The sequence below is a fragment of the Vombatus ursinus genome, unplaced genomic scaffold (genome assembly GCF_900497805.2).
Source record: "Vombatus ursinus unplaced genomic scaffold, bare-nosed wombat genome assembly UNPS02004596.1, whole genome shotgun sequence".
In the NCBI taxonomy this organism is placed as follows: Eukaryota; Metazoa; Chordata; class Mammalia; order Diprotodontia; family Vombatidae; genus Vombatus; species Vombatus ursinus.
In genome coordinates, this window is record NW_020944374.1 from 3301166 (window position 1) to 3445344 (window position 144179).

Genomic DNA, 144179 nt, shown 5'->3' on the forward strand with positions numbered 1-144179 from the left:
TCCTTCCTAATTACTATATCTGGAACAGGCGTAGCAGAACTTGAAGTTGTCTATAGATCCTCTCTTGGAGAATGCTGAAACAAACAAAAAAAACCCCAATATTATTACATTGCAATCTCCCATATATCTAAAGAAAAAATTTCCCTTCATCTTGATAATCATAGACTGTTACATGGCTGCAATCGACTTGGCCACATGTGATGTAAAATCCAGAAGAACAACTGTAAAGGAAATGGGTTCATTATGTCATAAGAGTGAGGGACAAAAGATAGACAGCCAGAGTGCTACACAGATAACCTGTATAACCTTGAAAGACTCAGAGAAAAACCTCTAGAACAGTACGCAGACCCCCCATGCAGGATTTGTGGGAAGACACAGATGTGAGTGTTGCATAATATCATGGTGTATATGAGCCATGATTTGCACCATTAAATATTGATTTCCATTTTGTACTCTTGCAATAGGCCATGAGAAGTATATGTGATATAACCCATTTTTCTACAATGTCTCTCCAAAGCCATATGCCTCACAAGTGTGATCCAAACTTAAGACAGTTTGACTGTAAAGATATCTGGCTATAACTAAAGAGACAAAAAATGGATTTCCCCAATTATACTGTTCAAAAGGTATGTTATAGTACATGGCATAGTATTTGGGTCAATCTTACATATTCAGGTCTGTCTACCATCTGCGCTAAACCAAAAAGCAAATTCTGCTAGAGGTTTGATATACATTATATCTAACAGTTACCAGAGTTGTCCTATTAAAGAGGTTATACTCTTCTAAAGCCATGTTACAGTCATGACTTCCAACTAAAGAATGTGTCTGAGATCGAATTTGCCTCCTTGCATTAGGATCTCTAGCTCACTTTAATTATGATCCATACTTGGTGCATTCATCTGTATACATCTGATATATCTGGCTCCATTTTTGTATTTACTAGACATCACTCCTGCAGTTCCTCTTCCTGTTTTGTTTTTTTTTTTTGTTTTTTTTCTGCTACTCTCTATAACATCAAATTTGGTAGATACATGCATGTTCGTTCTCTCTTTCTCGCTCTGTCTCTCTGTCTTTCTCTCTCTTTCTCTCTTCCCTCCTTCCTGCCTCCCTCTCTTTTTTCATGTAAAGCTCTTTTGATCAGGTTTGTCTTGGTATTAGAAAAGCGACATAAATGAAGATAGCTTGCGTTGTCACACAACTTGGTCTAGGACTCACACAGCTAGATTATGGAGCTAGGAACAAAAAAGGTCCCACATTTTATTATGGAGCTGGCTTTGTACTATTTGGGAAAAACCCCTGAGCTGCTAAAATCCCCAGTTTCCCTGTGACAACACTGTAAAATCATTGAGTTGGAAGGAAGTGCATAGTCCAGAGGTGGGGAACCTGTGGTCTTGAGGACATGTGACCTTCTAGGTCCTTGGGTACAACCCTTTGACTGAGTCCAAGTTTGACAGAACAAATCCTTTTATTAAGGGGATTTGTTCTGTGAAGTTTGGATTCAGTGAAAGGGCCACACTCCAGGACCTAGAGGGCCACACATGGTCTCGAGCCTGCAGATTATAGTCTATCCCTTGAATTTCCAGGTAGTGCTGCTCTTTAACTAGCACAAGCAAGCAAGAATGTAGCCTATTTCTTTGTAAGCATGGATTGTTTCATGGGAGGATTTGCATTTGGGCATTTGTGCAGCACTATTCATGACCCCAAGCTTCTCCCTGAAATAAAAACACATTATTATGCACACCAATATTCTTTTGGTGATTCAATATAGCTGAGAAACACGGGATACCACGGTTTCTAAAGAATAAAAATCATGGATCATCCAAGGGACATTAAGAGATTTATTTTAGGTGTGAAAAAGCTGTAGCGTATGGCCAATAAAGAATTGTACACCAAAAGTGGTATAAAGGTAGAAGAAAGTAAACAAGCATATATTAAGTGCCCAACTCTGTGCTGGCACTTACTGAACACTTTATAAACAAATATTATCTCATTCCATCCTCACAACAAACCTGCAAGGTAGGTACTATTACTATCCCCATTTTACAAATAAAAAAAAAAAACTGAGGCAAATAGAAGATAAGTGACTTGCCCAGGGCCACATAACTAGGAAGTATCTGAGGCTGCATTTGAATCCAGGTCTTCCTATCTCCAGGCCCAACACTCTACCCTCTACATATTCTACTTGCATCAAAGAAATGTCCAACTAGAAGATGAGGCAGGCTCATGCCAAAGTGAGAGTGAGGGTAATAGGTGGCCAACCCACAGATTCCATTGGTACCCACGCATCGCCAGGGAATGTAGGAGAAGACCTGTTGTATATTGAGGGAATGCCACTCCTCCATGGAAGATTTATATAGGAAGAGGTGCAGAACAGTTGGGTAGTATGAGGTGCAGATAGTTTGCTATCCATACTCTTGGAGGGAGCACTCACAGCCATAAGATCAAAGACCCACCAAAGCGCTGAAGCATAATGACCTAATATGTTCAGAATGCCAACACAATACAGTTGGAGGATGACTCCCTGAACTTCTGTAGAGGGACATGGGATTTCTCCAGGCTTAAGTCACTAATGCACACTCCTATAGTGTGTGCAAAGGGCTCTGGTCTCCTCTCTTCTTTTCTTTCATTGGCCCCTATGATTAGCCCGCTTACTTCCCTACTTCTTCTAAGCAGGTTTTCTCTCCTCTCTAGCCTACTGTGGGAACAGAATAAAACATCTCTTTGTCCTACTATCCTGAATAAGAAAACAAAAAGTCAAGGAAGAGTAAACCTTTATTATCTGTGGCTAACATTTAAGGTAAGTATCATAAATACATTATGGTGGCAGAAAAAAAATTGTCTTGACCTTATAAACTGAGATGGCAGCAAAATGTACTGGTTGCTTTTGATAGTTCTTATTCAATTTGTTACATGTTATTAGATAAAAAGCTCTTTGAGGTCAGGTTTATGTCTTATCTAATCTTCATATTCCTACCAAGCCTAGCTCTGGACTCCATAGGTACTTGATAAGTGCTTGTTTGTTTGTATTTCTACCAAATGGCCTAAATTCTGTTAGCCTTTTCCAAGACTATCACGTTCATGGGGCTGGGGGACTGGAAAAGACTTTCTATAGAGTAGCTTTGTAATAATCTGTAACAAATAAAAGGCTCTCTCTTCCTTCTAAACGCATCTTTACATGTTTAAATAAAACTCCAATTTCTATTTAGATGTACATGCGTGCATTAAACACCTGCAATCTCACTCTGAAGTCATTCATCTCCTGTCTCCTAACAAGTTACTTCGAAACATTTTTGGAAATGGTATTTAAACTCTCTACCTTACTCTTTTTATCTTGCCACCTTTGCTTCTCACGATTCACAGCTCTCAGCCAGGGAAGGGCAAGATGGTAAAGCCTATATTTCCTGATTCTGACTCATTTGTATATGATTTTCCCACATGACCCATATTTACAATGACACGGATGAGCTAGTTTCATATAAAATGGGTTTCTGCTATGTGCTCCTTCCCAGGTCTAGTTGAGGCTATGACTCTTTTAAAGGAGGTAGTTTAGGACTCCATATCAGCCCCTAGAGAGAACACAAGGGCCAAGTGCAAAAAGCAAAAGGGAAGGGGGTTGATGTAGGAGGATGTGGTCAGGAATTTGGGGCAGTAGACTCCGGGCTTAAGAGAAAGGTGGCTTGATAGAGACTTGAGTGGCTGCCCAAGAGGACTCCCATGGGCATGGCAACTCAGAGAAACTTTTTGAACCACCCACCATAGTCCCTCGTTCCCCTGAGGCTTGCTTTCTTTTTTTTTGGCAAAGCAATCAGGGTTAAGTGACTTGCCCAGGGTCACACAGCTAGTGTCATGTGTCTAAGGCCAGATTTGAACTCAGTCCTCCTGACTCCAGGGTTGGTGTTCTATCTACTGAGGCTTGCTTTCTTTGGCCAAGTATACTTAGCCTGTTCCTACACAAACTAGGTTACAGCATTACAAGAATCCTGCCTCTATTTCCTCAGTGGAACTTTTCTGTCCTATCTTTCTCCCTCTAAGAAACCAGCTTCTCTGAAAATCCTAAAGTAAACTAATTTCAGGAATTAATTGTTGCTCATGTGCTGATGGGACTGGTCTAAGTGAGATCCAGGTTCTCCCTCCCCTTCCAGTTGGCTTACTTGACTTTTGAATGGTTTTTATGGAGTTAGTACAATATAAGCCATTAACTAAACATATCCCATTTGAAATATCGTATAACAAAAGAGGGATCAAATGGCTTGTGGTCATTTCAGGTCACCTATGTATGTGGGGAGAGCAGTATCATAGGTACTGGGGAAATATTATAGATATACTCAGAATGATTTGAGGAACTACAGCCCCCAATACATCCTGAGCAATCTCCAGTCATCCTGATCTATATCTTGCCACTGGACCCAGGTGGCTCCAGAGGGATAAGTGAGGATGGTGACTTTGTACTATCCTCCCCAACTTAAATCCAATTCACTTGCAAGTCATGGCATCATGGCATCTAGCAAGCAAGATGCCCCAAATGTGTCTCCTCATGTCCTGCTACATCCCAGGTCTCCTGGACTAGAGGACCTCTAAAGTCCCTTTCAGTGATATGTCTATAGTACCTTAGAGGTGGTCAAGTTCAGGAGTTCTTAACTTAGCATCTGTGAACTTTAGAAAAAATGGATAACTTTATTTAAAATCCTATACATTTAATATGATACATTTAAATACACTATTCTGAGAAATGGAGTCAGAAGACCTTAGTTTGAGTCTCACTTCTGTTATTAGCCATGTGACCTTGGTCAAGTCACTTATCTGTAAAATGACGATACTAATACTTGTTTCAACTCTCTCAGAGGATTTTTTAGGGGAGTGAGCATCTAAATGAGATAACATATGCAAAACATTTTGTAAACTGTTCTGTAAGCGATGCCTAGTCACTCAGTACAACTGTAAACTTAATCTTCACTAAAACTACTTCGAAATAGCTTCAGGGACACCAGGGAGCCACTCCAACAAGCGTGTCGCAAGGCGTGTCCTTTCCCCAGGGAACTGGTTGGCCCTGACCTACTCCTTCTGCCCGGGGAGCCCACAGTCTGATGAGATGGGCTGTGGTAAACACTAGTCCACACAAGAAATAATAAATGAGTACCCCAGCTGGGTCTCCCTTCATGACACTTGACAGAACATGGACCATTCTTTCAATTCAGGCATTCACCTTTTTTCTAAGAGGTCCAGTTGTCCCAGTGCCTCTTTCAAAAACAGCTGTAGCTTTGGTATAACAGACCATCAACCTTACAATATTTAGTTACATCACAGTTACATTTGTCACAGTGTAGCCATTATATAAGGGGTCAGCCATTACATCAGAACTGGTTACTATAAATGCAAGCTACTAATATTTAAAGATTCATCCTGAAGGGGAAAATCCCTTTTACAGCCACTGTATTACAGGCTACTCAAGATATCAGAGAGAGAACACTTTAATATGGCAAATGTATTAACCCTCTCTTCGATCTCTCCCTGACTACAGGCTGCCTCCCTATTGCCTACAAACATGTCTATGTTTCACCTTAATAACTCTCATTTGACCCATCTACTCTCACTATCATCCTATATCTCTTCTGCCCTTTGTGGTTAAACTCCTAACAAAGGCCATCTACAACAGGTGCCTCCACTTCCTTTCATGCCCTTCTTAACCCCTTCTACACCAGCTTCCAACCACAGCATTCCGCTGAAACTGCTCTCTCTAAAGTTACCAGTGATCTCTTAGTTGCCAAATCCAATGACCTTTTCTCAATCCTCATTCTGCTTGACCTCTCGGCAGTCTTTGACACTGTTGATTATCCTTTTCTCCTTGATACTGTCTTCCTTCCAGCTTTTCAGGACACCAATTTCTCCTGGTTCTTCTCCTCCCTATAAGACCACTCCTTGTCAGTCTCTTTTTGCCAGATCCTCATCTAGAGATCATGTGTTCTAAAACAGGTGTTTGACAGGGTTGTTTCCTGGGTCCTCTTCTCTTCTCCCTCTATATCATTTCACCTGGTGATCTCATCAGTTCCCAAGAATTTAATTACCATCTCTATGCTGATGATTCTCAAATCTACCTTTCCTACTCCAATCTCTCTGCTGAACTTCAATCTTGTACCCCATGTTGCAATGTTACAAATAAACCAATAAAAACTGTTACTATGAAAATATTACTGCATTTCTCAGAAGAGCTTCCATCATTTTCTTTTTGGAAAAAGGCATTCACTAAGTCCAGAGTGATTACAACTACTTCAGGCAACAGCATCAAACCTGACATCTTTGAGAAGAACATTAGCCAAAAGTACACACAAATCACCTCTGCTTTTATGGAAATTTAACTTTTCCTCTAAGATTCTCGAAAAGAATCCCAGCAATGAGTGAGTAGCAGAGGACAAGAGAAGAATTCTTAATTTTTCTAGTAATGGATATTAATTAAGGAATATACATTCTATTTCAGTTTAACTTAACACATTGTAGCATGCAGTACTGATTTTTTTTAGTGAGGCAGTTGGGGTTAAGTGACTTGCCCAGAGTCACACAACTAGGAAGTATTATGTGTCTGAGGCCAGATTTGAACTCAGGTCCTCCTGACTCTGGGGCCGGTGCTCTATCCACTGTGCCACCTCGCTGCCCCCAGTACTAAATTTAAAAACAATATATATTTGCTTGCTAAATAGGCATTGCTTTTAGTCAGTACATGGGAAAGGAAAAAAAAAGTCTTTGGACTCAACAGATAATACTCTTTTTTAAAAAGGGTACTGGAATAATACTCTGACATAATCTCATTTTACAACAATTTTATTGGGAACAATTGTTAGCCATTTAATTGAAATGAAATTTTCAAAGAATGGCCAGCAATTTATTGGTGGGTTCATTTTTCTTGTGACCTATTACATAAGGGAAAATTAATCTGCAATAAAGTAGTGCCATCACCTCAGGAATGGCATTGTACAGCTCTGACAGTATTACTCTTCTTTAAAAAGTGGCTCTGGCTTGGAAGCCTCCTAAGAAGAGAACAACCCTAAAGGAAGTTAGGAAAAAAGAACGTCTTCATTCTTGACATCCCATACCCCACCTGGCTCACTCACTTTGCACTTCTTTTGCCTCTCCATCATGCTTGTAGTAAACACACCAATGGGAAATCATCTCACAAGATCCAATTAACCTTGGTTCCCCATCCCTAATCAGTTTTTGCCCCTCTGGTCAGAGGGTGGAGCCAGGAACTCCTCACCCTCCATTTAAGGAACAGAGACAAAAGAAACATCTCCTCATTTCCCACCAGGCTGCACTCATTTTAGACTTCCTTTTGGCTTCTTCACCATTCTCCTGCATTGAGTATCCTTCCTGCTTCTTAGCTGTGCGTGTGTATGTGTGTATGTGTGTATGTGTGTGTGTGTATGTGTGTGTGTGTCTCTTCCGTGATTAGACTGTAAGCTCCTTGAGGGCAAGGACTGTCATTCTTTTTCAAATTTGTATCCCCAATATTTAGCACGGTGCCTGACACATAGTAAATGCTTCATAAGCATTTGTTGATTTACTGATTAGAAACATGTGGGCTGGTGGGGGGTGTATTTTGCTTATCTTTGCATACTTCATAGTTCCTAGAATAAAGGAACTGTGCCATACATAAATTTATGTCATACATGTGGTACCAAACATGGTACATCTCCACCTGGAATTGCATGTGCAGTTCTGGTCAGTGTCCCTCAAGCGGAGAAAGATGAAAATCTTTGAAACAATAAAGGGAATGGGAGGCTGCAATATGAGAACAGAATAAAAATATTTCAACTCTTCACTCTGAAATAACAAGTTTGAAAAGTGATATTGGCAGGACAAACTTTAAACAAAAACAGAATGAAAAGGCTGAAAGAGTCCACAGCCAAGAATATATTAAGGTCCAAGGGGTCTTATAGGATAGGAAGGGCAGAAGACGGATCACAGTTAAGAGATCAGCTACTATGGGGAAAGACTACTAGGTACTAAAAGCTTAGATCATATTCCCTCCAAAGCTGAGGAGATAAGTGTGTGGAGTGGGAGTGGGGAAGAGGATTTCCAAGGAGCCAAGAAGTCTGGTACTCAGAAGGGAATAAATTAGGCAGGCTAAATTTCAGAATGCAGTTGTTCAACACTTACAGGTAGCTGGTTCCAAGGTAGATGTGTTAGGAACAGTATTTAAGAATTGGGAAGAGACAGAAAAATTCATACAAGCTGTTTGGGATTATGAACACTGATTCTAATCTGGAGATTACCCACGTCATCCTGCTAGAATTTAAGCTCCATAAAGGCAGGGCTTGCATCTTATTTCACTTTCTAACTCCACCCCTTCCCTCTCACCCTCAAAAAAGTCTAGCATAAAAAGGCACTTGGCAATCAACCTGTTTTTATGCTTTTGGTCTTCACAAACAAGAGTTGGCAAATTTGGGTTGTCTTCAAGTCACCTCATTGAACTAACTGGGCAAATAGTCGCAGAAAAAAAAAACCAAAACAAAACACCTCATTATTCCCAAATTCCCTTGGCTTGCTGGAAGCAAGATTACAAAAAAATTTTTTTTTTATAACGGGGGTTAAGTTGCTTCAGAGATTTCCTCTCTGAATTCTTGGCCCCTCACAGCAAATTATTCCAAGAGACCTATTCCCTTTGTTCTCCTTTCTCCAATAGGGTTCTGTTTTATCAAGTTTCCCAGTGGTCCTGTCACTAACCAAGTTCAGCTAGAAAGGTAAGAATGGATGTGCCCCTACTAAATACTCAATTATTTATAAGCTCAGCTGCAATCTAGATCAATTGATATTTCTTTTTTCTTTTATTATAATTTTTATAAATTTTAAACATGCAGCCAGAGGCTATTTATAGCACTGGGTATATTTTAGAAATGAAAAGAATAACTAAATAAACTCATCCTTCCTGCTGTTCCAAATGACTGTCAACTCATTTCCTATTCTAAACTTGTGGTATGTTGTGCTATAGTCTTAACTTGCTGCTGGACCCATCCCATTCCAACCTCCTCATCCCACCATCCCCACTCTAACCTCATCCCAGAGTTGATGGCATTTCAGTAGTGGATACATTTTAGTAACAGGTATCTGTGAGATAAGTCACAAGTATATTCCCAAGATTTCTCACACCAAATCATCCCAGTGATTCCGAACCACTGTAGGTCATCATTCTAAACCGATTTCATATCTCTTCCTACCTCATTCCTTATTCCCATCCCCCTCAATCCTCCCACCTCATATTTCCAACTAAACGCCACTTATCCCTTCCACTGTGTCTTCTGGAATGTCTGCTCTATAGGCAACAAACTTGAGTCAGCTTGAATCTTTTCCTTTTCCACTCCTTTCATCTTGTAGCTATTACTGAAGCTTGTCTCCCCATCCCACCCCATGACACAGATTCCCTGCACAGCCTTTCCAATACTGGCTGCATCTTCACGCATTCCCCTTGGCTAAATGGTCAAGATAAGAGAGGTGGAATAAGCCTTGCTCCCTACTGCCACTTCCAGGTTCTTCACTATCTCCATCAACCAGTAGCTTCTCCTCCTTTAGAGCTCATACAACTCCTATCTAGCACCTAATTAAAATCCTGGGAGCTGCTATCTACAGACCTCCGTGTCATACCTCTTCATTCTTCATTGAATTAACTTCACACCTTTTTTTCTCCTTCCCATCTTCTTTTGTCATACATGGTGACATCTATCTATCTATCTATCTATCTATCTATCTATCTATCTATCTATCTATCTATCTATCTATCTATCTACCTATCCATCTATCTATCTATCTATCTATCTATCTATCTATCTATCTATCTATCTATCTATCTATCTATCTATCTATCTATCTATCTATTTATCTACCTATCGGCTGTCTCAAACACTCTAACCCTTCATCTGTTCCTTAATCTACTCACTTCTCACAACCTAATCTTCCATTCCACCACAGCAATACAAAGATGGTCATATCCTTGATCTTGCCATCAATCACAGAAGTAGAACTTCCATGTTCAAGGACTCTGAAATCCTCTTATGTGACCATAATCCACTATCTCCATCTGACTTCCCTTATCAAGCCCTACTGTTTGTCCACACCATGACTTTCAGACCCTCAACCCTTCAGTTCTCTCCCAGGCCTGTACTAGCCACTCTCTCTTCTTTCTCCCATGTTGACCCCTTGCTGAATCAATTCAACTTTGCACTGTCCTCTTCCCTTGAGTCCCCAGGCCCCCTTTTATTGTCACTTGTGTCCCACCAAGCCTCAGTCTTGGACCATTCCCACCATCAGCCCACCTTTCATACCACATACATGCTGCTGTACAAAGGTGGTGAGAATCACACAACCATTACAAATTTATGTTACACAGCATTAACTGTGGCCTCACTACTATTAGGCAATCCCACTATATGTCCCTTATCAACTCACTATCCCACTCTCCACAGTGATTCTTCTGAACCTTTTCATTCCTTCTCAAATCTCCTATGGCTCCCCTTCCCCTCCACTCTCAAATGAGAACTATGACTCATATTTTACAGAAAAAAATGAGGTCATTCACCATAAGCTTCCTCTCCTCCCCTTGTCTTCATCTGTCACTCAGATGCTTCCTGCCACCATTCCCTCCTTCACCCCTGTGTCACATGAAGATGTGGTCTTACTCCACAACAAGGCTAACCCCTCTACCAGCACGAATTATCCAATTCTAACCCATTTCCTCCAACAGATTGTTCCCTCTGTCATCCCCATTCTATCACTTATTTTTAATCTTTCCCAGTCTTTTGGCTTGTTCCATACAGTCTGCAAACATTTCCATGTTTGCCCCATACTCAAAAACCCTCACTTGATGTTTCCATTCCTATTAACTATCATCGTATATCATTTCTGCCCTTTGTGGCTAAACCCCTTGCAAAGGCCATCTACAACAGATGCCTCTACTTCCTTTCATGCCCTTCTTAGCCCCTTTCATACTGCACTGGATTTGCAGTAGACATCTTAAACTCAGAATGTCCAAAACTGAATTCATTATACTTCCCCCGAGCCCAGGCAATTTCCTTATTACTATAGAGGACAACTCCATCCTTCCAGTCCTTTGGCTTGCAACTAGGTTTCATCCTTGACTCCTCACTATCTCTCAACCTCCATCTCCAATCTTTCACAAAGGCCTGTCGATTTCAATTTTGCAACATGTTTTGAATATGCCCAATTCTTTCCTTTGACACTGGCTCTCCTCTGATGCAGGCTCTTATCATCTCATGCCTGGACTATTACAACAATCCACTAGCAGATTTGCCTGTCTCAAGTCTCTCCCTACTCCAATCCATCCTCCATTAAGCCACGAAAGTGATTTTACTAAGGTATAGGTCTGACCATGTCACCCTCTCCCCTACTCACTATAATCCAAATTTGATCCACGATCAAATACAAAATCATCTGTTTTAGTGTTCAAAGCCCTTCAGAACCTAGCCCCCTCCTACCTTTCCAGTCTTTTCATATCTTACTCCTCACAATACTTTGCGATACAGTGACACTGGCCACCTGGCTGTTCCACAAACAAGATACTCCATCTCTCAGCTGTGGTCATTTTCTCTGGCTGTCTCTCATGCCTGGCATGCTCTCCCTCCTCACCTTTGCCTTTCACCTTTCCTGGCTTCCTTTAAGTACCAGCTAAAATCTCAGCTTCCTCATGAAGCTGGATTTCCCAAACTGTCTTGATTCCAGTGCCATCCCTCTTAATTATTTCTTATTGATCCTGTGTTTGTACATATTTTTTTTTGCTTGTTGTCTTCCCTATTAGATTGTGAGCTCCTTGAGGGCAGAGACTTTCTTTTGCCTCTTTTTGTATCCCTGACACTTAGCACAGTGCCTGGGATAGGGAAGGCTCCTGATAAATGTTTATGGACTGATTATTTGATCCTATAATAATGAAGTTAATGAGAGTTGTGTGAATGGAATGATCATAGGTTCTGACCCATTAGGTAGTTTATAAATTGATTTAGGACCCCTCTAGGATGCAAAGTGTCAGACCAATATAAAATTTAATACGGTATCTTTCAAACTGCTTGCAACCCAGAACACTTTGAGGAGCTGGCAAATATGGTTAGAGTTAAATAATAAATAAGAAGCGCATGAGAGAAAAATGAAGGTGAGTCACCAAGAGGATGAGAAGGGATGCATTTTCAGCTGAGATGGGAAATGAGGTGGTCAATGAGGCAGAGAGATGAAGGAAGGTAAATGTAAATTATCAGTGGTAGTATTAATAATATGCTAGGTTCATTGTGTTAAGAATTTATAAAGTCTCTAATTATGAATTTATACTCCATTCAGGTAAATTGTATGAAAGAAATAAGATAGCTTTAATAATCTATTTTCCCATGTGGTATAAAGGCTTCCCCCCCTTGAATAATGAATTCAGAGAAAATCTATGGGTTTCAAATGAAGTAGCAGACAGTAATCAACCCAGCCTGATGTCTTAGTGGGCTCTCCAAGCCAACTTGCCATCTGTTAAAACATAAGAAGGATCTACCTGGATAGATAAGTTTTGGAGGGGAGAGGAAGGGTGAGATTTAGGCTAAGCCTCCAAACAAATGGAAAATTTGAGGAAAATTTGTTTTGGGAGTCCCAGTACCAACATCATGACAAATTAGAGCAGAACACAAACAAGTACAATCATCACTCAATAATGAATTGTACAAAAATAATGCCATTTTAAATATAGTAACAGAATACAATAATGAAAGCAATTTTATTTTTTAGGTGTATAAAATGTGGATGGTGCCTTTGGATAGCTGGCGATAAGAACAATATAAAAAATTAAAATCCTTGAAAAATTAGTGGAAAGGCCCTATCCTTTCATTCTTAAAAAATATTTTTTTTAAAAAAATCCAACTCTCCCCCCCCCAAAAACTCCCACTTCCATGCTATAAGATTTATTATAAAGGGATATTCTACAATTTATAGGTTCACTTAAATTGCCTATATCATTACATTTTCAAGACAAAAATGACTATATAATGATGTTACATTTTCTCACCACCAATACCTCTTCTTTTGCTGCATTAAGAGACCGCTGAATTCTTTATATTACTGTTGCGATTTCAGTTTCCCAGCTAGAGACTTTTTTTGCCTCCTGCATTCATGAAGATTGTACCAGAGGTCTGTTATAGACAACATAATAGGGTGGATGAGCTTGCTTCTTTGTTCAGGCCAAGAGGTGAGCTCCACTTTCAGATGCAATGTATTCCTGGAGAAAAAAAATCTGAAAGTGTTCTGCATTTCTGGAAGATCAAGTCTTCCCTCTGCATATACACCCTTGCTTTCATCTCTTTTGCTTTGGTGGAAGCTAGTAAATTAATAGGTAAAAGTGGCAAGAAACGAAGTCATTATAAAGTAGCACTGAACAAACAAAGCAGTGGAATGGGAAGCTACAAAAACATGGTGAGGTGCCTGGAGTTCATTTGAAGTATGTTATAGCTTTCCTGGATCTTAGCACAGAATAAATAACAAAGCAGGCTTTCTTTTTTTTACATTCTGATATAACTGCATATAATGTAGGTTGTATTTAGTATTTACACAATTACATACTTTCAGAGTAGGAAGGGCCTCAATGGCTCTTCATTTTTGCATTTATTCGGCAAACATTTTGGAGAGTCTATCCTATTCATGGCACTGTGCTACGTATCCTCCAGGATACCTAGAAGAATAAGACAGTGCCTACCCTCATGCAGTTTCCAGGACAGTAGGATCAACAATGAATTTTTAAAAATCGGCTTACTTGCTTGTACATTTCTCAGGTAAATAAGATAATGGATGCAGTTGATGGTTCCATCATTGGCTTGACTGACTGATCTTTGCATTTTATTAGGGCTTCAAGTATTTTTACATGGGGTGCAAGAAAAAGAAATGATTTTCCCACTACAAGCTAGGACTATAGACGGGAAGAGAGTAAAGTCACCCAGAACCACAGACAGAGGTTGAAGCTGATGCTAGCACTGCCTTCTTAACTTTACAGGTGCTCAGCAGATGTCTCTACAGAATGAAAAAGCCCTCTGCCCTAAGTCTTTAACCAGCTAGCACTTCCTTGGAATGCTGACTTTGGAGTATAGGCATGTGTCTCATTCTGTCTCTTTCTAATTACCAACTCCTGGCCTTTCCTGGATGAAATATTCATGTACAGTCCTCCACTGCCAAGCTGCACTTGTGGCAGAGTCAACTGTAAACATTATCATATTAAAAGCAATTCAGCAACATGGTTCATGCCAACTTAATAAAAATGTCGTTTTCAACATGGTTTAAGACTACTAGTTTAACAACTTTTATAACCTAGTACCACCACGATGTATTTATTATCCACTGTATATTTCAAGAAACCAAACTGCAAATGAAAGGGGAAAAGCTTGAACTCAGACATAGAGTTCCAAAGGAGTGACAAGGCATTCAGAAAGGGTGTATGTGGCAAGATTGCAAGAGTAATCCTGGAAAACAGAAGCCAGCCACTTCTTTGTAAAGTCTACCTACAGCGCACACTTCTATTCATAGTGACCTAATCTCTAATTAACGGCTGATTTTTCCCCCGTCCCGACTCCTCTCCTCTCCTTTCCTCTCCTCTCCTTTCATTTTTTTTTGGAGGGGGGAGGGTGAGGAGAATAATACAGGAGCATAAATGCTAAAGCCTGCTAGCTTGATACAAATGCTCTCAGTTAAAATGTATTTTTTTTTCAGACGGCTCAAGTTAGTTATTCATCTATATGCAATTTAGAGGAATAGCTGATGTGAATGGTGGCATTCCACCAACTGCCACTGTCAGTATCTCTCTAACCAGTGGGGCAGAGGCTGTTTTCATTTTTTGTCTTTCTATTCCCAATGCCTAGCAAAGAGGCTGACATGGTGTAGGTAGATAATAAATGCTTGTTGAAAAGAATCCAAATGAACTGACTCTTTTCTGTTCTTTACTTTCTCTCTTTTTAATTATTTATTTTTTCTTGCACAGAAGCTAGTACTATTCAGTATATTCTGACTTGCTTAGTTTGTGATATTTTTGGAGGAAAACCAAATTTAAGATAAATATCAACTCATTCTGTAGGGAAAAATCAAGATATGCACCACCCAAGACCAAATAAAAATGAGGCACTAGAGAATGTAGGGCCATATGGTCCTTAATATATGGCAGATTGGGGTAGAAAACTTTCCAAGCAAACTTCAACGTATGAAGCTTATGGTGTGTCATTATTGACTCAACAACTTACAAGAATAACAGTGTTTAATCAATATAGTGAAATGTTCACTTATACAATTCAACCATCATGGACTCGTAACCAGAATCATATGTACTTGGTTTGTCTCAAAAAAAAAAGTAAAAATGGATTTTATTGTTTTTCTTTGCATTTATGCTGATAAACAAGGTGATAGAAAAAAACAGATGCCAGGATTTTAGAAATCTACCAGTGGACTATTTATAATACTATAAAAGGGAAAACAAGAAATATGGTACATCCATGATCTCAAAATTATTATATTTTTTTCTTTCCTCCATAATTAAGCATTTGGTTATATACTGTGAAGGTGACAATAATCTGGCTGTTCCTTTATGTATCTGTTTTAAAGTAACAGTTCAATTATGATAGAATCATATACGAGGCAGCATGGAGTGGTGGGAACAGAATTGTACTGGGAGTCCAGGAAACTTGGGTTTTATTCTCATATTGGCCATTAACCAGTTTCTCAACATAGAACATATTCACCTCTAGGGCCTTCATTTCCTTGCCTGTTAAATCAAGAAGTTGGCTTAGATGACACTTAAGTTCCTCTTTAGTTCTATATTATGTTTTAAGGCAATCATATAGTTTTGAAAATAATGATTAGTGAGATTTCCAGGGGCAGAACCAATATGGCAGAGTAGAGGAAGCACTCAGTTAAGCTTTCCCAATATTCCCCTCCAAACAAGTTTAAAATTATACTTCAAATCCAATTCTTGAGTGGCAGAGCCAACAAAAGGTTGAGGTGAGACATTCTTCCAACCCAAGACAACTTAGGAGGTCAGAAGGAAAGTTCTGTGATACAGGGGTAGAGGTTGTCCAATAAAATGGAAGTAGACAGAAGAACAGATTAGAAACCAGAAGAAAAACCCAATGTGTTATTTACAAGAAACATACTTGAAACAGAAAAACATACACAGAGAGGTAAAATTAGGGGCAGGAGCAGAATCTATTATGCTTCAGCTCAAATACAAAAGACAGGGATAGCAATCATGATCTCAGACAAAGCAGAAGTAAAAATAGTTGTAACTAAAAGATAATCAGGAAACTACATTTTGCTAAAAGGTACCATAGACAAGGAAGTAATATTAATACTAAATATATATGCACCAAACAGCATAGCATCCAAATTCTTAAGGAAAAATTAAACGTGTCACAGGAGGAAAGAGAAAGTAAAACTATATTAGTGGGGGACCTCACTTCACCCCTTTCGAAACTAAATAAATCTAATCATAAAATAAATAAGAAAGAAGTTAAAGAGATTAATAGAATTGTAGATTTTAGAAAATGTTAGCACATTAGATATGAGAGACCTCTGGAGAAAATGAAACGAGAATAGAAAGGAATATATCTTTTTCTCAGCTGTACATGGCACCTTCACAAAAACTGACCTACATGTAATAGGGCATAATGACCTCACAATCAAATGCAGAAAAGAAGAAACATTAAATTCACTCTTTTTAGACTACAATGCAATAAAATTATGGTCAATAAAGAGTCTTGGAAGTCAAGAAAACCTCAAAATGGGGTCATAGAGAGTTGGACAAGACAGAAATAACTGAACAATAACAAAAAAAAATCTGATACCAGCTAACAAATAGAGAAGTTTATCAGTGAAATAGATGAGGTATATGACATATAGTATTAAATGATCATAATTAGTCTAATGTTCAATAAACCCAGAGATCCAAGCCTTGGGGCAAAGATTTGCCTTTTGTCAAAAATTGCTAGGAAAAATGGGAAGCAGTTTGACAGAAAATAGGCATAGACAATCAGCTCACACCATGTACCAAAAATAAGGTGAAAATACATAAATGATTTAAACATAAAGGGAACATTAAAAAAATTACCTGTCATATTTATGGATAAAGGATGAGATTATGAAGAAAGAAGAGACAGAAAGAATCACAGGAAGTAAAATGGATAATTTTAACTACACGGAATTTAAAAAAAAAATTGCATACACAGAACCAATGCCACCAGAATTAGAAGGACAGCAGGAAATTGGGGGGGGGGTGAGAATTACATCACATTTCTCTGATAAAGGCCTCATTTCTGAAATACATAGAAAACTGAGCCAAACTTATAAACATGTTCCCAATTGATAAATGGTGAAAGGATATGAATAGGTAGTTTTCAAAAGAAAAAAATCAAAGATATCAATAGTCACATAAAAATGTTCTATATCACTATTGATTAGAGAAATGTAAATTAAAACAATTCTGAGATACCACCTCATAGCTATCAGATTGACTAAGGTGACAGAAAAGGAAAATGAGAAATGCTGGAGGGGATATGGAAAAATGGGACATTAATGTACTGTTGTTGGAGCTATTTGTACAAAATATTTATAGTAGCTCTTTTTTTCTTTTTTATTAATTTACTTTGATTTATCAACAATCACTTCCATAAGCTTTTGAGTTTTAAATTTTTCTCCCCCTTCTTCCCTGCCTTCCTCCCCAAGACGGTGTGCAATCTGATATAGGCTATACATATATATTCCTATTAAACATATCTTCACATTAGTGATGTTGTAAGTAAGAATTAGAACCAATAGGAGGAACCACCAGAAAGAGGAAACAAAACACAACAGAAGAAAAAAATAGCAAATAGTAGGCTTTGATCTGCATTCAAACTCCATAGTTCTTTCTTTGGATGTGGATAGCATTTTCCATCATGAAGCCTTTGGAGATGCCTTAGATCCTTGCATTGCTGAGAGGGGCTAAGTTATAGCAGCTCTTTTTGTAGTGGCAAAAAATTGGAAATCTAGAGGATGCTTATCAATTAGGGAATGGATAAACAAGTTGTGGTATATGATTGTAATGGAATACTATTGTACTCTAAGAAATGTGAGCAGGATGGTTTCAGAAAAACCTGAGAAGTCTTATATCAGCTGATGAAAAGTGAAGTGAGCAGAACAGGAAAACATTGTACTTAATATGGCAATATTGTAACAAAGATCAACTATGAAAGACTTAGCTATTCTGATCAAGACAATGATGTAAGATAATCCCAAAGGATCCATGATAAAAAATGAGAGAGAAAGAGAGAAGTAATGAATTCTGAGTGCAGATTGAAGCATATTTTTTCACTTTCTTTTTTTTTTCTTAGAAGTTTTTTGTATGTCTTCCTTTGCAACATGGCTAATATGGAAATGTTTTACTTGACTTCACATGTATGATCGATATACTACTTACCTTTTCAAGGGGTCAGGGAGGGGTGGGAGAGAAAGAGAGAGAGAATTTGGAAGTTATAATTTTTTTTTAAAAAAGTGAGCTAACATATTTTAAATACAATTGGGAAATATTAGTGAACTAATTAAAATATATTAAAGTAAAAAGAGAAAAAAATGATTAATGTATATAATATTTGAAAGTTCAACATTTTGCAATTTATACAAATTCTTATGATAAGTTTTGCTCATCTTTTTATCTGTGGAGCACATATGATTATGTATAGTTTTCAAATACTCTGTAAGTTTCTTTTGGGTAAACTATTTTGGTATTAATAAGCAAATTTCTACATCTCATCTTGGTAAATACAATGAGAATGCCAAGAATCATTCCAGACATTTTCATTTGTTGCGGCAAAACATGAAGAAAAAAATTATTTAAGAACTCCTTTTTCTCAAGGAAAGTAAAATGAACATGAGAATTACACTCAGTATGAATTGCCTTCTTCCTCTCACTGATCTTTCCTTTCTTTTCCTCGACCAAAATATAAAGCGGCACTGGAAATGTGCAGATGTTGTGCACGTATATGAAAATGGCACAGCAGCTGTATTAAAGCCTCAGTGTCTTCTCCAATGCAGGTATGTATCCTAAGGACAGACAGCTGGTCCTTCTGCTCCTACCAAAACAGGAGATGCTGAGGGATGATGTGATTATCTGTCCAAAGCTTTTATTCTGGGACTGGCATTCATGTGAAGATGCCCTGTTGAAAATCCATCTGTGAACATTAACAAGGTCAAAAGCTGGAAGTAAAGACTGATCTCATTTGGCAGCTGGAGCAGGTGCTGTTTGTTATGTACAGGGCAAAATCCCTCACATGAGGCTGCATGACAGAATAATGGCAACAGGCATTTAACCACCAATATCTTCAATCATTGAAAAACATGCTTCTAAATGGCACATGTATTCCAGGAACTTAGTCACTGGAGGGAACACATACATGCTTACTTATTCACATTTATACACACACTAAAGGAAACACAAACACAGAGAGACACTTGTACACACACATATACATGTGCACACAGTGAAAGAGGAAATAGTGACTACTCCAATGAGGGAAATTAAGACTGTTTTTTTTCCAGATATAGTCCATTCAATTCGATTTGACAAGCATTTTTTAAGTGCCTACTTTATGCCAGGTACCATGTAGGTGCTGAGGATAAAGAGATAAAAATGCTATTGTCCCTGCCCTCAAGGAACTTACATTCTACCGGATGGAAACAATACATGTTCAAAAAAACGAAATATAAAATTTATACAAAATAGTACCACAGAATTTTATGAGGAGGGGCACTATAAACTAGAAGATCACAATCATTCCTGTAGGATGTAGCACTTAAGCTTAATTTTGAAGGAAGCTAGGGCTGCTATAGGTAGGGGGAAGAAGGGAATGCATTCCACACATGGAGGAAAGATTGTTCAAAGGCATAGAGATGGGAATGTAATGTCTAAGTAATATGGAGCAGGTCAGTTTGTCTGGAATATAGAGTTTAGATGGATAATATAAAAGACACCTTGAAGGGTTGTCTGAAACCAAATAGTAAAGGGCTTTAAATGCCAAACAGGAGAATTTGTATTTTATCCTAAATATGGATAGGGAGGCATGGGAGATTACTGATAGGGGAAGTAATATGGTGAAATCTGACCTTTAGGAATATCATTTTGGAAGGAACATACCAGACTGACTGAAGAGGGAAAGGATGGAAATGGGGAGACCAATTAGGAAACTACTGCGATTGTTCCGGGTGAGAGGTGATGATAGCCTGAACCAGGCCAGTAGCCACTGTGGGGGAAGGCAAGAGGACAAATGTGAGAAATGCTGAGAAGATAGAAACAACAATGCCCGGCAAATGATTAGATGAGAGTGTGAGGGGGGTGAGGGAAGTGAGGAAGACTGAAGAGGAGAGGATGAAAACCTGGTGACTGGCTGGCTGGGGGTAGAAGGGTAAGTTAGGATGATGGGTGAGTTTGGAGGGAATGAGAATGCATTTGCTGAAGAAAATCTTGAGTTTTTGAGATGCCTATGCATCGTCCATGTGCAAACATATAGCAAGCAGTGGTTAGTGTAGCAATGGTGCTCAGGAGACCTTCCTTTTCCTCTCAATATAGCTTAAAATCCACTTAGCATCTTTTGTTCTCCTTACCTCTTCTTGTCAATCTCTGTTTATTTTGAGCTCTAGGGTGCCTGCAAATATTCTTACTGCAACATGCCATGCTTTCATATTCCTCCTCTTCTACCTGTCCTTGTTCCCATCTGTGATACATGTGCTTTTCAAATCTATGCTTGTTGGTGAGTTCCCTGTGAATCAATATCAGTCTCCTTAGACAAGTCTTCCTTACTTCCTTCATTGGAATTTTTTTCTATTTGTGTCTTCAGAATTTCACTCTTAATAACTTCCCATTCTCCTGTAAACTTTTAGTCCATGGGATCCTACCAATCCTTCTCCAGAACCATCTAAGGAGGAAACATCTGTTTTTCCTCCAAAGAATGCTGCTGTGAGTCCATAGGAGCTGACAGGACAGAGATCTCCCAGTAAAAGAAAGAACAATACCCCCAAGAAGAGAGAAACATACTGACTCCATAATGAGGGATATAGAAATAGCTATTTTTCAACTAAATAAAAACAATAGAAAGACCCATTGTTTTTCTGGGTCACGTATCCAGGCTATGATTAGGAACCTCCCCAGATGTGAAATGCCAGATGGCTATTATGTACTTCTGGTGACTCATTTGGGCAGAAATCATCCGGCCTGAAGGGACCAAGAAAGAATTGCTAAAGATTATGTAGTATTGGACAAGCAACTGAAGACTATAGGAACATATGTGGTGTTTTTATCACTGCTGTGGATCAAAAGCAAGGGCTTCAGAAGAGAAAAGCAGATCTGAGAAGTGACCATCTGGTTAAGAAAATGCTACATGACAACGAAATTTGTATTTCTGGACCATCTTAAAATACAGGAATTGCCAGTGTCTTGCTAGGGATGGCTAGAGTCTCCCTACCTTGCTAGAGTGTTTCTAACAAGGGCTGGGAAGAATATATTTACCTGAAGTCTTGTAAATCTAGTCTAAAGGGCTTTAAACTGAAAATACCAAAGTAGAACAATGCCTACTTGTATTCAACAATTTAGATACAATTGAGAGCGACTGTAATTTTAAAAGGGAAAAAAAGACAGTAGAGACATCCAGAAGTTAAAAGGAAACAAAATATAAGAAAGGAGCCAGAGATAAAAACCCTTGGGTTTGAATATCTATACACAAATTCACAAAGTATGGCTCATCAGCAATATTGGACTAGAGATCTTAGTGTGAGTGGGTAAATTTGACTCTCTAAGTAGCAGTAAGAGTTGGTGGGATGAAACATGAATGCAGTATAGCCATGGAATGGCACATCATATTCTGTATAAACAAGATGGGAAAGAGGGTGGGGATTAGCACTAGCTCTGTCAATTAAGAAGGCAAGGCAAGGCAAGAATCACATTTATTAAATGTGGTCTATATGCAAGGAACTGTTCCTGCCCTCAAGGAGCTTATATCAAGGGGTCATTCAACCTCTTCCTTAAGAACTCCAATTAGGGGGAATCCACTACCCTCCCTTCCCCCAACTCTGCAACATATTCCTCTTTGGGAAAACTCTCTATCAGAATTGTTTTTTCCTGACATAAAGACTAAATTGTCTCTTTACAACCTCCACCCACTGCTCCTGACTCAGCCCTCTGGGACCAAGCATCATGAACCTATGTCCTTTTCCATGTGATGCTCCTTCAAATATCGGAGCACAGTGATCATGCTAAGCCCCTGAGTCTTGTCTTCTCTAGGCTGCTTAAATGCATCAAGTTCTTCCAACTGATCCTCATAAGCATAAAACACATTTTAACTAGATTTGCAACCAGGGGATGATTTTTTTCAGCTGCTACAAATCCTGAAGACCATCTATTAAGGTTTAGAAGATCCACTGCATCAGCGCGGAGATTATTTAGACCACCAACCACCTGACCAGCAAGTTGGCACAATCGTTGCTTTTCTTAAACCAAGTCAATGCAAAAAATACCTATGCAAGCCCTTCTCAAAACCCATTGACATAAGATTCTCTCCTTATTGGTGGAGATAAATAGCTTTGCCTGCATTTTTCTTTTATTTTGCTTTACAGGTAGCAGAATTTTTGCTTTTTTAGAGATAATTTTGTTCCTGGATGTATCCTGGAATTGTTTCTTAGTAATTTTTATCTTGTTTCGTACTTGTCTGGAGGTGTAACAAGCTTATCCAAACTGGCTTAACTTCATCCTATCATTATGCAACTGCTACATTTATTGATATGGTATATTTCTTAAAAGTCTGAATGCCACTGTATGTATAATTACTTGCTATATATTGATTCATGAAAAAGTCATTGGTACTTTTTTTCATGATGTGAATTCACATATTTTGCTGTACTTGTTTAAGCAGCTAGGTGGCGCAATGAATACAGTAGAGGCCCTGGAGTCAGGAAGACTCATCTTCCTGAATTCAAATCTGGGCTCAGACACTTAGTAGATGTGTGACCTTGGGGCAAGTCACTTTACCCTGGTTGCCTCAGTTTCCTCATCTGTAAAATCAGCTGGAGAAGGAGATGGCAAACTGCTCCAGCATCTTTGCCAAGAAAACCCCAAAGGGGGTCACAAAGAGTTGGAAATGACTGAAAAACGAGCGAGCAGCAACACTGCTTTCTACGTGACTTTACACTGCATGTTTGAGTATTCTTGAGTTTTGTTTCTGTTTTGTTCAGTTGACTCTGTTTTGTAGTGTGTTCATGTTATAACAATGCCTAGTCACTGTTTTGCATATATATTACTGCTTGTATTTAAACTGCATTTTATATCTAGGTCTACTGATGGCATTATTGTTGCAGTTTTGCTTTGTTAGCCATGCTTATGGCTTTTGACTGCTTGCTGTGTATTATGGATATGCATGTACTTTCAAAATGTGCATGTGTTCTATGTCTTGTACGTGGTTGGGCCTGTTGTTATTACAGTATCCTCTTATGTGAAGTTCTGTATAGTGCTAAGTCTACTGCACATATTGTTAATGTGCATTGGTTTATCTTAGTTTCAACATTACCACAGGTTGATTACCTGGGATGCCAGGAAAATCATCCTTGGTGTTTTAAAGGGCTGGTTCTTGTGTTTATAATGTATAGTTACAGGTTCTGGACTTGCCTCAGCTGATCTTTGCAAGGGACTCCTAAGAGTTCTGGCCCAGGGGAGGAATGTAAATCCAATCCCAAAGCATACTGGTAGGGGACTCTCTCCTTATTGGTGAAGATCAATGCCCTATACCTGCATGAGGGGCAGGACAGAGTCAGCAAGAATGGGAGAGAGGAGAGCTTCAGTCTCTTTGAGATGCTCTTCAGTTTCTCCAAGCTTTTGGACCTGCTTTGAGCCTCTTCAGATCTCTGCGGGGTCTCTTTGGATTTTGTAGGTGCTTCTGGCTTTCACCTTCAAGAGAGAACTAGATGATGTCAACCTCATTTCTGATTGCTGAAGGGAAACACTCTAAGAAGAAGCTAACATAAAAGGAACTGGCAGTCCCCACTATATTCTTCTCTCCAGCCTGCTGCACTGGAGATTTTAAGGAACTCACCCCTTTAGGGTGAGAACTAGGACTCTACATCTTGGCTGAGATGAGTTATATTACTCCCAATGGGAGAATTCCTTCATTACGTATTTTCCATTAAATATTCTCAGATGTATACTTTGTCTGATTTCTGATTTTCTATGCAATAGGATAAATAGATTTCTTTGATCAGTGCTATGTGTGTCTTTATTGTGGAACTGGTATTTGTCAAGAGAGGGATCAAACCTTGGATATAATGCTTGAGTCGTCTTGCTCTCCCCAACTAATGAAAGAATCATAAGAAGTTAGATTGACCTGAAAAAATTCACATCCCTTAAATGAAAAATATTTAAGGGAATAAAGTGATATAATTCTTGTCCAGTATCCCCTCTCTCTGAGGAGAACAGAATAGCCAAACTTCCGACCCCAACCTCCTACTTCACCTCCTGGCAAGAATTAAAGTCTCCCTTGGAGAATGCGGTAGGAAAAGAGGCTAGAGATGTTTGTTACGCCTCCCTTCAAGTCACATAATGACTCCCCCATGCCACATGTGGGGGACAGTCCTCACAACACATAAGAGCAATTATGCACTAGGTGTAGAGTAATTTTAGTTTATTTTCAAGATAAGAAAAGAAAACCTGATACAAGGTAAAAATCTCATGAAATAGCATTGGGAAATTTCAAAACTTCAATGTTCCTACTCAGCATCCCAAGTCCTACCCTACTCTGTGGCCCAGGTATTGCAAGCCAAGCAGATCTATAGGCTTGTCACTCACAATCTGTCTATAATGATCTTAAAAGGTAATGACTCAGTTTGAATCCTTCTATCCAACCCACAGGAGGTGAGAGACCTATGAAAGCAAATAAAAGAGCCTGGGGAGGGGAAGATGGAGGCACAGTTGAAGATGTAATTTATGCTTAGATTCACAAGCTAAATAGGAAAAAAAAGTATCAACACTTGAGAGAAAGGGTGTTGGAAACCCAGCTGGGATCAGTTCTCTCTTCCTGGAGTTGACTCAGGTCAGAGACGTGGGCCCAGCAACAGAAAATTCCCTAATGTGAGGAGGCTGAGGACTGCTTAGGGAATCTGTAAAGCAGTGAAAGACGGAAGAGGCAAAGAGTGAGGAGGGAATCCAGAGGTGAGTGATTGGGAATGCAAGACAATGGAGAAAAGACCAAATTTTGCATTAAAAATCTAGCTCAGAATTGGTTAAATCAACTAAGAGGATCATGAAAACATAAGTAAAAATGATGGAAATCTCAAAGAGAAATGAAAACACACTGAATATATACCAAAATATGAAGGAAAACGAAATCAAACTGCCCATGGAGGGGGAAACCTGCAGTCTCTCCCCCACCCCCCCACCGCCTGCCAAAGATCAGTGGAAACTATCAAGAAACTTCAGAAAAGTTCAAAAGAGAAATAAAACTTTTTAAAATAATAAATTTGGAATCAATTTAATTTGGAAATTAGAGGTCTCAATGCAAACTAAAACATACACACACACACACAGAGCAGAGAAGAAAAAGTGAATACACCATGGAGACTCTCTCCAAAGAATTAGAAGCTTTGAGGAAGAGAGAATGGATTTGGAATACAGCAATACAAAAGTGGAGGACAGAGAAGCACTCATTAGATTTAGCAATAAAAAGATCCCTGATGACCTTGGAGAGAGGGGTTTCATTTAATTGGTAAGGAAATAAACCAGATTTCAAGAGGCAAAGAAGTGAGAGGGTAGTGAAAAGGTAGAGGCAAGAGGGGAGAGGAAGGACGCTAGAGCTCCAAGGAATAGGAGAGTCAAGGGAAAGATTTTTGAGGAGCTGTGATTCACTTCTGTAACTGCCCCCCCACCCCCATCAAGATGCCTTTCCTTTATGTTCGAAGTACCTGTAAGAAGGCTTAGAAACCATATCCCACTGTTATTCATGGGGCAAAGAAAATCTGCTTTAAAAGGCCACACAATTATGAACCTTGAATTTCAGTTGCTTTCACCTAGCATCCCTGATTTCTAATCACCATCCTTGTGCAATCACAATGTATGTGCTAAATAAACACACCAGAGTTTGGCTGTGACCTTGGAGTGCACCTTGAGACTGTGTCAGTCACAAAACTGCCTTATAATGAGGGCGTCTCCGTACTTCAATGAGTGCTTGGAGAAGAAGCTGACTTTTTGCTCTGTAGCGAATAGTGTTATTTCACCATTCTCAGGTGATTAATCAGTGGTAAGGAGGAGGTGAGTGCCTTGAGATTATTTACCCATAATAATAATGGGACAGAAATGTGCTTGTTCCTTCACAGGGGTCAGAACGATGAGCAAAATCATATCCTCCTCCCATTATACACAAAATCACTGGGCCAGTTTCATCAATTCCAAGGAAAAAAAATACCAGGGACGATGAAAAGAGAGGTGGAGATTGGTCTAGTATTTTATAACATTGCCCAACTGTCACCTTGTCAGTTAAATTTACCTTTTCCCAGGCTTGTTCTAGGTTCACTTTGAATAAATACAATAGCAAAAGGGAAAGAAAAAAGGTTCCACCTTTTGATTTGGCAGGTTGAAAAACGGTGAGTGTGGATCAAAATGGATGGGGGAGTGCATTTTAAGTGGCATGCATTGGGGAGAGCGATTATCTTCATTTTCTCAGGTTTGTTTACAGAGAGGGAATGTTATGTTTCTATACTGGTTAAAAGCATTTAAGTTTAGGAGTTATTTCTCTTTCTCTCTCTCTCTCTCTCTCTCTCTCTCTCTCTCTCTCTCTCTCTCTCTCTCTCTCTCTCTCTCTCCCCTCCCTACCTCCCTATCTATCTCTATTTTTTTTGTTTTCTGAACTCTTAAGAAAGGTTATGGTTCTAGCAATCTCCTTACCACGCTTCCCCCAACTTCCCCTCCCTCACACACAGAAAGCTTTCAAAATGATTACTAGTTTAGTGGGATTAGAAATGATCACAGTGCTGTTTGGCATAAAAAGAGAGAAAGTGCAGGGGGGCCCTCTCTTCCTGGTGTGAAAAATGCTCTCCTTTGATAAAATGACTTCTTTAAAGTTCTCAAAGAACCAAATAATACTCCTATTCAAATATCAAGTTTTTAAACTGTGGCTTTATTCTCCTGGTAATTTATATAACATACCATACATATATAACTTTACCATAACATCAGGATGGGGGAAGGAAACAGCTCTTGTTTATTTACCCACATGCCTGCAACACCAGCTGGGGCAAACTAGGCTACATTATTTTGTCCAGTTTTCTTTTTGGATTCCCGTTCAAAAGCCAGGACTTTCGGCCTCTTGTCCATGAGTCCACATAGCTAATATATCAAGGACTGAGTTGCTTGTTGGACACTTCTACCTTCTGTTCATGGAAGCAGCTGAGTGCTATGGGAAGGTGGAAAAAAGGAGCTGTATTTTTTAAATGGCACCTAGGTCACTGTGTCTCCTTCTCCTCTTTACCTACCTCAGCATGATTTTCTATCTGGTCTATAGCATTTTTGCCTTCTTATTTGGATGCTCTTGGGTTTTGTGGTGCCATTTTGCAAACAGTTGGCTATATCAACTTGCCAGGCAATGGTTTCAGCTCCACTACATTCACCTGCTCACATGGCTGTTTAGGGTGACATTCCTCAACACTAAGAGTGGTTTGGTGTTTCACTAACATCTTTTATGATGCCATTATAAGCTAGACTTTGGTATTAAGCAAGAGAATATTTCATCATGGATGGCACAGAAAGAGTGGAAGAACATTGAGCCTAGAGTAATTAGCTCTGTGAAGAAATGTTTAAAAATACGGCTAATAGTAATGATGGTGTTATTGCTGCATAACCCAAAACAGTGCTTTGACATATATATCCCAACAGGAATTATAGCATCCCAGAATGGGAAGCAGAAGGGTGGTTCTTAGATGTTATGGAGTCTAGGTCCTATTTTTACAGACCTAAGGAATTGGAGATGATAGTTCAGTGCTGTGCACACAGTGGGATCTCATAACTGCTACCATACCATTCTGGCTAGCCACAAATTACTGTGTCTTATTTTTAAAACTGCTGCTGGATGGGGCCTCCTTTCCTAGCTACCCGCTCCCGTCAATGACTTACAAAGGTGACCAACAATATGGGGAACTAGACATTTTCTCTAATCTTCACAACCTCTCAAATCTCTCCAAAAGAGGAATTATGGACAAGAAGTTACTGAAATAATTTCAGCTGTCTCTACAGTAAAGCACACCAAACAAACACACACACACACACACACACACACACACACACACACACACACACACAAGGTAAAAGCTAAATGAACTAACAATAGAGAAGGCCAATACTCCCTGATCTCTAACAAGCCCTCACTCCTTCCTCTCCCCCCTCCCCCCATGCCCCAGGAAGCAGTGCTGCACAAGACAAAGGAATGCCTAGCACCCGACTTCAACTCCATACCTCAACACCTCAGCACCTCAACACACACTCACTGTCTCCAACTCATATGGCAAAATTTTGCTCTGGCTGCAAAAGCCATGTGGTAGCACACTGTCCTGAAACCTGAGATGAGAAGCAAAGGGAATGGCAGCAGAGTACATGTCTATTCTTGAAATAGAACTCAAATCCCTGTCTCCTTCCAGTGCAACTGATATCCAAACTCTTCCTAGTACAATTCTAGAACTTATTATTAAATGAATAGTTGGTGAATATCTAGAAAAGAAAGCCATGATCACAAAAAGGCAGCAAAGTTTCACCAAGAATGTGTCGCACTAAATTAACTTTACTTGGAAAGAAATACTATAGATATAATACACATAGATCCTAGGAGATCATTAGATAAATCCTTTTCATGCTATTCTTGTGGAAAAGATGGAGATATATGGACTAGACCTCATATGGGATCACAACCCACAGTTTAAGAAACACTGAAGAGGTCACGATTGGAAAAAAGTTTAAGAAGCCCTGGGCTACACAATAGTATAACTATGTGATTTTCAACTAGTTAGATGTCTAAATCCAAAGATCACCCATTAATAATTTGATGTAAAGTGGGAAGGAAGTATCCAGTAAAGAGTGTCCCAGGAATCTGTATTCTTACTTAGGTCAATGATCAACATGCTATGAACATGGCTGATGCACTTATCAAGTGTGCAGATGACACAAATCAAACATACTGGGTAACAGAACCATGATTCCAAAAGTTCTTCAAAGACAAGAACATGGGGTCAAATTAAATAAAACAAAATTAAAAAAGGAATAAGTATAAATTCTCACACTTGAGTTCAAAGAATCAATTTTGAGTTCAAAGAATCAATTTCTGAAGTATAAGACTAGGGAAGGATGGCTACATATGATTTCATCTGAATAAAGACATGGGAATTTTAAAGGATTGTCGAATCAATATCAACTAATAAATAAGCATTTATTAAGCACTTATAATGTTCCACAAACTTCGCTAAAGGCTAGGGAATACAAAGAAAGGATTCTCTGCCATCAAAGAGTTAAATTCCAATGAGGAAGACAACAAATTAAAAGTGCATTCAAAATACAATAGGGGCAACAAGGTGGTGCAGTGGATAGATAGAGCACCAAGCCTGAAGTCAGGAAGACCCGAGTTCAAATCAGACCTCAGACACTTACTAGCTGTGTGACTCTGGGCAAGTGACTTAATCCTGTTTGCCTCAGTTTTCTCATCTGTAAAATGAGCTGGAAAGAAATGGCAAACCACTCCAGTATCTCTGCCGATAAAACTCCAAATGGAGTCATGAAGAATTGTACACAACTGAAAATGACTGAACAACAAAATACACACTAAATAGAAGAAAAATCATCTTAGATGGGAAGGCTCAAATAGCTGGGAGAGGGAGAGATAGGAAGTCCTCCTACACAAGGTGACGTTAGGGCTGAGTCTTGAAAAAAGCCAGGGATGCCAAGGCACTGAGGGTTGAAGGCATGGTCGGCTGCATTTTAGGCCAGTGCAATGACACTGTGTTAGGACATGGAGTGTGACGTGTGAAGAACAGCAAGTAGACCAGTGTGGCTGAAAAGGTGGAAAGGGGGCAGGTTGTGAAGAGCCTTAAATGCCAAACAGAAGACTATTTGTGATCTGGCAGGCGATAGGTACTATCGAAAAATGGGGTGATAAAGCAGCAAAGAAATCTAATGTTGGTAAGAATATATTGGAATGAATTAAAAGTCTGATTAGTGGAATTTTTATTTTATTTTCTAAATATATCTACTTCTCTCCCTAGAAAATCATCCCTTGTAACAAATACTTTCAAAAGATTATTTTTACAAAGCAGTTTAGCAAAAGTAACCAATAAATCAACCTAGTCTGAGAGTACGTGTGGCTCTGTCTATGCATACATAATAAATATATACCAGTATATATGTGTGTACACATATATATGTATATATGCATCCAATGACTAGATGTTTGTCATATATATGTGTGTATGCGCATATATATAGTGTGTGTGTGTGTGTGTATACACACATGTATAAATGATAGGCATACTGCATATGGTTCTCCCCAAAACAAAGGCCCAATCTTTCAACAGCAGTAGCCTTCCACTGATGTAGCATAACTGAGTGGTGTACACTAGAGTCTTTCAAGATTTGAAACTGAGGATAATCCAAAGGTCAATGGAGAGGTGCAGGGTAGGCATGTGCAGGCTATAGCACATTATAAATAAGAACTTATGCAGGTGAAGAGATTTGAATGACGTATGATTAAAAAAAGATGGGCGAGACACATGGTAAAAGTGAGGGACCCAATAGACAGCTGGTGCGCTCCCATAGTAGTACCCTTGTGATTTCAGGAAAACACAGGATAGACCCTGAATATTATTTGTTACAAGGGATAGTTCTCTAGGGAGGGAAGAGGGAGATGAATATTTAGAAAGGGATGTTTTATAAAGACAAAGCAAGCAATACAAGTGTTTTTAAAATAAAAATTCCACCAATTATACTTTTTATTCATTCACACTGGTCTTTTCCTACTAATTCCAATTAGGAAAAACTGGCTATACAATTTAAGATTTTACTATCTAATGCCATTTTCACAAATGCTGATTAGGATTTGAAAAGAACATAATGGATGACATCCTTAAATTTTAAAATAAATTAACCACTCTAAAAAGGGATCATATATTCTCTGTATCTTTCAGTCAATTGTATGGTGGTAAAGATATGGTTCATCATTGAATGTCCCTTCTAATACCCTCATCAACAGCGCACTTAATGCACCATTAATGTAAATTATGCTTATACATTTTTTCTATAAATGGGAACTTAGATATGTGAATCAGAAGTTGCTGATCTTGTCTTTTTGCCTTTGGGGAGGGATAATAAGGTCTTTCCCCCTCTCTGGGCCTCAGGTTCTTCCTCTGTAAAATAAGGAGCTCGAGTAGAAAACCTTCAAAGTTACTTCCAGCTCAAAATTCTATGACACTATAATACTAAAAGACAGGAGTGAGAAAGACCTAGATTCTAATTTTGCCTTTGGACACTTAATAGTTGTGTGATCCTTGGCATGTCACTGGACCTCTCTGACCCACCATTTTCTCATCAATAAATGGGAACAACAACAGTGTCTATTTTCATGCTGTTGGATTTTTGCATTTCGTTGGTGAGGATCAGATCAGAAAACATATGTAAAGAGCTTTACAAATCTGAAATAACATAGAAATGTCAGTTATTATAATTATTATCATCATGTACAGTACCCCATTTATCCAGGAACTAGGTTGTTTCTAGCTGAAAAGGTAGTGAGGCACTAACAGTAGTTTGTTATCTTTTTCTCTTAATTCCACTATTACTTAAACCTCTTTCATGATCATGTTATTTGTTACCCAGTGGTTAATAAGAGTCTCTGATGAGAGAAAAGGCAAGATAAATACTCCATGATAATATTAGACTGCCATTGCTAAGTGGCAAAATCCTTGAGTAAAGACTGTTGCTGAAAATCATCATCATAAATGGTGATTGTCTGCTGTGTGGTCAGTGTTGAGTTCTCTTTTTATTTTTACTGTGAAGATAAGATATGTTATAATGGCTGTCACTGAGTGTCTCAGCTGATTCACTTCTTTGTGACAGAAATACCCTCAATGACAAATCTCCCAATCTGCTTGTTTTGTGTCTTAACAAAGAAGAAGATTCACTCATTCATTAGTTAATTCATTACTTCCTTCCTTCAATGCCTACTATTAGCTAAGAAGGGGAAAATGAATGATTTAGGCAACTTTTAAATGATCAGTCTGCTGCAAAAGGGTAAAAATGTCATTTGATTAAAGTGAGAAACTGAACTTTGGTGATATAAATTTTTAAACTTATGTATGCTTTCAAATACTGATGACCTTACAGTATAAACCCAATCTACTAAGCATGTGGTATGATGTGAAAGCAAAGTATGTTTCATGAATACAAAGGTCAAGTCTCAACTATCTTTCTACTTCTCCCTCAATCAACTACCTCACTTTGTATATGGCAGGTGGTTCACAAAGGACTGTTGAATGATTTCATAAATGAATGAACCAGAACCTCTCTGATCATGATTCAGACCAGAGGCATCAAACTCAAATAGAAACAGGGCCATAAACCCTACATAAGGATCCCTGCTGGCATATGTTGACTTGGAAAACCACATATTCACATTATCTATGTTCTATTGAATTTTTATTCACATTGTTAAATATTTCTCAATTACATTTTAATCTAATTCCATGGAATGTTGAATGTGGCCTTTGCATGCTGGACACATCTGATTCACGCCACTCCACTCTAGTCTCTTCCTGACACTGCCTTATCCTTTGGACAGATGACAAAAGCCAAATCCTTAGCATCTCTATGCCATTTCAACTTGCATTTGTTTAGGTCTGAGCACATGTGTAGTAGTTCTCTGACATTGTCTTATGTATGTTCTGGAGAGGCAGCCTGGCATAGCAAATAGAGCTAGGAAATCCTGGGTTCAAGTATTGTTTCTGATACAAACTAGCTGTGTGACTTCTCAGCAGACCAGATGAGTGTAAGACTCTAAATTGCAGAGGAGTTGCCAATCTACATTAGAAGAAGTAAATTTCAATAATAAAAATGCCCTAAATTGATTAAACAAGCCACAGCATTGCAGAATTTGAAAACTGGAAAGAACCTTAGGGGCCATTTAGTCCAACCCACATGCCAATGGAATCCCTACTATAACATACTTGACTAATGGATATATAGAATCTGTTTGCAGACCTCCAGTGCCAATGAACACCTTCTGAGGCAGCCCAACTTCACAGAAATGTGAGATTTGTTCTCAAAAAGATCACAAAGGACTAAAGAGAATTACTTGTTTTGTATCAGACCTCCCTCCCATTGTACCTAATGTAGTATTTTGCAAATGCTGAATCCTTAATATATGTTATTGATTGACATCAGGACTAGTATAGCTGGTCTGAAGAAGAAAAGGATGTGTATTCTTCTGCTTGTTCAGAAGATTTTAATAAATGTCATTTGTTTAATAAATAAAATTTTCTCTCAAAATGCAGCTCAGCATGTAGTTCTATAAAGAACTCTTAGTTTATGGGGCCTTAAAATAGAAATATACCTTAAATTGATTTCAAAGTCTGTACTCAGAGAAACCTGTGTCCTACTTGCATAAAAAAAACATCACAAAGAAGGGAAGGGTCGTCAGATAGTCACTAATCACTTTTTAGTCATTTTCCACTTACCAAAAAACAACAACAAGCCTTGCCCTGCTTTCTCTCTTGATATACCCTGACCTTATCATGGATTCTTTAGTCTTTTTAAAAGCTTTCAGCGCTAAAAGCTTGGCTCACAGCCTGTAGGGGGGAAAGCTGACAAGTTAATCAAGCAGACTGATGATGCAGTGACTACAATAAAAAAGGTCAAAATCAGGTATTATTTCTTGAAATGTATCTACTGATTTGATGATAATGTCAAGTTCAAATCTTAAAAGGCCATTTAATAGAGTACAAAAAGTATTTTTCTTGGGGGCAAAGTAATTTTGAACTGGCTAAGTGAAACCTGTGGCCCATTTCTGCTGTTATTTGTCTTTGACAAGTGGCTATCACAATGCTTTCTGGGCATCACTAATATTTCTTTGAGCTGTTCTCATTGGACTAAAATAAAAGTATAAATATCACAATTTACTAATATGTGGATTCATTCCCTAATGTCACTGGAATGTAGGCTCACTGGGGGCAAGGATTGTTTTCCATTTTTGTCCTTGCTACAGATCTAATTGTTCTATCTCCTTATTCAAAAAATCATCAATGTCTCCCTTTTACCCCTAGGATAAATATAAAAATGCTCAGGTTAGGATTTAAAGCCCTACACAGTATGCTCTCACTTAGTTTTCTGGTCTTACTTCATATGACTGTGCTTCATGCACTGTGCCAGTCAAACTAGCTGGCTAACCATGCCGTATTCATGGTATTCCATCTTCCACCTCTGACTCTGAACCAGTTGTGAAAGCACCACCTCCTTATTTCTGCCTTATAGATTCCCTAGCTTCCTTCAAAGCACAGTTCATGGGCTGCTATCTGAATTAGGCCTTTCTTTATCTCAGCCCTCCCTCAATTATTACCAAATTTCCCTCCTGAAATTACTTTGCATTACTTTGTGAATACTTCGTATTTTCTTACACATATAAATGCTGGACCTCACCAGTAGATGGAAGTTCTTTGATGGCAGGATTACTTGGTTTTTCTATTTGTATCCCCATTGTCTAACATGCTATCTGGCACATAACAGGTGTTTAATAACTGTTTGCTGAATGGAAGTTAGGTAATTATCATATAGAAGAAATTCAGTGAATGATAGAAGTGCAGTTGTTCCCAAATGGAGGGTACCTCAGAGAACATTTAGTTTAACTGATAGTTGGACACAATCCTCCCAATGGCATCCCAAACAAACGGTCATCTGGCCTTTCCTCGAAGGCCTCCAGTAGGGGGAGATGTAAAGGGAAGCCCACCATCTCCCATACTCGAAAAACGAGAAGAATCAGAGAGAGCCATTGTGAAACTATAAGGAGCCCATACCTTCAATGGCATAGGGAATATACTGACAGGTGTACTGTTTGATATTTTCATCCCCTAATTAGGTGGTATAAGATTTAAATAACAGTGAATTGGATAGGAAAGATAGCCTTTTGTGAGGGAAACTCAATAGACTATTGCATTGTACAAGTATGTCTGTGACTGATGAAGAAACTGACTCTTTCAGAACTGCAGGGCAAAGGCAGGCTCATTTAGGAGCGGTTTTCTAACCTGATTTTGACAGCTGATTTTGACAAACCCTACTTTGAAAGGTGGGTAAATGGGCCAAATTGTAACCAAGGGGATCAGTGATGAGCATATACCTTTATAGAATCAATGGAGAGCCCTGTGGAGCGAATCTTCCCTAGGCCTAGACATATTAGCAAGCAAGAGGCTGGGGATTAAAATGTTAATTTGCTTTCATTCACCTTTAGGTCAATAGTTCCTTTCCATCTGTATATGTTTAGTACCTCTACAAGGGAAGTTAGCGTCATGACACTTTTAAGAATACTGTAAGACTCTTCAAAAATTGGACATTTAATTCTGAATGGCCTAAGCTCAGAAATTCATTTCTGATAAGCATCGAGATGAGCCTGATGTTTATTTGGAGCTTATCTAAATGGTCTCTTATCTTGAACTCTAGTAAACTCAGAGTGTTATTTATATAAATTGGATGAAAATAAGAAACATACAGTTCCACTGGACTTGGAAGAAGGCAAATGTCTGCAGGTACATCATTTGACAAATGTAGTGCCTAGATGGTATTGGGTGTTGCATACACAATATCAAAAAACTGGTTGTTATACTGTTGGTGCTTTTAGCTCCAAAGATGAACTTCTCTGTGTGCCCTATGCTCCCACCAATTGCACCATGTTGAAAGGGGTCTGAATTTTAAATTTCATTGCTGGCTTCACAATTTATAAGGTAGTCATGTCTAGCAAGGCCATGAACTGGATCATTAAACGATCAATTTGTAAGTGACTTCAAGAACCCAGGGTACTCTAGTAAACAGGAAGGCTTTAGGAAGAATAATTCATTTTAGAACAATATAACTTCTTTCTACAATGGAGTGACGACCTTGGTAGATAAAGGAAAAGTAACAAAGATTTAATCTATCTTACTTCAGTAAAGCTTCTGACACCCTTTCACATAACACATTCCTAAAAATAGGATTGCTCAGGATTGCCACATGATTCTCTTTCTCAGGTGTAGCTTCTTTCTGACTCTTCCAGACATTTACTTTCTGTATTTCATCTTGTATTTGACTTTATAGGGTATGGAAGAATTTCTTTAGCCCTTTCAGTTACAGCTGATTAAAAAATATGGACCGGACAAGATTTATTAACTGCCTACTTGTGACAGGCATTGAGTTAGATGCTGGAGAAGAAGCAAAAAAAAAAAAAAAAGGGGGACAGTTCCTGTCATCAAGAAGCTTACCTTTCAGATTCACATGAGTGTGAAGGCCGCTGGTTTGGCAAAAGGTGAATAATAATCTTTGTAGCATCTTGCTGTTTCGCAGAGGGCTTTCCTTCTTAGAACAATGTGAGGTAGGTGGTACAAGTTTACAAGTTGGATTCATTATTTCCCATTTTACAGATGAGAAAAAAGCTTCAGAGAGGCAAAGAGACTTGCCTCTGGACTGGGAGGTAGCTAGCAAATAAAGCCATGTTTTTAGTGGCCTAAGATTTTTCTCATGAACTGCTTTCCAGCCAACACTTCTACATCATGTTCTCATGAAGTTGATATTTTTGAACCCCAGTGCAACACTTTAAATTTAGCCCCATTAAATTTCATATTATTAGATTCAGTCCAATATTTAAACCTAATAAGATCTTTTGGGATCTTACCACCATCATCTAACATATTAACTCTCTCCTAGCTTTGGGTCATCTGCAAAATTTGGCGAATATACCACATACTGTTTCATCCAACAATCAAAATGTTGGCACAGAACCAAGCCAAAATCTCTCCATTATATACCTGTATAAATGCTGATATCAAACCATTAATGAGTACTCTTTAGATCCAGACCATTCAAATAATCTGAAATTCAACTAATGGTACTCCCTTCTCCAAAAGGATAGCAGCAGGTGTTTTGTAAAATGCTTTCCTCAAACTTGCCATCTTCTTTTTAATCTATTTGCCTTTATTTTAAAAATGAGGTTAATCTAACAGGACCTGTCCTTGAAGAAGCCACGCTGACTTGCAGTGACAAATCCATCCCTTTCCGAATGTTTACGCACCTCATTCATTAAATGTGTTCTGGAATTTTTCCGAGAATAGAATTCAAACTCAAGGGTCTCTAGTTTGCAGGCTCTACCCTCTCCATTTGTATTTGTATTTTTTAAACTATAACAACATTTGCCCTTTTCTAATCCTAAGCTACTTATCTCATTCTTTACTCACTGACAACCCTGCTCAACAATAAGAACTGCCAACTCCCTTGGTACACTGGGATGTCGTTCATCCAAGACTGGCAACTTCAACTGAGTACTCTCTTACAATTACCTTATACCTTCACTACTAAGTAATAGTAATGGGAACTGAAAAGAGGAGATGGAGGCAAGAGATTTGGCAGAAGTGAAATACACAAGACCTACATAAAATATCAGAAAGTTATTGGATATAACAAGTAAGGAAAAGGAAAAAAAAGTCAAAGACACCTTAAGGTTGAAAAAATGGGAGGCTGTGTGAATAGGGGTGCCCCACGGGGAAAAAAAGCAGTGAAGAAGGAAGGACACATTTAGGAGGAGAAATTTAAGTTAGGTTTTGGTTATAGGATTATAGGATTTAGAACTGCAAAGGGATTTACAGATTGCTTGGGATGAGCCTCTTCATTTTACAGAAAAAAAGAAACTGAGATCCCCAAAAAATGAGACGACTAACATCATGTCAAAGATAGCGGTGTACATGGCTAAGGCAATGTAGTATGATCGATCACTGCCAAAGGCAGGCAATTTCCTCACTCAGGATGATGTCAGGGGTTTCTTTATGTTACCAAATGCTGGGAATTAATAAATTTTGGTTGATGTCCAAGGAAACCTTTACCCTGGTGCCTGGCGACAGCCTCACTTTTTAAAGAATAAGTTTTTAATTGATATCCTTTGTTGTTCACAACACCATGGTTTTCCCCAGTATCTCTTCCCAACCCTTCCCAGAGTGCCATCCCACATAACAAATAGTCCTTTTTTAAGACAAAAAGAGAGAGAGAGAGAGAGGAAATAATCAGTATAATTGTTCATTATATGGAAAATATGTGCAATGTATAACACTTGTGGATCTATCATATCTCTTCTTTCGAGCCATGATTATTCTCTATAATTCTGCAATATCCACTTTGGATTTGTGTGCATATCTGTCCTTTTTATTTATATTGTGGAGTCAATGTGTAGATTGTTTTCTTTTTTTGTAGATTGTTTTCTTGTCTCTGCTTACTTCCCTGCATCATTTCATCTAGCCATTTCCATGCTTTTCTGTAATCATCACATACATCATTCCTTATGGCACAGTAGCATTCCATTACATTCATGTACCACAGTTTGTTCAGCCATTTCCCAATTGATGAGTATCTACTCTGTTTCTGATTCTTTACTATCACAAAAAAAGCACTACTATAAATATGTTGGTGTATATGGGGTAACCCTTAGAAGGAATAATCAAACAGAGGTAGAAGGAGAATCAAGAGGCACCAAAGTAGCAAAAACCTGGAGGCTAGAGACTATCCAGGAGGTGATGGTGATCAACAGGGTCAAAGGCTACAGAGAGCTAAAGAAGGATGAGGCCTGAAAAAAGTCCATTGTGTTTGGCAATTAAGTTATTTTTGAGGGTTAATTTTGTGTCTTATCTTGTTAAACTAATTTATTGTTTCTATTAACTTTTTGGTTCAAACAGATGAATTTTCTAGATATACTATCATTTCACCTGAAAAAACAACAACAACAATATTTTGGCCTCTTCATTTCTCATTTTGATATTGGCTATTATCTTTCTCCTGTCTTAATGCAATTACTAGAATTTCTAATCAAATAGAAGCAGTGAATGTAGGTATCTTTGTTTTGTACTTGTTTTTAGCAGGAAGAATTCACATGTGTTTCCATTACACATGACATTGGCTATAGGCTTAATATAGTTTTGTTTTGTTTTGTTTTGTTTTTAATAGAGCTCAGAAAAATGCCTCTATTTCTATTTTTAATGGATTTCTTCAAGGATTTTCCCCTCTAAATCAATTAATATAATACTATTTTTGAAGGTCTTTTTGATATATTTTCTGATCTTGAACCAGTCTCACATAACTGGTATAAAACCTACTTGGTGCTCATGATAAACAAGTTTAAAAATTATAATATTACAGTTTATTAGTTAATATTTAATTTAGTATTATTATATGTGTACCCATTAGGGAAATTATTCTACAATTTTCTTTCACTGTTATCTTTGCCAGTTTTAAAAACAACAAACACTCACTGATTAAAAGGGTATTGTAGAGTATGTCATAGCTCTCTATTGTTATGAATAACCTATGAGATAGAGATTATTTATAGTCTTGGGAATTTTAGCAGAATCCCGATATGAAGCCATCTGGGCCAGGTATTTTGGTGAGGGGTAATTCTTTGATAGCTTGTCCTGTTTCTTCATATGAGACTAGTTTATTTAAATTTTTAATTATCTATTTCAGATTTGATAATTTATATTTTTTATAAATAATCATCTACTCTCTTTAAGATGTCTAGTTTGTTAGATGAAATCTATCTCTATAAATCTATTTATCTGTATCTCACTTTTATAATACACTGGCTGGGTGACCCTAGGCAAATCACTTGACCTCTCAATCCTCAGCCAGCTCTCTAAGACTAAACATTTCAGAGGAGGTGCTGAATTGTACTAGAAGAGGGAGTTTCTATAGTAACATATCCATATATGTATATATTCATAATATGTGTATGTATATATATGTGTATACATATTATTTCCTTAGTTTAAATTTCTTCTTCTACTCTTAGAGGAGTTTCTTTAGTTGTGATTTTTTTTTCATGAAAAAGTCTTCTTTACCTTATTTCTCTTTGAAGTGAATTCTCCTTTCAAATAATATGGACAGGTTCACAGGGTAATTCTGAGGTCCTATCTTTTTTTCCTGAGCCTTTATTTTTTGTCTAACTTTGATGTTTTTCCTTTGGTGTTTTGAAAAAAGTCTGATATTACTCTAATTTGTATTTTGTCGAATATGACTTATTTTTTTTCTTTCTCAACATTTGTAGAACGTTTGCTTTGTCTTGATAATGTTGTAGTTGAAAAATCACATGCCTTGTTGAGTCATATTCAGGGATGGGGACAGTCAATGTCTGTATTTCACCATTATCTAGAACAGTACTTTGCAAATGGTAGGTGCTTAATCAATATCTGTGGATCTGGGGGAAGGGGGGAGGCAATCAGAGGTGAGTGACTTGCCCAGGGTCACACAGCTAATACTTAGTACTTAGTCTGAGGCCAGATTTGAATTCAGGTCCTCCTGACTACAAGTCTGGTGCTCTATCTACTGTACCACCTAGCTGCCTCCAGTATTTGTAGATTTTAACGTGAACAATCACTTGCAAATCTGGCCAGTCTTACTAGCAATCAGCAATGCAAAGAAAAACGACTTTCAGATATGGACTTACACCAATGGAACTGGCAAAAATGATTAAAAACAATGAAACTCAGTGATGTCAAGAAGACTGGAAATTCCCAATAAAAGTTACAAAAATAACTATATCGTATGGTCCAATAATTTCAAAATAAAACTTATTTGTTCACATATTTTAGCAGAAATTTTTGAAATGTCAACAAGTCTAACACAGAATTTATTATCTTTTCCTTTAAATCCACCTTTCCTCTTAACTTCCCTATTTCTGTTAAGGTGACCTCAAAATTACTCCTTCTGGGCAATCAGGATCCTTCCTTCCAGTAAATCAGTTTTGCAAAGCAGGAGTCATTCCTGATTCTTTGTTCTCTCTCACCTTCCCCCTGAACCATCCAATCAGCTGCCAACTACTGTTTACTCCATCTATTTGTCAATCACTGCAATGCCTCCTTCTCTCTACTACAACCCCCTGACTCTAGGCCCCCATTGTCTCTTCCTTGAACTACTGCCAATCAGGTTCCCAAAATCCAGCTTGTCCCCTCTCTGGTCCATCCTCCATAGGGCTGTCCAATTTATTTTAATTAAAGCATAGGCTTATCTGCAACATTCCCTTCCTCAAGAAATTCCAGTGATTCCCCACTGTTTCTACAATAAAATGTAAATTCCTCTGTGTGGCATTTAAAGCCCTTCGTAGTCTGGCACCAGTCTACTTGTCCAGGTTTATTATACTTCTCCTTGAAATAACAAGGTCCTGTTAAACAGGCCTTTTGTGCTATTTGTGACACATGTCCTTCCATCCTTCATCTCTATGCCACTATATGGGCTATCTCCCATTCCTAGAATGCTCTTACTTCTCCCCTCTACCTCTTGGAATCTCTAGCTTCCCTTAACGTTCAGCTCAAGGGCTGTTCTTAGTGCCCCTCCAAATCCTTGACAAAAGAACAAGAAAAGTGAAGAACAAAGACTCCAAGAATCCTGAAGGAGGCTTAGGGGAAGTGACTGAAAAGTTATAGTGTAAATTAATGTGTAATGGGAATAATCAAGGGAGCTCCTCTGTCCTGCTGGAAAAAGGCCCTCTCATGGAGGCATATGTAGTCTGGCTCTCTGGGGAGAGACATACATGTATGTGCATATAAATAGTTGCTAAGTGTGTTACATTAGCTGTATAAATCTTGAATACTGTTTATAATTTCTCTTTATAAACAAAGGGGGGGGCGGGTAGGTGGCACAGTAGATAGAGCACTGGCCCCAATCAGGAGGACCTGAGTTCAAATCCGATCTCAGACCAAACACTTGACAATTACTAGCTGTGTGACCCTGGGCAAGTCACTTAACCCCAATTGCCTTGCCAAAACAAACAAACAAAAAAATAATAAACAAAAGGGTTGCAGATTGCTGCATTTGGGTACTTCAACCTCATTGTTTGGCCTTAATTTCCTTTGCCCACATTTGACTAGAAGAACAAATAATGGATCATAATAGTGAAATATCTATTTTAACAAGTCTACATGTGAGTGAGTACAAAGGGATGTCATTTACTGAGTGCCCACCTTTGGGAGGTATGGGTAACCCTTTAGAATAGAAGTTTGGAAAGCAAAACATACTCTGGAAAGTGAAGGCACAATCAGTAACCAAGAGGAAGAAGTTTAGTAATGGCCAAATAGGGCACAATAGGAGGCAAAAAGCACATCACATAAATGCCATATGAGGAATGTGCCTAAATATGGCAGGACTGGAACCGTAAGTTTTAAAGGATATAAAACCTAAACTACTTCAGCATTTAAGCGCATTTATTTATACTACATACAAACAAGATATTGGATTTTTAACCCAAATTTAACATTTTAAAGCTCAATTAACTGTCCTAATCTATTTTGCATTTGTGAAGTTATTTATTAGAGTATTCTATCAAAGTGGGAGAATCATATATTAAGCTTGCATGTAAAACAAAAGGACCAGTGTTGCTAGGTATTGAAATGGAAGACATAACCTCACACCACCCCCCCTTTTATTATCATGACACTCCATCCAAATTAGAGTACACCCATTTTCCTGCCTGCACAAAAACATTCAAAGTGTCTAAGTAGAAGAGGAAGAAAAATGTGGCAAGAAAATGGCATATGGCGATGGTGGTAGTGAGGATGGTGTGTGTGTCTGTGTGTGTGTGTGTGTGTGTGTGTGTTCAAACCAGCACACTGTCTATATATCAAGCCTAACAATGGATAACCAAGTAGTTACAAATCACTCTTGGGGCTCTCTTGTCATACAAAAGCTGATCCAGCTGTGCTTCCGTGGTTTATGATGTCAGCAGGGTCCTTCCAATGAATGATTACAACCTTGTACAGATTCATTGTCCATCTTTCATCTTATAATGCAATTGCTCCTCTAAGTTGCCAATCTGAACCTTCATATTTGGAATGCACAGAGTAGATAATGTAGGAACTTGGAGATGTATCTCTACCTCTGTCATTCCTGGAGTACTTCTTTAAAAAGTGGCTATAATATTAGATTTCCCAACAGGATATAATGAAGTTATTCAAAGAGGCAGAAGAACAGGAACTGTGAGGTCCCAGGAATGCTCAGGCCACAGACTAACAGGGTTAAAAAGCTACAAGTGGGATGGGCAGGGGATTCAAGACCATGTTGTAAGAAAACTGGTTGATAAGCAAGCTTCCTTGGCTTCCTTCAAGTCCCAGCTAACATCTCACCTTCTAAGAAGCCTTTCCTGATCCCCCTTAATGCTAATTCCTTCCATTTGTTGATTATCTTCAATTTAACCTGTATATATCTTGTCTGTAAGTACTTGCTTGAACAAAGTTTTCTACATGAGTTCCTTGGGAACAGGGACTATTTTCTGTCTTTCTTTGGAGTTCCACGCTTAGCCCAGTACCCTGGCACAAAGCAGGTGCTTAATAAATGCTTGTAGGGGCAGCTAGGTGTCCCAGAGGATAGAGCACTGGCCCTGGAGTCAGGAGGATCTGAGTTCAAATCCGGCCTCACACATAATACTTCCTAGCTGTGCGACTCTGGGCAAGTCACTTAACCCCAACTGCCTCACTAAAACAAACAAACAAATAAATGCTTTAAAAAAAATAAATGCTTGTTGACTTGAGTCAATTACCAATGATTTTGTAGAAGGGATTTATTCTTCCTGAAGGGGTTGATCTAGATGACCTTTCAGATCCCTCTCAATTCAAGGGTAATATATTCTATGACACTCTCTAGTGGTGAGCAACTTCTCTTGCTCTTCACTGCTCCAACAAATGTTTGAATGATAATCCATATAAAAATCAGTCAGTAGTGACCTAAGGGGCAGAAAATCACTAGAATTCTGACCACATGAAAGGTAAACTTTTCTTCTTCTATTTTTGAGAGGGACAACTTCAAACTTTCTAGAGAGTCCAAATTTTTATGTTTCTTTTTTTTTTTTGGAGATTTTGGAAAAAAAGTAGAAAGTTATGGTATTATGGTATGGGTAATCAAATAGATTATGGATAATAATGTTCCCTTTGTTCTCTTCAGCCTTGTCATCAGTTTGGTGGGTAACTGGTCAATGAAATTAAGGAAGCTATTTTTAAAAGTGCATGAAGTAGAAAAAGTCTGAATTTAATAAATCCCGGTCCTAATTACAATGATTTATATTAGTGTTGTATAATCAGATAGAAATGGTCTATATTTAGAAACGTCTGTAGTAATTTGAGTGATCAGCTAATGGAAAATAAAGTTAGAAATTAGTGAAGATTCCTGAACGGCCATTCAATTATAGACTTATCACATGTAATTATCTAAAGAGCATACAGTGAATATCCATGTCCATCTATATCCATATGAATATCTACGTAAGCGAATAATTTGTTGAACATGGATCTTCTGATAAGGCAAAAATAAGCATTTTCAAGGTCAAAAGAAACTAAATACTGCAGTTATGGCAATCCAAATCTCTTCATTATTTTGTATTAAATAAAAATCACCAGCGCTGTATTCTTAAGTGGAAGAGAGTAATATAGTACAGAGATAACAAAAGGATTGAAAGTACTGAGTGTTTTGTCTAAAATGAAAAGGGTCCCATTTGTTCTATAATAAATCTATTTCTCATTCAAGTAGTGGTTCAAGGATAAGGTTTTCCCTCAATGGAGTTCTTCAAACAGAGAATGAAAGACAATTTGTCAGTTGTACTGTATATGTCATTCTGCATATGTATGTGGGAGGCGCTGCATGTGTATGTGGGAGGCAGGGAGGGATGCTTCTGCTCAAATAAAAGTTGAACTAGATCATTCCTATGAACCTTCTTATTGTAAATATATGAATTTCCATATCAGTGTTACTTATTTATGGAGATAATTTTCTTTGCTTTGGGTAGGAAGAGAGATCACATTTTTAATAAGTTTAAATTTTTTCTTTGAGCTAAGCAGCTTTCTAACTTTGAGGATAAAATTTCTGGGCACATCATATACTAAGAGGGACAATCAATGGACATGCCCCAATTGGTATTTATGCAATACTAAAAACACTCAAGGAAGTTACATCTGGTTCACTCCTTAGGATGAATTTGAGGTACACGGTGAGAGAGAGTTGCACAGAAGGGGAAGGCATGGATCAGTAGTGATTCATGTTATTAAAGAGAATACCCACATCGATGAAATCATAGATCCACTGGAGTATAATTGCTGGACAAATGGCAATGTGGTGTTATAGACAGAAGCAGGATGCCTTAGGTCTTGAAGTTGGGCAGATTTGGGTTCAAGTCCTGCCTCTGACACATACTAGCAAATCACTTTCAATGCCCTCCCTAAATGGTCCTAAAACTCTAAGTACTCCTCTGTGGAAAGGGCATTTTCAATCAATCAATCAATCAATTAACATTTTTAAGTGCCTACTTTGTGGTAGGCACTGGGCTAAGTGCTAGGGGCATACACACACAAACATGCAATGCATGCATATATATATATACATATACACATATATACATACATATAATACACATATATGTGTTATACACATGCACATATGTGTATATATATATACACACATATGCATGCAAGGACCACAAAAATGTAACTGTATACCAATCCCCAATTTGACATTATATTCAAAAGCACATGTCCATTCCAGGCCTACATATCATCCCAGATAATTTCTCTGACTGAATTGTCAGGGTTGTATTGGAGAAATAATTGGCATTCTGATATACACTGGGAGTGAAGCTAAAAATAAGAAGGATAAAATGTTTGGAGGTTCACTTAAATAGGAAGGACATCAAGATCCTTCTTGTAGGTAAGTAGAGACATCACCTCTATGATAATTCTTTGAATGCCTTTTCTGACCTGTCCTACACTGAATGATTCAATTCCTCAATCGACAATTATCTTGTCTGCAAGGGGAGATCTGTATATTGTTTAGGAAGATTTGCACAGAAGTGACAAGATCAAAAAGCAAACCCACAAGAAGAACCTTCCATGAAGAAATGGCAGAGAAAATTATGCTTTTAGAGCTCTTCGTCAATAAGCTCTGCCAAAATCCACTTCTGCACTAGTAAAATTATACTTTTCTAGACTCCCTGCTCTAGGCTGTCATACCCTCACTTTAAAGGCTTTTGATCTAAATTATCTTACATTCCAAAAACAGTCTTCCTTCTCCTATGCAAAGTAGCATCCCCCTCTCTTCCTTTAAATCATAGTCCAAGATCCATCTTCTTCAAGAAACCTTTCAAAGTAGATCTAACCCATTTTCCAACACATCAACACAATCTTTGACATGTTCTTTTTCTGCCTTGCAAATTAATGATTTTATAATGATGTGCTTCTAAGTATTCTGTGTATGTCTTTAATAGATTATCAGCTACCTGAAGGCATAGTTTGGCTCTATAATTTAATAGACATTGTAAGTACTTTACATACTGATATGCACTCAATGAACACTCATTGGTTGAGACAGACAGAAACAAGAGACGAGCGAGAGAGCGAGAGACAGAGAGAGATTGGATGCAGAGTATCATATTGGCTAACTTCACTACCAAAATTTTATTGATATTGGTTCACCATATGGAATGGGAATTGGGCTGTCCTTATTCAGATTCAACTCCTATTGACTTCATATGGGGTTGTCACTGAATAAAAGCAGTAGAAATCTCCTTTGGTGATTTATTTATATTTGTAAGGAAAAAAACACATCATAAAGGCCTTTACTTACCTTCCTACCTACCATCTCTTCTTTTTATTTGGGGGGAAGGACAGATTGAGTTCACGACACTGTTGGGGCTAAAAGGAATCAGAAGCTCATAGATTTTCACTTTATTTCAAATGGCTTCTTTGGGAATGAAACTCTGAATTCTGTGAGGGTAATACAAGAAGTATTTTCTCTCCATAGCAAATAAAGTCCCCCCGGCACAAGATTTTTAAAATCTTTGGCATTAAACCTCCTGAAACCCATCTGTGTTGAAAATTAATTTTTTGCTTTGGGGTATATTATATTTACATATTTTGGTTTTATTTCTCAATATTTAATCTAGTGAGAAAATAGCTTCTTAGGCCAAGCACACAATCCAACCCACAGGAGCACAAGGGGCTGAAGTATCTGTAACATAAAAAAGACAACTGAATCATGCTGCAAGGAGGATTTTTATGACCCCAGTACAAAACATCACAACGCTAGTGACTGCCAATTCCTTACAATTTAAGTCTTTGTAATGTACATCAGTCAGTTGATAAACATTCATTAAGAGCCTACTATGTGCTAAGCACCATGTGAAATGGACATGATCAAGTCAACAAAATTTTAAATGTTAAAGAAAAAAAGAACCTGAAAAATAAATTGTTTTGTATTCAATAATGGAATCTACTTGTCACTAACTAGGCAACCACATAACAAATGTGCCACAGGGTTCAATTTAACAAACATCTACAAAGCACCTTCTGTATATTAAGCCTCATGCTAGGTGCTGAAAGAGATACACAGTTTAGCTGAGAACCAGTCTCTTCCCTCCCAGGATACACATTCCAGTAGGGAAATAAAACACACACATCAATAACTAATGCATCATGGGGGCACATATGTGATACAAAGTACTATGTGAAGTCCAAGGGGGAGACAGGTCATTACTGAATGGGGGGAGAAGGGAGAGCTTCATGGAATAAGTAGGCTTTAATCTGTATCAGAAAGGGTAGTTAGAAATTCATCAGGAGAAGAAAGGGAAAGAGGGTATTGCAGACATAGGGAACAAGGGGGACAAAGGCACAGATGCTCCCAAGTACAACGCTGGTTTGACTGGAATAGAGTATACGGTTTTATGGAGGACTGAGTTGGATATTAAGGCTGGAATGGAAGGGGGCTGACAGATCATGAAGGGATTTAAATGCCAGGAAAAGAATATGAATTCTACTAGATAGAGAGAGGATTCTATTGTTGTCATTTTTTCTTTTCTTTTGAAAATCTAAGTCCCAGGCAATGAGTCAAACAGTCAGATATTCCCAGACAAAAAAGAAATACAGAGTCATAGACCCACAGCCTTGGAATGTTGCTCAGAAGTCATCTAGTCCTGACCAAGAAACCCCTCCACCATTTACCCACCAAGTGCCCATCCAACTTTCATTTGAAGATCACCAGTGATGGGGCATCTCCTTGAGGTACCTTCCCCTTCTACTTTAGGCCAGTTCTAATGACTGGGAAGCTTGGCCTTACTTCAAGCTGAGATATGCCTTTCTTTTGTCATCCCTGGCAATATGGGAGGTGAAACCTCAGGGCTGTTTTGACTTGCATTTCTCTTAATATTAGTGATTGAAAACATTTTTATACGTATATTAATAGCTTGCAATATACTTAATTTTTTTCATATTCTTTGACCACTGGGGAATTAACCATTGGGGTAATGGCTTTTGAACTTACATGTTTCTATTAGTTATCTATATATCTTGGATACCAAACCTTTATACCAGAAATTGTATACAATTTTTCCCTAGTCAATTGCTTTCCTTCTTATCTTACATGAATAATTTTTGTTTGTGCAGAAGCTTTTCAATTGAATGTAACCTAAATTTATTATTTGGAATTACTTTTACCCCTTGTTTGTTTATGAATTCATCTCCTATGAGGGAATTGAGAGGATTAGGACAGCAAGTGGTTAAGTGTGGGAACTGAGTGAACCATGCTGACTCCATTTTGTGACTCAATTCTGGAGCTAGCTCAGTTCCTTTTCTATTCTTTTATGGGTCTAGTCCAATTTCTGTCCTATGAGAAAACTTTATTCAATTGTAGGAATTGGGAGAAAACCTTATTGTATTGTTTGAATCTAGCCCTGCGTGGCTGTAAAGCTCTCGACCTGCTGTTTAGAGAAGCTTAACTAAGGGCCTAGGCCAGGGGTGGGGAACCTTCAGCCTCAAGGCCACATGTGGCCCTGTGGGTCCTCAGGTGAGGGCCTTTGACTGAAGTCAAACTTCACAGAACAAATCCCCTTAATAAAAGGATTTGTTCTGTCAAACTTGGACTCAGTCAAAAGGCTGCACCCAAGGACGTAGAGTCTCACATGTAGTCTCGAGGCCGCAGGTTCCTCATTCCATTCTAGGTTCTGCTGACCAAAAACCCAGTAAGATCCTAAGACTGATGCATGAAGTTTTCTCACAATTATACATCTCAAGAAGCCCATATGTCTTATTGGAAAATTGGCCTTGTACTGATTAATCAGTAACTATTTCCATGTTCACTGAATTGTTTACAGACACTTGGGAAGGGAGGAGGAGAGGGACACCTTTTTTTCTGAATTCAGGGAATTGCACCTGTTTGTTCTCCCCCTCCCAACTTGGAAATTCCCTAATTTTTCATCCAATTAGAAATCAGATTACCTAATGTATTGTTTTCTTTTAATTAATTGACTTTATCTGGGCAATGATTTTTGATATATAAAAATATGTTTCCCCCTGTATTCAGAAACTGGCCCTAAGATAAGGAAGGGGCTCGGTCTGATTTATCAAGCAACTGGCATGCATTGCTTAATAAATCAAAAGGCTTGGAAGATCAAACCTTTGTTTTCTCAGTCATTTCATCTTTCACCTGCCATAGTTTTTGGCTATGAAAGGCATATGATCTGCTTCTCCTCTAATTTTTTATGGTAATGTTATTATGGTAATTATTTGTTGTCATTCGTTGTTGTTCAGTTCTTGTCAGTTGTGTCCCACTTCTGTGACCTCATTTTGTGGTTTTCTTGGCAGACATACTGGAGTGGTTTGCCATTTCCTTCTCCAGCTCATTTTACAGATGAGAAAACTGAGGCAAAGTTAATTGACTTGTCCAAGGTCACAAAGCTAATAAATGCCTGAGGCTAGATTTGAACTCAGGAAGAAGAGTCTTCCTGACTCCAGGCCTGACACTCTATCTACTATGCTACCTAGTTGCCCCTATGGTAATTATATTGTCATTAATATTCCAGTCCCCTATCCATTGTAACTCCATTGTAGAACAATACAAGATGTTGACCTAACTCTAATTTCCACCAGACTGTTTTCCATTTTCCCTAGAAGTTCTTATCAAATAGAGAATTCTTTCCTAAATAATTTATATTTTTAGGTTTATTTTACAGTGAGTTATTCAGTTCCACTGTTCCTGATTCTCCTCTATCTAGTCTATTCTCTGATCTACCCATTTTCTTAACCAATGCTAAATGGTCTGATCACTGCTGCTTTGCACTGCTATTCAACATCTGGAAATGCTACCCCTCCTTCATTCTTACCTTTCGTCATAATTTCCCTTGACATAATAGATTTTGATTTCTCCAAAACTTTTTTTTATCATTTTACTGAGTTTTGTAAAGTATTCCTTTGATAGTTTGATTAGTATAGCATTAAAATTGTGAACTCATTTTGGGTGTATTGCCATTTTCATTATACTGGAAAAACCTAGTCATAAGTATTCCTCAGTTCTTAAAGTCTTTATTTCTTTAAGGAGCATTGTGTAAGTTAATATATATAAATAGTAATTATGCTTTGGTAGATTGACTCCCAAATGTTTATGTATTTTGTAATTATTTTTAATGAGATTTTCCATTTTATTTTTGCCATTTTGATATTGTTGATATTATATTAAAATAATCTTGATTTTCTGTAGGTTTAGTTTGTAGCCTGCAACTGTACAGAAGCTATTAATTGTCTCAACTAGAATCTTTGATGATTCTCTAGAATGTTCTAAGTCAGCATGTCTCAGAGTGTGATCCAAGGATCACTAGAAGTCCCCAAGACCCTTTCAGGGGTTTCATGAGGCCAAAATTATTTTCATAATAATACTAAGATGTTCTAATTTCTAATAGGGTAAAGATGGATGGACATAATCCACATAAAGAAAAGTTCTTCGGAAAGGGTCCTCAATTTTTAAGAATATAAAGATATCCTGAAACCAAAAAGTTTGAGAACCATTGTTCTAAACCATAACATAAATAGCAAAGAAGAATTAATTTGCTTTGCTGTTGTGAATTCAACAATCAACAAAAAGTTTTACATTTTTCTCTCATAAATCGTGTGGCTTTAGATTAGGCCAAATGCTCTTGTTTGTCACAATCTTTTCAGACACCGATTCTTCTATTCACATTGTTAGCATTCACTCCCAGCTTTGTTGCTTTAAAGAAGTCACCTTCTCTATAGGACCTTTACTGACACCCCAAGTTAGCTGAGTGAATTAGCTCACTCCTTCTTGAAATTGCTTTGTATAACTTGAAATTTACTTCTTTGTGTACATCTTGCATCCCTAAGCAGAATTTAACATCTTTGAAAATAGAGACTTTTGTTTTAGTCTTTGTACACCTGTAGTCATGTAAAGTGCCTACATAGAGTAGGCAGTGTGGAAATGTTTGTTGAAGCGAATCAACACACTCGATATGAATTCCATCTATACCTTTATCCAAGTCACTGATAAAAAGCTTTAGCAGAATAAGGGCAAGGACAGATCACTGAGATACTCCACCATAGAGAACATGCTCCAAATTGACACTGGGCCATTAACTCCTTGGGTCTGGTCATTCAATCAATTCTTCATAATTCCATTATCATCCAGTCCATAATTCACCATCTTGCCCACAAGGGTAATATGAGAGAGATTGTCAAATGCTTTTTAAAAATATAGGCAAATTATGTCTATGGAATCCCCCTGATCCAACAGGCTAATTATCCTATCAAAAGAAGCCAGGAGGTAAAATTAACATAGGCATATCTCCAAACAGCCATGGTAACTTTTAGTGATCATTACTTAACCTTTGTTGATATTCACAAATGTATCCCTTTAGCAATGCATTCTAAATTTTTGGTAGAAACTGAAGTCAGGCTCACCATCCTATAGGTTGCAGAATCTATTCTCTTTTCTTTTTTTTTTTTTTAAGGTGGAACATTTGCTATTCTCTAGAATCATAACACTTCTCCAAACCTCCCTAATCTTTCAGAGACTACTGATGGTGCCTCAGTCATCATACTCACAAATAATTTCAGTACCTAGCAATTTAATTTATCTAAGTCTGTTGACTTGAACTCATAGAGGGCAGCTACTCTTTTAGTATCTCCTTACTTATCTTAGTATTCAACTCAGTATTAACCATCCTTTTCTGTTTTCTGTCCTTTACAATTCAGAGATCATTTTTTCTTGGCAGAGAAAGCAGAAACAATCAAATAATTCTGCCTGCTGTCTATTGTCCACTGTTGGTTATCATAGCCCCATCCTCTGTGAGCAGAAGGCCTATCTTCTTTTTTGCAACAACAGCTGTAAAGGCCCCTTTGTCACTCTGAGTATCAGCATTTCTAATCTATTCTCACTGACCTGTGCTATGATTTTGTATATATTCTCTATTACTTTTCTTGTTTCCATCTTCTATGTATGTCATTTCAAAATCTCATTTGGCTAGTAAGTTTGATATGCATCTATATTCATCTCTTTAGACAATATTCCCTTTTCTTCTTTCTTGGGATTGTTTTAATTTTTAAATTTTCATTAATCATAGATTTCCATCCATTGTCAGTCAGCCTCCCAGGAGAATTTTAGTCTGCAGGATTCTGCTTATCCTTTGCCTTAACCCCTTAAAATCAACTGTCCCCAAATCTAAGAAGTATATTTGACTAAACCTACTTTTCTTTTTTTTTAAATCACAAATCAAAGACAGATGGCATGGCCACTTCCACTCAGGATCCCTATCATTTCTACTTTAACTAAATATTCCTCCTTACTAATCAAAATCCAGTCCCAAATGACACTTCTCTTATTTTTCCTCTCTTTGCCTCATTAAGGGTAAGCAATCATTAAAGTCAATCAACAATACAGTTGGAGAGAGAGGGAGGGAAGGTGGGGGGAGAGAAAGAGAGAATTCATAAAGGCTACCATTATTACAATGTTATGGCTCAATGCTAATTTTTTTGTTTCCTATTTTACTCCTCTATTTTATCCTTCTGTCAAGGTGATTAATAATAAAATCCAAGGACAATATCAATTCTCCTTTTCTTCTTCCACTGATGTTTAGCCAAATATTGCTCATTTAATTCTCTTTAATCTGCAGTTCCTAGGTACTCTTATGTTAGTATAGCTTCTTAATGTACAAGGATTAATGTACTCTTTCTTATTTGTTCTATTCCTGGTGAAGCCATAGTCTATTAACAAGTAACATTTTCCAACTTTTAGTCATACCTATGAGGTCAAATTGTCTTCCTTTCATAAGAGCTCAAGTATATATTGCTTGCTACAAGCCCTTAATGCGTGAGGGCATAGATTTTACTGCTGGTTCCTTTCTTGTGTATTATTTCCTATGAATTACTGGGACTTTGCTACTTTTGTTTCTTTGGTGTAGCTGTATAATATCTGGCTTGGTAACAATATAAACACAATTCTCTTCTCCTTTCCTTTCCAGACTGAATCCCTCTTGATTAGATTTGAAAGACTACAGGCAAATATATGTTGACCAGCCCCATTAATTGTACTCGAGCCCTTCTAAAGACCTAATGATTCCTATATTTTAAATTCTGGCTCAGAAATCAAAATCTATTTGTAGACACTGTCTTGTCAATGAGCTGTTCACTTTCCAAATCCGCATTTCTCTTCCACAGCCCTGACAGAAGCAGCTGACATGATGAAAGCATCACCTGTGCCCCAGGGACTTTGATTTTTTTGTCCAGGGCTTTGAATTTCTTAGCAATGCCTTCTAGAATTCTTTTAGTGGTAATATCTGTTCCCATATGAATCACTAGCAGTGGGCGGTAGCAATTAGTTTTGAAAAGTCTTGTGAGCCCCTCCATTACATCTCAGATACATGCTCAAGAAAGCTCTTTATTATTAATGTCAAGCTGAAAAATAGCTGCCTTGAATTCTGAAGACAGAGCCAAGATGGTGGAATAGAGGAAGCAGCATAGCTCTCTCAACATTCCCTACCTTACAACTTTGAAATAATGCCTCAAATTGAGTTCTGGAGCATGAATGCCTACAGAAGGTGGGGGTGATACAATTTTCCAGCCTAAGGAAACTTAGAAAGTCCGAAAGTTAGGTCTGTGACACTGGGGTAGGGGCTGGCCCAGAGCACATTTGGCAGCAACACCAGCTATAGGCCTTAGAGGTTGGAGCAGCAGCAGCAGTAGCTTCAGAAGCTCTCAAGTCAGAGATGGCAACTGGTCAGAAAGAGATTACAGGGAAGACAAGTGCTAGCACTGGGTGCAAGGCAAGGTGCTATCTGGCAACTATATTAACCACAGCTACTTCTGGGTCACAGTTCCAGGGCAGAAAGGAGTACTTTTAATCACAAAGGAGCAGGGGCCCTGAGGAGCAATATCCCTTGCAGTCCCAAGTGAACAGGGGCCCTAAGGAGCAGTATTGTTTTGGTCCAAATGGAGTAGGGGCCTTAAGGAGCAGCATCACTTGCTGCTACACAGGAACAGGGGTCCTTCTGAGGCAAGGACCAGAGTATAGACCAGGAAAGCAGTGACAACATCTCTTTCCAGATTATACCACTTGGGAAGCACTGGAAACTTTTAAACCTCCAGAACTACCTCTAAAAACAACAGTGTGAAAAAGCCTGAAGCCTGGGACAGTGACTTCCTATACCCATTCAGTAAACAGAATCCAACTTTAACATAAAGTTCAAAGTCAAGAAATGTTGGGAAAATAAGCAAACAATAAAAAATAAAGAATCTGAACATAAAAAACTGCTATGATGACAGGTAAGATCAAGGCACAAACTCAGAAGCAGACAAAGATATCACAACAGCTACAACCAATGCCTCAAAGGAAAAAATGAGAATTGGACACAAGCCCAAAAAGAATTCCTAGAACAGCTTAAAAAATAAAAATTTAAGAATAAGAGAAGCAAAGGAAAAATTGGAAAAAGAAATGAGAGTGATGAAAGAAAATTGTGAAAAGGCAATTAATATCTTGATAAGAGAGGCACAAAAAATACTGAAGAAAATGATACCTTAAAAACAGAATTGGCCAAATCCTTAAAGAGGCACAAAACATCACTAGTGAAAAGAGCTCCTTAAAAAGCAGAACTGGGGGCAGCTAGGTGGTGCAGTGGATAGAGCACTGGCCCTGAAGTCAGGAGGACGTGAGTTCAAATCCAGATTCAGACAAATAAGACTCACTAGCTGTGTGACCCTGGGCAAGTCACTTAACCCCATTCCCTAGCCAAAAAAAAAAGCACAACTGGGAAAATAAAAAAAAAATGGTACAAAGACTTGATGAAAAAAATAATTCCTTAAAATTTAGAATTGGGCAAGTGGAAGCTAATGACTCTAAGAAACATCAAGAAACAATAAAATGAAGTCGAAAGAATAAAAAATAGAATAAAACATAAAATATCTGATCAGTAAAACAACTGAGTTGAAAAATAGTTTGATGAGAAATAACTGAAGAATTATTGGACTACCTGAAAGCCATGATCAAAGGAAGAGCCTAGAGCTATTTAAAGACATTATCAAGGAAAACTGGCTTGATATCCTAGAACCAGAGGGTAAAATGTAAATTGAAAGAATCCATTAACCACTTCCTGAAAGAGATCCCCAAATGAAAAATCTCAGGAATATTATAGCCAAATTCCAGAGCTCCTAGTTCAAGGAGAACATAGTGAAAGCTGCCAGAAGAAACCATCTGAATATCGTGGAGCCACAGTCAGGACTGCACAAATTTTAGCAGCTTCCATGTTAAAGGAGTAGAGGGCTTAGAATATGATATTCTGAAAGGCAAAGAGGCTGGGATTATAACCAAGCATAACCTATCTAGCAAAACTGAGTATAATCTTACTAGTGGAAAAATGGATATTTAATGAAATAGAGGACTGTTAAGCATTCCTGAAAAAAAGACTAGCGTTGGATAGAAAATCCAACATTCAAATACAAGACTCGAGAAGCAAAAGAGGTCATCATGAAAGAGAATCAATCAGGTTAAACTGGTTGCATTCCTATATAGGAACATAATACCTATAATTCCTAAGAACACTATCAGCACTAGGGTAGTTAGAAGGACTCTACAAAGATAGAAGGTATGGGAGTGACTCAGTTCTGCATAGTTTGTAATCATAACTGTGAATGCGAATAGGATGAATTCACCCAGAAAATGGAAGTGGGTAGCAGAATGGATTAGCAATCAGAATCCAAAAATACATTGTTTACAAGAAAAATACTTGAAATAGGGAGACACATAAAATTAAAAGGGGCTGGAGAACAATCTATTATGCTTCAACAGAAGTAAAAAGGTAGGGGTAGCAATCATGATCTAAGACAAAGCAAAACAAAAATAGACCTAATTAAAGAGATAAGCAAGGAAACTACATCTTTCTAAAGGCACCATAGATAATGAAGTAATATCAATATTAAACATATGCACCAAGTGACATAGCATCAAAATTCTTAAGGAAGAATTAAGTGAGTTACAGGAAGAAATGGATAGTAAAACCATACTGGGAGGGGACCTCAACTTCCCCCTCTCAGAGCTAGATAAATCTGTCCATAAAATAAATAAGAAAGAAGTTAGGGAGATATACAGAATTTTTGGAAAAGTTACATATGATAGAAGAAAACTGAATTTCTCAGATATACATGGAACCTTCACAAAAACTGACCATGTATTAGGGGGGAAAAAAACCTTCACAAGCAAATGAAGAAAAGCAGAAATATTAAAGGCACATTTTCAGACTATAATACTAATGCAATAAAAACTATATTCAAGAAACACAGATTAAAAATTTAGTGGAAACTAAATAATTTAACCCTAAAGAATGAGTAGGTTAAAGAACAAATCATAGAAACATCGACAATTTCATTAAAAAGAATGACAAAAACAAGACAACATATCAAAATTTGTGTGATGCAAACAAAGCAGTACTTAGGAGAAAACTGATATCTCTAAATGTGTACATGAATAAAATAGAGAAAGATCAGATCAAAGAATTGTGCATGCAACTAAAAAAAATAGAAAAAACAAACCAAATTAAAAATCCTCAACTAAATACCAAAATGGAAATCTAGGAAACTGAAGAAGAGATTAATAAAACTGAATGTTAAAAAATTTTTGAACTAATATAACTAAAAGGTGATTTTATGAAAAAAGAATAAACTAGATAAACCACCAGTTAATTTGATTTAAAAAAGAGAAAATCAAATTACCAGTCTCAAAAATGAAAAGGAGAAATGCACCACTGATGAAGATGAAATTAAAGTAATTATTAGTAGTCATTTTGCCCAGTTATCTGCCAGTAAAACTGACAATCTAAGTTAAATTAATGAATATTTACAAAAATACGAACCAGATAAACATAAGAGGAAATAGAATACTTAAATAAACTTCCTTTAGAAAAAGAATTTAAAGAAGCCATAAATGAACTCCCTAAGAAAGAATCCCCAGGACCAGATGAATTCACATGTAAATTTGGCAAAATGTTTAAGGAAAAATTCATCCTAATACTATACAAACTATTTGAAAAAAATATATAAAGTAGGAGTCCTACCAAATTCCTTTTGTGACATAAATATGTTTTGATGCTTAAACCAGGGAGAGGAAAACCAGAGAAAGAAAACTATAGACCAATTTCACTGATGAATATTGATGCAAACATTTTAAATAAAATACTAGTGAGGAGATTACAGCAATATATCACAAAGATCACACACGAAGACCAGGTGGAATTTATACCAGGAATACAGGGCTAGTTTAGCTTTAGGAAAACAATCAGCATAATTGGCTGTATCAATAGCAAAAACAAAAATCATATGATTATCTTAATAGATGCCAAAAAAGCTTTTGACAAATAATCCTGTTCCTATTAAAAAACTATAAAAAGCACAGGAATAAATGGAACCTTTCTTTTTTTCCAAAATGTTTTATTAATTTATTTTGAATTATCAACAATCACTTCCATAAGCTTTTGAGTTTTAAATTTTTCTCCCTCTCCCTCCCTACCTCCCTTCCCAAGACGGTGTGCAATCTAATATAGGCTATACATATACATTCCTATTAAACATATTTTCACATTAGTGATGTTGTAAGTAAGAATTATAACTAATAGGATGAACTACTAGAAAGAGGAAACAAAACACAACAGAAGAAAAAAAATAACAAATAGTATGTTTTGATCTGCATTCAAACTCCATAGTTCTTTCTTTGGATATGGACAGCATTTTCCATCAGGAGGTTTTTGGAGATGTCTTAGATCCTTGTATTGCTGAGAGGGGTTAAGTCTATCAAAGTCAGCCATCACTCAATGTGACTGTTATTGTGTACATTCTCCTGGTTCCGTTCACTTCACTCAGCATCAAACCATACAAGTCTTTCCAGGTTTATCTGAAGTCTGCCTGTTCATCATTTCTTATAGCACAATAGTATTCCACTACATTCATATATCACATTCACAATTATGATTACTAGCTGTGTCTTTCTCTCTATCCTTCCCCCCCCACCCCCATGTTTATGCTTTTCTTTCTCCTTTCTCCTTTTCCCTCCTCACTAATGTTTTGCTTTTGACCACTGCCTTCCCTCAGTCCCACCTCTCTTCTATTAGCCCCCTCCCTTTTCTTTCCCCTTTTCCCTCCTACTGCCTATAGGGCATGTTAGATTTCTATACCTGATTATGTTATTCCCTTCTTAGGTTCAAACAATGCTCATCTCCCTTCCTTCTTTCCCTGTGCTGTAATAGGTTTTTGTGCTTTTTCCTGTGATGTAATTTACCCTTGTCTGCCTCCTCCTTTCCTTTTCTCTCAGTGCATTTTCTTAGTTAGATCAGATTGATTCACTTACTTGGATCCATTTAACCCATTTGATTAGATTTTTTTCATCATTACATGAAAGTCAATTTATACCCACCTCCTTTATGTATACCCCTTTAACATGGTGTAATAACAATACATTTTTCAAGAGTTACAAGTGTCATCTTCCCTTGTAGTGATGTAAACAGTTTACCCTTATTAATAACATGTTGTTTCTTTCTGTCCCATTTACCTTTTTATGTCTCTCTTGAGTCTTATATTTGAAGATCAAATTTTCTGTTGAGCTCTGGTCTTTTTATCAGGAAGGTTGGAAGTCCCCTATTTCACTGAATATCCATCTGCTCCCCTGAAAGATCATGCTCATTTTCGCTGGGTAGTTGATCCTTGGTTGTAATCCTAGCTCCTTTGCCTTATGGAATATCATATTGCACGCCCTATGGTCTTTTAATGTAGAAGCTGCAAGGTCCTGTGTAATCCTGACTGTGGTTCCATGATATTTAAATTGTTTCTTTCTGGCTGCTTGCAGTATTTTCTCTTTGACCTGGTAATTTTGGAATTTGGCTGCTATATTCCTTGGTGTTTTCAATTTGGGATCTCTTTCAGGAGGTGATCGGTGGATTTTTTCTATGGCTATTTTACCCTCTGGTTCTAGGACCTCAGGGCAGTTTTCCTTTATGATTTCCTGAAAGATACTGTCCAGGCTCCTTTTTTCATCGTGATTTTCAGGTAGACCAATAATTTTTAAATTGTCTCTCCTGGATCAATTTTCCAGGTTAGTTGTTTTACCCATGAGATATTTTACATTTTCATCTATTTTTTCATTCTTTTGTTTTTGTTTGACTGATTCTTGCTCTCTCGTAGAGTCATTAGCTTCCATTTGCTCAATTCTAATTTTTAACAAATTGTTTTCTTCTATTAGATTTTGTTCCTCCTTCCCCATTTGGTCAGTTGTATATTTTAGGGACTTGTTTTCTTCAGTGTACTTTTCTTGGCCAATTGTATTTTTTTGGGGGTAAGGCAATTGGGGTTAAGTGACTTGCCTAGGGTCACACAACTAGTAAGTATCAAGTGTTTGGTCTGAGGACTGATTTGAACTCAGGTCCTCCTGACTCCAGGGCCGGTGCTCTATTCACTGCACCACCTAGCTGCCCCCCCCCATTGTATTTTTTAAGGACTTGTTTTCTACAGTTAATTTTTGTCCTTCCTTTTCCAAGCTATTGACTCTCTCTTGCATACCTCTCATTTCTTTTCCCATTTTTTCTTCTACCTCTCTCATTTGACCTTTAAAATCCTTCTTGAGCTCTTCTAAGAAGGCTTTTTGGGCTTCAGACCAGTTCATATTCCCTTTTGAGGTTCCAGATGTGGGTTTGTTGACAATGTTGTCTTCTTCAGAATTTCTGCCTTGATCTTCACTCTTCCCATAATAAGAATCTATCGTACGTTTCTTTTTTGCTCATGGTGTTTGCTTATTTCCTGGCCTTTAAAGAGATTGGGCTCTCCTGCTGGGGAGCAGAGGGCACTGACCCAAGCTTCTTGTGTTGGGAGCCTGGGGCCTGGTCACTGGCTTTGTGTGCTGGGGGCTCCAACGTTGGCAGTTGGAGGCTGTAGAATTCTGGCAGCTTACCTGGTGTTGGGCTGGAATCAGCAACACTGGAACTCTAGGGGTAGGATTGGGCAGTGTGGCTCCTGGAGATTTCCTGCTCACCCAGGCCTTTCCTTCCTTTTTGCTTTCTTCAGCTCGTTTCAGATGGTTGTTGTAGGGTGTTTATCTGCCTAGGGCCCCTTGGAGCGCTGCTTCCCTTAGTTTTGCTGAGGCACCGGGGAGCCGATTGTTTTAGAATGCCGAGGGACGTAGTGGCTTTCTGAGCTGGTTTCCACCAGTTCCCTTGCCCTCAGTGAGGCCACTTGGGGGTCCAGGTGTTGGTGTTGGCCTGCTCCACCACCTGGGCTTCAGCATCTCCTCCTGGTATGTTGAGGGGGGCTTTCTGCTAGCTTGCTGGGATGCCTCCCATTCTGTACTGCTCCCCTTCCCACAGAATAAGAGGGGCCTTTCAAGTTAATCCCTCAAGCTACCTGTGCAACTGGACTGCTGCACCCCATCTTTCTTCTGGTTCAGCTGTTCCAGGGTTTTTCCTGGGATGATATTTTCTGGGCTTTCAGGGGTTAATAAGGGAGGGTAAGAGAAACTCTTCTCTTACTCTTTCATCTTGGCTCCCAGGAAGCAGAAGTTGGAGCCTTTCTTAAAATAATAAGTAGTATCTATCTAGAACTAAGAGCAAATATTATCTGCCATAGGTATAAGTTAGTAGTCTCCCCAATAAGATCAGGAGTGAAGCAAAGATGTCCACTATCACATTATTATTCAATATTGTATTAGAAATACTAGTTATACTGCTAGGAAAACTGGAAAACAGTATGGCAGAAACTAGGCATAGACCAAAATCTCATGCCATATACCAAAATAAAGTCAAAATGGGTTCATGATTTAAATATAAAGGCTAATAATATAAGCAAACTGAGAGAGTAAGGAATAGTTTACCTGTCAGATTTATGGAAAACAGAAGAATTCATGACCAAACAGGAGAAAGAGAACATTACAAAATGCAAAATGGATAACATCGATTACATTAAATTGAAAAGGTTTTGCACGAACAAAGTCAATGCAACCAAGATTAGAAGAAAAGCAGAAAATTGGGAAAGAATTTTTACAACCAGTGTCTCTGATAAGGACCTCATTTCTAAAATATATAGAGAATTAAGTCAAATTTATAAGAATACAAGTCATTCCCCAGTTGATAAATGGCCAAAGGATATGAGTAGGCAGTTTTCAGATGAAGAAATTAAAGCCATCTATAGTTATATGAAAAAAAAAACAATGCTCTAAATCACTATTGATTAGAAAAATGCAAATCAAAACAACTCTGAGGTACCATACCACACCTATTAGAATGACCAACATGACTAAACAGGAAAATGATAAATATTGGAGAAGATGTGGGAAAATTGGAACACTAATGCATTGTTGGTGGAGTTGTGAAATGATCCAACCATTTTGGAGAGCAATTTGGAATTATGCGCAAAGGGCTATAAAAATGTGCATACCCTTTGACCCAGCAATGGCACTTCTAGGGCTATATCTCAAAGAGATCATACAAATGAGAAAAGGACCCACATGTACAAAAATATTTATAGCAGCTCTTTGTGTGGTGGCAAAGAATTGGAAATTGAAGGGATGTTTATCAATTGGGGAATGGCTGAACAAGTTGTGGTATATAAATGTAATGGAATACTATTGTGCTATAAGAAATGATGAGCAGATGGACTTCAGAAAAACCTGTAGACTTGTATGGACTGATCCTGAGTGAAGTGAGCAGAACCAGGAAAACATTGTACACAGTAACAGCCACATTGGGCGATGACTAACATTGATAGTCTTAGCCCTACTTTGCAATGCAAGGATCTAAGGCATCTCCAAAAGTCTCATATTGGAAAATGCTGTCTACAGCCAAAGAAAGAACTGTGGAGTTTGAATGCAGATTGAAGTATACTATTTGCTATTTTTTTTTCTTCTGTTATGTTTTGTTTCCTCTTTCTGGTGGTTCCTCCTATTGATTCTAATTCTTCCTTACAATACCACTAATGTGAAAATATGTTTAATAGGAATGTATATGTATAGCCTATATCAGATTGCATGCTGTCTTGGGGAGGGAGGTGGGGAGGGAGAGGAAGAAAAATTTAAAACTTAAAAGCTTGTGGAAGTGATTGTTGATAAATCAAAATAAATTAATAAAAAAGGGGAAAAAAGAAATGCTAGTCAAAGGAATAAGAGAAGAAAAAGAAAGTGAAGGAGTAAAAATAGGCAACCAGGAAAGAAAATTATCACTCTCTGTAGATAATATGATGACGTATTTAGAGAACCCTACAAGATCAAATAAAAAACTAGTTGAAACAGTTAACTTTAGCAAAGTTTCAGGATATAAAATAAGCCCATATAAATCATCACCATTTCTCTATATTACCAACCATACCAAGCAGGAAGAGAGAAAAAGAGAAATTCCATTTAAAATAACTGCAGACATTACAAAATACTCACGTGTCTACTTGCCAAGACAAACGTAGGGACTATATGGACACAATCACAAAACACTTTTCCCACAAATAAAGATAGTTCTAAACAACTGAAGAAGTTTTAATTGCTCATGTGTAGACTAAGCCAATGTAGTAAAATGATAATTCTAACCAAATTAATTTACTTATTAAGTGACATGCCAATCAAACAATCAAAGAATTGTTTTATAGAGCTAGAAAAAAAATAATAAAAAATCTGGAAGAACAAACAGTCAAGAATAAAAAAATGTGAAGGAATGTAGCCAAGCAGCACCAGATTTCAAACTATATCATAAAAGTGAAATGAGCAGGACCAGGAGAACAATGTACACAGTAGTAGCAATACTGTAAAGATGATCAGTTATGAAAGACTTAGCTACTCTGTTCAAGACAATGATCCAAAGGCAATTCCAAAGGATGGATGAATAAAACTGCCATTCATCTCCAGAGAGAGAACTGATGAACTCTGAGTGAAGACTGAAGCATACTTTTTTCACTTTATTTTTCTTGCTCTTTTTTTGCAACATGGCTAAAACGGAAATATGTTTTGCATGACTCCACATGTATAAATGATATCATATTGCTTGCCTTCTCAATTGGGGGAGGAGCAGGAGAGTAGGAGAAAATTAAAAATTCTAATTAAAAATTTAAAAAATTTAAAATTAAAAAAGAATGTTAAAAATAAATAAATAAAAATTGTTTTTAAAATACAGATAATTAGCTCTGATGAAGCTACACCATAAAATGAATGAAGCAAGGACATTCTAAATATCTTCCTTTTTTTCAGTTGTGTTGCTGGGGCTAGCAGCATGACAAATAAATCATGGTCCTTGCCCTCAAGTAACATGGAATGGAATTCTTATTTCCAAACAACCAATTTACAAAATACCTTTTTCAGACACAAAATCATTTATAAATTAGGGACTTCCCATACTGAGGGATTTTTAAAAAGTGATCATTCAGATCAGGAAAACCACTGAATTTACTTTGGATAGTTACAGGGCACTTTGTAGTCTTACTAAATTGACCTTTTGATGGTAGATTCATGATTTCATTATTGGGGGTACTCTCCCCACCAATACAGATCACAACCCCTCTGTGCATTTTATTCTTATGCAGTTCTTATCAATGCCTTTCCTTTGAGGATCTGCCCAGTGTACTAGAGACCTTTATCTGATATTTTAATATCTTGGGAATTCTGGTATACCAATATTTAAAAAAAAATATTTTCTTCTGTCTTTGGTTCAAAATCACCAAATGTCCAATTTATCTTGTAAATATCTTGTACACAGCTGTTTGCATGTTGTATTCCACATTAAAATGTGAGCTCCTTGAGAGCAGGAACTATTTTTTTCTTTTTACCTTTCTTTGTATTCTCAGCACTTGGCATAATGCTTGGCACAGAGTAGATGCTTAATAAATTCTTGTTGACCTGAAAAAAAAAGGAAATAAAAATAGCTGCCTTGGTACTTTAACAGAACCAAGCCATCAACTGTCACTGCTCATTTCTTCTTCCTCTCCCTCTTACTAGTAGAATTGCCATCCCTCCTGATGGCAATGTAGGTCTGTCCACATCATCATTCCTCAGAGAATTAGCAGCTGGTTCCTCTTTAGGGGCTGGAATGTTGCCCTCTCCAGCCCTCTAATCTGTTACTTAGCTCCAAATATTTAGTGCTCCTTCTCTTTCTCCTTTGGGCTCCATTTTCTCACTATTTAATCTCTTGACACAGATGAAAATCCCCTTATTCTCTTCAGATCTTCTTTGCTTCTTAGTTTTTCTCTTGAAGTCCATTCCCCACTTTTTTTCAAGGTACACTTTCTTCTCCTTGATAATCTGGTGAATGGAGAAGCTTTCTTGGATCTGCTTTGTCATTCTAGGAGGGGGATTCTCATCCATTTTTTTTTTACAGAAAAAGCAGATGCTTAGATATGGTAGATCTTGGTCATGGCACTTTTTCACACTTGCTCAAAGTGAGTTCTGCAGACCTCAGTTCACTTTATTTCTGGGGGCCAGAGGACTGCAGGCCTGGCACATTGCCTTGTGGCCTCACTGGAGGCTCAAGGATCTGTCTGTGCCAGATAGCTATGGCATTAATCACAAAATCTGAATACTCAACTGTTTCACAGATGGACCACTCATTTCCTGTATTTTAAATGATTACAGAAAATGTAACTTTTAGAAAAGCAAAGATGAATTGTGCTTAATAAAGTGAACCTTCACTTAAAGAAAAAAAAGTATTTGCCTTCTTTTCTGTTCCAGAGCTCAGTGTGAAACATCAAGTTACACTAAACTCTCTGTCTCTGTCTCTGCCTCTCTCTCTCTTGTCTACAAAATTTACACATCTATGGGGCACTGATAACTGTCACCTAGAATGACCATTTGGCACTGTAGGAAGCAGAGTTATCTGTTGACCCATCATTTCTTGCCAAGCTGCACTCTGGATTTTTCTATCATGCCCCAGAAACTTCTACATCCTGAAAAAATACTTCTTTCCTGAAATTCCCACCTCTGAAATACCTCCCACCCCCACTGTAACCCCTCCTTATGACTGCATGGATCCTTCCAGAAATGCCATTTAAGGAGGGTGCCCTAGGCCAGTCAAGTCTTCGTTTCTCATCAGGCTGCAATTTGAACTTCTCCACCATGCTCCTACTCTCTGTACCTTTTTAGCTTTCTTTCATGAGTTGTCATTAGAACGTAAGCTCCTTGAGGGCAGAAATTGTCTTTTATTTTCATGCTTGTATTTGTATTCCCAGCTCTCAGCCCAGTTCCTGGCACATAGAAAGTACTTAATAAATTATTCTATTCTATTCTATTCTATTCTATTCTATTCTATTCTATTCTATTCTATTCTATTCTATTCTCTCATATATATAATATGTAATATGTTGTATATAATATGTTATATGTAAATAAAGTAAAGCTTGTTAACTGACTCATCAAATAAAGGTGAAATTGTATTTAGTTCTGTTTCAGTGTTAAAGTTATCATGTATTATGTTCTCATTTTTGGAAATTAATATATGTCAAATTAAGCATATTATTCCATGGCATATTTACCCTAACACATCTCCTTCTCTGAGATGAATAACTAGTGAAATCATGGTTTTGGCCCCAAAACTCATTCCCTAACCAAAACAGATACAGAAGCTTCATAACAGCATATTCGCCATATAGAACTCACTGTTCTTCACAAGAAGAATGAGGTAACCAAAGGCAAAAGTCTGGACTGAAGGGGCATTGTTCAGTCTAACAGACACTTTTTAATGTTGTTCTGACATATCAAAATCACTGAGAATGAATGATTAATTTGAAAATGAAGTTGTCAAGGTTATGTGTCATCTTTCTTAGTGCCTGACGGAGTTTGTATGGTCTTAAAATGTAATCTTTATGATTTATGGAAGAGGATGATACCTGGATTTATTCATTCTGCAAAATGTATACGCAGAAGATAAAAAGACTAGTTTTGTTGTTGTTGTTGTTGTTTGTTTGTTTGTTTCAAGGTGTAGTTTATAAATCTCAGTGCCTGATACACAAAATGAAACTATAAAAAGTCCACAATACAGTTTTAGATAAATTCATAGATGAAAAGATTCAAATCAGTATCACTAATGGACGCCAAGAATATGTCAGAAATATATAAATCTTCAGAGATGGATATGCTCAAGGGCATCTACCATTTTCTTCACCCCAAAATGTTTTGGAGTTAATGTCATAAAACAAGTACTAAGCAGACATACTGTGGGTCTGATCCATTATGTTTTTCTGTGTTTCGATTCAGGGCTGATACTTGATAGGTCAGAACTTCTAATTCTGATTTGCATCCTCTACTTTATTCCATCATTAATGCAACTCCTAAGAACTCTTAAGAACAAGTCAACAAATATTTATTAAATGTATTCTATGTGCAAATGATTGCACTAGACCCTGGGGCCACAAACTCAGAACCTATGCTGAAGGAGTTTAGAGCCTAATCAGGAAGATAGACACGAAATTAAATAATCTACACAAATAACTATGAGACAACAGATGAAAGCAAGGCTTTTGAACAGAAGAATGTCATGATCAGAGCAGTGCCCTGCAAAGATCATTAGGGAGTGAGATGCAGTAGAAAGAATCTTTCACACACTGTCAGGAAAAACCTGGATTTAAGTCCCACCCCTTTGAGTTATTAGCTGTGCCAGTTACTTAATTTCCCTGAAATTAAGGGGAAGCTAGGTGGTGTGGTGGATAGAGGACTGGCCCTGGAGTCAGGAGGACCTGAGTTCAAATCTGGCCTCAGACATTTCACATTTACCAGCTGTATGACCCTCGGCAAGTCACTTAACCCCGTTGTCTGCAAAAAACAAATAAGCAAAAAAGTATTTAAATAGTTTGCTAAACCTAAATATTTTATAAATGGAGCATCACCATCATTGTTATTACATAGCCTATGGCCCAGACACTCCTATCACATTTCTGGGATTATAAAGCCTGAGTCTCATCATAAGGGATAACTCTAAAGAATTATTTCTGCTGGGAAAACTAGAAAAGAGTATGGCAGAAACTAGGCATAGACCAAAATAAAGTCAAAATGGGTACATGATTTAGATATAAAGGCTGATACTACAAGCACATTGAGAGAGCAAGGAATAGTTTACCTGTCAGATTTATGGAGAATGGAAGAATTTAGGACCAAACAAGAGATGGAGAACATTACAAAATGCAAAATGGATAATTTTGATTACATTAAATTGAAAAGTTTTTGCACAAACAAAGCCAGTGCAACCAAGATTAGGAGGGAAGCAGAAAACTGGGAAAGAATTTTTACAACCAATGTCTCTGATAAGGGCCTCATTTCTAAAATATATAGAGAACTAAGTCAAATTTATAAGTATCCAAGTCATTCCCCAATTGATAAATGGTCAAAGGACATGAACAGGCAGTTTTCAGATGAAGAAATTAAAGCTATGAAAAAAAGCTCTAAATCACTATTGATTAGAGAAATGCAAGTCAAAACAATTCTGAGGTACCACATCACACCTATCAGATTGGCCAACATGACAAAACAAGAAAATGACAAATGTTGGAAAATATATGGGAAAATTGGAACACTAATGCATTGTTGGTGGAGTTGTGAAATGATCCAACCATTTTGGAGTGCAATTTGGAACTATGCCCAAAGGGCTATAAAAATGTGCATACCTTTGACCCAGCAATAGCACTTCTAGGGCTGTATCCCAAAGAAATCATAAAAATGGGAAAAGGACCCACATATACAAAAATATTTATAGCAGCTCTTTGTGTGGTGGCAAAGAATTAGAAATTGAGGGGATGCCCATTAATTGGGGAATGGCTGAACAAGTTGTGGTATATGAATGTAATGGAATACTATTGTGCTATAAGAAATGATGAGCAGATGGACTCCAGAAAAATCTGGAAAGACTTATACGGACTGATGCTGAGTGAAGTGAGCAGAACCAGGAGAACAAGGTACACAGTAACAGCCACACTGGGTGATGACTAACATTGACAGACTTAGCCCTTATCAGCAATGCAAGGATGTAAGACATCTCCAAAAGTCTCGTGATGGAAAACGCTATCCACATCCAGAGAAAGAACTATGGAGTCTGAATGCAGATTGAAGCACAGTATTTGCTATGTTTTTTCTTCTGTTTTGTTTTGTTTCCTCTTTCTTGTGATTCCATCTATCGGTTCTAATTCTTCTTTACAACATGAGTAATGTGAAAATATATTCATTAGGAATGTAGATGTATAGCCTACATCAGATTGCATGCATCTTGGGGAGGGAATTGAGGAGGGAGGGGAAGAACATTTAAAACTCAAAAGCTTATGGAAGTGAATGTTGAAAACTAAAAATAATTATTTTTTTAAAAAAAGAACCTACCTAGAACTGCTACAGGAAAATCTTCTAAGATGCTTACAGTTTGGCTCATGTACAGGTTTTCTCAAAAATCTGAACACTGTCCTTATTCATGCACTTCAGTACCAGTATCAAGTAAGGAACAGCCTTTTGTTTCTTCCCAGAAAAAAAATAGGGGCTCAAAGGACCTGTAGAAGGCCAGAAGCTCATTACAATGGAAACCCATTAAATACTCAAAGAGCCTAGGAACTCCCCTTTCCCCCACAAAGGGAACTTAACTCAGAGTTGCCATCAGAAAAAGTTTAAGATATGCCAGTGATATCTCACAGTATCATTAACAGTTCCTTCCAAACTCATAGCACCATTATATGGTTTAGAGTTTAGACTGCCCCTCTGAAAGGTAAACACACTTTGGGACCCTTTCTTCTGGGCCTGCAATGTATAAGTAAATCCAACTAGGACACTTCGTAGGAAATAGGTGGACTATCCTCTTCTTTCTCCAAGGAGCACAATGTATCAGGTAATTTTCTTGTGTAGAAGGTGCTCAAAATACAATTCTTGAACATGGGCAAGGCTGGAAGTAACCTCTCCAGCTAAGTGGGCATGAGCAACTGCTTCTGCAGGAGACCTATCAGTGTCCCAGTTACAATCATCTGTTAAGGTGGAAAACCTACTCTCAAGCTCTCTCCTCTCAGGCTGTGTACAAACACATGTCTACCACTGCCATGTACTTCTACTAATAGACATCAACAACTCCCACCAAGGTGGGGGGTAGGTGGGATAGAGGAAACTCCTATGCCTTGTAGCTCTTCAGAAAAAAAGTATACAGGGAAAAAGCAAAGAGGAAATACAGAAAGAAAAAAAAACAGGAGAGAATAAACTCAAAATATTTTTATACACCATATGGAATGTCAGCGAATTCTCAGGCAGCCAATCATTGGGAGGAGGCCCATCTCTAAAGTCCAATCAATATGGTCCAGTATAATCACATTCCTTGAGGATGTGCTCCTTAGACACCATCAAACAAAGGATCACACCTTATAATCTCATCAATTTGATTGAGAAACACATCAGATGGAACTGGGATTCCCTTAATCATCTCCCACCCTGAAAATAACATAAGTAGAACACCATATAAAGCATAAAGTCATATATAAATATAATTTCAGAGGAACTGATTAAGTTGAAGTGGGAAGAAAACATAAGAGCCAGATGAAAAAGACACTGAGGAGGTAGAAAGTAAATATTGGTGAATTTAGTTGACAGGCTTTAATGACTAGTCAGGATGGTAAGGAAGAATAAAATATAACTCTATGGTCACGAACCGCAAGAACTGGGTAGTTTGGAGGATAAAGATTGGGAGTAGTTCTAGGTATGTTTAATTTGAAGTGCTGGAAGAACAACTAGGTGGAGCTGTCCATCTGACAGTTGGAAATACAGGACAGGAGTTTAGGAGGAGTTGGAGTTAGTGATACAAATTTGAGAGTCATTCATTTGGAAGTAATACTTGAAGCCATGAAAGTGGATGAGATCACCAAAGGAATTTGGAGGCCACTAACATCTGAGGCCATCTAATATCTAAGATAAGGAGCCAGAAAAAGAGAAAGAAAAGAAGTCAAGAGAATTGGGAGGAGAATTTTAAGAGTATAGTATGGAAGTAAAGAGAGGAATCTAGAAGGAAAGGAAGGCACCTCATATCAAATGCTAGAGAGAGGCCAAAGAGTACCAGGACTCCAAAAAAGGCCACTGGATTTATTGGTAAGTAGATCATTAGTGACTTTAGAGATGTTTCAGTAGAGCAGTATAAACATAAACCAGATTTCAAAAGTTTGAGGAGTGAGTGGGTGGTGAGACAGTTGAGATAGTGAATATAAACTACTTTTAAAAGCTTGGATATGAAGACAAGAAGAGAGATGGTATAACAATTTTAAAGAGGAATAGGGTTAAGGGATTTTTTTAAAAGATAGAAGAGACCTAAGCAAATTTGTAGGCTGAGATAAAGTAGCCAATTTAGAGAGATAAAGGGTTCATAATGATGGGGTGAGTGAGGGACGATAAATAATCATGAATGTATGTATCTCAAATATGTATTTCAGTAAGTCTATGATTCATCTTAAGTCAATTTTAAAATGTTAGGTAATACAATTATAAAAAGACATATATCTTCTAACTTTACCACTACTCAATGATTAGTCCAAATTTAGATGTTCAAACGGCACTATGGTCACTTACATAAATTTGAATGAAACAAATCTATAGTATTACAGAAAAATTCCTAAGCCCATACATACAGATTTATTGATTAAATTAAACTATTTCCATTTTATTCCATTTGTCTTAGAAATTTACATAATTTGTAACTGAGACTACATATAGCTCAGCTTTGGGATAAGGTCGGGAATGGCATTACAGCATTTCTCTTTATTTCCATTTTACTACATAGCTATTAGTGAAAACCTTTCTGAAACTCCCTATGTTGTGTTTCTACCTCTCTGGAAAGAAAAAAGGGGACAGTTTGGCAGGGAAGAAAGGTAAAGGAGGTGTTAAGAGGGAGGGGGAAAGAGGTAAAGGAGAATGATTCTCCTTATCATTTTTGCCAACCCTAAGTCATTTGAATACTTAAATGGGGCTACCAGAGATTCTTCTGTTAATGTGGCACTTAGGATACGATAGAGATTCAACATAGACCTCTGTGTTTTATGGAAAATGGTTTAGAATAAAGTAAAGTTGATAATATGATCTCAATATCCCAGGGTATTACTATTCTTGACAATGGAGAGAATGAAAATTTCCAACTTTCACTATTAAGTTCCATTTCTGAACAGTGGCATGGCCCCCTACTTATAAGAGCAAAAGCTAACTTAATTGTCCAGAGGCTAATTTTGTACAGAAATAGTGACACAGTTTCTGATTCTAATTCCATAGCTTTGCCCATGTATTTCTTTCAGTGACTACACAAACCATACCAGTATCTTGAACAGAGACTGCTACTACCAAATTTGGAAAAGAAAATTTAAAGTGCTTGCCTTTCTTTTCTTTTTTATCACAGTAAACTAATATCTAATTTTCAATCCCCCCCAAACATCCTAATTTTCTTTTTAGCATTAATGCTTTGCTGTTTCCTCCAGACAGTAACTGTCTACATTTCAGACTATTTTTACCCAAATGTATTTAGTTTGAATGATTCCGCATCACAAATTCATATTACTGGGATAATGTCAACATAGATATTACATTAGTCTCGGGCTTTCCAGAGGTTTCTATCCACTAATGAAATAAGAATGCTGAATAACGAACTACAATATAAGCTCTCTCCATGATACTCAAACATTTAGTGGAAATCTCAAAAGATACATGTGGATTTCAGTAATAGACAAAATAAATACTGGAAAAAACACTTGACCTACACCTGAGACTAATTTCTTAAAAATGTAATTTATCTTCTATGCCTATGGGGTAGGGGCATCCTGCTACATCTGACTTCAGAGAATACTTAAATTTTAATCCCAGACTGAAAAATGATAACTCACATTTCTATTTTGCTCTGGAGTTTTCCAAGTGCATTCCTCATAACCACCCTATGGGTATGAGAAAGATAGAGTAAGAATTTTCATGATTTCATATTTGAGGAAACTGAGAAGCAGGTTGAATAGGTGACTTGCTCCCAGTTACATAGAGGGGAAGTGGCATAGCCAATATTTGAACCCATATATTCTGACTAAGTGGCACATTCCATTAGAACAAGCTGCCTCTCCAATCAATCGTAGTGATGTACTTTGAGGAATCTTTTAGAATTGTATTAATGTGCTTAAATTTGGGAAGGAACGACATAATGTAGTATTCCAAAAACATTTTTAAAAGAAGTTACACAATGTAGTACATATTAATAAAAATGCATTACATAAATGATATAAAACATACTCCTTAAAATCATCCATTTTAGTTGAGTAAATTGTATTGAATTGGACCAGTGTGTGCTCAAAAAAAAGAGACTTCTTACAGCAACAGTGAGCTAAGCTACATAATCATATTATCTTTCAAGTGCAATTGCTGGAGAATACATTGAAAAACAGTGAATAGGGATGTACTTGTTAAGTTAAAAAGAGGGAACTGATGAAATTAAAGCTCTTTGATCTTTGGTGTTTTCAAATTCTCATCAGCTTCCCCAGTAAGATGTTCATGCAAAAAAATTCTTATGGAATGTGACAGCCTCTTTTTAAAAAAATTAAAAAAAAAACCTATGTTAATCAAATTGGGTTTGGAAAACTTTTCCTTTCATTTCTTTTCCCTGAGGTTTGAAGTGTGGATGTTACTGGTCTTCAATCATATGTGTCATTAAAGAAAGGTGCTGTCACATTTAAGTGAAAAGTAGACTTCTGTGTTCTATGAAAAACAAAACAAAACAAAACAAAATCTCAGTTTGAAGGCAATTGGAAGCAAGGTATTACCTTCTCCAGCCATCATTTCCAGTGGAATCCAGTTCACCCATGCATTTCTAGGTTAACCAGAATTTTGCAGTACTGGAGATATGGATTTAAAATATAACTCTACAGTTTATTTTGTCTACTAAATGCCTATGAAATTATCGTGTCCATGAAAATAATGGAAAGATATAACTAAATGCAGAGGAAGACAGAACTCTAATTATGTCCTCACAACTAGCGTTTCTCCTGCAGTTCCTACATGGAATGATACAATCAAATCCCCGACATGGAAGGGAAGATACATTTGGTTAGATGACTTACATTTTGAGAAATGGGCAGGGTCAAAGCCTGTAACTCCAAATGTGCAGACAAGAGCAAGGCCAAGGTCTTCAGTCAGGAACTTACCTCTTTTTCATTCCTTTTACTACAGGATCATTTGGAGACATGGCATGCCATACCTAGAGGTTCCCCAATTTCTACTAACCTAAAAGAATTCCTGCAACCTCCTAGGGGCATGGAAAGAACACTATATTTATATTCAGAGAGTGGGGGTTCAAATTCCAGTTCTGTTACTTATGAAGACACAGGAACTTAGGCAAGTCTCTTAACTTTTTTGGACCTTAGTTTTCCCAGCTGTAAAATAGTGATAATACTACTTGTAATCTCCTTCTCTCAAATTTGTTGTAAGGAAATTGCTGTGAAAAATGAAAAGCACTAGGAAACTATGAGTTTCTATTAAGAATGCCAGTTAAAGGATATTCAATATGCACATTAGAAGAAAGGATGATGACTTAAGTGGTTTAATGTCAACCTTGTCATGTAGACAGGGCAGGATTCAGAAGTTCTTGTTAGATGTCCTAATCCTCTGATATTCATTGAGATTAGTGTGACCTAGCCACTGTGACCTCTCCCAAAAACATTTTACTTGAAGGATTTATAATAAAAAAAAAGGTTTGTAACCTTAGACATTGGAGTGAGGGTGGGGGCTTGTTTTCTAAGAATCAGATCTCTTGGAAACAGATATTGTTAAATTATGAAAGTTTAAAAGGTCAGGGTCTCAGAGAATCACAAAATTTCTGAGGGGGAAACAACCTCAAGGGTCTTTTAGTCCAACAAACAGGTGAACAAAAGTCTCCTATAGAACAATAGCCTGACAAATGGCTATCTAGAAAGCCCTAAATTCTTTGGTACTAGTTAAGAAATAGAGAGGCTGATCAATGGAACAGATTAGGTATGCAATATACAGAAGCAAACACAGTAGTCCAGTGTTTGATAAACTGAAAAGGTACAGTTATGGGGCAAGGGCTGAAAAAAGTTAGGAAAAATACAAAGTAGACTGAAAGAAACTAAGTACAGACTAGCATCTCATACTGTATACCAAGATAATCTCTAAATGGGTGCATGACTCAAAAATAAAGAATGAATCATAAACAAATTACAGAAGCAAGGAAGAAACTATTTCTCAGATTTATGGACAGTAGAAGTAGTCACAACCTAACAAAAGATAGAGAGAATCACAAAAAGCAAAATGGATAATTTCAATTACATAACATTTTTAAATGGTTTTGCAAAGACAAAACCAATACAGCTAAAATTAGGAGAGAAGTAATTAAGTGAAGGAAAAATTTTTGCAGCAGATTTTTCTGACAAAGATTTAATTTCTGAGACATAAGGAACTGATTCAAATTTATAAGGATAAGAGTCATTCTCCTCTTGAAAAATGATCAAAATATAGGAACAGGCAGTTTTCAGAGGAAGAAATCCAAACTATCAATAGCCATATGAAAAAAATACTCTAAATCACTAATTATTAGAGAAATACAAATCAAAGTTGCTGTGAAGTTCTACTAAACACCCATAAGATTGGCAAAATTGACCAAAGGGGAAAAAAAAAGAAAATGACAAATGCTGAAGGGGCTGTGAAAAACAAGTACACTAATGCATTATTGGTGGAAATAAAAACTAGTTCAGCCTTTCTGGAAAGCAATTTGGAATTATACACTAAAGTTATTAAACTGTGATCCACCAATATCACCACTGGATTTTTACCCTCCAAAAGTTGTTTATAGTGGCAAAGAATTTGAAACTGATGGGATGTCTATCAATTGGGGAATGGCTGAACAGGCTAGGATAAATAAATGCACTGGAACATCATTGTGCTGTAAGAAATAATGAAGAAGATGATTTCAGGGAAACCTAGAAAGACTTGTATGAATGGATGCAGAGTGAAATGAGCAGAACCAGGGGAATAGTTTATACAACAAAAACAATATTGCAAAAACAAACAACTTTGAAAGATTTAACACTGATAAATGTAATGACCAACCATTATTTCTTTTTTTAAATGAATTCATTTTGAATTATCAACAATCACTTCCATAAAGTTTTGAGTTTTAAATTTTCTCACCCTCCCTCCCCACCTCCCTCCCCAAGATGACATGCAATCTGATATAGGTTATACATATACATTCCTATTAAACATATTTTCACATTAGCGATGTTGTAAGTAAGAATTAGAACCAATAGGAAGAACCCCCAGAAAGAGGAAACAAAATGCAACAGAAGAAAAAAAAATAGCAAATTGTATGCTTCGATCTGCATTCAAACTCCACAGTTCTTTCTTTGGATGTGGATAGCATTTTCCATCATGAGACCTTTGGAGATGTGTTAGATCCTTGCATTGCGGAGAAGGGCTAAGTCTATCAACGTTAGTCATCACCCAATATGGCTGTTACTGTGTACAATGTTCTCCTGGTTCTTCTCACTTCACTCAGCAACAGACCATACAAGTCTTTCCAGGTTTTTCTGAAGTCAGCCTGTTTATCATTTCTTATAGCACAATAGTATTCCATTACATTCATATACCACAACTTGTTCAGCCATTCCCCAATTGATGGACATCCCCTCAATTTCCAGTTCTTTGCCACCACAAAAAGAGCTGCTATAAATATTTTTGTACATGTGGGTCCTTTTCCCATTTGTATGATCTCTTTGAGATATAGCCCTAGAAGTGCTATTGCTGGGTCAAAGGGTATACACATTTTTATAGCCCTTTGAGCATAATTCCTAATTGCTCTCCAGAATGGTTGGATCATTTCACAATTCCACCAATAATGCATTAGTGTTCCAATTTTCCCACATCTTCTCCAACATTTATCATTTTCCTGTTTTGTCATGTTGGCCAATCTGATAGGCGTGATGTGGTACCTCAGAATTGTTTTGATTTGCATTTCTCTAATCAATAATAATTTAAAGCGATTTTTTCATATGCCTATAGATGACTTTAATTTCTTCACCTGAGAACTGTCTATTCATATCCTTTGACCATTTATCAATTCAACCATTATTTCTAAAGACTGATGATAAAACTTATTACCCATTTCCAGAGACAGAGGTGCTGGATTCAGAGTACAGATTGAGATATGATTCTTTTGGGTCATGGTCAAGTAAGGACTTTGTTTTGCTTGTCTATATATGTTTGTAACAAGGATTTTATTTTTCATCCTTTCTCAGTGGGGATGAAGAAAAGTGGGAGAGATAAGTATATTTTTCTTTGAAAAAATTAAATTTACAAAAAAGAAATGCTAATGATTTATCTGGATATATCTGTCATTCTGCTATTTTATTGGTGCTATTAATTTTCTCAATTTATTTGCTAATTCACTGGGATTTTCTAAGTCAATCATTTTGCCCTTTCAAATGGATTATTTCATCTCTTTCTTTTCAAATCTTATCTTTATTCATATCTTTAATGTCTTCTGCTTTTCTTATTGCTATTGCTAGAATTTCTAAATGTATCTCAAATAATTGTGGGAAGAAAGAGCATCCTTACTTTTCTGCTGCATTTTTTGGGAAAGCTTCTAGTGTTTCCCCATCAAGAATAATGTTAGCTTTTCGAGAAAAAAAAATATATATATATAATGTGTGTATATATGTATGTACATATAACATACACACATATCATATCAAAAAAGTTTCTTTGGCTATAATTTTATTAGTTTTTTAGTATAAATAAATTTTATATTTTGAAATTTTTTCCTATACCTATTGATATAATCATATAGGCTAGTTGTTTTTGTTTTAATATAATTGCTTAATTATTTTCTTTTGTTGAACCACCTCAGAATGCCAGGTATAAAACTAACTTCATCAGAATGAATAATATTATTGAAATACGGTGGTATTTCTGCTAGTATTTTGTTAAGATTTTATATCAATACTCATTAATTATACTTATGTATATTTATCTTTCTCTGCTTTATCTCTCCTGGATTTACGCATCAGAGGTATATTTGTCTCATAAAAGTAATTTGATAAGGTGCTTTCTAAATCATTGAGAATAATTTCTGTAGCATAAGTAACAACTGCTCTTTACATATCTGATTCGATTCACCTTCAAATCCTTCTGGAGCAGGAACTATTGTTGTTGTTGCTGCTCGGTCATTCTTTTATGGCTTGGTCAATTTCACTTCTGTGAGATTGTGTTAAGATTTATTTCCCATATCTTGTTGATTTTCATCCTTTTTTTGTAAGTAATGATCAATTTCTTTAAATTCTCAGTTTTTTTAACATACACTTGTATATAACAGGTTCTGGTAAGTCTTTTTATTTCCTTTTCGTTGTGAATTCACTTTATTTTTTATTAATTTTGGTAATTAGCTTTTCCTCTTGATCAGGTTAAGTTTTATCAGTTTTCTGTGAATTATTTCAAAGAATCATCTTTTAAATTTGCTTATCACTTCTGTGGTGACTTTATTTTCTCTTTCATCTATATCTCTTCTGTTTTCAAGAGTTTCTCTTTTGTACTTATTATATATATTTGTTAATTATCTATTTTAATTAATTATGTAGCTTATTAATCTTTTTTTTTTTACTTTGTTATGTTGTGTTATTTTTCCCTCGAGGACTCCTTCAGCTATCACAGAAATTTTGGCATATTGTCTCAAAGTTATCACTCTTCTGTCCCATAGAAAATGCATAATAAATTCTCTGTCCATTTTCTTTCATGGAGTTAATTGTTTCTGTGATTTGTTCTGTATAAGAATTCAGGATGTCAATATTATCTCTATTTAAGTTGGTATTTTTTCCTTGTATTCCTAGCATTTATCACCATTTTAGTGAATTATGAATGTTTTAACATTTCTGCATTTTACATATAAGTATAGTTTCCTTGTGCCCTAGCATTTGGCCTTTTTTTTGGTAAAGGTATCATATGATGCTCAAATATACATTCAATTTTTAATGTTTATATTTAGAAAACACCATAAACCTTTTTTTAAAAATCTAACTTCTGCAACAGTCTTTAGGTCCACATTTTCCTTTTTGCTTATCTTGTTAAATTTATTCAGATCTGAGAAAAGGACATTCAAGTTTCCTATGATTACTGTTAGTATCTATGTCTCTTTTTTAAAATGCAGTTGAGTTTTATGAGTTCAGATGCTATGCCATTTAGTGCAAATACAATTAATATTGATATTCTTTAATTGTCTATGACAACTTGAAGCATAATTGTAGTTTCCATATTTATCTATCTTGATACTATGAATTTTTATTTTTGCTTTACTGGTAACATGATTCCAACTCCTAAATTTTTAAGTCATTTTCAATCTATATATGCTTATTTTTAAAATCTTCTTCTTACGTCAATCATAAATGGCATTTTGGTGTCTTATATATCATGTCACTTTCCTTTGTTTTACTATATTGTTTAATATATTCACATTTATGGTTATGATTGGTTGTGTTTTCCTCCATTTATTTCTTTTGCACTGATTTTTGCCCCTTCCTCTTTAAAGTCAGTATTTTGTCTCTGTGATTAGTTTTGCTTAAGATACGTAGATTCGGGGGCAGCTAGGTGGTGCAGTGGATAGAGTACTGGCCCTGGATTCAGGAGGACCTGAGTTCAAATTCGGTCTCAGACACATAACACTTACTAGCTGTGTGACCCTGGGCAAGTCACTTAACCCCATTGCCTAGCCAAAAAAAAAAAAAAAAAAGATACATTGATTCTAATGCATTCCTACAGGCACACCTCCTAGATTCCATTTACCTGCACAATTCTGAGTCCCTTGAGTGTATTTTAATTGCCATTTTAGCTTCCTTTCTTTTTATATATCTTCTCCCCTAGTTTTGATCCTCCACTTTATCCAAATAAGTGAGTAGTTAAAAATTCTCCCCTATCCTGACCTTGAAAATTCTTAGGTTAAGTAATATTATTTTACTACAACCATTTCAATCAAGTTTTCATTGACTATGTTCAAATTCTGCCTAAGACAGTTCCTAGTTACACTAGAAAGTAAGTCACTTACCCTCTCAGTCTCATTTTCCTCATATGTAAAATGAGAAAAATAATACCTATTTCACAGAGTTGTTTTAATTTGATAATGCATGTACAATATTTTGCAAACCTCAAAGCACTATACAAATGCTAGCTATTATTAGCCTCTTAGGTTCATTTTGTTCCTTGATGTTGTCTTTCTGTTCTTTCATTCACTTCAGTTCAAATACTTTAAAAAAAAGAATAGATGATAAACAAGGGCGATTCACCCCCTCTCCCATTCATAGTCTCTTTTTGATAACTGTATTTATCTACCATTCTTGTGTTTCTAATAGCTCAGATGTTTGCAAGTCAAATGTTTGCTAAATGACTCAAACACCTCTCTTTTAGTGAAGGCATATTTTTTTTTTCCTTGATGAGGAGGCTTAATTTTAGAGAATATGTTACTTTAGGTTGGAGCCTGAGTTCCTATACTGATTGGAATATCCTATCCCATTCTTTTTTCTAGTTTCTCATGACAGCAGAGTAATTCTGAATTATCCAATTTGGCTTTTCTTCATTACTGAAGGCCTTCTGCCTAGCCAGGCACATACTTGCAAAATGTATTGTTAGATATTAAAATTATGAAATTAAATCACTCTGTGTGCTGGAGTTTAAAGCACAGATTTTTCTCAGGAGGAAGTCCTGGGATTTAATTAATCACTGTTTTGTTGTCTGTATACAAAATTTCTTGGAAGTTTCCCTGTTTTATTTGTTAAGCATGCCATTTATGCTTTTATTCATTATGTTTATTAAGTCATGGATAAAGATGCTAAATAGCTACAAAACAATTTTTATAGAAATTTTAAAATGACTTAAATTATTGGAGAAATATTCATTGTTCATGGGTGGGCAATACCAATACAATACAAATGAGAATAGCACTCAATTTATTGGACAGATTACTGTCATACTCATCAAATTACTAGGAACTTACAAAAGATACCAAAATAAATACACATTAAAAACAACACTATATGTGTGTATGGGTATGTCTAAATATTTATAAAACCCAGAAGGAATTCATATAAAGAATAATTACATGCTTTTGGACAAAATTATAGCACCAAATTGAATTTGCCTATGTATGCTGAGAGTTGCTGAAGTAACATTTTTTAAATATAATCTAGAAATCTTTTCTAAAAACACAGTTTGTGGCACAATAATTTTAGTATAACATTTGTGAATCTGATATATCATTAATAATAACAAGTAACATTTATATGTTCACAATAATTCTGAAAGGTAGCTATTATTGTTATCCCAACTTTACAAATGAGAAAATTGAGGCTGAGAGAAGTTAAGTGACTTGTCAGGATCACACAATTAGTATGTATCTTCGGCAGAATCTGAACTCAGGTCATTATCATTATTAAGTCATCATTATTAAAATTATAAAAAAAAAACAGTGACACTATCAGGATAGTATATTTGTAAAATAATTGATATAATTTTTCCATGAAAAGACTTGGTGAATACTTTGTTCAGGCAACATTTCTTTTTCCTTGTGGGAACGAACCTAATGAAGGTCAATGAGAAAATGTAATTTAAATTGCAGAAATTCATTTTACAACCAACTTATTAGAAACATTCTTTCTCTACGGTGAGGCACATCGATATCACTGTCTGGCAGTTATAGAGGCAGCAACTCCTCTGATTTGGTGATAATCAGAAAGATTATAGGGCCAAGCAGGATATCCTAATAAAAGTAGGTGGCGTGTCAAAATAATGCCTGAATAGACAACACTGAGAAGAGCCAGGTAATGAAAATTGAAAGGAAGAAGCTAAAATGAATATGGAACTGGAATATGTACTACAGTGTTGTATCATTACAGGGGGAAAAGAGTCAATTGTCTTTGTGGGGAGCTCAATTAACACATCTGTTCTGTCTACAGCTTCAGTTATAACATAGAACAAGATAATGCTAGACTGAATTTACAGAGCCAGACAATAACCCAGGAAATGGTATAATGCTGCTTATGTAAATCATGAGAAGACCTTCCCTTGGAATATTACATTCTGGTTTGACGGCACAATGTAGCCAAAGCAATATTTTAAACATTTCTGATTGTCATCATTCTATCTTAATAGTTTTCAAGCATAGAATTCTGTTGAAATAACATAAAAAATGATATGCCTCATTTAAGTGATTTCTAGCATGTGTAGAAATAAATTGTGTTGGTATCTACATACAGCTGTTCAAATATTCCTTCAATAGAAAATAATCAGATCCGCTAAAGCATTCAGTACTTTACTGGACTTGGTAATGTGGAACTAAAAGTGTTGTGCTTTTTTCCTAAAATCTAGACTAACATGACCACACAAAATTTAAAACTATAATCTTAGTACTCATTAGGTCTAACCCCTTGCTTTTAACAGAGAGGGAGACTGAGTTCCCTGAGTTTATACAGCTAATAAGAAACAGAGTGGGGATTTGAACCCCAATCTTCTGACACCTAATCAATTGTTCTTTCTACTATCACATTGCCATTCATAGTAATTTGCCTTTTATGATTTTTTGATACTTTATGGCCAACAGCTAAAGTCGGTACATGGTTAATAAAAAAAATAATGGGCAGAAATAGAAGAAGAGAACAGAAAAAGGTCATTATTAGATTACAGAAGGGAGTTGCAAAGGACATTTTTAAAAAGCTTTAGTGGCAGAAGCCGCAAAAGAGATGTAAGAGGAGGAAAACTCAAATAATTATTTCTAATAAATAGGCCAAAGAAAAGTCCCTGGTTATTTATCAAATGGGGTGGTAAATATACTAGAGTCTTCAAAAATGATTATGGCTACTAATTCTGGAATTTTGAAATATATCCTTGGATCACCAGTGGGATCAGGAAGAAATGTCTCTCATAACTATGGCACAGACTTACGTAGCTATTTGTTTCTCCTTCCAAATGATGAGAAACAGGAAGGTAGGTGATAGATACAATGGATACTACAGTTGGAATCAGGAAGGCCAAATACGGCCTGAGACATTTACTAGCTGTATGACCCTCAGCAAGTTACTTAACCTCTGCTGGCATCAGTTTCCTCAGCTGTAAAATGGGGATAATGACGACACTTACCTCCTACAGTTACTGTGAGGATAAAATGAGATAATTTGTGAAGCATTCTGTCAATCTTAGAGCACTATTCAAATACTAGCTATTAAACAAGAGGCAGAGAAGGTGCACACCAGCTAATGCCTGCAGCAGGGTTTGTGAATCAGAGCACGGCACCTTTCACAGGTTTCACAGTACTGGAATGTAGCATCTTCTCTTGTGCATGAGTTAAATCTCTGGACTATACAATGAGATACCATTTGAGCAAATTATCAGTCCTTACAGTTAACTAAACGAGTTCACAGAGACTGAGAAATAGGTAGACAGGGAAGTTCTAGAAACTCTCTAAAAATTAGATTCATCAAAATAAGTGTGGCCAGTGTAAGGCTAGCTACAAACCTCAAGGAGTATGTGAATGGAACAAAGATAGGCATTTTTAAAAGGTTCCAATAATATAATGTAATATGTATATAGAGAATTTATTGTCACAATAAAGTCTAGCATAAAGCAAACTCATAAAAAACTTTTTATTTCTTCGCTTTACCTACTGTATCATATGTTATTTTTCTTGATAATCAGTTATCAGAATAATGTAAATGAATTTTATGGGAATATCTAACTTCTTGGAAAACTCATATATGTGTCAAAAACTTAGATGCCGCCCACATCTTGTACAAAGTATATTAAAGATAATAAATATCCAAAGGTGTCTCCATTAGCATTATTCATTTTCTTTTATACCCACATCAGCCTTTCTGTCTCCGACTGTCAAAGGATGGTGGTCTCCTATTGTGGCTGTTTCTCTTTCCCTTCCATGCCATTCATCACTTTTTTTTTTAAATGTCTCTTACCTTGGCTGAATTTAAATGATATTATATGGGAGGAGGGGGAAGGTTATCGTACAGAAACATTGCTCCCAAAACCTTAGCTAGAGTGTAGCTAAATTAATAGCTGAGAATTCAGCCTTTCCATCTCATTTTCAGCTTTCTCTTTCATTATGTTCATCCCAGCTGTGACCAAGGTCTCACTGGTTTTTCATATGATCATCAGCAATTCCAAGGTCCAAATATCGTATGCAGCTGTGACCTCTGTTGGCTTCATTTTTAAGTTCTCTTCATACACAGGGCCTTTGTATGTTATAATAAGTTGATGGTCAAACATTTGATGCACTTTGTCATTATTACAAACGGTATTTCACTTTCTGTCAGTTTCTTTTGAATGTTGTTGGTGAGATTTAGAAAAAAACAGCTTTTGTGTGTAGTGGGCTTTAAAAAAAAACTATCTCAGATTTTCAAAGTAGAAAATCACGTTGTTTGCAAATCGATATTTTAACTTTGTTGCAAATGTTTCTTTTTCATCCCTCATTGCTACCATGATTTTAAGATTTCTAAAGCCATGTTGAACAGCAGTGGCAAGAGTGGGCATCCCTGTTTAACACCTGTTTTTAATGAGAATGCTCTTGGTCAAAGAACTTCTGAGTTGGAAGGGACCTCTGAGGCCATCTAGTTGAACTCATATTTGCAAAAGAAATTCTTTTATAACATACAAGACAAGTGGTCACAGACCCTATATTTAAAGACATCCAGTGAGAGGTAACCCACTGCTTCCCAAGGTAGCCCATCCCACTTTTGCATCAGTTATTATTAGGAAGTTTTCCTTTATACAGAGGCTCAATTTGTCTCCTAGCAACTTCTAATCATCACTCTTAGTGTTTCTCCATTATATAATTAGCTAATGGTTTCAGATATATGTTTTATCATATTATGGAAAGGTCCTTTCATTCTTTGATTAACATAAATGAGTATTCTGTGTGTTGAATGTTTACTCTGCAATTGATGATAGTTGCAGAACAGTTACTGATGCACTCTTTATTTTTTCTTTTTGCTGCAGTATTGATGTAGCTGACCTATGAGCTCTTGTCTAGTTCCAAATCTATGAACCTATGATTCTATAATCGTTTGTTGGTTTCCAATGAACAGATGACTCCACATAGCTTTTTCACTGGAAAGAACACCTCGTAGCAACTTTAAAATGACTGGCGACCATTCATTTATTCAACGAGTATTTATTAAGCATCTCTGTATGCACAGCACTGGACTCCAAGAGAACTGAGAAGCAGATATTATATTAGTGGCACAGTATAGCATTTATAAAAGCTGGTATTCCAAGAAAATACATAAAAACATGCAATATTAAAACGATCATGTGAAAGAAAATTGGTTAAGCTCATCAGATGCTGTGTCATTTGGAAAATTACTAGTAACACTTGAAAAAATCATTTAAAAGGATGAGGCCACAGTTGGAGATCTGGGGACAAAGGAGATGAATATCTATCCATCCTTCCTAGAGAAAATCTATTTCTATAGAACTTCAAGGTTTGCAAAGTTTTTTCTTCACAACAATCCTTTGAGATATTAAGTGCAAATAGTATTAGCCCCATTTTGTAGATAAAGAAATTAAGACTCATAGAATGGTAGTGTCTTACCCAAAAATCCATTTCTAAAAAAATTTGGAGCTCAGATTTAGAATTCTTGATGTTAAGGCTTATGCTCCTTCCACTACACCACACCACCTTCCTCGACATCACAGCTAATGTCATTCACAAATAAATTAATTTAGTAGTAACAGCTTCAGCAAAATCTACCATGGGTAACAATGGCATTTTCAAATATGAGTGTAATTTTAGACCTAGAAAATGAGAAACAAAACTGAACAAAACAAAAATTAAAACGTACCATCTTTTGATGCAAAGGGAAAATGGTATCTTATTTACAAAGCAAAGGACTGAAAGACTGACATAGTTTACATTCCCACATATGTGATGGCTTTGACTAGGTCTTCAGCTATTTACTCTTCTATAAATCAGCTATATTTCCTTTACCAATAGAAGTTTCTTAAAGTTGTAAATTCCTTATCCCTCAGAGGCTTAATTAGATATTTTTTTGGTTTACCCAAGAAAGTTCTGAGAATTTTAATCTTATATGTGGCCCATTTATGTTTAACTCATTGTATGCTTTGCCAGTGAGTGCTCTTCTAGAGAATATATCTATGGCCAATAAATAGAAAAACTCATGTGGGACAAGCACTCTGGAGTGAATTTCCAGAAAGAGAGGCAAAGGGACCAAGGAGAAGGTCTACCTTAGAGGCATTATTAGCAGTACCTCCAGAACCAGAAGCAATCAAGCCTTCCTCACCTGAAATTAGTCAATCAGAGACTTCCAAACCAACCACACCCAAAGAAGTTGACCTACCTGCAAGAGGAGTCAGTTACCATTCTGTTAAGGTTTTTTTTTCAAAAAAATAACATGTATGCATATTTACACATGGGATGTCCTGAAATAGTGTAATTTTAAGCTATTTAAGCTATAAAAACTTAAAAGTGCATTAAGACTTTTGGGATACCTTGTGTATGTACATACATGCATTTATCTATATATGCATTTATGTACATACATGTATACAAATATGCGTGCATATGCATATATGCATAGATTACGAGAATGATAGGTCATTTATACAGGCACATCAATTCAATCAAACACTTATCAACTAGTAACATGCAATATAAAATAGGCAAAAACATAGCTCAAGCATTTTTTTTTTGGCTAGGCAATGGGGTTAAGTGACTTGCCCAGGGTCACACATCTAGTAAGTGTTACATATCTGAGGCCAGAATTGTACTCAGGTCCTTCTGACTGCTGGGCTGGTGCTCTATCCACTGTGCCACCTAGCTGCCCCAAGCATTTTCTTTTAATAAAGTTATGCAACAATTTTAAGAGTTAGAGACTGATTCAAAAACAAAAAAAAGCAACATTTTTCTCTTTCACATAAGTGCTTCAAGTTCTGAACATACTGTTGAAGGGGACTTCTTTCCTGGAACTTGTGTTAAGCATCAATGTGGTCCAATAATGACAAGAATGTATTATGATACTATTATACAAAATATTATAATACTACAACAATGCATAATAATTCCATACTGGAATGCTCTCCCTCTTCACCCTATGCCTCATAGAATCCCTCTCTTCCTTCAAACTCAACTCATTCATCCTCTTCTAGGTGAAGCTTTTCCCCATAGCCTATTCTGCTCATGCCCTCCTTCCCTGCTTTGTATCTAAATACTTCATACTTAATTCTACTAAAATAAAAACAAAAGTTTTCAAACTATGAGAAGGCACATCTGTGTACTTCTTTGCTGAGTTGGGGGTTAGAGGCATAGAACCCTGCTTGTAGTATTATCATTTTTGACATGTTGGATGGTTTTGCTGAAGTTTTTTTTCTCCCCTTTTAATTTTTTTATTATAATGCATGGCTTGAGGGGAATACACTAAGAGATGTAGGTAATAGAAAAACAGAAGACATTATTAAAATGTATTTTAGCAAGAGTCATTGTGTTGACTTTATTTTGACAGGTCCACAGTTTCCTGTTTATTTTATGAAACAGCTGATTTATCTTCCCAGGGGCCAGAGGGTGGTGAGCATGATGTTTTGCCTGAGCCTTCTCATTTTCCCTCTATCTGCAATGCTTACCTACAAAGACTATAAGAAAACTGATGAAGTTTTCCAAATAACCATGGCTAATAAATCACTTGTAGAAATGAATTTCAACTCATTATAGATGAGAATATGTAGGTATGCTTCCATTTTAAGCAATTTCAATAAATGAAAACCCAAGTTTAGAAAAGAAGATAAATGGGTGTGGGACTGGTAAAGGGGATGATGACTCATTTTATAAAGTCATTCTTCGTTTTACAAAATGTTTCAACTTTAAATGGCATGCTCTCTTAGCATATTAAACCAGGTGTTCCTTTATACCCAATTTCATCTAGAATGTACACCTACGACATAAAGTGTGAAGTATTTCACAGAAACATAAAGTCTTTTCTTTGAGAGAACAAGGCATCTTCTGAACTCATATTGTATTTTATTGTGCAGTTTATGTGACCTCTGTAGTTGCCTTCTGCCTGGAGCACAGGGCTCCACAGGAAGCGGGTGCTTAGTAAATGTTTGTCATATAATGGAATTGAATAAACGAATCACTGTGGACATACCTTCCTCACAACAGCCTCAGACTAAAGGGTATTTAGCCATCAATGTGCATTTCTATACCTGTTGAAGCAAACAGTGATCCTATCTTTTATGGTGAGTCAAATAGTTGATGATAAGAAGAAAGACTAGGTCTTGCTGCAGTGGTTCAGACGTATAGTATGTCCAGCTCAGTGTCTGTTCTCTCACAGAGGAGCCAACGGTTGTATTGTACGGTCGGGATGAGATGACTTCCTTGACATCTGCCCCAATGGTTAAGAGGCACTTGTGGAAGGAAATTGGACTTGGAAGCAAAAGATTTGGATTTAAGTCCTAACGGTGCCCTTTAATAGTTGTGTGAACTTGGTAGGTCTCAAGCTCTCTGGGCCTGAATTTTCTTATTTATAAAGTGGAGCTCATACTAGTTGCAAAACCTATCTCACAGGGCTGTTGTAAGGATCACATGTATGTGAAACACTCTGTAATACATAAAGTTATAGGGAAATACTAGCTCTTTTCCTTCAGACATCTCAAACTGGTTGTCCAGTAAACAGCCTAAATTCAAAATGTTCAAAATGGAACTTGTTATCTTTCCTTCTAAATCCTCCTTGTTCTTAATGTCCCTATTACTGTCAAGAGCACCACCATCCTACCATTCCCCCAGGCTCTCATCACCTCATATCTGGACTACTTCAGTAGCTTGTTGGTGAGTCTGCCTACCTCAATTATTTCCCCACTCCAATCCATACTTCATTCAGTCACCAAAATGATTTTCCTAAAGTGCTAGTCCCCTACTTAATAAACTCCAGGGGCTACCTACCGACTGACTAGGGTAAGGGCCAAAATCTCCATGAATTTTCTTTAAACAATCCATTAGGCTCTTGGCATCCATGTAATTACCGGAGCCCTATTGAAGCTATTTGCATTCTCAGCTTCTTTCTCCTCAAATCCATTCAGTTCAAGAAACACTACTTATTTTCATATGCTCATGATGTCCCAGGCATTACATTTGATGCTGGAGATGCAAAGCTAGGCAAGACACAGGTCCTGCCCTTAAGGAACTTACAGGATGGTGGCGGGGTGAAGGAAGAACAAATACGTTTCAATGTGATCAAAGACAAAGGATGGTCTGACATCTGCATCACAGCATTGAAGGATGGGAAGGGATCTGAGAGACCATTTAGCTCAACCTGGAACTGAACAAAAAAACCCTGAAAAGTGTTCATGCTTCCTCCGCTTGAAGACATTCAGCGAGGGAGGTGGCCCATGACTCTGTGAGCAGGTTCCAAACATCAGGAAATGTATTTCTTGGATGTTTTCATCCATGGCTCTTAGTTGGGCCCTCTGGGACCAGGCTGATCCCTTTTCCACATGCCAGCCCCTCATATTCTTGAACATAGCTACCATACCTTCCTAAGTCTTTTCTTCTCCATTGTGGATACCCTCAATTCCTTTAATAAATCCTCCTTTGGCAAGAACCCTAGGCCCTTCACTGTCTACTTTATACTCTCAAACTTGTGAAAATCCTCAGCATAGCATGGCACCTAGAACCAAAGCAAAAGTGGTCTCAGTAAGGCAGAGTACAGCACAACTATGCACTGACTAGTGCTGGACACCAGGTGTATCTTGATGTAATATCACATGACATTAACCTTTTAGCTGCCATATCATACTGACTCTGGTGGTTCAGTCAAGTGCCTGTTACACACCAGGCATCATGCTAAGTGTTGGTGATACAAATGTACAAGTGAAAAAGTCCCTGTCCTCAAGAAGCTTGAATTCAACAAGGCATATACTACATGTTTATAGATCAGCAAATTCAAGACAGATACAAAATGAATCCACAGTGATTTTAGGGAAAGGGGCACTAACACCTAAAGGAATGATGGAGAGCTTCCTGAAGGAGGTGGTGTTTGAAGGTTTCAAGAAGCAGAGTTAAGGAGGGAGAGCATTCCAGGCCATGGCGGGGGTGGCAGCCTTTATAAAAGCACAGAGGCAGGAGATTGAATAATATATACAGGGAAAGGCATGGAGACCAAATAAGACTTGGGAAATGATAAGATTCAAGGTGTGGGGGAGAGTGAAGAGGCAAGTATGACTTGGGTTGCCTGTAAGAAAAGAGGAGGTTAGCAGAAGGGGTGGTTTTAGGGAGAAAGATAAGAAGTTCATTTTTGGACATAGTGAATGTGAGATGCCCATAAACAAGTAGGCAATGGTGCCAAGCAAGCAGGTGGAGATGCAGGAGTGGAACTCAAGAGATGAGGAAAGCAAGGTGACCTGCAGAGATGTGAAATGCAGGGAAAGACTGAAGCACATTAAAATATAACTGGGAAATTTTTAATAAAATAAATAAAAATACGTTAAAGCATAGATAATGTTAATTTGTGGTCTTCTAAGTCAATATGTAGCCCAAAGTTTCTACTTGAGTTGGATACTACATAGCAGATAGGGAACTAGGCTTGAAGAAAGGAATACCTAGATTAAATCCCATCTCGGACACAAGGTATGAGACTCTGTGCAAGCTTCTCTATGCCTCAGTTTCCTCATCTGTAAAATGAAGGGTTGGACTGAGGTCTTTCAAAATCCCTTCCAGCACTAAATTATGATCATATAATGTATGAGAGAAATTAGGGGGTAGATATGCACATTTAGGAGTCAACTTAGCAGAGGTAACACTAATCCACAGGATCTGATAAGATCACTAAAAAATAGTGTTAGAGAGAGATGGTGTCCTAGGAGAGAGTGGCCCTATCCAACACATGGGCTTGCATAGGAAAACATATGCTCATAGGCTGGCCTGGTGGGGAGAAAGTCAATCCTACCCCTGCCCAGTCCTCTGGAGGTCAGAGAGTCATTCTTATAACTCACAGCCAGCAATTTTCTCCATTGGGGCCTTTCATAGGCACTCTTAGTTATGGGTCAGCAGACAAGCAGAAGGCCTTTTCTTAACCATGTAGCATACAGAAAGGAAACCATTGCATAATACCTGCACATGTTCTCAAGAGTAAAGACAGACTCCTCCATTCCATAAGATCACGTACTTGCAGAAGAAGGCTTACCAACTGTCTATGCTCCCAGGACTGGGTCCTCATTGTTAAGTCTCCCATTATATTAATATTCAAGAACTAAGTGACTAGGCCTGTGTTTTTTCTACCACTCTCATTAGTTTATAGACTATGGTTTTAGTCTTATATTTCCCAACGGAAAAAAAATCTTAATCTTTTTAGCTTAGACAGAACTCCGGATAAATTTTAGTTAGTTGCCATTTCCAGGGCCCTTGCCAATGCCATTTTCTTGAGGCGTGGTGAGTGGGACTGTACATTAATGTCCAGATATGTTTTCAGAGGCTGTATAACCTTGTGTATAATGGAGAATAAAACAAAGGTGTCAGATGTAGTTAAGAATGGGAGAGGAGTCTTACAGAGTGGCTATGTGGATAGTCCTGATGTCCCATGAGAATTACATATTTATGAACTAGAATAAGTTCATGCACTGTTTCTTCTATTAAACATCTTTTTTCAAGAAGTCCTGTAGTATGTCAAAGGCAATTTGTTTATTTAACTTTTAAGAGGATAGCTCACATGCCATCCTCACCCCCCTCACCTTGAAAATCATAATCTGATATGTTAATCAATCTTCCTCGGAGACCTTTAAAAACATTAATTTACTTAGTTGCTAAGATGGATGATTACAACTGTAGAAGAGATTGCCCTACCCTGAACACTTCAAGCATTTTACAAAGACACAAGGCTGCTAGGTTTTTGAAGCCTCTAAGTGCTTGAAACACATCTTCCATTGTCATTAATTGATTGGCATTCTTTTGACTGTTTCTTCCACAATAACAGAGAAAACTTCATTACTACATTTCAGTGATATTTTAGATAGAATGAATACTGGAGAGACAGTAGATTGCCTCAGCTGAAGGAAAAAAGATAAGTAGATTTATGCCTTTTTTGAAATTTTTTTCTGCAACTCTGCAAAAACACAAACAGAATTATATAGCCAATCATTAAAACCCCTTTATTTTATTACACAAGATAATTCCTTTTTAACACAACACTGAGGATGTTGCAGTATTCCTCCAAGCCGTTCTCTTTCTAATGTTTCATTAAACTTCTCGCTTTGATCTAGCGTATTTTTTCTTTATTTCATTTGTAAAGCAAGTAAATGTAATAAGCTCCCTTTTGGAAAATCAGCCCGCTTTAAATCATGCATTCTTTATACAATTTTAGGAGGAGAATGGTTAACATTTGTAGCCTCATGACTTGCAAATGAAAGAAAATAATAACGCTTAGCAAAAGACATTAGAAGAACACATTCCCCATGAATCACACTGCCCTTGAAGGTGCAGCTTAAAAAAGCAGAGAAAGAGATTTGACACCACTTGGACTTGCAGCTTGGACATGCTGCATTAAACTGTTCAAAATTAATTTAATCTGAGCAAGGAGAATAATAGCCTCTCAGTTCAAGGCTTCTGATAGCAGTAATTTGCACTCGAAAGTACTTCCAAAGGGAAAGAATAAATGAAGGGCGACTCTCCAAAACTGAGTGAGCAAATGTATTCACTAAATGAAAGCCTCTTGATCACCCTGGAAAAGATCAGCCAGGAAAATGAAACATCCTATAGCATCTTGGTCAGGAATTTTCTCCGGCAACCATTCAGTTGCTCAGCTTTGGATAGAGCCACATTCCTTTAGGGGCTGGTGATGGGGCTGAAGGAACCATCTGGCTTCGTCTGCTACATTAAGCCATTGGCCAGGAGATCCTGGAGCTAGGGGCTTAGAAGTTACCATTCCTTTTCAGGCATCTCTTGAGGAATATGTGAGCAAAAAAGGAGCAGACATCTAAGACATGTCATTGTGGCTGGTGGAAAGAGTTCTGGACTGGGAGTCAGGAGACTTGAACCCTGAGCCCAGCTCTGCCATGTATAAGCTTTGTGACCTTAATCTTTCTGGGCTTTAGCTCCCATATGTGTGAAATGAGGGAAGCTGCACTGCATGGCCTCTGAGGTGCCTTCCAGCTCTAGGGCTAGGATCCTATGTGGGTCCTTGGGCAAGTCACTTCCCCTCTCTGGGCCTCAGTTTCCTCCTCTGTAAATGAGAGGGCTAGACACGACGAGTCTGTGATCCTATGATTCAAACTTGAGATGCAAAAGGGCTATGTAGTAGATGGGGCTTCTTAAACTTTTTCCACTCGCGACCCCTTCAGCACTTCTTAAACTGTGTCACCACCCACAGTTTAAGAAGTACTGTAGTAGATTAAGGAAGGAGTACTTAGGAGAGAGTAGCCCAAAACATCTGGCTGATCTTCACATCAGCTCCTTACATGGAGACAGGTGTGACCCTCTACTAGGCAAAGTAAGCATCGAGTCAGCTAGGTGATGGGATTCAAAGATGCTGAAAGCCTCAGACATACCTACCTCATAAGCTCTGGAGGCACTGCTTCCAGAGTTTGGCCACATTTATTTAAGTAAATTAGTGAACCATCACTTAAGATAGCAGGGCTCTCAGGGAATAGGGTCTAGGACAAAAAAAAATAGAGGAGAGGTCTAAAGAGTGGAGCACTGACAAGAGACTTGGTTAGAAGTAGGTGGGAGAAATCACATCAGGTCCTTATCTGATGCCTCCTCACTATGCTGTTGAAAAAACCTTTGGGTTCTTCGAAGCCAGACAGTAGTGATATTTCGGGCCCTGGCAACTTCCCATGAATGTTTCTTAAGGCCTGGAAGGATTGCAATCTGCTTGGCCAGAGAGAGCAACTGCACCAAGGAAATCATGGTTCTGTTGAAGGACTAAAATATGTATACTATGTACCTAAATACTATAGTTTAGTGTATGGGGCCAGGGAGGGGGAGGAGGAGAGAAGAGGGTGGCAGGGGGAAAACACACACAGACTAATATTAAGTAACTGAATAATCGTACACAGTGCAAAGCAAAAGCAACTTACTTTTCAAATATTTTCCCTGATGCCAATTAAAGTGTTTTCTCCATACATGGTGAGGAATTATTTTCCCCCTGATTGGAGCTCTAATGGTGGTGAGCGGGTGCATGCATGGAAATACAAAGAGCGAGTTTTCCCTGGAAGCACAAGGGTAAATAATGTATTAGTATTCACATTTTGTTTCCAATTCCTCAGTTGCATTTCTTTTGCAAATTTACAGCAAGTAAAACCAAAGGTCTTTTTAAATTCTCTGGTACCACTTAATTTCTTCTGAATAATTTACCTGCCAGTAGTTATTTGTTCCATAATAATTCAAAGAAAGTTGATTATTGCAGAGTTTTTTTAAGTGTCTCTAGGATTTATTAGAGTTTTAAAATAAATCAAGAGCCTTCAGGATATGAATTCACATGCCCAGGTGCTATCGATCAGCATCATCAATTAAAGCACCATATAGGATTGTAAGTAGTTTAAAACTTGGAATCACAAATCTTTTTGTTAATGGAGTTAGTGTTAATGAAAACTGTGAGAATTCAGGCAAAGGATTCACTCTTTCTCACTGGTAAGAGTGCCACAAAGTAGAAAACTAAACCGTAGTCAACATCTGTCAGACAACAAACTATGTGATTAGGGCAGAGAACTCTGATTAACTCTGACCCCGTTTTGTTCCTAATTGCACTGAAAAAATAAAATCAGAGAATCATACATTAGAGACCTGCAAAGGATCATAGAGTTCAACTAGTCCAAGCTATGGGGGAACCCCCACTGAAACCCATCTTGTAGGTGATCATCAAGCAGCTATCTTCCATTAATGGGTATGTTCACCATCACTGAGGCCTAGTTCCATTTTGGTACATCTCTAATGAATAGAAATATTTGCCTTATATTAATTCTATGAACTGAGATTTGACTACTTATAATTTTCTGCTTTTGGCTATGATTCTGCCCTCTGGACTTACAGAAAAAGAAATCTAATCCTTCATTCCTGCAACTGCTTTCCTGGAGGTCACCAGTGACATCCTTATTGTCAAATTCAATGTCCTTTTCAGAGAATCACAGAATATTCAGGCTGGAAAGGATTCATTTCAATTCAATGAAACTCAATTCAGTAGGAATTTATTAAATATCTGTTGTATATATGGCATTGGATTGTCAAAGCATACATAAATAAGTATAACACAAGGTAATTGGAGGAGGGAGCAAAAATTTAAAAAAATAAAAAAACCAACAACAACAAACAGGGGAAATCAGTAAAGGGTTCACGTTGGAGAAAGTACCAGGAATGAACACTAAAGGAGATAAAGAGTCCCAAGGGCAAAGATGAGGAGATGAGGAGAGAAGGCATTCTAGAATGAAAGACAGCAAGTTCAAATACACGGAAGCAGTGGATGGAACATCTAATAGCCCAGTTTCACTGTAATGTATATTATATGGTGGGCAGAAATACAAATACAATTTAAGGCAGAAAAGGTAAATTGGAGTTGAATTCTACAGGACCTTAAATGTCAGGCTGAGAAATGGGTATTCAATCCTAGATACAACGGGGAGCCATTGAAAGTTTGAAGCAGGGAATTGATATAGCACTGTGGTTTAGAAAGATGATTTCAGCAGCTATGTGGAAAATGTGGGGTAGAGAGAAAGAACAGAGGCAGGTGGATAAATTAGGAGGCTGGTATGATTATTCAGGTGAGAAGTGATAAATGTCTGAACTTAGGGTGGTAGCTTAATGGCCAGAGGGAAGGGAACAGGTACAAGAGAAGTTGTGGTGATAGAACCAACATGATTCAGCAAATGATTGAATGTGAGGGATGAGGTAAAGGGAAGAATCAAGGATTACTCTATGGTTACACACCTAGGTAACTGGGAGGACGGTGGTATACTCAACACAAACAGAAAAGATGGTGGAAGGGGGTGGGGTTGGAGGAGAAGTGGATGAGTTCAGGTTTAAACATCTTGGGGTAATCAATCACATGGAGAGATCCTGCAGGAAGTCGAAGGTACGGGGCTGAAGTTCAGGAGAAATTTATATGGAATGTGTAGAATTTGGAACCATTTGAGTAGAAGTGGTAATCAAACCAATGGAAACAGATGAAATACCAAGGGGGTGCAGAAAGAGTTGAGTGTCCACTGGGGCCACTCCTGCTTATGGACAGACAGATGAATGATGCTGCAGCAAAGAAGACCAAAAAGGAACAGATAGGGAGAGGAATGAAGTCAAAGGAGAAGGGTATGCATGGGAAGATAGCATCTGGTCACTTGTGTTCAAAGCTACAAAGAGGTTGTGCATTATTGGAACCAAAAAAAAAAAAAAAAGGTTGCAGAGGATGGAAACGGAGAAAAGGTCATCAAATTTATCATTGAAAAGAGCATTTGTAATCTATGGGAGAGCAGTTTCAGTAGATTGGAGATGGACAGGGGAAATAGAAACCACATTATAAGGGGTTGAGAAATGGTGGGTGGTGAGAAAGTGGAAAGGGAATATGCAGACTTTTCTTTCTAGATGTCTGACTCTGAAAGTCAAGAAAAATAAAGGATGATTGAGGGCAAAGCAGGGTCAGCTGAACGTGGGGAATTTTTAGGCTAGAAGAGATATTAGAGTGTTTAAAGGGGTGCTGAGGGAGCCAGTAAATAGGGAAAGATTTAAGAAGCAGAAGAGGGGATGAATGATGAGATGAGATCCTATGGGTGGTAGAAAGGGATGAGATTTAAAGGGCACAAGAATTACAGAATCTCAGAGCATAGGAGCTAGGAGAGATCCCAAAGGCCATGAAATCTAATCCATAATTATCCAACAACATCCTCAACAAGAGGTCATTCAACTCCTCAATGAAGACATCAAAAAGTGTAACCCATTCCACCTTCAGATTGCTCTGCTACAAAGTTTATTTCTTACATTTATGCATAAATGTGTCTCTCTGCAACTTCTACATACTGGTCCTGGTGTTCACCTTCCAGGCCAAGCAAAAGAAGGCTAATCTACACTAATCCGTATCCTACCTTTAAGTACTCAAAGACAGTTCCCAGGTTTCCTCTATGGCTTCTTTTCTCCAGGTTAAATAATCCTAGTTCCTTTTATCTAGTTCCAGTACTTAGCACAATGCCTGACAAATATTAGGAGGTTAACAAATGTTTACTGATTATTGATTGATCGAACTTCATCTTCATATCCTTTCCCTGATTCTGGTCACTATCTACTGAAGATACACACCAGTTTGTCTAATTCTGTCCTACAATGTGGCAGTCCAAACTGAACATATTATTCCAGACGTGGCCTGTCTGGAACAAAGTACAATGGGATAAGGACTGGCTCCATTTTGTATCTTGATCCTCTTTAAACACAACACAGAGACATTAGCCATTTTCACACTGGTGACGTATACAAACCCTAAAATGCTTTAAAACTATGAAAGTCCTTTAAAAAATTAAAAAAATTTTGGGGGGGCAGCTAGGTGGGGCAGTGGATAGAGCACTGGCCCTGAAGTCAGGAGGACCTGAGTTCAAATCCGGCCTCAGACCAAACACTTGACACTTACTAGCTGTGTGACCTTGGGCAAGTCACTTAACCCCAATTGCCTTAAAAAATTTTTTTTGCACATAAATAGGTGGATAACTATACCTTCCCCCATCCTGTATGTGTAAAGTTGCTTTTTTGAACCAGAGTGGAAAATATTACATTTATCCTCATTACTAGATGATTTGTATTATTCAGCCATACATTCTAGTTTAGGGGTGAGGAATCTGCAGCTTTGAAGTCACATGTAGCCGTCTAGTCCTCAAGTGTAGCCCTTTGACTGAATCCAAACTTCACAGAACAAGTCTACCTAATGTTCAGAGAACAAGGACAGCTCATTTTCTTACCCTGTTCAGATCTTTAATATCTTTATTTTGTTATCCAATATATTTTCTATCCTTCCCAACTTTGTGCCATTGTATGATCAACATGTGATATGTCTTCATTTGTCATTAAAAATGTTGAAGAGGACACAGCTCATGGGAAGGCAGTAGATCCTTCCTGCCAAAATAACATCAATGTTCTTTCCAGTTATTCCACCAGTGCTGAATCCACCTAACTATCCAGTCATCTTTCCATCTTGTCCATAAGAATGTCATGAAAATGAAACAATTTAGGTAACATGTCTCATTCTTCCCCCACTGCAATTTGTCCACACCTTAGTAAAGTTAAGCTATATTTTATCTCCAGTATTCTCCTGATTTGCCCATCTACTAACTTGCCCAAAAAAGGAAATAAAGTTAGTTTGATCTGAATTTCAATTCAATACAAAAAAAAATCCTTTACTTAAGGGCTACTATGCTCAGGGCACTATGCTAAGCATGAGAGATAAAAAGATTAAAAAAATAAAATCACTACCCTCTAGAAGGTTATCATCTAATAGGAAGACACAGCATCTGCCTATTCTACTCAGTGTTGTCCATAAATGTTATATCATCATCATCATCATTTCTTAGGAGATGCTGATAACTCATCACATGATAAGCATTGGTAGTCAAGGATATTACAGTAATATACTGTTGAGACAGAAATCTTCTGGTGATAAAGCAAATATCTGGAAGTATCTTTGGAACTGACTGCCAAACATGATGGATTCTCCAGTCCTATAAACAGTCTAACCAGTGCTGAGGTGACAAATAGCTTTACTTAGATGTCCCTCAATTTCCACATTCAACTCAATTCATTACTACCATCAGGGAGCTAAAATCCGATACTCTGAGTTTAGCCAGATTGCAGAGCTTCTAGCCTGCTGGAAAACATCACACTTTTTTTTAGTATGCTAGCTAAAAATGGGAAAATTTAACATGCTGTGCATTAGGAGGATAAAGATAACATCTTTAATTCCAAATTTCAAGCATGCTACTACAGATGTACCTTTTCTGGGGGACTGTTGAGTCACAGCGAAGAGTTCTGTTCTGTGTGTGGTTATCACCCAAATTATTTATTTTAAAATGTTTTCTGACTGGCTGTCTAAAAAGTAAAAGAGGAAAAAAACAACACTACCCCAAAGATACAGTGAAATTTGATTATATTTGTTCCCTACCAAAGAGCTTTGGGAAGATGTATTATGTATTAATTTTCAATAGTGACTTCAATTTCTACCCAACTTTGAATTCTCACGTTCGAAATGAGACGACTTCTATATGATGCAGGCTATTACCACAAAGCTATATTTGTGTTTCAATCAGGGCTGGGTCAGATGTACTAGGGTACATCAGGTGATAGGATAACTTAATGGACTGAGGCAGGAGGGGGAAAAGCTGAGGTGAGAAGGGATGAGACAATTTTCAATTGACCCTGACTCCACCATAATCTTCCAGCCATGGATCAGAGAGTCCCCATGTTAGCAATAGCTAGAGAAAGGGGGCGGGAGCAATACATAGAGCTTTGAAAAACTTGAATCTCCTGCATCTTCACCATCTATATTTACAGTTTGGAGCTTGGAAAATAAGCACTTACCCTGACTTCAACCCAGGAATGATACCTATATTCTGTTCGCTTATAAAATGTTAATGACCCTTACACAGTTGAAAACGGCAACAACAACCACAACAACAACAACAACAAAAGTAACCAAGGGATTTCTTGATGGATTTAATAGTGTAAAAAAGGCTCAGTTTAAACACTGGATCTCTGCATTGCAAGATGAATGCATGCAATTAACCCGTTCACTGACCTAGAAATGTACATGCATTAAAGTGGCACCTCCTAGGCCTAAGCTATCATTCCTAATTCCATTCATAGGAATGCTGCCCTGTGGAAGTGGCCTAGGAGCCTGGGGTTAGCCCCATGGGGGAAGGTTGAAGGATTTACTTATGTTGCTTAATCATTAACCTGCAGTAGAAGGGATTTGCTCAAAATTTGCATCTACCTTTCCGACACAGTAGAGTATAAAAATCTCTCTCTTCTAACCATGGGGTTTCCATATGCATTTTTGTAAGGATCCTTCATCATCGGACTAGATTTCAGTGTTCCCACATCGTTCTTCTGCCTAAGTCCTCTCCATTTCTACTAAAATGGCAACTTTATACTATCTCTAGAGTTCCATAGTTCTCTTCACACTCCTTTACAGTTCCTTCCTTTCTCACTGGCTTTCTCAATTGCCTACTCATGACTTATTATTTCCTCCTAGTTTCATTCAACGATCAATCAATAAATCAAGCAACCAACCTGCATTTATTAAGCACCTCTTATAAGCCAAGCAGTATTCTAGGTGCTGGATTCATAAAGACAAAAACCAAATAGTACTTGTCCTAGAGGACCCTATACTTTAATATATGTATATTGTATATATATATATATATATATATATATATATATATATATATATGTGTGTGTGTGTGTGTGTGTGTGTCTGTGTGTGTATGTATATAATATACATACATACATACACACACACAGACAAAAAACATACAAAATAAATTCCATATCTAATTAGCAACAGCTTCTGGAGCTAAGCCATAATCAATTTCCCTAAGACATATATCCTAAAAAGCTATGCTTTCCAAACCACAGACCCACAAAAACTGCAGAAAAAGAAAAGAAAAGCTGAAGTTGGAGCTTGAAGAAAAACTGGCTGTGACATCTGAGGACAAATCATGAGACTGGCTCAAGGAAATTTAGTCTGATGCTATAAAAAAAAAACCCTCCAGATGTAACTGATTACCAAGACCAATGATGGGTAGAGCAAAATATGGAAAAGGGCAGAAGATCCAAAGGAAGCATAGACCAGATCTCATTGCATGAAGATCTAGTACTCATTGGTACAGGGAGATACAAAGGAGGAAATTGAAAGAGAAAAGAAATAGAGAAATAAATAGGGAATTCACTAGACAGAATTAAAAATTTTCTCAAAGGCAAATAGAAACTGTGTGTGTGTGTGTGTGTGTGTGTGGCTATTCAATCCAAATATAATAAAGGGTATGTATGAGGTCATGAATTTAAAATATAAGAAATTACATAATTTTCATAGGTAGGAAAACACATACAAATCTCATTATTTTTAAGATTGAAAACCATACAACCCATAAGCATTATTTTTCAAAACTAATTTCCAGAAATAAAGAATAGACGAAGTCAGGCTATTTTGCAAAGGAAAGGTCAAAGTTTCATTTGATTGCTTAATGAAAACTTCATGTAGTTACCATAGACGAAGAGCCCTTTTAGATATCTATTAGAATTCACTTTACTTACAATCTGAGTAGGATTTTTTTTGATACCACAAAACATTTTTCTTCTTCCCCTGGAACTAGCGCTTTTATAACTTAAGACTAACTATCAATTTTACAGGGCTTCATTATATATCCCTCAGTGTGTTGTATTATAGTTAAAACACATACACAGAGACCCACACACAGTAGTTGTACTGGATGTATGACAATGAGATTCATCAGTTCTGACTTATGAAATGTTAGAAAAAATCGTTTTCTGAGAGAGGGCTGAATCTCTGACCATCTTTTTTGTTTTCATGAACAAAGAACAGCAATCAACTGAATCAAGACACAACGTTCTTTTGAATAATGCTTGTAGTTTCTGAAAAGGCAACCATATTAGGAAGCAGGCAGAAGATGTTTTAAAATAGGCAGTTAGAGCTAACTGACTTCTTCTGTGACACAGCAAGCAAACCATATTTATCTCTCAGGTGACAAGAACAGGATGACCTTCTGAAGGGACTAAGTGAAAGAACTTCAGAAACTAAGAGATATTTCGAGTTTTTTTTCAAGATATTACCAGAATTGTGTTAGTTCCTTCTAAGAGATACCAATTCCTGTGTTGGGGCAATGCGCCAAGTATGGGTTAACAGTTTAGTTTGTGCCACTTAACTTTTCTTGGTGATCTCATCAGCTCCCATGGATTTAATCACTATCTCTATGCTGATGATTCTCAAATCTACTTAGCCTGACGTAAACTTTTTGCTGACCTTCAATCTCACACTTCTAACTGTCTTTCACACATCTTAAACTCAATGTCTGGCTGACATTTTAAAATTAACATGTCCAAAATGGAACTTGTCTTTTCCCCTAAATCCTTTCTCCACTCCAACCTTCCTTATTACTGTAGAGGGCAGCACCATCCTCCTAGTCCCTCAGACATGCAGCCTAGGAGTTATTTTGGACTCCTCATTCCCCATATCCAATCTATTGCCATGGCCTGTCGATTTCACTGTTGCAGTATCTCTCATATATACCCCCCTCTCTCCTCTGACATTGCCATCACTTTGAGTACAAGCCCTAATCACCTTACATTTGGACTATTACAACAGTCTGCTGGTAGGTTGGCCTGCCTCAAGTCTCACTCTACTCCAAACCATCCTCCATTCATCCATTAAAATTATTTTCTTAAAGTTTGAGTCCAATCATATCACCTCCCTACTCAATAAACTCTAGTGACTCCCTATCATCTCTAGCATAAAAAGCAGAATATTCTATTTGGCCTTCATCATAAACTAACCCCCCTCCTACCTTTCCATTCTTATACCTTACTCTCTAGCATGTACTCTTTGATTCAGTGACACTGGCCTCCTGGCTGTTTCATCAAGAAGACACTCTATCTCTAGGCTCTGGGCATTCTCTCTGACTGTTCTCCATACCTAGAATGCTATTCCTCCTTTGCTCCACCTACTGACTTCCCTGGCTTCCTTCAAGTCTCAAATGAAATCCCATGTTCTACAGGAAGCCTTCCCCAACACCTCTTAATTCTACTGTCTTTCCTTTGTTAATTCCTATTTATCCTGTATATAGCTTGCTTTGTATGTATTTGTTTGCATGTTGTCTCCCCTATTAGATTACAACCTCCTTGAGCGCAGGGACTGGGACCGTCTTTTGGTCTTTTTGTATCCCCAGCACTTAAGACAGTATCAGGCACATAGTAGGTATTTAATATATATTTATGGATTGATTACTAGTAGTGTGGCATAAACAACTCATTGGGCCTTTCAATGTTGGCTTCCTCATCTATAAAATGGGGATCAGCATTTCTGCTCAATAATATGAGCTTACATTCCTCTGGAACTACACAATTTACAAAATTCTTTCTTCGTCATGATTCTGTGAGGTAGATGATATAAATATGATCAGCCTTATTTTGCAGATGAACACTCAGGCCCAGAGAGATGAAGGGCTTGCTCAAAGTCATAAGGGTAACAGGATAGAGCCAGAGCAGTGACCCTGGTCTCTGATTCCAAGTCTGGGTATTTTCCTCACTACATGATAATGCTTCCCATGGGATTTCCATGAGGACCAAAGGAGTAAAGGCTGTTAAAATAATAAGCATAAAGTGTATTTACATACGCATTTATGTATATATGTATAACACGTATAATAGTACTGCATGGTACTACTATTATTTTTAAACCAGAAATGATAAAGAATGTCCAAAATAAAAGTTCTGTATATGAGAACTCTAGAATGTCCCCCTAAATTTGGGATTGGTATTTATTTGAGTAATTAATTTATTCAACACAAACTCATTACCCAAAACCCTGGGGCAGGTAGCCATTGCCAACAATAAACCAATATTGTCTTTGAGGCCGGCAGTCAGAATTTACTAACTCCAAAGTAAATGCCCTGGCATTTGGGTTGTTGCTGTCTGTCATTCATTCTCTAAGAGGATCATGACATCAGAGAGGTGATGCCACGACAGGCAAGTGAATTGGACTTAAGTGAGGGAGGGCTGTGCAAAGTCACCAGCCTCACTTTTTCCTCTGGAGCCATCCTCCAGTGTCCAAATACAGATCAGGGCAACTGAAGACGGCCCAGGACTCAGTGGTGGACCTTGGTCTTTTCAAGGTTAGGTCTTTAACAAGTCTCAGTTTGACTGAGGCAACACCCACTCAGTGATTAAGGCTTATTACTAAGAGTAATACTTTAACAGTGTCGATTGCTAGGAACAACTAGTACAATATCCCTAAAAGATTTGAGAGATTTAATTCTTGGATAGAAAGGACTGGACACATATAATTCATTAGTATTTTCAAATATCTTTAGGCTTGTTATATCACGGTGGTCCATAGAAATACACCAAGTCTAAAATGCTGAAGACCAAAAGGCAAGCTCCAAGTCTCCATCTTTGTTTGTAAGGACATAAGATAGGAAGCAACAGCAGCAAACATTTTCAAAATGCACATAGTTGATGTTTAAGGGACATTTGTTGACTTCGTTTGTCATACTGTCTCAATAACACAGTAATAAGGACTAGAGAAATAAAGGTAGAGAAGCAGCAGATAGAGCTGGTTTTGGTTGACCTGGGGAAGGCAAAAAGATGGAGCAGGGAACTCAATGATAGTAACTTGGATGAGGATGGATTCCTGAGGAGCAATGTTTTCAGAGAGTGGGGGGATAAAATGGTAGAGAGGAAAGAAGGGCAGAAAATAGGAGAAGGCAGGACCAACAAAAGGAGAAGAAAAAAATGGAATGAGAGAGAAAAGTTCAAGGTACACATAGTAAGGAGAGAAAAAGAGAGGGCAACCACAAATGGACAGTGGCAATAACCATTCATTGTGACACATGTGTATATAACGGCTAAGAAAGATAAAATTGTGTAGTTGCCTTGCCAATAATTACTGGTAGTTTAAGCAAAATGATAACAACAACAATAACCATGCAATTTTTGATGTTTTTATCTTCACAATAACCTCATGGGGTAGGTAAAATAGTTCTCCTTTCCCAGATCAGCAGCCTGGAACTCAAATGTCATATTTGTTTGACATTTATAGCACTCATGTATTTGCACCACCACTACCTAAATATTTGCTTTCCTTTGCAAAACTTGTTCATATGATTGCATATTCACTTGAACAAAGGGATGAGAAGTTGTCTAATACACCTTGGAAGAGAAAGGGATTAGCAACGCAGTTGGTTGGTTTGAGATGACCATAAGTAGGTCACTTGAGGGTCCCATAAATAATTAAAAGCAACAGAACATAATTTTAAATTCTGAAAATCATGCTTAAAATGCCATGCCCAGAAAATGTCTACATTTCAGGACACTGAGAACATGGTACGTATTATGGTTAATATTTCTTCCCTTCATTTTGGGAAAGAAATAACTGAGTACCATGTAGGGGACTGAAAAATAATAATTAAAGGCCTGGCCAGACTTCAATATGACCAGAAACTACAAATTTCAATGCTTAAAAAAAGTAAAAAGCTTATGGGGCCTAGCAAATAATTAAGAACTCAGTGAATGTCAGTATCCACAGCTTCTTGGGAGCATGAGTAGCTTTCCCAAAAACAAGAAGATACTTGATGAAGCTGAAAGGCAGTTAATTTAAAATGAATAAAAGGAACTGACTCTTTGCAGTAGATAGTCGACCTGTGAAATTCACTGCCATGGTAGGTTATGGAAGAGAGTCATTTTCAGCTAAATTAAAACAGAATGCTGAAGTTTTACACACTTCTCAGTCAAATAAACTAAGGGACTAGTAAGAGGTAAATGATACCTTAGGAGAAATATACCATTGCAAAGACTTCCTTTAGAAATAGGTGATGGCTATGGGTATAACCAAATCTCTTGGTTGCAGACAGAAGTCTTCTCATCTGACAGGCTAATTGCTCTACAATGATTTTTTTTTTAAAACGGCATGTTGAATGAAGCCAATTTGCCATCCCATAATAAGCTGTACCTGGTAAACACCGCAAGCTATTAGGCATAGTGAGGCTCTATGTATCCTATTAGAACATAATTTTCCAAGCTGACAGAAAGGACAGATCACATACAGCAGACAGAGACATTTTCCTTATCACAACCACCACAGAGAACAAATTGCAAGGGCTGAAATAATTGAAGATACTGTAAAATACTGATCTGAAGTGTCAGATTGTTATTATTCTTTCAATATGGAAAAGTTAGTATCTAAATTTACCCCCAAAAATGCAGGTTTTATGAATTTTACCATGGAAGCTTCTGTTTCCTACAGAAACACTGGCTGGTAGATGTTTTTCACTGTCTATAGAGAGCCATATTATGCTTACAACCCTGCTGCAAGGGTGATGTCCTCCAATCAATTCAAAATGGAAGCTATGAGTTCTATCTCCCCAGGGCATTCTCTTTGACACGTGGGCTTTTTATGAGTTTCCAATGAGACTCACAAGCATGATCCCTCAAAAAGAAGAAATTCAGTGAAATACTAGAGCAGTCCACTGGCAAAGGTATAACAAGGAAAGATTTCACAAGAAAAAGTATTTGGGGTATTAGAAAAACAAGTTGCTGTATTATCCATTTACAAATACATATCTTCACATACGTGAAAAACACACCCTGGCACTGCAATTAGAAATCACCAGCTTATACAATACATCATTAAACCCATTCAGGGGATAATTAAAGGATGCAAAACACACCATATAATTACTATGAATCATCAAAAACATTAATTAAAGCACTAGTAATACATTTTTGAGACACCAAATTCAAATAAACAGATGTAAAGATAATGTGGGAAGTTCGAGCTTAGCTCAAAAGCACTGTCAAATGATAGACATGGAGTGTACAAGTGGACTTTTTAATGGCAGTGCCTGGATATGTTCCCAGATGGAAACTAGGTATATGGAGCACAGAATATGGAGCCCAGACAATGCAACTTTATGCAAAGACTACAATGGAGAGAGAAGATTTTCTGAGGAAGGGACTAGGGCTGGAGGAGGAAGTGCATCAAAGTGACTACGTGCAGCTAGAAAAACCCTCAAACAAATCAACTATGCTTAAGTGTTATTTGCATTAGGACTTTGGCAGGAAACTTTTAACTGCCAATTTAAGAAAGCTGAATAAGCTAATCTTATCTCTTGAGAAAAGAAGGGAAGACTGAAATAATTAAAGTACCTCACATGGTCAATATGCAGTTTGACACAATCCTTTGCCTTGGGAGCTACTAGCAAGAATGGTAAAGGACTGAAGACTAAGGATCTCCTTCTCAACAAGTATGGAGAGTGATGAGAGGCTGTGGGCAAAATATTTTTCTTTCTTTCTTGGCCAAGTAATTGATATCTACACTGAAAGCACAGGTTGGTTTCTCTCCAAGAACAAAAGATAAATGTGACAGAGACAGGCTTCTACACTCCTGCAGTAATTAAGAACAATGAAACATTCCTTAAAATAATGGAAAAAGGACTTCAAGGCAAAAACAAAGAAAAGAGAGGAAGAAGAAGAAGAGAATTCTGCTTTGTGTCAGGAAGTTGGAGAATGAAGAAATGTGACTGTTGAACAAGAAAGATAGTTATACTAATATAATGGATATTTACATAGTACTTGAAAGTCTACAAAATATTTTACATCTATTATCTCATTTAAGTCTTACAATAACTTTGCAAAATAGGTACTAAAGGTCTCCTTATTTCCATTTTACACATGGGGAAAATGAAACTCTGGTTAAGTGACTTACGTGAGATCACTCTTAAGTATCTCAGTCTTAAATATTGTCTAGAGTCACATAGCCAGTAAGTACTGTAGGCAAGATTTGAGCCCAGGTCTTAATCTAAGGTCACTAAATATGTACAGCTAACTCACAGATATTAGGCTCTACCCAGAGAAGGGAGACCTGGCATTCCTGTGAAAGAAGCACCTGCTTGTGCTCCAAGAAATAATGCTAAGGATTCATCCTTAGGTGCTTGTAATTGTCTCTAGACATATGCATATAAGTATCAGAGGAATCAAATGGGAGTAGTGGTTTTTGGTGATTCACTGTTGAACTTAATTTAAAAAAAGAGTCTCCTATCTTCTAGGGTCATACATATGACACAAATCCTCCTGAGCCTTATCAAGCGAGTAGTAGCAGTAGCAGCAGCAGCAGTAGTAGTAGTGGTAGTAGTAGTAGTGGTAGTGGTAGTAGTGGTAGTAGCAGCAGCACATAAATGTTGGTTTAAAATTTACAAAGCGCTTTACAAACAATATTTCATTTTATCTGAGCAATAAACCTGGAAAATAGGTGCTTTATTATCCTTATTTTATGGATAAGGAAAGTTAAGGAGACCGAGGCTAAATGACTCGTCAAGGTTAACACAGCTCGATTAGTATCTGAGGCTGAATTTGAACTCAGGTTTTCCAGAATCCATGTCCATTACTCTATCCAATGTGCCATCTGGCTGCCTTTGGTGATGTACATAGTTTTTATATTGAACCTAGAGAATGTTAACAGGAATTCTGAAGTCTAAGATCTGAGGAGTACATTTTCATCATGGATGCCAAGTGAAAGTAAGGATTTTTAAAGAGAAAGATTAGGGAAGTACTTAAGAAGAGCATATTTAAAAATGAAATCTGGATATTTGGATTACAATTTAAAATATAGAAATGATAACATCTTGACCAGGAAAGGAGTGCATCTACCAAGGTCAGATAGAAATATATTTCCTTTGAGGCCTGTAAATCTGATAAAGACAGATAACATACTAAAAAGGCAATGTTGTTGTTGTTGTTATTGATAATGAGTTATTTCAGTCATCTCCAACTCTTCCTGACTCCATCTGAGGTTGTGTTGGCAAAGTTACTTGAGTGGTTTACTGTTTCCTTCTCCAGCTCATTTCACAGATGAGGAAAATGGGGCAAACAGGGTTAAGTGACTTGCCCAGAGAAAGGAGAGCTGGAAGTCCTATGAAGGAAGCACCTGCTTCACACAGCTAGTGTCAGGTACTCATTGGAGTATCCTAGAAGCCACCTAAATAGAAGGAAGAAATGGATAAGGACTTCAAGAAATGGATCACAAGCCTGGTACAGAGGAATTCTAATACTGGTTGGTGGCTTCAAATAGCTGGACATCTGTTGGAGCTCTCTTTCTGCAAAAAAGCAGAACATCTAATAAATTTTTGGCTTCCCTTAACGATGACTTCATTTTTCTAAAGGTGGAGGAAATGCAATAGGGAATCAGTTTTGGAACTAATTCAGACCATTAAAGACAAAGGAGTTGGTGAAGTAGAAATAATGGAAACCTTAGGAAAAAGTCTTCATTTTATCTTAGAATTTGCGATCGAGGAGAATTGCCTGTATAGTTTGACATATACCTTAGATTAAAAAAAAAAAAAAATAATCCAGGGAGCCAAGATGGCAGAGGGAAAGCAGTGACTTGCTAGAGGTCTCCCCCTCCAAATACCTACAAAAATGGCTCTAAACAAATTCTAAAGCAGCAGAAACCACAAAAAAACAGAGTAAAACAAATTTCCAGACCAAGACAACCTGGATGACTGATTGGAAAGGTATATCGCGCCAGGCTGAGAGGGGAGCACAGTTTGGCGTGGGTGTGCAGGCCACAGCAGCCCTGGAGCAGGCCTCAGAGGACTGAATCGCGGGCAGCTGTGGTGGTTTCCAGACTTCTCAACCCATGAACACCAAAGACAACTTAGAAGGTCAGTGGGAAAAGTCTGTCACTGCGGTGAGAGAAGAAGCTAGGTCTCAGCCACCCCCGGGTCTGTGGCTGTTTCCTGACCTTCCAGCCCACAGACTGAGGGGGAATCCAGTGGCTGATCAGAGGGGGATTGCAAGGATCTCTTTGCCAGGGCTGAGGCAGGAATCTCTTGCTTTGCCCATGCTAGTCCTGGGGCGAGGAAGAGCACTGATGTGGTGGAACTTGTAGTGGTGGTGGACAGGAAACACCTCGCCCCTTATCATAGCACCTTGGAAGAACTGACACTTTTCAGGTCCCTAGAAGTATCTCTGAAAACAGCTGTACAAACCCCCAAAGCTTGGGACAGTACATTCTCCACATTGGAAACAGACCCTTACCTTAATAAAGAGTTTAAAACTCAAGTAATTGGTTGGGATCATGAGCAAGCAGTGCAAAAAAAGTCAGACTACATTATCTTACTTTGGTGGCAAAGAAGATCAAAACATACAACCAGAAGAAGAAAACAAAGTCAAAGCTCCTACATCCAAAACTTCCAAGAAAAATATGAATCAGTCCAAGGCCTTGGAAGAGCTCAAAGGGGATTTTGAGAAGCAAGTAAGAGAAGTAGAGGAAAAACTGGAAAGAGAAATGAGAGTGATGCAAGAAAATCATGAAAAGCAAGTTAACAGCTTGCTAAAGGAGACCCAAAAAAATACTGAAGAAAATAACACCTTAAAAAATAGCCTAACCCAAATGGCAAAAGAGGTCCAAAAAGCCAATGAAGAAAAGAATGCCCTAAAGAGCAAAGTTGGACAAATGGAAAAGGAAGTCCAAAAGATTACTGAAGAAAACACTTCCTTAACAATTAGAATAGAGCAATTGGAAGCTAGTGACTTTATGAGAAATCAAGACACTGTAAAACAAATCCAAAAGAATGAAAAATTAGAAAACAATGTGAAATATCTCGTTGGAAAAACAACTGACCTAGAAAATAGATCCAGGAGAGAGAATTTAAAAATTATTGGACCATCTGAAAGCTATGATCAAAAAAAGAGCCTAGACATCATCTTTCAAGAAATTATCCAGGAAAACTGCCCTGATATTTTAGAACCAGAGGACAAAATAGGAATTGAAAGAATCCACCAATCTCCTCCTGAAAGAGATCCCCAAAGGAAAACTCCTAGGAATATTGTAGCCAAATTCCAGAGTTCCCAGGTCAAGGAGAAAATATTACTAGCAGCCAGAAAGAAACAATTCAAGTATTGTGGAAACACAATCAGGATAACATAAGATTTAGCTGCTTCTACATTAAGGGACTGGACGGCATGGAATATAATATTCCAGAGGGCAAAGGAGATAGAATTACAACCAAGAATCACCTACCCTGCAAAACTGAGTATAATTCTTCAGGGGAAAAATGGTCATTCAGTGAAATAGAGGACTTTCAAGCATTCTTGATGAAAAAACCACAGCTGAATAGAAAATTTGACTTTCCAATATGACTCAAGTGGAACATGAAGAGGTAAACAGGAAAGAGAAATCATAAGAGACATATTAAGGTTGAACTGTTTACATTCCTGCATGGAAAGATGATATTCGTAACTCATGAGACCTTTGTCAGTATTAGGGGAGTTGGAGGGAAAAAATTATATGTATGTATATAGATAGATAGATAGATAGATAGATAGATAGATAGATAGATAGATGGATAGATAGATAGATAGGTAGATAGATAGACAGAGGGCACAGGGTGAGTTGAAGATGAAGGGGTCATATCTGGAGAATAAAATTAAGGGGTGAGAGAGGATTATACTAGGAGAAGAAGAAAGGGAAAGGTAGAATGGGGTAAATTATCTCACAAAAAAAAAACAGAAAAGAAAAGGCTCTTACAGTGGAGGGGAACCAGGGGAAGGTGAGAGGAAATGAGTGAATCTTATCCTCATAGGATTTGGCTTAAGGAGGGTATAACATACACACTCAATTGGGTATGGAAATCTGTCTTACCGTACAGGAAAATAGGAGGGAAAGGGGACAAGAGAGTAGGGGGATGATAGAGAGGAGGGCAGATTGGGGAAGGGAGTAATCAGAAACAAATGCTTCTGAGGAGGGACAGGGTCAAAAGAAAGAATAGAATAAATGGGGGGGCAGGATAGGATTAAGCAAAATAGAGTTAGTTTTTCACAGCAATGTCTACTATGGAAATGTTTTGCATAACTGCAAATGTATAGCCTATATTGAGTTGCTTGCCTTTTCAGGAGGAAGGGAGAAAATTTTGAACCCAAAGTTTTAAAAACACATGTTTTAAAAAAAAATGTTTTCACATGCACCTGGGAAATAAGAAATACAGGAAATGGGGTACAGAAATCTATCCTGCCCTACAGGAAAATAGAAGGGGAAGGTGGGGAGAGATAGCAGGGAAAGCAGACTAGGGGAAAGGGTATTCAGAATGCATGCCATCTTGGGGTGGGGGGAGGGGCAAGTTAGGGTGAAAATTTGGAACTCCAAATCTTGTGGAAGTAAATGTTGAAAACTAAAAATAAAAAAAAAGAAAGAAAAAAAAATAATCCGGTACAATTCTGCATATTGAATCACCACCCTGGTAGTTCCAAAAGACTGTCTTTGATTTTTTTTTCTTCAGCAGTAGCCAGCAAGGATTGCAAAATGAGCAGCCTCTTAAAACAAGACACTTTTTAGGTTAGGGAGACCATGCTTCCAATTAGCCATGCGACTTGAGGATCAAGACAAAGGGGCAGGGGAGGTTACTAAAAAGGGGTAAGTCTGTGGACAGATTTCAGGGGGTCCATTAGTATAGATGGGAAAATATAAATATTTTCACTAATCTCTAACTGAAATTTAGCATTTCCTCAAATTATTTAAAACTATTATTCTGAGGAGTCCATGGGCTCCAACCAGATTTCCAAAGGGATCCATGATCCACAAAAAGTTTAAAGAATCCCTACTGAGCAAGTTGTAATGTGGGCAACAGACATTCTTCACCCACTTAGTCTTTATTGTATGGATGAATACGCCACTCTTTTGAGTGAGGAAGATCTCTTCTAAAATGCCCTGGGGCTGATTCAAGCAGCACTATATCATCTACAAACAGTGGAATCTAGAGAACCTGGAAATTCCACCAGGAGATTCTTCTTTAATTCAGACTCTTTTATGCTTTCCTTGACATTTATGATCAGAGGGTCAATGAACTGGATGATTTCTGCTGCATTGTTCCAGGAATTTTGAATGATTCCGATGTATTAATAGGAGACATCTTGTTGTTAAAGAATCTCTAAGGCAGTAATTTGTTCTAGTGAATCAAATGTTCTTTTTTAAAAATTTTGTTGGTAAGAAGTAATAAGCATGGAGGAATTATATTTTCTATATCTTTCAGTTAATTATGAAATCATAAAGTTGTCTATTTTCAAAACTGCTTACAAAAGCCTATTTATTCCTCTACATATCTTTAAAAAAAACTAAGTTGGTTTGTGTGTTCCTTGTATATCTACATTAGCCCCTTTAGATAGCTCCCCTTTTCCTATTTATTAGAATTGTGTTCCTTTGCATCTTTAGTATTTTATTCTTGAGAATTCTATATCCTTCCTGGGTTGGTTTCTCCTGTAAAATTTTAGTCCACAGAATCTCATCTTTCCTTCTGCTGAAGTATATTTTTACCGGCCCTTGTTTTGCACATTCCACCTGGTGAAGGCCTAATTATCCTTATTTTTTAAGCCAGTTGTTCTAATCCTGTTTCTACCTCTCTTCTTTGCTGTTTACATCCCAAATCTGCCTTTCTCTCCTGATTCTCCTAGTTTAAATCAGCAGTAGTGACAAAAAGACCATCTGAATTCCCAAAGTCTTCAGTTTTGTGACTAGGACTTCATAATCCTTAGAAATCATTTCTAGGTTCCCCTTTGAATCACTAGAAGTGGTCAGTGAGCACTAAATTAGACACTTCATGGAAGGATCTCTGTCATGTTCTAGATACATATTCTGAAAGACAGTAAAGCTTGTTCTTTATGTCCATTGAACAAATAACTGTTTTCACACCTTCCAGAAGAAATCCAACACCCACCACCATCCACTTCTTCCTCTGGCCCTTACTAGATGGCCTCTCTCCCTCTGATGGCACCTGTGGATCCACATCATCCTCTGGAGCACAACCATCTGTCTACTTCAGAAAGGGTCCAGTGCTCTCTTCTACAGGAAGAGCCTTGAAATGATCAGTGGTCTTTCTGTTGTCCCTGCTTTTTGTCAAATCCTTCTCCCCTGGACTTGATAATGCAGGTAAGATTTTCCCTATATCTCTTCAGATAGTTGTCCTTCTTTGCCTTTTCCTTGAAATACGTGTTCCATTCTTTCAAGGAACATTTCATCCTCCCTGATAACTGGGGGAACAGAAATGAATTCCTTTCCTTTCCTGCTCTAGAATGTATACTAATGCCTTTTCTAAGCACGCCACTAACAGAAACACAAATATAGCACATTCTCTTCAAACCCTAGTAAAATTGTTCTTGCTCTCTATACTTGCTCATATGATAGATAGTACATAGTTCTTTGATTTCTGTATGTTTGCAAATTTGCCTTACTGTTTTAGTAACCTTTGTTTTGGTGAGATGTGAGACTTGAAATGTTATTATGATGTGATCCACTCACCTTGAAGCTGAACTCCAGATACTTTCTTCCATCCCCCCCCCCCCCCTTGGAGAGTAAGGACTAATTTATTTAGCTGAGAGAAACATGGAAGACACAAGGGCAGAAGACATAAGCACATAAGAGGAAATCCAATTATCTAAAGGGATCTAGACATCTCCAAAAGTCTCATGATGGAAAATGCTATCCACATCCAGAGAAAGAAACATGGAGTCTGAATGCAGATCGAAGCATACTATTTGCTCTTTTTTTTCCTTGTTTTTTTTTTCTTTCTTCTTTCTTATGGTTCCTCCTATTGGTTCTATTTCTTCTTTACAACATGAGTAATGTGAAAACATGTTTAATAGGAAAAAAATAAAGGGATAGATCTTTCTTCAGCTAGCCATTCTTCTCTATAACTTCCTATTTCCAGAGACACTAGATTTCAGGCCCCAAGTGAGGGCAGTGCTTTATTTATGTAGTAAACAGAAGAAGATAAGACTCAAGTACATGAGATAAAGAGCACAAGAGAAAATCCAACATCTAATAAGAACTTCATACCTCATGTTACTTTGTCCTTCTCTCCAGAACTTTCCTAAAACTATCCAGGACTCTAGACTATCAGGGGGCTCTGTGGCTGGGAGGCTATTAGATAGTAGCAGCTTCAAGATTTACTGTGAAATCTAGAGAAAATCCTGGAAGATACCCTCACTCAAGAAAGATAAGAAGTCTGTCCTAGAGTGTACATAGAAGTATACTCTAAGTACTATTAATATTGAAATTGTATCACTACCTTAGATATGTAATTCACAAGACACCCAAAGCACTTCCAGTTCATCTACAGATGCTAGGCAGGCTTGAGAAATTTCCTTGGACACCTGTTAACTTGGTTCAAGTCATCAAAAACCATAACTGCCTCATGGCCTGGAGGACACATTAGTCTAGCCATGAAAGACTAGTGGAATAAAGAAAAGAAAATCTTTATATAAATGCATCCCTTTTATACAGCCCTCTTAAGAGGATTACAAACTCATTTTAGCAGCTCTGATGTTAGTAAGACAAAAGACTGAAACTCTTCCCTGTCTAGTACATCTTAAGCAGTATTGCTTCTAATTCTCTTTTGATTATCAAGACAAGATAGAAATTAAGGAACTGGAATTCTTTACTATTCTGTACTTCAATCCTGATCATGACCCACCTATCTCTAAAATGTGAAGGAAAAGAAACAAAGACAGAGAAGAGGAGAGGAGACAGAGGAAAGGAGGAAAACTGAAGAGGAGGAAGAGTTTGGAGAGAGTATTCTAAAGTGATCTGAAATCCTCCAGAAGGGGGGGAAACAGCAAGGTACCTCTCCCTACCCTAATTCTTCTTCTCCCCAAACACAAATAATTGAACAATATTATCCAACCTGATTTCTATTGAAGAGATAATTGTGGGGTGATTAATTTAGGACTAACCCCACTTATATAATGAATGTAAGATTGTTGGAAAAATGGTTCAACGTTATAAGCAAAAGGGAACAAAGAAAACAGTCCATGGAGACATGGAGTTAGGTCTTATTCCTCTATGGTGGGCACAGCTTCTGATTCAATAGCTGCTAATGAGCCTTTCACACCCACCTCTCAACAAATATGCTTTTCCACATGTGGACCTGGTTGCCAAGCAGCCAACTGAGGGAGTCGGCTCTGAGTATTTCCTAAAAGGGACTACTGTGCATTGCTTGCCCAGATTTCACACACATTCTCATTCTCATCTATGGGGTGGCAAGCGGGAATAAAATGTTATCAAAACCATGAACAGCCTTGCACTATATCTTAAGATCCCACTTCTGAGTCTTTTTCTGCCTTTACTTCTTCTAACTTGTTCTGTCACCTGATGAAAGACAATGGAGTAACATTTAATTTGTGCTTACTGATGTAGCACCATAGCCAGTGAAACCTTATTTTAACACTGTTGTTGAGAAAGGGATTAACATTGTGTTTTTTGCTCCCTGATGTTCATGTTTTATCAGACTTCTTTCATGTATATTCTGGTTATATTTTATAAAACTTGATTTCCATTCATATATTCAAACCTATAATTATTTGATATAAGAGAGCTGATTCACCAAACACCAGAATGAATGTAAACTTATGTTTGCAGTTACCACTGCTACCTAAACAACTGGACCAATAGCTCTTCCCACTGAGTTTTCATCTCCTGGTTGACCATGAAATTTACAATTCAAATAAGCTAGTTGCTTTAATGAAATTGAGGTCATTAGTGATCATTAATAAAATATGTATATGATTTTTTTCTAGTATATTTGAATTTCACAAAGTCATCCATTTTACATCAGGGAATAGATTTCAGTAAACAGTTTCATACACATTTAACATTGATCAAGGTATAAAGTTATAATCAACCAATGTTTACCTTTTGAAATTGGAGCAGAAACACTTTCTAATTGTTCCTCTCTGCTGCAAGCTAGTATTAGGTCTTAAGCTATGATACGTACATTAGCAATGTAATGACTGAAAAATTATGGCCTTTCTCTAATCATCAGGGAAATATTTAAATAACTGCTTTTCTATTGTCTTTGGTGTGATGTCTTTATTTTAGCAGCATTAATTAAAATACTTCAGTTACAATTCAAATAGAAAGTGGTTGGGTGATCATTGCCTATTGATTTTGGAAACATTTTTCTAACAGAAGTGTTGTAATTTGAAAGATGGTTAATTTTAATGGCAGGAATTTGTCTTCATTTTTTCTCTTTTGAGAAATTGACTTTTAGTTGTGTGAAAATGTTGTGGGTTTAATCAATAAGTACAAAGAAATTGCCATGCTAGTGTAATGAGTATGAGAGCTTGCTACTAACCTTTCTGACTTTTAATATTGTCACCTGTTCTAAACAAGATTCCTTAACCTGCAGAACAGGGGTCCTTAACCTTTTCTGTGTTCCTGACCACTTTGGCAGTCTGGTGAAACCTATGGATGGACCCCTTATCAGCATACTTTTTTTTTAATGCATAAAATAAAATACACAGGATCATAAAGAAAACCAATTTTATTGAAATAGAGCTCACAAAATACTTGAAAAAAGTTTCCAGACCCCAAGTCAAGCACCGCTGGCATAGAACTACCCTAGACAGAAAACAGGCCATTAAAATGTCTAAAGGAGATTATCAAACTGAGGAATGTTACCTCCTTAAAAATATTTTCAAAAAGGATTTTTCATTAGATCCCCCTCTAGTGAATGTCCTTGAGTTTTTGAAGACATCAGCACATACAAGCCCTAGCAAGTCTTATCAAACTGGATAGGTTCTGAATATGACCCTGGCTTATGTGTCATTCATCACCTAAAGGTGAGAAGCTTAAATACTAGATAATGACTTTTTTTGGGAGGGGGAAGAACAGCAACTCCTGAATCCATCTACTATCAATGGAGAGAGCACTCACTAGGATGAAATCATAGATCTTCTGAAGCCATATGGAAATAATTTTTAAAAGTAGATAAAGGACAGCATTTGACCTATGCCAATTTTCATAGGACCCCTGGTATGGTAACATCCCAGGCACATGTACATCTCTTCTGTTCCTGCTGCAGCCTAGCATTAGGGGAAACTGGGAGAAGAAGCAAAGGTTTCAGAGCCATCTCTGCTTGATGATTTTGTGGGCTCTCTGCTTCTGTACTTACCACTCGGCCAACTCTTTTTCTTTATCATCCCTAGTCGAGCCCTAGGCAGGCTGACTGGAGATTATTTTTCACAAGAGTAAGAGGAGAATACTTGAATAATAACGCAATAATAGCATAAAATCATCACTGGGATTTTGTTTAAAGACTGCTGAATACAGGCAGTTGGAGAGGGGAAGAAGGAGGGGACAAAGAAAGAGATGGATGAGAGTCAACATACTGGTATGACATGTCAATTAAGAAATGAGAGCCAAATTGCTTGCCTTCTCAATGAGGGAGGAGGTGAGGGGAGAAAGGAATTTGGAACTCAAAATTTTTAAAATGAATGTTAAAAATTGTTTTTACATATAATGGGGGAAAAATAAAATACTAAATGGAAATAAAGATAAATGATAGCTTATTTCTTGTACTTGTTTCCTTTTGTTTTCATTTTCTTTTCTCTGTATTTTGGTATGATTGTCTTTATTTCTAACAGAGTTGGAATGAATTCCTCTATTTTTGTTCTTATAAAAAGTTATTCTTATGAATATATTTTGTATACATATATTTATACTTGTTGAAATATTGTAAGTTATACAAATATTTATACAAAATACAGATTTTGTATATTTTGTAGAGCTTAGAAATGTATAAGAACATGAATCTTACCGGAGTGTTACTTGTGAGGCAGCTCTTATTCATAAAAACCTCAAGTCCAAGTCTCAGTTTATCACTGGGATCTCTATGATACTAGGCCAATTTGCTGGGCTACAGCAAATGGACTATTGAACAAGTCCCTTGAGTAGGGACTCTTACCTTTAAATCAAGGGTTCTTAACTTGGGATCCATGGATGCCAAGTGCTGCCAAGAAGCCTATGGGTAGATTTCAGGGGGTCTTTTGATTTGAATGGGTAAAAATTCCATATTTACTTTCATTAACCTCTAACTGAAACACAGCATTTCCTTCAATTATCTAAAAATGTCATTCTGAGAAAGGGTCCATTGGTTTCACGAGACTGCTAAAAGAGGTTCATGACACTTAAAGATGGTTAAGAATCTCTGTTTTAAATAAAAATAGAAATGTCCCACCTTACATTTATGTAGGACTTGGACATTTTTCAAAGTGCTTTTGTATCTATGATTTCATGTGGTTCTGACAATGGCCTTGTGAGGTAGAAGGCCAATTAATGTCTCATTTTAGAGATGAGACAGAGAGATGAAGTGCCTGGCATGATGCCACGTAGTTGGTTAGTGATAGAGATGGCACTAGAAACTCAGCCTTGACTCTTAATCTAGTGTTTTTTCCCTCTATTCTATACTGCCTCCCTGTTAGTTCACATAGTGTACCTCAAATATAACGTAATTGACCACCACCCTCCTCCACTCCCATCCTCACAAACCAAGTGGTATGCAGACATGGGCTAAAGATCACATTGTTGAGTGAAGAGCTTGAATGCCTATACTTTATACACTTTAACTCACCAAGCTTTCACTGTGCATTAGGAGAATAATAGAAATATAAAGGTTTAATTTCTAATCTCTCTTTAGATCGATAGATAGATATCATGTTTCCTAGTACAGGGTCATCCTCAGAGTAAAAACTAAAACACTGCCCATTGCTTCACTCTTAGAGAGAGAGAAAAAAAAGCAAGATATTAAAAAACACTAGATAGTAACTCCCAACAATTGATACTGGCTCTAGACTGAGAGAAAAGAAGGAAGTCAAATAGCAACATTCATGGGCCATCCAAGAATAGGTTTAGAAACAAATTTTAAAATCCACCAAGATTGACAAGGTTGAATAATTCCCCCTTCTTGTGCATGAATGATATATGACCTCTGGAATTTCTATTTTTGCACAGCAAGTTAGAAGAGGTTATTTTCTGTAGTACTCAGACCAGGACTATTTTCTTGTACCTTTCTGTGAGAGAGGTGTATATGTTCATACAAAGAATTTCAGGAAAAAAAAAACAAACAAACAACTACAGAAATCTAATTGCAAAATTACCCACTTTTTTGTTTGGTTATACATCCTATAGGGTAAAAATAACTGGATCTTTAGCTCAGTGCTGAAGGCAGAAAGAGAAATAAATGCACTTTCCAGAGTTTTCGCTACACTCGTGGCAAGTGTATTTATGGCTCCACAAAGTCATGGAATGGCCACAGCAAGGAAATACTCCAAGGCGGCATGTTATGTGGCCATTTGATTCTAGCTATGAATCCTCCAGTTCTAGTGAACTGGTTAAGTAGTCCTCAATTCCACTTACAATTTCAACTGAAGAAGACAGTCTTCATTTCTTCTCTTCAAAATAGTTTTAGGCTTTCCTGCTAACACTAATTGATATAGTCCATTTCCAAAGATACGATGTCTGCTGGAATGGCAGAAAACTCCCCCCTCTTCTCCAATGCCAGTCAAGGGACAATGCTCTTGAGAAGTATATATTTAGAAGCCTGTGAACATTTTGGCTATACAACTAATTTTTGTATGAGCTCTGTCTTCAAAAATGTTCATGCAGCCTTTCCATTTTTCAGCTTTGTGAGCCAAATTTATACAAACACATAAATACTGGATATGCTCAATTAGACCTCTGGAAAGCATCACCATGCATACATTCAAGCACAATAGCTGACACTCTCTAACTTTACCATTTGGTCATGAATCTTAACAATAGCTGGACACGTCTGGAAGCAAAATCGAACAAAAGCTAGATAGCAATGGTTTACTTAGTAACTGGTCCTAGGGAGAAGTTTCACAAACATCTGAAGTGCTAATAGTTGATGGTGTGTGGTGGTACAAATTTAACGATGAAGTTGCAAATTTGTGTTTGTTCTTCAATGATTTAATATTTCCCAGACTGGAGTTTGGACTTCAGCAATAACTTATTCACACATACAAATCTGAATACCCTAGAGAAAGCAAGCATGACCTGCAAAAGCATGTTTAATTATTTTCTCCTCATTTTCTATCTCCTGGGCTTTCTATTTCTTGTACATCTCAGTAAATAAGCTTACATCAAAACAGTAGTTGACAATCAATGTTCCCCAGGGCTTTATTTCCCATTCTGAATGCCAAGACAGAGAAAAGGACATTAATGTAAAATCAGCAAATAGGTGATATATTTTGTGATTTCTCTGGCACATGTAAAATGTTCAAGGGCTCAGAGTCTGCAATCTTTATCTCTGGCCCTGAATCTTAATCTGAAGCTATTCTGTTAATGGATATGACACTAAAGAGCCTCTGAAAATAAGGCAAGAGAGGGAAGGCATTAGAAACAATGAAAAATTATAGACAATGCACATGGTAGGACATAGTCCACAGAAATATTCAGATGAGGCCCTTAAGATGACCAGAAGTTAAAGGCCACATTTGTTTTGGAAGTCAAAACCAGACAAGGAACCAAGAGTTCAAGCAATCATTGTTGACTGCTGTTAGGACGTAAAAGAGACCAAAAGCCAAAGTCACAACTAGAGTGAAGGCGGATGTGGGTAACTGGAGCTAAAAAGGGGTAAGGAGTCAAAAGTCCCATAAGGATAAGAGAATCGGCAGAAAACCAGTAAGTCACAAGACCTAATTCAGGAGCAGTATCAGGCAGGGATTATTTGTATTAGGCCCTCCATTTATACTTCCTACTGACATGGAATTGTTCTTGAGCTCCAGATCCACAAGCATGAGTGACCAGGTGACGGTAGCTATAGAATAAGAGATGTATGGCTGAAGGTGTGTGGCATCAGATGGTGCAGTAGTAAGAGAGCTGAAATTGTAGTAGGTTCCTGACAATAATTAACCACCACCATCAAAATAGAAATGAGAAAAACATATCTTTACACTACAAAATCTTAATAATGTGAACTCTTTCTTTTTGGAAATGTACAATTTGACTTGATTTCAACTTTGCACAATCTATGAAGATCAGGTTAGCTAAGCAGTTTAATATTGTAAACAAGATTGCAGAGGGGTAGGAGAGATTTAACCTACTGGAGGATTAAGTAAAATCAAAGTACTTTGAAAACTATCAAGTACAATATAGCAAAATGCTATTAATGTAATCAAAGAAATTGAGAATATTCCATGTTTATATATAAATGGCTATTAATTAGAAATGCATTATGGAATTTGAAGCCAGAAAGACTTGAGAGGTTCTAGTCCAACCTGCTCATATGATTTTTCTCTCCCTTTCAGGAGGGCCATCTACTTGAACATCCTTCTTAACTGTTCACTTAAGTTACTCTATGAACATGAAAGTAATATGACTTCATTTCTTGTCAAAGAAACTCATACTTTTTACTAATTCAAATTGGCATTTTCTCCAATCAGTCAGTTGTAGTGAAGCTTTGCTAGAGGAACATTCAACAAATTTTAAAGTCAGTGTGATTCTCCCCCCTTTTCTCTCCAATATATCTTTAATCATCAGCTTTTCTGCCAGTGTTGAAGGGCATGGATTGATCACCACAGCTGGATCTCCTGGATGTCTGGCATGGAGACGAAAAAAACCAAATAGTCTTCATCAAAATATCAAAGGGTTGAAATAAAAGGCCTCACATAGTACACAGAGCAATTGCTGCATTAGACAGAAAGTTTGATAAAGAAAACACACACTGTAGAAATATGATCTGAAGCAATCAGAGTAGAAGGAATAAAAATAAGAGATTGTTATATTTTTTTAGAAAACCACCCCCATGCCCTACCCCACCCCTGCCAGCCTCTGGGAAAGATAATAAGGCTTGGGAGGAAAGAATGGAAAATTTTGCAAATCATAATCATCCTCTCCCCCCCTCCAAAAAAAATCAAATTGATTTGTCAGACTTATAGGAGAAATCACACATTGTACATGGGCCTTTTTCACTTGAAAAATGGGCACCATATGTTGTCCATCTGCATCTTATGGGCGACCTCCCTAGAATAGAATGCATGTAACGCAGAAAGTGAGTAGCTAGATATGCAAATAGCACCATTTTTTTTAAGTGATTACACTTAGAAAATGCCTAAGGAAGCACCAAAGCCTTTGGGTACATGAGTGTGTATGTATGCATGCATGTGTGTGTGATATATGCATATATGTATATATCACACATACATTCATATACATATATACATACATATGTGCATACATACATACATGTACATATATATGTATATATCTACCTATATCTATCCATCTATAGATATATGTTTTTGCAACCTTTTATTGCTGCCTGCTTGGACTGCTCTTATTCTTCCTGGTAGACTCCCAACTTTCATCAGTCTTTATGCCATACCAACATCCACTGTTTGGACTGTGTGATTGACCTTGAGTCTCTAGTCACATATGAAAGTACAAAATCTCCCAATAGGGCTCAAAATCTTACTTTAGCTTATGGTCAATCACTTCTACTTTGCTTTCTCACTCAGGTCTTAAAAATTAGTTGGGGGGGGGGAACTTGATTGGTATCATTCATCCCCATTAACCCTGATCATGTTCCCCTACAATCATTCACACCAGTTGTCCACTGTTTTGTAGAAAAGGTATAGACAGGGAAGGAGAGGGAAGAGTACCTCAGAATGATTCTGCTACCTTTCAAAAGAAGGAGAGAAGAGCACCTAAGGATGACAGTTCTGATCAGTTCACTCTCATACAAGAGAAGTCCAAGAAAAGGGAATTTCTGGGCCCAGCTGATTCTCACTTGAGTTTTCATGTCGTTAGATGCCCCAGGCCCACTAACTCTGGCTCTGTCTGGATCTGAGATGATCACTGCTGCCACCACATCTGGCATCCAACGGCACTGACATTTCCCTAGCTCTCTTGGCCTAAGGGTGAACATGACTTTTTTCCCCATAAGCCTATATAAGGTTGGAATTTGGCAAAGAGGAATTTTATTTCCAAAATTATATAAGAGAAAACATACTCAGAGAGAGGAAGAGGACATGCTCAAAGGGGCAAAACTGAGGCTCTTATCCTGGTCTTTCTACACTTTTAAGTCTGATGCTTTTTCAGCCCATAACTACTTAGGGTTACTATGACAAGAAAGGATGTAAAAGTATTTAGTTTTCTCTTTTTTTTCACTCAACAATAAACAAAAAAAGTTTTACCACTAATATAATGAGATTTTAATTTAGCTTCAATGCACAGAAAAATACATATCACCAATATAGTAAAGTTAAAAACTAAGCCAACGAGGCAGATAAAACCTCTCTCACATGGGGCTTTCTCTTTTGTTAGCAATATTTCTGTTTTAAATAAGCAACTACACATGGAATACTTATAACTTTCATCCTACTTTCACCAATATGTAGAGAAATTCAATTCAATTTTGTTCAGTTTGTTTTTGGACAACAGCTAGGTGGAGCACTGAATAAAGTGCTGGACCTGTAGTCAGGAAGACCCAAGTTCAAACTCTTATGAGCTCTGAGATCCTGGGCAAGTCATTTAACTTCTGTCTGCCTCAGTTTTCTCATCTGTAAAAAAGGGATAAAAATAGCAACCTACTTCCCAGGGTTATTGAAAGGAAAAAAAATGAGATATTTGCAAAGGACTCTGCAAATCTTAGAGTGCGATATAAATGCTACTTTCGAAAACATTTTTTCTTTTATAAAATGCAAGAGATTCAAAGTTATCAAGTGAACATATTGGCTACTAGAAGTAGTAGAAATAATACAAACTGCTAGCATTAGTTATGTTGGATTCATGTAGATATGTGGAGGGCAGGCCACTGCAACTCCAATTAGGCAACAATGTCATTGTTTGAGTTCCTTACTAGACAGTTAATGATTAGCTGGAGGCCCTGTGCAAGACAGAGAACTGGATGATGGTTCATGATCCAACAACTCATTAAGTATCTAAAAAGGAACTACAATGTCAGATAGCACTGCCCTTATGAAATATCCACTGTTATTAGTAAAACATTTGGAGTTTATTTTCAAATGCATTTTCAACTCACTATAATTCATTCGGTTGGAAAATCAAACCTCCAGAAATATTTTCGATCTGTCTATTGGCATTTTTGTTCCCTATGTACAATAAACCAACTAGTTCCACTGGGATTAAAGTGTCATCTTCATAATTAAATTTTAGGAGACACAGCAAAGTCAGTAATGAATCTGAGTTAGGAGAAACTCTACTTTCAAATGTTAGAGGACTAAAATTTAATTTTAAATGTGTTCCAGAGATCAGAAAGACATATTTCATTTGCAAAGATGTTTAAAATGTAGACATTGCAAAGTAAAGAGTAATGAATCACACAGAGATAATGGAGTAATAGTATATCAGCTTCCTCCCCTCCCCACTCCCAAATTCTAAGATAATCATAACTCCTATTTCTCCAGCTCTTAAAACATTTTCCTCCTAACTACCCTGGAAGGTTGATAGTGCTATCATTCTCCTCATCTCCATTTTTACCAATGAGGAAACTGAGTCACTTGATCCATCATGATTTAAATTCTGACCCTAGTTCCAATGCTCTGTCAACTTGCCCAGAATGACAGAGATCACTTCACTTAAGTTTATAGTGAGGTGGAAATGGATCAAGAAAGTTAGGTTTGTGTGTTTTTGAATGTGACAGAATGATAAATATTTGAGCTCATTGTTCCAAGAATGGGAAGTTGTGATCTAAATTAGAATTTTGATATCACAATTTGTACATGAAAACTTAGATATAAGTAGATTAAGCAAATGACAAGGCACATTATCTTAACTGTATGATCACTGCACACATTCCCCCCCTATAAAAATCAGATAAGTCACTGATGTCAGTCTTAATTGACAAGGGATATGCTCATTTTGTATAGCTTTCTCTTACCCATATCTTATTTCATTTTATTGCTAAGATTTGGCCTATTTAACAAAAGCATCTATAATGTATTAACATTTATTTGAAAAATGCAAGACAAATTTAGAGACAGAACTGTACAAAGAAAACCATCAGCAGAATACATAGTGGATGAGTATTAGTTGACAAGCCAGGACCATTCAAATTATTCACATCAAGGCAAGGAACAAAGGGGATAAAATTTTTAATTCTTCCTTTGCTCAAACTACCTGTAAATAATTTAGACATATTGGATGAAAAATTTAACACATAATCTTATTCATTTTTAAACTAAAAATAACAAAAGGAAACTAAATGTAGTCTGGAAGAATTTATTCTAGCATCACTGATCCTCTAAAATATTAGGATATGGTATATGGCAAAAGAGAAGTATTTGAAGGGAAAAGTAAGAAATATTCCAAGTTAAAATCTCTGATGAAGATATCATTCTAGATAACAAAGGATAATGCATCAAGGAAAATCTCATGTACATATTTCTATGTTTATATATGTGTGCCTATTTTGTTTTGTTTTTCTAATGTTTACATTGATATTTTCTGCTTCTTACATCACTATAGTATCCTATGTATCCTTCCCCCTACTCTTTCTAGAGTGTTATGCCATATGAGAAATAGTATTTTTTGGAAAGGAAAAAAAAGGTCAGCATAATTTCTTGATACACTGAAAAAGTCCAAAAACATGTACACTGTCTATTTGTGGATCTCCCACCTTCATGAAGAGGAAGGTTGGGAGTGTCTTCTCATATTTCTTCCTTTGAGTCCCTCTTGATTATTTAAATTTTGTTATATTTGCTTTTCATTTTTTTGTGTCATTGATCTTTTCGTTTAAATTGTTGTAGTTACTATGTATATTGTTTGCAGTTTTTTTTTGGGGGGGGAGGGTGGCTTTGATTACTTCACTCTACCTCAGTTCATATTGATTTTTCCATGTTTCTATATATTCATCATACACATTATTTCTAATAATGTCATATTCCATTACATTCACATATCATAGTTTGTTTAGCCATTATCAAATTAATGGGAATCTATTTTGTTTTCAATTTTTAGCTTTCACAACAAGTATTGCCATAAATGTTTTGGAGTATATGGGGACTATTTTCTTACCAATGTTTTCCTCGAGGTATTATCTCAGTCATGGAGTCTCTGGTTCAAAGGGCATTTTAACCACTTCATTTGTCATAATTCTAAATTGCTTTCCAAAACAGTTGTACCATTTCACAGCTCTACCAACAACATATTAGTGTTCCTGTCCTTCCACAACCCCTCCAACATTGGGTGTTGCCATTTTTTGTCATCTGCACAAATTTGCAGGTGTGAAGTGAATCTTCAGGGTTGTTTTGATGTGCATTTCTCTTATTATCAGGGATGTGGAAAACATTTTCAAGTAGTTTTGAATACTTTGCAGTTCTTTTGAGAACTTTGTTTGTATTCTTTGGCCATTTTTCTATTGTGAAAAGGCTATGTCATATGTAATGTGCCAGGGTCAAATCAAGGGTGATCAATAAGAGAAAAGTGACCTCTGTGGTCTCAAATAGAGAAAAGCCTCCAGGGGAGTGCATGAGGAGAGGGGAAAGATAGGAAAGCAAGCAGAAGAGAAGGATGCCTTACTTTGGAGATGGGAAGGAATTCCACTGATGAATGTTCCCGTGAGTGAATATGTTGTTTGTATATCTTGGATACCACATGTTTACTAGAGAAATTTGATGTGAAGGTTTTTTTTTCTCATTTGACTACTTTTCTTCTTATCCTAGGTGCATTCAAGTTGTCTGTGCAGAAACCTTTCAGTTTCAAGTTCCCTCTTCTGCTGTAAACACATTATTATATTCCTTCATTTATTTTAATCTTTTTTAAGTGGCACTATTCCCATTGGCTCTCTTCTCCTCAGCTCTGATCCCTTCTTGTATGTGATCTTTTCTCTTCCTCTCCTCACCTTCAGCTAATCCTGTTCCTTAGTTTTCAAATTTCACTTTTGTGTGCCCCTTTTCAAAAAGGATTTTTCATTCTCTTCATTATTCATCTTTTCTGTCTGTTTATTCTAGACCCTCATTCTCTGATTCATGACTTTCTTTGTATTCTTCATGCTATCAAAGTTTCTAAGGTATCCGTTCTAGGGTCTCCCCTTTAGGTACTTTCTGCCATTGCCTTCTGAGGCTTCCTCCATGGATTATCCTTTTCCATTGTGCCTCATTTCCAGAGCAATGTCAATAACAATAACAATAATAATAATGATAATAATAATAAGTAAATAAACAGTAGCTGACACTTATATAGCATTTATGTGTCATACACAGTGGTAAGTGCTTTACAATAATTATCCCATTTGATCCTCACAATAGCCTTGGTGCTATTATTATCCCCATTTTACAGATGAGAAAACTAAGGCAAACAGAGGTTGTGACTTGCCCAGGTTCACACATCATGTAAGTGTTTAGCCTCAGAACTTTGGTCTTCCCAATTCCAGGCCTGGCACTCAGCACTATAGCCACTGCATCACTGGCCCATGGTAGGACCCCTTCCCCACCACATCCCTGATTATGTAGCCCATCACTGATCTATATCCTCTCTTCTTGGCCTTTTTTCTATATTTACTTGGAAATCTCCTTCCTGTATATATGCTTTCCCACTTCTGCAGGTGCCAGCTGACCCCTCCAACTTCATTGCTCTCCCCCAGGACAAGATTTAGATTTCAAGCACCAAATCCTTCAGACCTCATCCAGTGAAAGACCCTCATTTCCCTTCACATCCGATCTCTATTCACTTATAAGAACATTTATCAGTGGAACCCTTACCCATCTCCAAAGTAAGGCCTCCTTCCTTTCTGCTTCCTTTTCTACCATTCCCCTTTCCTCCTCATCCACTCTCCTTCTCTTTCTGAAACCATAGAGATCATCTTTCATTGCTAACTCTTGATTTGACCTTGGCATATCACTCACTTCTATTTGCTTACTCTCTTCTCGTCTTTTATGTATCCTTCCATGTTTTAACGTAGTCCTACAAAAGAAGCATTCACTTGTAGTCATGGTGTTCTGTTCATAATACCCCTTGTCTGCATCTTCACTATTGCCTCTACCATATTTCTGCCTTCACCTCATCTCCTCGTACACATTTAGAAAGACGTTTCTTACAGGTCTCTCTTTGTCACTCTTCTGTTGTTTCTGTTCTTATTTGTTCCATTTATTCAGTCCCCCTGCACTTCTGTTGTTTGAAGTGTTCAAGAAACAAATAATCTCTTCAGTTTTAGTTTTCTTCCAAAAAATGTTGCAAATTCTTCTTTATTACTGAAGCCAATCTTTTGTTCTGTATGGTTAAGCTCATATTTGAAGGATAGGTCAACCTGGGCTATATCCTGAGCTCCATTGCTCTTTGGATCACATTATTCCATTCTCTTCTTTTTATAGTGGGTGCAGAATAGTCTTGTATTATTTGAACTTCATTACTTTTGTATTTGGATTTGGCTTGTAGAATGTGTCTTTTTTAATTGAACTGCTAGGTTTAACCACCATGTGTCTTGGAGCTTGTAGTCTTTTTTTTTTCTGGAGGCAATTTGTGAATTCTTCCCATTGGAATTTTATTTTCTAGGTTTATAAATTTTAGAAACTTCTCATCTACTATTTCCTTCATTGTGGCTTTAATATTTTTTGTCCTCTCATGTTCTTCTGGGAGAACTATGATCCTTAGGTTGTCACAGCATATCCTATCTTCAAGTTTAATATGTTTTGCTTGCATAATGAGCATATTTTCTTTTAATGTCATTGTTTTTTGCATCTCTTATTCTAGGCTGTCTTTCTGTTCCATGAATTTACATTCCCAATCTATTGTTCTGCTTTTGGATCTTTGGTGAGACTTGCCATTAAAGATTCAAGGTTTTCTATTTTGCTCATTATTTTTGCTGTGCAGGGCATAATCTATGTGCCTCAAATTCTCCTTTCTTTTTTAAATCACTCAGGAACAATGGGTTGTGGTTCAATGTTCTCAAATTTTACAGCTTCCACTGTCTCATCAATATTGTATCATTTTCCTTTTTTTGGTTGTTTGTTTGTCTGCAGTATTTATTCATAGCAGCCTGAACTTATTTACTAGGTCTGGAGGTCATTTTCCTTCTGTTTTTATTTTTTTCCTGTTGATTTATCAGTTTATATTCAAGCGCTTTGAGTTCTCTTCTTCTTGAAATCTTTGATACTTTCAGTCTTTCCTCCCTTATTTCCTTATCACTCACTTCCTGACTCCCTCCCTTCTGATTATGGTTTCCTTGTGGTCTGGATCTCTAAGTGCCTAAGTCTTCTCCCATGATGGGCATTTCACATTTCACCAGACTGAGTCTCTATCCTAAGTAACATTTGGATGGTCAGAACCCTAGCTGGATGCTATATTCTTCCCCTCAATTTTGGGACACAACACAGCTCCACATGTACACGGTATCCCATCCTGGTGTCTTGTCCCACTTTCTTTCTTCCTCAATTCTCTGGTCTGGCACTTTAAGCTCAGTGCCTATTTTCCCTGACACTGGCAGTTCATAGCTTTTTGGCACTGGTGCTTCCAGGTTGCAGCTCCTAACAGACTTTTACTCCTAAAGGGCTGTGGCCAAGTTGGCTGTTGAAGCCTAAGTAAATTTCCACAGCCTGGATGTGGGGTCTCTGTGGCAATGGAAAGAGGGAGGGGGCAACAGGGTTCAGGGTTCAGTTTTGATGTAAACCTATGACACAGCCTTGGGTCTGCTAGTACAGCCTTGCTACTGATATCACAGAAAGTAGGAAAGGGGTACTAAATGAGTTCAGGGTCAGTGAGTATCAGTTCCTGGGTTTGGAAGGATATTTTTTAACCTCTTTTGGATTCTGAGTGTCCTAAAACATGGAAACAACTAAAGTTGTTTTTGTCTTTAGTGAATGATATCTGCTTTAAGGAGACTTGAGAAATCATAGGGGTCAGAAAAAAATGTCTACTCTGCCATCTTATCTATGTGTGCATATTTTAAATAACAAAATATGTTCATTTAGCATAGCTTTCATTACTCATATGTCATGGTTTTATAATATTACATTTCTGCCTATTCAACAAATACTTCATTGGATCTGTGATATCATCAACATGGTTATTCCTTCCATACCTCACCCAGTGATATTCTTGTACATGTTGTCCAATATCCTTGACAGAGATTCTGTAGACCTTCTAGATCTTTATGTATTTTGTGAGTGCCAGTGTATCATTCCTGAGATAATATGGCTTAATGGATAGAGGCCTGATCTCAGAATCGAAGAGACCTAAGATCAAGTCCTACCTCTGACACATGTGGGCTCTTTGGTCCTAGTCAAGTTATTTAACCTCTTGGTGCTCCCAGGCAACTTAAACTACAAGTCCTATAAGAACAGCTACAGATATGCATTGAAAGGAGAAATTTCCTCACTGGAAGTTCCCTGCACCAATGAAATCACAAGTTCACTAAAAAAAAATGGGTTGTATTTAGGCTGTTAATTCATTCCTTTCACTACACAATCAGCTTACCCCTTTTTATAATGATATATTTCCTAGATGATACTACTTATAATACTTCTTAAACATATTCTATTACAAACTACTTACTTCCACCATGCATCTCTATATTGTCCTTTGAGCAATCTAAAACTTTTTGGAGATTGTGGAATTGTAAGATGTACAAGCATTCCCCATCACTAAGAAGAACAGTATTAAATTATTCTTCTCCTCCTCCTTCTTCCTCTTTTTCTCTGTGTGTGTGTGCGCGTGCGCACGTATGTGTGCGTGTGTATGCGTGCACACATGCACACATGGGAACAGCTTGGTATTACTGAAAGTAGTACACAAATTGAAAAATAAAATCCTGCTTTCTCTTCCTCATTCAATTCTGGACCCAACCCACTGCCTTTCTGTAGTGCTTCCCCCAAATAATTCAAACAACTAGACATCTACCTGCATATTGCACATCTTATTGAAAAGATCTGATAATACTCTGGGGCATAATGCAACTAACATTTGCAAGCAGGAGCACCTGAAGGAATTCAGGATCCACTGGTAATTCTACTTCCATTTGGACCTCCTCAGGGCATCCCCCATGACAATAGCAAAGTTCCTTTTGCAAAGAAACACCTGTCTCTTTGTTTAATGTACTATTTTCCCTTAACATGAACAATCAAAAAGAGTCACTGAACAGAGTTATTCTTATGGTTGTATTTGAGAAATAATCTTGTATGATCTTATTATACATATGAAAAATTATCTTGGAGGAGGGTTGTGTTTTGCTTTACTGAGTCAAATTATTTTTTTTTGTTGCAATCAACAAATTATAAGAACAACATACATTTTCTCTGCAACTTTCAAGCAACTGCATAACTGTAAATATATGTTCTACTGCAAAAATACCATCTGAGAGAAAAAAAATTACCATCTGAGGAAGCCTGGCTCTTTCTTGTTCATATTTTCATCAAGAATGTATTTGGTACATGCATGGATCATTTCTCTATAGATTTTATGAAGATGAGAAAGTTGGTGCATTAATCAACAGGTATTGATGTTTTCCTGATCTCCTTTTTTCTTAGTAGTATTATTCATGATTTTTTTCTGTTCTTTTTGTCATAGGGATTCTCAATGGTCTCTAGATTGTGTCATCTCCAGGAGAGATCTCCTTAATTCACATTTAGTTTAAGGGATGGGACTCTAGGAGTTGGGGAGATCAGGGAAAGCTTCATGTAGAAATAATGCTTAAGCTGCATTTTAAAGGAAGAAAGGAATTTTCTGATGTTAAAGTAAGGAAAGAGTGTATTCCAGAAATGGGGGACAGCCAGTGCAAGGGCATGACAATGAGAGATGTAGTGTTGTATGTGAGGAACAGACAGAATGCCAGTTTGGCTAGATCATAGAATATGGGAAGTTGAGTAATATACAGTGAGACTGGAAAGATAGGTCAGGGTCAAGATGTGAAGAGCTTTAAAAACTAGAGAGAGGCATTTATATTTGATCATAGAGCCACAGTCCCTGGAGTTTACTGAATAGGGTCAGAGCTATGCTTAAGAAAAATCATTTGGGGAACAGGGAAGACGATGGACTGAACTGCAAAAAGACTTAAAGCAGGTAGACCAATTAGGAAGCTGTTACAATTATTTAGGCAAGAGGTGATAAAGGCCTGAACTCGGGTAGTAGTAGTATGATTAGAGAGAAGGGGTCAACTGTGAGAGGTGTTATGAAGGTAGAAACAGCAAGATTTAGCAACTGACTGGACATGTAGGTGAGGAAGAGTGTGTTGTGTGACTTCCTCTGGCTTTGTTCTGCATCATGTGAACAGGAATGGAGAAGGCAGAACGTGGGGGAAATCCAAGGCTGATAAGTGGCAACAAGACAAGGGACAAGGGATTCAAGAGTGGAGGACTATGGTGAATTCAATTAGTTAACTATAGGGTCAATGCTGGAGAAGGAAAAAAGTGAAGTCACAGCAGGGTAATAGTCTGAGAAAATACTGCTAGATGGAGAGACTAGAGGTCTTGAAAAAGGCAAAGAATGCATTTAGGATGGGTAGGACAAGGTGTGAGATGGCTGATAAAATGTCACAGTCAAGTAGAGGAATATGAGAGTTTTTAAATTATGGAATTATAGGTTAGTAATAGGTAACACTGTCATACCATGTGTGACCATCCCTATGTGTGAAGGAGTAGATTATAGGATTTAAAGAAGATAAGGAAATCAGGGTTGTAAGAGTTTATAAGAGTCTGAGGGAGCATCAGCATGGATATTGAAATACCCGAGTATAATCGCAGGAGCGTGGAGGTGAGGAAGACAGTGAATGAGGTGCTGAACTCCTTCGGAAAGAGGGAGAATAAGCTAAGGGCCATCACACAACAGCCACCTTAATATGTACTGGGAACTAAATTTTTATGTTATGAACTTCTAAGAAGGAGAGGTTGTTGGATAATGGTGGTAAAGAGAAAGGCTGGAAGTAGAAAGGGGGATCAAGGAATATTTTACTTACCATTAGAAGAGAGTGAATCTATGTTGAACTGTTAAATTACTGATGATGATAATGTTACATTACTATGGTGCTTTGATTCAAATAGCTCATTAATGGATATGGTATAGGAGAAAGTAGAAATAGCACTCAAGAAAATTAATTCAGAAAGAGCAACTGGACACAGGAAAAATCTTAAGTGAAGGCAACACAATTTTAAAAGTCCTTACCAAATGAATTTCAAGAGATCTTAAGAAATGTTTCAAAAGGATGCAGATGGTACTTTTATGAGATGGAGAAGAGAGGAGACAACTAAGAAGACAACAGCTGTCAATCCTTATACCTACTTTCTAATCTCTAGAAAATCTTCATGAGAACAGCGTATTCACCTACCAATGGTATCCTTAATGAAAATATTAGAAGGGGATAGGCAGCCTTTGAAAGATGATTTTCTAGCTATAGACACAACCGGGAAGTCCAAAAAATTTTGCTTTATTTGTTTATTTCAAAACATTTACATCAGAAGAATAAAGTACAGTCTTAAGGGCTCTCCTCATACAAGTTGTTTCAAATGTTAAAATTATACAAAAATTTATGGCAGATACAAGACGGAAGATTCATGTCTACACTCAGTTCCCTTTCATCACCTCAAAACATCAACATAAGTACCAAATAAATTAAAATAATAAAAGAGGGGAAAGAATTAACCACAAAGCAAAGCTTGTAGATAAAATAACAAAGAGACTGAAACAATGAGAATACAATCAAAAGATGTTCTCAATATTATGAATAAAGATTATGGGGCTAATAAAAATTAGACAGCTTCCCCCAAGAAAGAGTTGTAACAACAACAGTTAGCCCTGAAAAAATTTTGTCCAGAGGACAAAAATCCTCTGGAGTGGTTCAGAAGCTCAATAAACATTAAAGGAAGAAATAATAATGAAAATTAGGTCAGAAATCAGAGTATACAAAGAATAATTCAAAAAGGAAAATTAAAATAAATCATAGGAAATTTCACTAAACTGGAAAACATACTACAAAATATATCGCAAGATTCATAATGCTAAAATGCAGGAATGGAATAAAGAATATCAGAACAAAATCAAAATTTAACAAAATTAGAACATGAGATTTTTACAAACCAAAGCAATTGACCTTTAATGTAAAATATGAACAGACGAGATGATAATTAACGATGTCTGTGGGACTGAAGGGTGGGGAGAGAAACGCTAGATGAAACAACAAGCTTGAATGACATTTCAGGAAACCATACAAGAAAACTAGTCAATGTTAAAGAGTATTGCAAGTCATCAGGAGGAGATGCTTCAAACATCAAAGAAAAGTAGTCTGAATGTGCAAGACTATTCATCAATGATGAGAAATTAAGCAAAAGTCTGGAATATCACATCCTGAAAAACATTTTTGTGCTAAGTTAACATAGCCTGCAATGTTGAGCTTAGCCATCAATGAAAAAAAATATATATTTGAAGCATAAGAAAAGAATCTGAATTATTCCTACTGAAGAAATCAGAGGTAAACAGGGCATCTGACATGCAAGTTCATCAAATAAAAGTAACTTAAGAAATATAAACAAGGCCATATAACATGAAAAGTCTACACAGATAAATCAATTTTTATAGGCTATAAATAGGGCAGAAAGCTAGAGTCTTTTAGAAGTTTCATCTCCCTAAAAATAAAAAACAGAATAAAGGGAAAATATTTTTGGTCAAAGCTATTGAAGCCCCTCAAATACAAGTGTCCTATAAGAGAGGAGAAAGTAGAGAGGCAGAAAAATCAAAATAAGTGCATGTTTCTATCTCTATATATCTTTACATATATCTCCATAAACAGATACATCTATATTTATATGTAAACATATGTATATGTATATATACATATGTGTGTGTGTGTGTGTGTATATATATATATATATAGAGAGAGAGAGAGAGAGAGAGAGTATAGTAACAGGTCATAGACTAAGATTTACATGATTTGTAAGGCCTGGGCCTGTGATTTCATTTGAATGGGGAATTACTAGGCATGGAAATTCCCTGTAATGCTAAAGGTCAGCATTTTCTCTGCAAATTATATTTTACAGAGTAGCCTAGAACAGTGAGTGGTTAAAACACTTCCCCATGTCACACAGCCTGTATGTTCCTGAGTTTCTTCTTGGCTTGAAGATCAGCTTTTTTTGTCTACTACATCATGCCCCCTAGTTTGGAAGTGGATATCAGAAACTAAGATTATTCAAACAAATAGAGAAGATAGAGAAAGAGTAGGTGGCTACTAAACCAGGGCTCATATCTGGGGTGGAGAAGGGACAAACCTTTTTCAAAGTCTCATCTTATCAGAGGGTCATTACAAGTACAGAGAAAGCATTCATGCCTGGGTCTCATGAAGGAGATCAGGAAAAATCCTAGAGGAGTCAGGGAATAGAGAAGGGGGAAGAAAAAATTAGGATCATCAACATTAAAGAGACAGAGTGGATCTTAAAGATTACTACCTAGTCTGACCTCTTCATTTTGTGGATACAGGAAGAGTGAAGATCAGAAAGTTGGAGTGGCATGTTCCAGGTTGTGAAGATACTAAGTATGGATTCAGCCCTAGTCCTTAGTTACCAAATCCAGGGCTCATTCCACTGTACCATACTGCCTCCTTGGTGAATTAATGCTTCTTGTTCTGGGACTTTACATGAAGTTCTTGCAAACAATGAAGTGTGGACCTTGAATCACAATACTAGAGGAACCTTTGGAAGTCATATGTAATCAGGTTTTCTGCATGGAGCCTCTGACAGTCAAATCATCTCAGAAAGTTCTCTAGGTTTGCTTTTAAACATGTCTGAAGAAGAATTTCCAAAACATCATTGAATAATTCAATGTCTTTTGATCTTTATGATCTATTCTAGGGATTGGGTATGAGAGAGGAAATAATGGAATGGTCACTAATCAATCTTGATAATAATTCACTGTTTTCCATCTCAAAGAACTGCTACTTGGAAGAGTGGGAAAAGACTAGATGAAAATGAAGGAAGGGAGGATAGGCTTGTGCCCACTAAAAAGTAAGGCACTGGGATATAAGCTGCTAAAAGAAAGACAAGAGCATCAATCTCTGTCATTTCCGTTTCTCCTCAACTGAAATCTCTCATTTTGCATTTTAAATCTACCTCTTCTTTTTTATTCTACCATGTAAAACTAGCAAATACCTATTCAGCTTCACTCATGATTTATGATTAATCCCTTCTCTGACCCTAATCCCTTATGCTTTTTCTTTTGTACACTATGACTCCAATTCTTTTACTTTTTTGTACGTAAGGGCTTATTCCCTACCCACATCTATTCAAAACTGTGATGCTTCCCTACAGGGACCTTCAATAAGATTCAGAATATTCCTTAGTACCTACCAGTAATAGATGCAAATACTTGCTATTCAGGACATAAAGATAGCAAGGGGACTGGATGTGAGATTTCATTGCTATAAAGAGCTCCAAGGTAAGTGTGTATGTCGGTATATGTGTATATGTACATATCTGTGCACATATGTAATGACTAGTATACGATATGCCCTGTCTGGTTTGAATTCACATCAAGGGTTGGTCAGTCTGCTTCTTGACATGCATAATGATATGACCCTTCCCCTATTTCAGAACAGCTGCAGGTATTCTTTAATTGTTTCCCTTGAGCTACCTAAGTGATAAGGAAGGAATGTAGTAGTGGAGTAATGGAGTGTATATAAAAAGGATTTGAAGAGACAATCTCTCTTTCTCTTCCTTGAGGCTTTAAAGGAAAGAGAAATGCTATGTCACAGACAGGGCAGGGTAGTATCTTTGTTTTTAATATTATTTTTTATTATAATGAAAATGATCAACACCACAGACTAGCTATTTCTATATTTTGTAGAGGGACAAAGAGAATAATACATTAAAATGTAGATCTCTATTATATATACCTTGCTTTTCTTTTTAAATATATCATAAGATTAACCTATAGCTTTAAAGCTAACCTATTTATCTGGTTTTCCTTCTCTTCTTTTCTCTCCATTAAAAAGATACTGCAATGGTTCTCTTTTCTTTCTTTACTTTTTGCTACTCGATCCCTAACTCCCCTTGGTCTCTAAACCCTATGGAAAAGAAAAATGGAGCCCGTGTAGCAAATATATGTAGTCAACAAAATAAATTCCCACACTGGCTGTTGGCAAATGTATGTCTTATTATGCATCTTGAGTCTTGTACCTACCTCTCTAGAGGGAAGTAGTAGCTTCATCATCAATCTACTGGAAATGTGGCTGGTCATTGCATTTATGAGAGTTCTCAAGTCCTTCAAAGTTGTTTTTCTTTGTAATGTTATTACTTTGTAAATTGTTTTCCTAATTCTGCTCATTTTACTCTGCATCAGTTTATATAGGTCTTCCCAGGTTTCTCAGAAATCATCCTTTTCACAATTTCTTATAGCATAATAGTATTCCATTATGTTCATATACCATAATTTGTTTAGCCATTCCCCAGTATATAGGTTCCCCACTATTTTCTAGTCATTTATTAGTACAAAAAGAGATAAGAATTTGGGGGGGGGCATATATGGGCACTTTCCCTCTTTCTTTGATCTCTGGGTCTAAGGGAATATATGCATGGTGGATCAAAGGGGTCGGATCAAAAGACATGAACGATTTAGTGACTTTATGGCAATAGTTACAAATTGCTTTACATACTGCCTGAACCACTTCACATTTCTACCAAAAATATACAAGGCAGAAGGGGAGGGGTTCTCTGGTAAGGGGTCTTGGGAAATAACACTGGATTTGGTGATAGTATATATGGTCTATACTTTTCTTGAGAAAAGATATTATTGTTCTGTGATCAAGAAATAATGTGGTGACTTTTTTTTTTAATCGGTATGTGTGTGAGTTAGTACTGATGTCACAATACAAGAATCTACTCTCCACTGTGTCCTGTAGTCCTTCTAACAATTGTAATTGTCCTTTTTTTTTTAATCATCTTAGCCAATCTGAAAGGTGTGAGTAGAGGGTCAGAGTTGCTTTAATTTGCATATTTCTAATTAGTGATTTAGAACATTTTCACATAGTTGTTGATGGCTTGGATGCCTTCTTTTGAAACTTTCCTATTCATACGTGTACTTTGATAAATTATCTGTGGAAGGGAATGGTTCTTGTTCTAATAAATTTGAATCAATTCCTTATAGATCCTGTATATGAGAACCTAATGAGAGAAAATTGCTGCAAAGATATTTTCTCCATTCCCCTCTTAATTTTAAATTCAATGTTTTTTTATGCAAAAGCTTTTTAAGTTTTATATAATCAAAACTGTCCATTTTATCTTCCTTAATCACATCTGTCTCTTGTTTGGTCATGAACTGTTCCCCTATCCATTGATTTGAAAATAAATTTATTCTCCGCTCCTCTAATTTGTTTATATTATCACCCTTTATGTCAAAGTTATGTATCCATCTGGAGCTTATATAGGTATCTGGTATGAAATGCTAGTTTATATCTTAATGTCTGCCAGACTGCTTTCTCATTTTGCCAGGAATTTCTATTGAATAATGAGTCCTTACCCCAGTAGCTGAAGTCTTTGGGTTTATTGAACACTAGGCTATTGGGTTCATTTGCTCCTGTAGGCTTAATCTATTCTACTGACTGACTAACATATGTAAAGCATTAAATTAATGCTAGTTATTATAATTATCATTATTATTATACCATTATTGTTATTTTTAAAGCTAATTGATATCCAGTTGATTGACATTTGGTAGAGGTTAACCATTTCAATTATATTGTGGGGAACGCTGCAGTTGGGAGCTACTAGAAAAACTCCAGCCCCTAATAGTTCCCCTTGAACATTTAGGGGAGCAGTGATCAGCTGTTCTCTGGAGAGTAAGCCTATCAATGCAGGTAGGGGTTGGGGTTGGAAAAATGGGCCCAGAGGGGGAGATATATATGCATATGTGTACATACATCTACATATCTATTCATGTATGTGTTTATCTTATATATTTATATATATACATATACATATACATACACACACACACACACACACACATATATATGTACACATATATATACATATGTATGTACGTATATTTAGAGGCAGCTAGGTGACTCAGTGGATAAAGCACTCTGGAGTGAGGAAGACCTGAGTTTAAATCCAGCCTCAGACACTTACTAGCTGTGTGACCCTGGGTAAGTCACTTCATTTCTGTTTGCCTTAGAGGCAACTAGGTAGATCAGTGGATAGAAAGCTGGGCCTGAAGTTAGGAAGACCTGAGTTCAAATCCGGCCTCAGACACTTACTACTTGAGTGCCCCGAGCAAGTCACTTAACCTCTGTTTGCCTTAATTCACTGGCGAAGGAAACGGCAAATCACTCTAGTATCTTTGCCAAGAAAACCCCATGGACATTATTGGCATGATCTGGTCCATGGAGTCATAAAGAGTCAAATACAATTGACTAAACAACAATACACACACATATATTTATACACACACACATAATTTCAGTACTTTTCAGGAAAATGTTTGTCTGCTCCTCACTAATGTTTAATGTGGTTCGTTATTTTTCTGCTTAAACCCTGTAGTTCCCAGTTGCTCCTAAGGTTAAATCCAAATGCCTTCAACGTGTCACATCCTACTTCACCATTCTTTTTTTGACCACTCCTGAATTTAAACTCTCTTTTCCATTTTGCTCAGGTATGTCTACAAGAATACAGTAGCAACAGGAGGAGGGCAACAAGAGAGGGTTGCTCTGGGGATTCCTCTCCTTACAGAAATCAGCAAAGCAGAGCTGTGGCATTCTAGTTAGACCATTCTAAGAGCAGTTGACTTGTACTTTGAATGGGTCAGTGCAAGATAAGATACAAGAAGGAACAAATGGGTGACAAACATTTATTAAGCACTTATTTTGTGCAAAATACTGTGCTAAGGTCTGGGGATAAAATAGGAAAACAAGATAGTTGCTGGTTTCAACAAGCTCACATTTTAATAGGGGGAGCCAATACAAAGATAAGCGTTCAACCACCAGGCAAATGGAAAGGTATAATGGTCCTTAGTACATATTAGCAGAGCAAATAGTAAACTTTGGTGGTTCTGATGGCAAATAAGCTACCTTGGCTCAAGTCAGATGGGAGATAAGGCTAATGTACAAACATCTTCTTTACTGGCAACTCTATTGATAAAACCATATCAGCTTTTGACCATGAGCCATCAGATAGAGCCAAGGACTTTGGGTTCAGATCTTTATGTTTTTGATCCTTGGTAACTGTAACTGCTAAGGAGATGGGGGCTGTGACACCTACATAGGCTCTTGCTGAGGGTCTGGGGGTGGAGTTTTCCTGGTGATTGTTTCCCTAGACAGTGGGGGACAGGGCTACAGGTAATAGTTGGTGGCTTGGGGACTAGTGATCACTATCACTCAAGGGCTCTTTGTTCTTTTTTTGTTTGTTTGTTTGTTTGGGCAATTGGGGTTAAGTGACTTGCCCAGGGTCACACAGCTAGTAAGTGTCAAGTGTTTGGTCTGAGGCTGGATTTGAACTCAGGTCCTCCTGACTTCAGGGCTGGTGCTCTATCCACTGTGCCACCAAGTTGCCCCCACAAGGGCTCTTTGTCTGTAGAACTCTGAACCACTATCTCTACCTAGGCCTGAAGTGGGGTAATGGTCCTAGTTGTAAAAGTTTGCCCTCCACCTCCCTAAGAGTATCTCACTGCTTTGACTTCTCTGGATAAGGAGCCTTTGTCTATACTTGGTCTAGCTAACCTTCATTACATCTGAACTCTTATTGATACATTTTCCATATTCCCTTATGAATATGAGGTAGAGTTGATAAATATATTTAAGGGATTAAATATGGTAGATAGAGTGTCTCAAGAACTACGGACAGAGGTTTTCTGTACAATATTGTACAGAAGGCAACAAAATTTAAAAAAAAAAAACATTCCAAAGAAAAAAGATCAAGAAAACAAAATGGCTGTCTGATGAGGAAAGAAGGAAAGTGAAAAGGAGAAATGGAAAAATATACCTAACTGAATGCAGAATTCCAGAGAATCACAAGGAGACATGAGAAAAATGATTATTTTCTTTTTATATTAATAACAAATTTTATATATAGGACTCAAAGATCCTCTTTTTGGTGGCAGCTAGATGGCACAATAGATAGAGCACCAGCCCTGGAGTCAGGAGGACTTGAATTCAAATCCAGCCTCAGACACATAACACTTATTAGCTGTGTGATCTGGGCAAGTCACTTAACCCCATTGCTTAGCCAAAAAACAAACAAACAAACAAACAAAGATCCTCTTTTTGCTTTCTCATTCAAAGCCCAGTCTCTCAAGGATATTTCTGGCCTTGCCCCCAAATTCATCCCATCCAGAATGATCTAGGAGTGCTGGCATGATCAAAGTTACACCCCCCCAGCCTCTCATTAGAAAAAGCCTGCCTTTCAAAGAATATTCATTCTCTCACTGATTGTTCACCAATTAAGGTTGATCTCCACCTGTTGGGAACACCCACTTTCCCAAAAATATTTATGATATTGAGTATCTCCATTAGGTGTTTTTGGCTATGAGAGACCTCTGACCTCAATTTAATGTTTGCTAGCATAATTAATAAATTGATTATTAATTATCCAGAAACTGTCTCTCAGACTTCTCATTTGTCTCACACAAGAAGGTTTTTTAAAATGAGATATGCAAAGAAATGGAAGAAAACAATAGAATAGGAAAGAAAAGAGATCTCTTCTAGAAAATTAGATATATCAAGGAAATGTTTCATGCAAAAATGGGCATAATAAAATACAAAAATGGTACGGACTTAACAGAAGCAGAACAGATTAAGAAGAGGTGACAAGAATACACAAAAGAACTACACGAGAAAGATCTTAACATTACTGATAACCATGATGGTGGGGTTACTGATCTAGAGGCAGACATCCAGGAAAAGGAGGTCAAGTGGGCCTTAGGAAGCATTGCTAACAATAAGGCTAGTGGAGGTGAGCTATTTAAAATCCTAAAAGATGATGCTGTTAAAGCGCTGCACTCCATATGCCAGCAAATTTGGAAAACTCAACAGTGGCCAATGGATTGAAAATATCCTGATCCTAAAGAAAGGTAACTCCAAAGAATGTTAAAGTTACCAAACAAATGTGCTCATTTCACGTGCCAGCAAGGTTATGCTTAAGATTTTTCAAGCTAAGGGCAGCTAGGTGGTGTAGTGGATAGAGCTCTGCCCTTGGAGTCAGGAGGACCTGAGTTCAAATCTGGCCTCAGACACTCGACACTTACTAGCTGTGTGACCTTGGGCAAGTCACTTAACTCCGACTGCCTCACCAAAAAAAAGAAAAAAAAAGATTCTGCAAGCTAGGCTTTAGTAATATGTGAACTAAGAATTACCAGAAGAACAGGCTGGTTTTCAAAGAAGCAGAGGAACTAGAGACCAAATTACTCACATTCTCTGGATTATGCAGAAAACAAGGGAATTTCAGAAAAACATCTACTTTCACTTCTTTGACTACACTAAAGCCTTTCACTTGTGGATCACAACAAAATATAGCAAGTCCTCAGAGAGATCATCTCATTTGTCTCCTAAGGAACCTGTATGTGTGCCAAGAACCAACAGTTAGAACCAAACATGGAACAACTGATTGGTTTAAGATTGGGAAAGGAGTATGACAAGGCTGTGTATTGTCACCTTATTTATTTAACTTATATGCAGAGTCTATCATGCCAATTGCCAGGCTGGATAAGTCAAAAGCCAGAAATAAGGTTTCTGGGAGAATATCAACAATCTCAGATATGCAAATGATACCACTCTGATGGTAGAAAGTGAAGAGGAATTAAGAAGTTTCTTGATGAGAGTGAAAGAGGAGAATGTAAAAGCTGGCTTGAAACTTAACATAAAAAAACAGATAAATAAAAATAAGATCTTGGCAACTGGTCCCATAACTTCCAGGCAAATAGGGGAAAAGAAATGGAAGAAGTATCAGATTCTATATTCTTGGGCTCAAAGATCACTGTAGATGGTGACTGCAGTCATGAAATTAAAAGACACTTGCTCTTTGAAAGGAAAGCTATGGCAAATCTGGACAGCATACTAAAAAGTAGAGATATCACCTTGCTGACAAAGGTCCATACAGTCAAAGCGATGGTTTTTCCTATAGCAATGTATGGCTGTGAGATTTGGACTATAAGGAAAGCAGAGCATCACAGAATCAATGCTTTTTGAACTGTGGTGCTGGAGAAGACTTCTGAGAGTCTCTTGGATAGCAAGGAGACTGAATCAGTCAATACTTAACAGAAATTAATCCAGGCTATTCACTGAAAGGCGAAATAATGAAGCTGAATCTTAAATATTTTGGCCACATAATGAGATGACAGGACTCATTGGAAAAGACCCTGATTTGGGGAAAGATTAGGAGATAACAGAGGATGAGATGGATGCATAGTATCATGGAAACAAGGAATACGAAATTGGACAGATTTCGAGAGATAGTGGAGGACAGAAAGACTTGGCATGCTATGGTCAATGGGGTCTTGAAGAGTCAGACATGACTGAAAAACAACAAAATTAATTTGGTCCTTTATATGCTATCATATATTGTCTACTAATAATAGAATACGTGTATTGCCTTCCTAATTAGTGTGTAAAAACCTTGAGGGAAGGGGACCTGTTTTCTACTTCTTTTATAAACAACATAGCTTCTAGACCAGCATTGACCAGAAAGAAAATTAATACCTATTGACTTGACCTACAAAGAAAATTAAATATGAGAATTTACACAAACAAATTTTGCATTCAAAAATTAGAAAAAAGGTGAATGAAGAAAATTCCCTAAAATAAGTAAGAGATATTGCTTTGAAAGATCCCAAATCAAGCATATGGCAATATGGAATAGTAGAAAGCACTAAGCAGAAAGAAGTGGAGAAGCTTTAATTTGGACTCTTCTAAATCAGCAATTTAGAGATTAGATGTAAAAAAGAGATTGGGAATATGATAATCATCAAGTCCTTGTCCCTCTTTACCTGTAGGCAGATGAACGCACAAGACAAATAACTGTCTATTTTTTTTTTAAGATGTACAGATCTTGTCTCTGCAACAAGGTCATCCTTGGAAATGGAAAGAAAAACTTAGCACTATTATAGGTTTAAAGTTTGGACCTTCAAATAAAGTTCTGGCATCTTCCTCAAACTTAGTAGCC